At 35.6% G+C, this 140,193-nt stretch overlaps 3 protein-coding genes across 3 annotated transcripts in view; 1 reads left to right on the top strand and 2 right to left on the bottom strand.

Moving 5' to 3' along the window:
- Positions 1–18,579: 18,579 nt before the first annotated feature.
- LOC145685119 (uncharacterized) lies at positions 18,580–23,676 on the bottom strand. The gene has a single exon (XM_081757466.1). It carries the CDS (start codon positions 23,674–23,676, stop codon positions 18,580–18,582), a length of 5,097 nt encoding a protein of 1,698 aa, XP_081613592.1.
- Positions 23,677–24,276: 600 nt separating this feature from the next.
- Positions 24,277–94,344, top strand: LOC145685941 (transmembrane protein 87A-like). The gene is made up of 18 exons (XM_081758716.1): positions 24,277–24,686; positions 28,878–28,938; positions 30,175–30,266; positions 31,959–32,066; positions 36,804–36,857; positions 39,952–40,044; positions 45,068–45,133; positions 47,870–48,028; positions 52,521–52,655; positions 54,312–54,460; positions 56,884–57,102; positions 62,693–62,813; positions 70,203–70,306; positions 74,418–74,488; positions 81,365–81,429; positions 85,890–85,942; positions 86,637–86,664; positions 88,594–94,344. The coding sequence occupies exons 1-18, from the start codon at positions 24,576–24,578 to the stop codon at positions 88,633–88,635; spliced, it is 1,731 nt and encodes a 576-aa protein (XP_081614842.1). The 5' UTR covers positions 24,277–24,575; the 3' UTR covers positions 88,636–94,344.
- A 24,568-nt stretch (positions 94,345–118,912) lies between these two features.
- LOC145685940 (uncharacterized) overlaps positions 118,913–140,193 on the bottom strand; it is a 758,676-nt gene continuing 737,395 nt past the window's right edge. Inside the window, exons 5-6 of the mRNA XM_081758714.1 lie at positions 130,978–131,281; positions 118,913–124,636 (exon numbers count right to left, since the gene is read on the bottom strand). Coding sequence (XP_081614840.1) covers positions 124,551–124,636; positions 130,978–131,281 — 390 coding nt within the window. The 3' untranslated portion in view covers positions 118,913–124,550. The remainder of the gene's footprint in view (positions 124,637–130,977; positions 131,282–140,193) is intronic.

Here is a 140,193-nt window from a genome sequence, read left to right as displayed (position 1 = left end):
GAATTTTAACATAAGGTGCGAAATTTGAAACAATACATTGAACTTTAGTCACAGCTCATAGTCTAAGATCATTGGTGGTGATTGATTTGAAATCTGATAGCTAACCTTATTGAATCTTATGACTCATAGACGAAAGGCAATACATGCTACAACACTGGCAAAGTTATTGTTAATGCAATTTGATTGGTTGATCACTATCTGTCGTGCAATCTGATTGGTTGATCACTATCTTTCGTGCAATCTGATTGGTTGATGATTTTCAAATCTTTGCTGTATTCAGTTTTAAGTTTTGTTTAACATTTAAAAATCTTGGTTTCGTTCAACATTTTACACTCACTGATAAATATGATCAAAACCGTTTATTTGTTAATCGAATAGTTAAAAACCGGATAAAGTTTGACGGTTAACCGTGAAACGTAAAATTTTTTTAGTTTGAAATTTTTTTGCTTGAAATTTTTTGTTTGAAAATTTTTTCGTTTCCAAAATTTTTTTTGTTTCAAAATTTTGTTTGAGATTTTTTCGTTTGAAATTTTTGTTTGAAATTTTTTTCGTTTGAAATTTTTTGTTTGAAAATTTTTGTTCGAAAATTTTGTTTAAAATTTTTTGTTTAAAATTTTTCGTTTCCAAATTTTTTGTTTCAAAATTTTGTTTGAATTTTTTTTCGCTTCAAAATTTTGTTTGAATTTTTTTGGTTTGAAATTTTTTGTTTGAATTTTTTTCGTTTCAAAATTTTGTTTCAAAGATTTTTTGTTCTAAATTTTTGTTTCAAAGTTTGGTTTGACATTTTTAAAAGTTTGTGCACTCATTAGTAAAGAACCGGAACTGTTTAGAACAAAAACCTTTGACAACATTGTGGTGCAGTAGTACACGTCAGAACCTGGGGTTGTACTTGAAATGAAAAACACAATTCATTGAAATGGATCATTTTATTACACTCCACATACATCCATACCAGATAGTGGTTCTGGATATTGTCGATACAATGTATTTTGAACTTCTTGCACTAGTTTGTCTTTAGCGTATAATTTTAATTCCAGTTGAAGTCTTTTAAGGTCTAATGCAATATCAATTGGTGGAAACTCAATGTCCATTTGATCACAAATAAACTGTTTATCAATACAGGTATGCACCCACGAACGATGTTGACAACCATCACAATATCTAGATACATGTTGTACAATATGCATAACACATTTTTCAAAATAGTACTTTTTCAGGAATATACTAGTTTTGTTACACACTTCCACTGCATGTTTCACACACTGAAATACGCTGATGAATTTGTTCCATTCAGTTTGCGTTAGATACACCATGTTGCGAGGGACATGGAATGTACTCTTTTTACGTAACAGCACCATCTTCTCTTCGAGGACTGTACGCAGCACCACTTCATGATTTGAGCCTAATGATTTGACTATGGTCACATTTAGCTCATCGTTCATTTGGTCGATTCGTGCCATTCTTCACAGGTCAGTTGTACACCAAATTGTTCTGCTTTGCCCAATCGAATCACAGGTTCAAATGTTCTAGCACTGATACCAATCATCACATGTTTTGTTTGAAATATATTTATTGGATAATAGCTTGCGAAGATGAACTCTTTATCGTTAGAAGTACACATCTTTCCTCCTGAAAAGCACTTGCTCAAATGATTTCGTGAAATGACACTGTATTTGCTGGTTTATAGTTATTGCTGACGTCATGTGCTGACGTTTGAATTCATGATTTCATCACAGTTCTTGACGTCATGCCGACCAACCAAATTCATACAACTATGTCTGATGTGCTGATTCATGATTTGCTGACGAATCTGGCTGTGTACTAAATTCAAGTTGATGACTTCGACCCAAGAATCCTTTGTAACATAAAAATACAGATCCAGTATTTAACAAACGCAGCAGTTCTTCTTGTTTTGATGCTTCCATGGGTAAATATCTTGCTGGTAAAATTATATTCTTATCATTTTCAAGCTTCACTACGATTCTTAATCCAAACTTTGTAGGGATCATTTGGCTAGCTAAGATTCTATAAGGTACATTCTGTTGTAAATCAGTAATCTTGGTAAATGATTTCATCACATCACGTGTGTTTAGAAACTGCAGACAAGTAGCCATGATGATGTTATCATGAATACTAACGCGAACGATACTTATATATGATGCAAAACTGATGACGTTGCATTATCATGTTCTGACGTGTACTATTGCACCACATGTTGCCAGAGGTTTTTGCTCTAAACAGTTCCGGTTCTTTACTAATGAGTGCACAAACTTTTAAAAATGTCAAACCAAACTTTGAAACAAAAATTTAGAACAAAAAATCTTTGAAACAAAATTTTGAAACGAAAAAAATTCAAACAAAAAATTTCAAACCAAAAAAAATTCAAACAAAATTTTGAAGCGAAAAAAAATTTCAAAAATTTTGAAACAAAAAATTTGGAAACGAAAAATTTTAAACAAAAAATTTTAAACAAAATTTTCGAACAAAAATTTTCAAACAAAAAATTTCAAACGAAAAAAATTTCAAACAAAAATTTCAAACGAAAAAATCTCAAACAAAATTTTGAAACAAAAAAAAATTTGGAAACGAAAAAATTTTCAAACAAAAAATTTCAAGCAAAAAAAATTTCAAACTAAAAAAATTTTACGTTTCACGGTTAACCGTCAAACTTTATCCGGTTTTTAACTATTCGATTAACAAATAAACGGTTTTGATCATATTTATCAGTGAGAGTAAAATGTTGAACGAAACCAAGATTTTTAAATGTTTAACAAAACTTAAAACTGAATACAGCAAAGATTTGAAAATCATCAACCAATCAGATTGCACGAAAGATAGTGATCAACCAATCAGATTGCACGACAGATAGTGATCAACCAATCAAATTGCATTAACAATAACTTTGCCAGTGTTGTAGCATGTATTGCCTTTCGTCTATGAGTCATAAGATTCAATAAGGTTAGCTATCAGATTTCAAATCAATCACCACCAATGATCTTAGACTATGAGCTGTGACTAAAGTTCAATGTATTGTTTCAAATTTCGCACCTTATGTTAAAATTCTGTTTATCACCATTCCCAAATTTAAAGAATACTTCTCTTGATATACCTAAGTCTTAGAGTTAATCATATCATTATATGTTCAATAATGTCAATAATGTCCGTCAATTGTTTACCTGAGTCGAACCAACTGTTTAATGTACTCAAACTTAAGAAGTACCACAACAAAGGAAATGAATCCCTGTACACTACCTCATCAAGGACAATCACGTGGTACAACGTCTTGCTTACGTTTATATTTGGCGGGAATAATCAAAACCAATGACGCATTATCAAATTATCCTACAAAGTTTCAATGTACCAATGTCCTGAACTCCTAATCCCATCATAGGTCAATAACCGATCACGTGATCATAATGATTTAACCAATGAATGAGATACTATCCAATTACCAATTATTGATACGACAATAAGAAATGTACCCCTCCCAAAATTTAAGATTGGTACACAAATACACCTGTGTCTTATGAAAAAAGTAATAAATCCTGTACTTATTCAATAATAAAGCCGGTCAATAACATTTAAATTTTGAATATTTGGCCATAAGAGGAACACCAATGGGCCCTAAAAAACGTTTACCGAATTTTGTTATTTGATAATTCCCAAATTTAAAAGGGAACATAAACATATAAAGGTAATAAACCATATAACATGCTAAATTGGGGTCAATAACCTCCGAAATTTGATTTTTGGTAGTTCTTTACCTATGAAAAGGGAACGATGTGGACCATCCAAATTTATAGTGGTGCATATTGGAGACCTGTACTATGATACCAAATGCTTATATTAAACAATTTCTAAAACCGAGTGGATGAGCCAAGATACCCCTCCCAAATTTTTAAAGGATGCATCAATGTACTCATGTCTTATGATATGAAATGAACCTATATACATGACCATATAAGGTAATAAAACCTCATCAAAGGGAAGAAATTGGGCCAAAAACCAAACACATGGTACAACATATTGCTTATGTTTATATTTTAGCAATTTTGTACCCCTAAAAGAGAACGATGTGGACCACCCAAATTTATCATGATACATGTTGAGTCATGTACTATGATACCGAATCCCCTCCCGGGGTGCATCAATGTACCTATGTCTTATGATAGGGAATGAACACCTATACATTACCATATAAGGTAATAGGACCTCATCCAAAGGAATAAATTAGGTCAAAAACCAAACACGTGGTACAACGTAATGCTTACGTTTATATTTTTGGCAATTTTGTACCCTAAAAGGGAACGAGGTGAACCACCCAAATTTATCATAATACATATTAGGGTCTTGTACTATAATACCAAATGTTTAAATTGGTCCATTTCCAAAATTTAAGGGGTGGGCCAAAGTACCCTTCCCAAATTTTTCAAGGAGTGCACAAATATACCCAGGTCTTATGAAAGGTAATGGACCCCTATACATGACCATATAACTAAATAGGATAATAACACCTCATCAAAGGGGATAAATTGGACCAAAATACCAAACACGTGGTTGTACTAAAATTTGGCAATTTCGTACCCCTAAAAGGGAACGAGGTGGACCACTCAAATTTATCATAATAATACATATTAGGGTCCAGTACTATAATACCAAATATATAAAATGATCAATTTCCAAAATTTAAGGGGTGGGCCAAGGTACCCCTCCCGGGGTGCACAAATGTACCTGTCTTATGATAGGTAATAGACCCCTATACATAACCATATAAGGTAATAGGACTTCATCCAAGGAAATAAATTGGGCCAAAATACCAAACACGTGGTACAACGTATTGCTTACGTTTATATTTTGGCAAATTTGTACCCCTAAAAGGGAACAAGGTGGACCACCCAAATTTATCATAATACATGTTAGGGTGCAGTACTATAATACCAAATGTTTAAATTGGTCAATTTCCAAAATTTAAGGGGTGGGCCAAGGTTCCCCTCCCGGGGTGCACAAATATACCCATATCTTATGAAAGGGAATGGACCCCTATACATGACCATATAACCATATAAGGTAATAACATCTCATCAAAGGGGATAAATTGAGCCAAAAACCAAACACGTGGTATAACGTATTGCTTACGTTTATATTTTTGGCAATTTTGTACCCCTAGAAGGAAATGAGGTGGACCACCCAAATTTATTATAATACATATTAGGGGCCTGTACTATAATACCCAATGTTGAAATTGGTCAATTTCCAAAATTTAAGGGGTGGGCCAAGGTACCCTTCCCAAATTTTTCAAGGGGTGCATTAATATACCCATGTCTTATGAAAGGTAATGGACCCCTGTATACGCCCATATAACTATATAGGGTAATAACACCTCATCAAAGGGGATAAATTAGGTCAAAAACCCCCGAAATTTGACTTTTTGGCAATTTTTTACCCATGAAAGGGAACGACATAGACACCCAATACTGATAGAGGTACATACTATGGTCCTAGGCTACCATACCAAATTTTTAGATTTGGCAATTTCCAAAATTTAAGGGTGGTGGTCCTATGTACCCCTGCCAAAATTTAGGGGGTGGGCCAAGGTGCCCCTGCCAAAATTTAGAGGGGGTGGTCCTAGGTACCCCTAGGTCATTGACCCCGGGCCAAGGTCATTGACCTTTGACCTATGACGTCACAAAGGTCGGGGTCAAAGTCCAAAGTGAGACCAAGTCATGCAATTACTACTCCAATTTAACAATTGATAACTTGACAGTATTTCTGTAAAATACTATTATATATATATATATATATATATATATATATATATATATATATATATATATATATATATATATATATATATATATTCACTTACAATAAAAATGCGCTTAAGCCGGCATTTGTATGTCTACTTACTTCTTCCGACCGAAAACGTATTATCTTGGCACAACGATTAATATTTTGAAATTCAATCTGTGCAACGTTATTTTTATGTATTTCTCTTTAGTTACATTTATTGCCCACAGTTCGAATATCTGAATATGTCACCACGTTTAAGTACACTTAATTAATATGAAAATTCGCAATAATTAACAATTACATAACAAGAAAATTAGACACATCACATATACACCTCCAACTACGTTTTATTCTTCATAAACTCCATTAATTATATTATATGTTGTCATAGCAACTCTAAACAAACAACTCTCTATGGTTACGGTCACCAGAATTACAGATTAACTATATAAAAATCAATATATATTCCATACCACTGAGATTAATCTTATTTCTTTATATTTAGAATCAACAACATTTCTTCTTCTTCTTCTTCTACACAACAGATTGTGTACTTATAAGCACCGTTGCCCAAAACCAAGATGTATAAAAATATAAGAAATTACAAAATAGATATACAATATCGTTGTATATATGGCTTCCGGACAATGACTTCTTCAATTGGTTACAATTTAAGAAAGAATCCTCGACTGTTACATATTTTTACATATATGGTTACATTACTTTTCGAATAGCACCCTATATTTTATAATGCATATATATTTATTTCATTTTATCTCATTCTTTCATTTATTAAATCTAATTGTTGAACCATATGTTTTATAATATCCTTTTTGTCAAATTTCTAATGTTAAATAAATATGAATGTTAGAAATTTGAATGAGGCCGTGGGTTATAACAATATTTGATTGTTAAATTTTAAATGTAAAATAATTAGGCAAAAAATAATTAGGTTCTTGGTACTTAGGCCGATCTTCATCCTCAAAGTCCCCTAAAACTATTTAAGGTAAAAAACTTCTTCCATAATAGGATCAGAGGGGAATGATTTAAAAATACAAGTTGCGTTTCCCCGCTGAATTGCTAAACTAAGTCTCTGTATTAAAATTGTTTGCTCCGCGGATCTCCTGTTTTCGCAACCAGCTGTGAACCAATTTGTTTCACTAGATTCTTTGCCTCTTTGCTGAAAACACCCATTGTTTCAACAGCAAATCGAATGAGAATATGGTGCTCTTTTAAGCATGTATATTTTAAATATTTTCGTCTGCACGCTATCTCTGTCGCACTTCCAGCTTCCTTAGATATTGATACGATATGAGAAGCTGCAAAAGTGTCATCACAAGTGACATTCTTATATTCATTTAACAATTAAGTCCATTTTAATTCTATAAACTTACCAACAAAGAGGACTTATTCACAACGCGATTAACTTATTTCATTATTCAGGTCCTAAGACATTCTTTAGTTCAATATCTTTGGAGCTCATTGACGAATCAACTCAGTATATGTTGACATACTATATAACTTATTTCTTCCATTTGGGCATACTTAAGATGATTATAAAAGATTATGAAAGCACAATACTGATAAGTGAAGCGAATTACAAAGAAATCATAGCAATCCTCAAAGTGAAACAAAATAAGAATTGATCAATATCATATTCAGGAGTGATACAAATAAAGGCATTACTATATTAAGAATCAGCAAAGTTTATATGGGTTAGAATATAATATAACATGTTTTATTTATTCAAGCATATTTATCATAACTTTTAGTAAGCAATATTCGTGTTCATACCGCAACCTGAAATCTAGTATCCATCATTTTTATTATATGTATAGAATTCAAACAAAGTACGAATTATAAATGAAATCATAATTGTATTCAAAGTGAAAATAAACAAGAATTAATTAAATATGCATTGATGGACGCCACAACTTTAGCTTAAGTTACATTGCCAAAGGGTTCGGTTAAGTTGCATTGCATACTACAATCTTGTGTACAGTTCTGCCTATTATATACTTCAACGGTATTCGGATTTCTATTTTGAGAATTTCTGCCACATATGAATCTATTATGAAATCCATTTCGTGGAAAGTTAAACATATTGTTCGCTTGATTCCTAAATGTATTACGATTATTGTTCCTTTTTCTCCTAAAATTGGATTCGATTCTATTACCGGTAAAATTGAATCTATCATTACTTCTCACAGTAAGATCACTTTCTTCCCTGACATTGATGTTTCGAACAGGTACATAACTAGCTTGATTTCGATTATGGTTGGCTTGATTTCTATTATTATTAGCTTGCAACATAATCATAATAAGGTGATTGAAATTAACGCATTGAGCAGAAATCAGCATTTGTCGTAACTTAAAAGGTAACAATATTCGTATTGATGCTATAACTCTCGATTCTTGTTGGTATGGATTGATTAATTTCAATTCATTATATACGGATACCACAAAATCAGTGAGACTCTTATCCAATTTTGGGTTATAATGTCTATTTTGAACTAAGGCGTCTCTATTGGCTAACATGAAATCATTTTCAAAAATAGAAAGTAAGGCATTTTTAAAATCTAAATAATTGCGTAAACTACCTCTGATCGCTTTGAACCATACGGAACAAGGTGGTAGTGAAACGTGTGGAAGAATTTTCAAAAATTTAGATTTGTCAACGTTAATCAAATCACATTGTTCCTCGAACTTTTCTAAGAAGCTGCTGGCCGGTATATCTTCCGACCTTCCGCTAAATTTTGTTAATGATCTAATCTCACTAAATATTAAATTGTTATTATTACTAGCATACTTTAAGTGTTTAGAATTTACGTGTTGGTTTTTCTACAATGTGAAAATTGAGGTCTTCTTTCTTCTTTTCTGATACTAGAATCACTATCATCCTTCTCTGAATATCCTTCAGGTGACTATCTTCTGCAGCTACTCCGGGTTGATATGTCACATGTTCTGTGTTGACAATATGAACTGGATCACCATTAGTAATACTAAACTTTTCTTTGATGGTATCTATTTCTTCTTGTCATTCCTTAATTTAACTAGTATGTGCATTCACTAAAGTTTCAACAACTTCTACTGAACTTTGTACATTCGTGAACCGGTGCAAAATCTGTTCCATCTTACCATCGGTTCGTTCTAGTTTATAGTGTATTTGTTGAGTTATTTGCTCTAATTTATTATCCATTTTAATATCCATTTGTTGAGTTATTTGCTCAAACTTGGCATCAATTTGCTGAAATTTAGCATCCATCTGCTGTGATAATTCAGTCATTTGTTGTGACATCTGGTTCAGTTGCTCAGCCACGTTCGTTGATGTGTCAGTACCTGATACTGCAACATCACCAACATCCTCATTTATATTTTCACATCTGGAAACATCCATTTTAATGTTTCAATAAATTTTCTGTTTACTCCTTAGTACAGTAAACTCTATGTTGAAAGTTATGAGATTGCTTACTCAACTTCAAATCAATCTCAAGGATCCCGGGCGGAAACACCATCTATAAATGCAACGTTATTTTTATGTATTTCTCTTTAGTTACATTTATTGCCGAATATCTGAATATGTCACCACGTTTAAGTACACTTAATTAATATGAAAATTCGCAATAATTAACAATTACATAACAAGAAAATTAGACACATCACATATACACCTCCAACTACGTTTTATTCTTCATAAACTCCATTAATTATATTATACAGGGTGCGGCACGTAAAACCGGCCCGTAAAACTTCTCATGCACAAGGGACAATGATGCAGCTGATGTGTGGCATGTTGCACCGTCCTGCTGAAAGTAACATAACTGACGCTCTTCTTCGGTCAAGTGTGTATAAAACTCCTCCAGGATTCCCATATACACGTCACTGTTCACTGTCGTCTCAAAGAATATGGGTCCAATAACGCGTGTGGCGAAAATGGCACACCAAACACCAATCTTCTCATCATGCAAGGGTACCTGGTGGATTGCGTGTCGATTTTCTGTCCACCAATACCGGTTGTTTTGGGAATTTACGTACCCAGACAGGTGGAACCACGCCTCGTCACTCATAATGAGCATTAGTGGATCCAAGAAACCACTGGCAACATTCACCCGGCTTAACACAACGAGGCCTTTTTCTCAACTGGTTTCAACAAGTTTCACTGGCTGCGGCTGCACGTGACTGCTGCAGGTCACGTAAGTCGACCCGACCTCGACACGCCATCTCTTGGTAGGAAGGTAGATTATTTAAGTGTTGCCAAAAACACAATATACCAGAATATTACGACGGGCCGGTTTTACGTGCCGCATCCTGTATGTTGTCATAGCAACTCTAAACAAACAACTCTCTATGGTTATGACCCCCAGAATTACAGATTAACTATATAAAAATCAACATATATTCCATACCACTGAGATTAATCTTATTTCTTTATATTTAGAATCAACAACATTTCTTCTTCTTCTTCTTCTTCTTCTACACAACAGATTGCGTACTTATAAGCACCGTTGCCCAAAACCAAGATGTATAAAAATATAAGAAATTACAAAATAGATATACAATATCGTTATAACTTGGAAACTCCGCTAGCCACCACGGCAACACAATGTGTTCACCGGCAAGTAAAATTTTCTTTGAATTACTTGCATAAAAAACCGCTACCCCGCGGCAGTACTACGTATTCGCCGTTAAATAAAACTTTCCATCCTTTCTTACAAGGGAAGTACATGAAACCGGTACTCAGGGATCTGCATATGTTTTATATCGTTGGAAAGGTCACACAGAATACACCTCATATGTAAAATATCCCCCTTGAATGAGGCCTGTAGGGGGCGTGTATATCAGAATCATTTAAATATCAGATATACCATTTGAATATCAGATCAAGGCACTCTCCGAAACACCAGAAAACGTAGACGAAATGGGAAGCTATGATGCACTTGTTTTGAGACGGTATATATAGGTTTAAAAGGTAGCTGAATACGAATCAGACATCAAATGTTTACAAATTAAAATTGTTTTAACAACATGGCGAACACATCTACAAAAAAGGAAACTATGGATCTGAAATTAGGTACATTGAAATATTCGACATCGCTATGTATGAATCGGATACCAAAAGTGTAAAATTCAAAATGACGAATCCAAGATGGTGGACAAAATGCGAAACATTGCTATGGAACTGAAAGAGGGTAGGTAGAAGTTTTCGTGCTCGCTGAATACGAATCTAATGTTAAAAGTGCAAAATGCAATATGATGGATTCAATATGGTGGACAAAGTGTAAAAGTACAGAACAGACATGTGTACCGAGACGAGCCTGTTTTCCGTTTAGATCTCGTCTCGATTTGGAAACGCACATCTTGATCTCGAAGACGAGACCGAGACGAAATCGAGACTAGTTTCGGTGTTGGTACCATCCCTACTAGTGAATAGAGTCCGGATTTTTATGTAATATCAACCCCCTAAATATGTACATGAATATGTAACAAAAATCGCTTAAAAATGTAAGAAATGTGTAATATTATATAAGAACTAACCTTTGACACTTCTTGGAACGAACTCTTGCAGTAAATTCCTGGAAGCACACTAGCATATAGTTTTAACTTGAACTGCAGGATTTGATTTAATCTTTTTTCCCGTCCGACCTCCGATAACAATCAAATAGACTTCATTTTAGGAATTTCCTGGCCAGTCGCCTGTCAGGCACGTGATCTGTCTTCCTCCAGAGTTGAGAAGAAAGGGCGCTGCTAATGTACCCCGGAGGGAGGATTTTTACTTGTTCCTTCTTATATTTCTCTTGTTATCGGCGAAAATTCTGCGAAACATGGTTTGACAAATAAAGAAAAAAAGAGAGATATTTCTCTTTCGGTAAAGAAACGAAAAGATAGACATGACAAAATTGAATCTAGATGCAAGCCTTGCACAGTTGGAGAGTTTATTTTTTTAATTTTAAATTAAAATTTCAGTAAACACAAAATTTTAAGACAGTTTTATGTAAAAAAAAATGTAGAAACCATAGAAATATGTAATATTGGTAAAATACGTAAAAAATATGTAATATGAAACTTGAGTTGAAGCATCCTACAGGTGTGAATCACAAACATTTAAGGATTTGACGAACCTACATATGAAGGAAAAAATATGTAATTACATACAAATCCGGACATTACTCATGAGAGTGGACATTTGTCAAACATATGGCTTACAAGTGTACACGGCATAATGTGAAGCCGGAAAGTTAATGAAGCATAACGATGTTTTAAATTCAAACGCACACTTTTTCACTTTTCATTGTTCGGTTCTTCAGATGGTATCTGCAAATAATCGCAATGTACCCTACAGGAGCCATTCAAGCGAGATATTACAGATGCAGGTATATGTTTCTATTTTATGGTTGTTTATTATAGTGTTTTCAATCCGAATAATTCAGTGTACTAGACTAGTTTTCAAGAAGAGAAAGCTATGTACAGTAATTTTTCTAGTATTGTATATTATGATTACTCTGTATACATTTAAAAAAAAGTAGCTGGCGAGCCATTGCTTATTAAAATTTTACAATCAGATAATACTAGAAATCCTATTCTAAAAATACACCAATCATAGTTATTTTCTGTAAGTTGGCCACTTTTCAATGGAACCGATGGTGGCCAACATAGACAGGTTTCACTGTACCTTGAACATGGTTGTGGTTGCCTAAGCATCCAGAAGAAACTAATTTTAACCCTTAACTAGTCGCGTGAAAAAAGTTACGTAATTAGTCGCGTGCGGACTTTTGTTCCGCATAATAACTACATAGTAAAACTCGTGTAATATTTGCTTTTTTTTAAAAAAAATATTTAATTTTAGGTTAAAATATTTGTTTTAATAGGCGTCTTAATTTATTTTATGCTATGAAGACCTAAACTAATATAAAAATATGTTAGACATAAATACCTAAACAATGAAGGAACTATTATGTTTTTTTTCCCTCAAATAACAAGAATAATAACATGTATAGTTAGTCCTGATAAGAAATATAGTTTTTATGTATTTTGAAACGTTCATATAAATGATGCTTTTGCCTCTCGGTTTACATATCCATACTACTTACATATCCTCGTCTTCAGGTTCCTTCACTGTATCTTGATGATTACATTCTTTGCAATATGTGACAGTTTCTTTATGCACACCGCACACAAATTTTTGATACTTGACACAACAATATTTGGTCTTCCTGTTGATCTTCGCTTAATTGTTGTCGGCTAAAAACAATAAACTGAAAGAAAGCGTAAAATTTGTAGGAGAAAAAAAGGGTAACTTATTTAGTCGCGCGCGGAACTTTGCTCCGCAAAATGCATCACTCCAAAATAAATAACAAAATATTCACTAGTGGCTTGGGCAACAATTCAAATATGTATTGTTGTTTAATCATGAAACTTTAAAAGACAGCTAGACAAAAGTTCAAAATCATACGATCGAAAGTAAGGAAAACAAAAACAAAAATGTAAAAGTGCGGAACAAAATTCCGCATGCGACTAATTAAGGGTTAAAAGCATAATAAAGCATAATTTTAGAAAATAAAGCATAAAGCATAATTTAAAAGATATAGCACAATTCTTTAAAAAATCTCTTTAACTAAGTTTAACATACTGTATTAATATTTTTTTAAAACCAATATTTACAATGCAAAATCATTGAGAACATAACATTGCACAATGAAACGCTTATTTTCATTTCTGTAAACTTTTCGGTCTAACCTTTTGACGTGGAGAAAAGAAAAAAAGGAGAAGAAGAAGAAAACTTCCGCCAACAATGAATAGTACACAAGAACTCCACACTATATTGTTATGTGTACCTCTTGAACTTGAGCACTTTCTGTACTTTTTGGTGGCATCTTTTACTTTCCCTTTCTGTATATATGCACCTCTAAGGCGCACACAAGTGATTAAAAAAAAAAAAAAAAAACTGACTCGTGTAAAGCATCTCTTTACAGTGCATTGGGCAGAAAGTTCATTAAATATGAAATAAACTGGTTGCATAAAATATTAATAAATAGATCAAGATATTTAAAATATGTAATGTATAGTAAATATTATACATTATAGACGATTAATGTAAAACAATGATTGAAATTAATAGTAAAGCATAATTTGGAAAACAATAAATCATAATTAAACAAAAAATAAAGCATAATGTGGATTGCTCTACTGATGATATTCTAGATTCTCCTTCCTCTAAGCCTATGGGCACAGTGGATCCGACTGTCACCGATTTTTTAGTCTGACATATTCTGAGGACATCGGTGAAATAAACAAATGCACGTGAAGTATACGTGGTCAGACTGGCGCAGACATGGTCTGGCGACTACGGCCGACTTCTACCGACCAGAGATGGAGTGGGGCAGTGGGTCAAGTTTTCTGGGTGGGTCAGTGGGTCGTGGGTCAACAGCATGTGACCCACTGTGACCCACCACCCACCATGACCCACTGCGACCCACCACCCACCGTGACCCACTGCGACCCACCACCAACCATAACCCACTGCGACCCACCACCCACCATGACCCACTGCCACCCAACGACTCAGTATGATCTACCGGCCCTCTCTGCTCACTGCATTGTAGACAGTATCTTCTGAGGACTGGTAAATTTGTCTTCGTTTTACTTTCAAGAGCATCATTTCCCTTTCTTTCCCACTTGTTTCTGTCTACTTACCTGAGGTGAGTATATCTAACCAAGTGAAAAAAGAACTTCACGCACTTTTGGATATTGATATGTTTAATAGTAATAATAGCAATAGGATTTACACTACTACTTGGCTTTCGAGACCTGTGAGTTTTTAGAGCTAACTACTGGAAAAAATACATTTTTGAATCACGGTAATATATAAATTATTATATAAAAAAATGAATGTAACTATGTGTGCCTGATCATCATGGTCAAATTGCAAAGTCAAATGAAATTACTTTTGGTATATAGTTAGGCCTTAATCCAAACTGGGATGTTATATTGCTTTTATTATAATGCATAATATCCTAAGGAGGTAGTGAAGATCCGAATTTTTGCGAAAAAAAAAATGAGTATCTCGCAAGCCGTTAAACTTACGGAGATGAAATTCAGTGTATTAACTCTTTATTGAAAATGAACAGAGTGTGTCCTAGCATTTTTTTAAATTCTCCTTTATGGGGGGGGGGGGCACTTTCTATATATAGAAAATTGGTAGTAAGTTGGTTTGTAAAAATGATCGAAAACGATCGATGTTATTTAAGAAAAAAAATCAGAAACAAAAAATACAGTGCTTGGCTTCATATGTCCATTGCTTTCTGCTATAATAATTGCTGAAGCTAATGTTTATTATATGGAGCGCTTAGACAGCACAGGGCAATCAACCCATAAAGTTGTGAGAAAAATAGGCATAAAATTTGTACTGTAAGCTTAATTACACAGAAATTTGAAGTTTGGATTGTACGCATAATTGTATGGAAAATTTTACACTTTTTCTCCCTTTACGTTGGTCTACTTACCTTGATTTGGAACTTTGAAATTTCATCCTTTTTTCCACTGAAAAGTATTGATACTTCAACAAGGAAATAATTATACTATGATAATTTAATTGAAATTCATCGTAATTTGGCACATGGCAAACAGCAGTGTGGTAATTGAAGTTGAAGAAGGAGGGAAATTCCCATTCCCATTCCCATTCAACACTTTCCAGAAACCTCGTTCCCTTTCGCTTTCTAGATGGGGCAGGGAACTTGGTAATGGTATCAAACCTTCATGTGTAATTACAAACAAATAAGAAACCATCAGTTTATCAGGCTTTAATTGATAATTTATTCACAAGATTCCCTATCAAAGGCGTGGTAGATGAAGTTTCTGTTCTACATGGGTCGACATTGCCAACTGACATGGTCGATATGGAAAAGATGTTGTATGGTGATAGAGAGATGATGCTTCTTGCTGAGTATTTCAAACCTCACCAAGAAAAATCGTTATCAGACTTAAGTCTAACAAGTAGATTGTCGATGAGAAGTTGCAGAAATCGGGTAGAAATATTATCAATTTCCACGACAGAGTGCGAACGAGGATTTCACCTTATGAATTTACAGATGACTAATATTAGAAATACACTAAGTGCTCAAACATTGTCTAACTTGTTGCTCATCAATGTTAATGGCCCACCGCTAGACAAGCTCAAAGTAGACGAGCTAGTTATTTCTTGGCTGAAGGATGGACATCATTCCACTGCGGATGATTTACCGCCAAAAAGTTACCAATAGGAAATAAATCCGATTTCAGATTTGTTTTAGGGTGGAAAATTACGAGTTACGGAAAATGTATACTTGTATTACTAATGGCTTATTTGTGTTATTCAACTTTGTACCTAATTTTTAGTAAGTCTCTTCTTTGCTTTAGGTAAACTACTTTGAATAAATATTCATAATAATTGCAATTATGCATATCTGTAACTTAAATTTAACGTGGTGTTTTAGTGATTACACAAATTACAATTATGAGCATACTTTATGGAGATGCTCTCACAGATGGTACCCGAGCATCTTTATAACCTATGAACAACTGATTTTTCAAGTCTTTTGTTAGAAAAATACTGTGAACTGAGAAACCATAACCTTTTCCATATTGTACAGGGGTATTTTCCTGCGAATAGAAGTTTCTTGTGGAACGCGTTCAGAAATTAACACTTGAAAGAATACTCTCTTAGTAAAAGTATATTTTAGGCACACACTAATTTCCCCCCACCTCGAACTGTTTCAACTTCCTCACTGACAAACATTTTACCATTTTATATCGTAAAGGTCAGATCCACTGTTATTGTAACAGAGTGGTGCTTGAGCGATTGACTAGAAATTCAAACTCCGATTAGTGACAATTTCACAGTCTTGTTTTATTACATGTGTAACTCTTTAGTCAGTTCAGAAGAGGCCGTGGATCGTGTTCAGAGTTGATAACGATGGATTTTGGTGAGTCAGAGTAGATCAAAGTGGATGAGAGTGGTTCATGGTGGGTGGTGGGTCAGAGTGGGTCACCGTGGGTGGTGGGTCGTGGTTCAGAGTGGGTCACGGTGGGTGGTGGGTCAGTGGGTCGTGGGTCAAGTTTTCATTGACCCACGCCAACTCTGCTACCGACCACCGATCGGAAACAAATTATTATTATTATTATTATTATTATTATTATTATTATTATTATTATTATTATTATTATTATTATTTGTCGTCAGACTACGCCAGATTAACGGGTGGTTTACAACTCATCGCAAGTACTGAGACTCCCTTTTTTACTTGTTTATGCAAGATGGTTGATTCTGAAAGATTGATTTCTTTAGTGAATGAACGGAAACCTCTGTGGGATATTCAGAACAAGAGCTACCACAACAGGGACGTAGCAAGAAGGCTGTGGTTAGAAGTACCCGAAGAATTAAACAGTACCAGCAGTGGCGTATTTACGATTTTGCTTCTGGGGGTTTGCTAACTTTATTCCTCAAAATGTGAAAATTCTGCAAGATATCCAATTTACTTTAAAATAGTTTATTGAATTTTGGGAGGGGCGTAAGCCCGGAAGCCCCCTTAAATACGCCACTGAGTACTAGTAAGTATAAAACTTCTGTACCTGCTCCACCAACTTTGCAAATAGATTGTGAAACTCGCCATATTTCTCTCTTTCTTAAAGAATAGTATTTACATATTAGCTCCTATCTTCCGCTAAAAGTAATATTTTTAACACAGGATTTTCTATTAGTAGCATTTTTTTTTTTTTTTGTTCATTCTGTAGGCCTATCCCACAAGAAGCCAGACTAACGACGGATCGGTTGCAGTATGACCAAACAGTCGACAGACGCGGTCGGCCGTAATCGCCAGAGTGAAAAATCAGATGCACTGTGACCAGGCTAAGAGCGAAGGTTTCTATTTTTTTCCTGATCCACTCAGCCGAACGGTAACATATGGGCCATTCCGAAAGTCCAAATACGAGCGCACAGGATGCTTCTGGAGTGAATGACCGCTATCGGAGTTCGCGTTACCTCTGAAATCTGCGGTATCAACAACAGTATGTTCCTATTTAGTGTTGGCGTGTTGCGTTCATTCACATTGTAAATGCAGCATAGGAAGTCCGAACTTTTTTTAAATAAAAAAAGAAAAAGAAAAGGAAAATATGTAAAGATTTTTCCATGTTGATGATGAAATTTAGACATATGCAAACAGCGGAAAACAGTAATTTTTTTTACCGTTACCGCCGGTAACAGCGGTAATATGCACTACACGCCCTTTGTTTGAGCTTCTTACCAAACGACGGTTTGTCATTTTAAAGCTTTTAATAACTTCAATATATGAAAAACTATACAACTACAGAAAATTCCGATAAATATGTAAAATGATTTACTCAGTTGTCTACTATCCTCAATTTTGAATTGTTCTCAAGTTTCTTAATGTTTTTAGATGGATAATTTTCACTCGAAGGATGTAAGAACTCTCACACACACACAAAAACTCTTGTCGCGTCTCTCTCACACTATAGCTGGAGGACGCTAAAAACAACCCCCAAGAAAGGGAGTGGGCGAGTGGTAGGCATAGGCCATCTATTGCCAAAAAAGAAAACTTTCTCACACTACATATACACAAAAACGAAAAGAAAAAATGAACAAATTGCCCATGCACAAGCTCGAACATACCGCCCGCCTTGAAATGCTACATTTCAAAAAACACAAACAAAGAATTTTATATTTTCACTATTTATACAACGTAAACAAACATTCGTCGCTATTGCGAACAAGTTTTTTTTTTTTTTCACTCAGCTTCTCTATTCACTTCCAAGGGAAGCACACAACTTTACAATCGGACGTTTAAGTTCGCCGGAGGCTGTTTTTACTGTTACTGCTCGCACTAGTCCATCGGTCCCAGCATGGACTTCCGTGATTCTTCCCATTTTCCACTGCTGAGGGGGAAGGGAGGATTCCTTTAACAATACCATGTCACCCTTCTGGACGTTTTTCCGCGGAGCCAACCACTTAGGTCTTTGTTGAAGGCGTGACAAGTATTCTTGCACCCACCGTTTCCAGAAATGGCGAGTCAGCTGTTGAACTAATTGCCATCTTCGAGGATTGGATATTTTGCCTTCAAAAGGATTCCTGTCAGGAATGGCAACCAAACAATCTCCAATGAGAAAATGAGCTGGTGTTAACACGGAAAGATCATTGGGATCGCTAGATACTGGTGTAAGGGGGCGAGAGTTTAGTACTGCTTCGATTTGAGATAGAACAGTATACATCTCTTCGTAACTCAACGTAACATTGCCCACAACTCGTTTCAAATGATGTTTGATACTCTTCACACCTGCTTCCCAGAAGCCACCGAAGTGCGGGGAAAGGGGGGGACTGAAATGCCAAGATATTCCCTGTTCACTTAAATACGCTGAAGTTGTTTCGTTTCCCTCTCTGTGCGCACTGGAACCTAAAAGCTGTTTTAACTCTTTGCTAGCACCGACGAAATTTGTCCCGCAATCACTATAGACATCAGTGGGGATCCCTCGACGGGAGACAAAGCGCCTAAAAGCAGCTAGGAAACAATTAGAAGTTGCATCCGACACAAGCTCCAAGTGAATGGCCTTTGTAGAGAGGCATACAAATATAACTATATACGCCTTATACGGCACTCTCCTTCTTCCAAAAGCGTTCTTAAGAAGAATGGGGCCCGCGTAATCGACACCTACTTGAAGAAAACATCGACTAAAATTCACTCTGGCTGCTGGTAGGGAGCCCATCATTTGTTTTTCTCCTTTGGAAGCAAAACGATGACACTTTACACATCTTCGCGTAATCGCTCTCACTAGATTCCTAGCTCCAAGTATCCAATACTTTTGCCTCAGGCTAGCTGTTACCAATTGAGGGCCGCCATGCAATGTAGCCTCATGTTCGTGTTGAATCAACAGTTCACTTAACTTATGATTCTTTGGCATTAAAATGGGATGTTTGTGATCTGTGGCGATCTCTGCGTGTTGTAATCGACCTCCCACTCTCATTATCCCGTCATTGTCAATAAATGGACTTAAGCACAAAATAGGGCTCTTGGGGGGTAAGGGCTTACCGCTCTTTAAATGTTCTAGTTCTCTAGCAAATGCTTCACTTTGCGTTTGTTTCACTAAGCATAACAATGAAGCTTTTAGCTCATTAGCCGTTAATGGCCCACTTTGTCTTGGGGAATTAGCCTTGAGATTGTTGATGAATCTTAGACACCATGCTAAAACACGCCTTGACCTCGTGAATGAAGAATAACGGTTTGTGATGTCATCCGTTATAGTAGTACACATAGCTGTCACACAGTTTTGCCTTTCTTCCATCGTAGCGTGGGGGTCGAAGTCCGGACCCGGATCGTCGGATAGCACTGGCTGTGATAGCCACGAAGGACCATTCCACCATAAGTCATGACACAACAATTCACTCGGATTGATTCCCCTCGAAGCACTGTCCGCGGGGTTTTCTGCACTATTTACGTGACGCCAGCGAGCCGAGGGAATTAAGCTCTGTATCTCGGAGACTCGATTTGCCACAAAAGTTTTCCACTTGTTAGGCTCAGCTGCTAACCACGAAAGCACTATGGTGGAGTCACTGAAGGCAATTGTATCTTCTATCTTGAGTAGGATAGCCTTTAACACAGCGCTAAGTAGCCTTGCCAAAAGCACAGCCGCACACAGCTCGAGTCTCGGTAGGGTCATTGTTTTTATTGGGGCAACCTTCGTTTTTGCTGAAATTAATCTGCTTTCCACGTGACCATCTGCGCATTCTGCCCGCAAATAGGCGACACTAGCGTAGGCCTTTTCAGAAGCATCACAGAAACCAATTAATTGACACTTGACTGTATTCACTGGTACGATACAGCGCTCCACGGTAAGTTCGCGTAATAGCGGTAACTCGCAACAGTATTTGCACCATACTTCACAAAGCTCTACCGGAAGTGCGTCATCCCAGTCCAACTTGTTTTTCCACAAGGTCTGCAACAATATTTTGGCTTTAATGGTTACAGGAGACAACAAACCAAGTGGATCAAATAATTTTGCTACTTCGGACAGTATAATTCGCTTCGTCAGCACTGAGTGGGGTTTTGAAGGGCACACTCTAAAACCGAATTCGTCCGCGGAGGGAGACCACTCGACACCAAGCGTTTTAAGTGTGTCGTCAGTGTCAAAACGAAAGGGCACATTCGTTTCACGCATATGAGCTGGGATAGCCTCTAACACTTCAATCTCATTTGAGGACCACTTCCGCAATTCAAAACCTCCTCTTCTCAGTAGCTCGATCAGTTGTCGTTGAAGCTCGATGGCTTCTGGCACCGAAGCCGCCCCTGAAAGGAGGTCATCCATAAAAAAGTCCCGCTTGACCACTGGAGCCGCCAGGGGAAAGTGCTCACCCTCGTCTTCTGCCAGCTGTTGTAGACAGCGTGTCGCCAGGAAAGACGCACTAGCAGTACCATATGTTACCGTCCGTAAACGAAAGTCCTGAATGGGCAAATCCGGCGACTCACGCCACACAATTCTCGTGTAATCTCTGTCCACCTTGTTTACTAGCACAGCACGATACATTTTCGCTATATCAGCACACAGGGGAATCTTGTGGCCTCGAAATCGCAGTAATAGTGGCAATATGTCATCTTGGAGTTTGGGCCCGATCATAAGCTTATCATTTAATGACACACCAGATGACGTTTTGGCACTAGCGTCAAACACAACTCTTAATTTTGTAGTTGAACTACTTGGCTTCATCACTGCATGGTGGGGCAAGTAGCAACTCTTCTCTGGGGAAACGTTTCTCTCTCCTATTGGCACGATCTCCATGTGACCTAGATCAAGATATTCCCGCATAAAATCCCGATATTGCTCTTGTAAGGCAGGTGACTTTGCAAGCTTGCGTTCACTGTGCAAAAGTCTTCTAACAGCAATGTCTCTAGATGCACCGAGAGTCTTTACACTATCCTTGAAGGGTAGGCTTACCGTGAATCTTCCGTGTTCGTCCCGGTAGTATGTGTCTTTGAAATGTTGCTCGCACTTTTTTTCCTCTAGTGTGAGGTGTTTCTGGGGCGGAAGCTCTTCTATTTCCCAAAACCTCTGCAAACTGATTTCAACCTCACAAGCGACATGGTGAGATGTAACTGTAACACTACGTCTAGTAGGAGCGATGCTCCCTGCGACGATCCAACCGAGAGCAGTTTCTATCGCTACGGGCGATCCAATGGGTCCCACTCGTTTTCCACTACACAATAATAAAGGAAACACGTCTCCACCTAGCAATATATCCACAGGGCCCACCACATTGAACGTTGGGTCCGCGAGCTTGATACCGCTTAAGTGATTCCACAAGCTTGGGTCCGGAACTGGTGCCTTTGGGAGATTAGATGTAACCTTGGGCACAACTACTGCTCTGGTGCTGAAAGTTTCGCTGTCATCACCTACCGCTTGAAATTCTAAATCCGTCACTGCACGAGAAGTGCCCACACCTGCACCCGTTATTCCAGAAATCACTATTTTCGTCTTATGTTTTGTTAGTCCCAGCTTTTGAACACAATTTTCTGTGACAAATGACGTCTCAGAGGCGGAATCGAGCATTGCACGGAATGGGCGCCAAACATCGTTTCTGTCTTTCACCTTTATAATTGCTGTTGATAACAACACATGCGGAGTGTTTCTCTCGGCTGCAACATGTGAAGAAACAGCTTGTTCTCCGTCAGGTGACACCGACGTACTTCGGGGCTCACTACGCTCATAATGAAGTAATGTGTGGTGTCGCTTATGGCACACACGACAACTAGATGAGAAACACTGAGTACTTTTGTGAGAACCGCGTAAACAATTGAAGCATAGCTCTTTTCTCTTCACAAACGACACACGATCTGCTACAGAGCGTTTTTGAAAATCAGGGCACTTATGGAGAGAGTGTTTAGCATTACATAACTCACAGGGGTTTAGTTCACTCTGGGTCACTGTATGATGTGTCACTGCTTGCCTCTTTTCTCGTTGCCTCATTGTATCACTCGACGTCGTAGTCTTCCCTCTGCTGCCGCTAGAGACTGCGAGCGCGCGCGCGCGATGATCCAAGAAGTCCGTTAATTCCTTAAATGAGGGTTGCTCATTTGATTTTTGCGCTAGTTCCCACTGCCGACGCGATTCGCTATCGAGTTTTTCGGTAGTGTGGTACACGAGAATAGCGTCCCAATGCTCTACGGGTTGCTCCATCACTTTTAACGAACGCGTACACTCGACCGTTGTATCGATTAATTTACGCAATGCAGTAGCCGATTCCTGCTGAATGACCGGTTGCGTGATTAACCGCTTTAAAATCGAATTCACGATTTCACGCTTGTTTTGATAGCGAGAGTTCAGAATGTTCCACGCTTCCTGATAATTAGTATCAGTAATTTGCATAGCCTGGATTAGTTGCGCGGGTTCACCTTTTAGACTTGTTTTCAAGTACTGCAGCTTCTGAGCTCCCGAGAGCTTCTCGTTGTTATGCACCGATGCAGTAAACAAGTCCTTAAATGATAACCACTCGAATAAGTTCCCACTAAATGTTGGCAACTGTAATTTCGGCAGTTTCATTTCACTACACGCATGAGTTTCACTATTGGGAGGGGATTGTGTTGTAGCTTGCAGATCCATTAGGGACACACTTAGTTTTACAAGTCTACTTTCCATTTCTGCGAGCTCTTCTTCTTCTTTAATAAATTCTTCATCGTTGGAAACTGCAGCTATTTCGTCCAAAAGTTGAGAACAGTCTTGTTGTAACTCGTTGACCTTCCCGCTATGAACCAATATGGCGTTCGCGTCGTTCTGAGACAGCAGGCTCACTGCCTTTTCCTGTCGAGTAATTTTGGCTTTCAAAGTACGTTTTTTAATATTTAAGTTCTCCATTGTTTTTGAATGTCACACACACTACAGAAAACACACTCACAAAAGTTCACCAAAGCTGCACTTTTTGCTTCATCCGGCACTAAAGGAGGACCATGTTTGAGCTTCTTACCAAACGACGGTTTGTCATTTTAAAGCTTTTAATAACTTCAATATATGAAAAACTATACAACTACAGAAAATTCCGATAAATATGTAAAATGATTTACTCAGTTGTCTACTATCCTCAATTTTGAATTGTTCTCAAGTTTCTTAATGTTTTTAGATGGATAATTTTCACTCGAAGGATGTAAGAACTCTCACACACACACAAAAACTCTTGTCGCGTCTCTCTCACACTATAGCTGGAGGACGCTAAAAACAACCCCCAAGAAAGGGAGTGGGCGAGTGGTAGGCATAGGCCATCTATTGCCAAAAAAGAAAACTTTCTCACACTACATATACACAAAAACGAAAAGAAAAAATGAACAAATTGCCCATGCACAAGCTCGAACACCCTTGTTAGATAGTTTTAACCAGAGTCTATGCTTTATTTAGCTCCTTTCCAAATGCACCTGTTGGCGACACTGATTACTGTATATGATATAGTGGGGTGGGGTGAACTCGTGGAGCTCTATCAATGTTAGAAGTGTTTATATAACTTGAATGACATTAATTGCGAAATTTTCTGTTCTAAGAAATCTGATATTATTCAGTTCATAGAAAGTCATTCATAAAAGTGTTTTTACTATGATCAGTGTATTTGTTTTGAGTGACATGTGAGATACCAGCCAGTTAAATCAGAAACTTGTTTCCTTGTTCACTCAAATGTCGGCAGATGCCTCTGCTCGTATAGATAGATTTTATCCATTAGCTGTACGACAGTACATTACCTGTTTACGTATTTCCGGAAATGTCTGCTGATGTTGAATATGTCTGTGTTTATTCTAATATCGATAATTATTTGTGATTTATTCATATCTGTTACGTACGCTTTTCCAGACCAAGGAAAATGGGATCTTGTATTAGATGAGGTTAGTATGTCAATCATGATGTTAGAATTGTAGATATGTGAAAAAAACAAGCTGTCGGGATTTCTGTTTTCATGCAATGAATTAATATTTTCGCTTGACACTAGGCAGTTATTCAGATGTGTTGTACATAAGTATACTTCATTCTCTTGGCTATAGTATCATACAGTTGTCAACAATGGACTTCTATGAAAATCCTATTAAGTATTGTACAAGGGTTGCTTTTGAACTGTAATTATTTGTTGCGATCATATTGTCTAAATAATAGCAGGTTGTCGGTACCACTCCCATTATTACTCATTCTTAACATGATTAGTCCCAACTAGACGAGGGGTTTCAGATTATGTCTATGATGTACACTGCAGGGAATTACAAACTACATGTTTCGGCATAATTTTACTTCAAACATTTCATTCAATTAATCTGTTTATGTTGAAACAAAAAACATAATAAAATCTTAATAAAGTTGAGTGATTTAGTCGAATGAATAATAGGCTGGATACTAATTGGTAGTAAAGATTAGAAAAAGAATCTTTTCATACCTTGTCTAAGAATAAAACACATCTGTAACTACCAATGCATAGTTACAAACAACAAAATATGAATCAGATATTGCAGTACGTAAGTGTTCCAGATATATATAGGCCTAGGCTACCAATCAGTTTACATGATAGGTTTTTCATAAGAAGGTTCGTTAGTTACCATCTCGCTAAAGTAAATAAAATTTCAAACGTTTATCCAAGAACCTATTTCCAAGTAGTTCATTGCAAAAAGTCACTATCCTTCCTATTTTTATTTTTATCAATCTTCCAAAAATACAATTAAAATACTAGTATTTTAATGGGATATAGCATACATGAAGCTGCATCAGTTCCCGAAGGAGCAGGACGCTCATACTTTTAGGGATTATTCATTGAGTATGTACGAACTTACAAAGGGGGTAACAAAGCGACTTTTATTTACTTATCGACTGATACGAAAATAAAAAAGAACGTACCTGTACTTTATATTTGCATGTGTAGTGCCCTTGTACTTTATCTATAACTGTGTGTGTGGGGGGGAGGGGGAATTTAACGCATATCGCATGTCTTGTGCACATGAATACTTCTTACTATTGCACTACGTAGAAAATTTATGGTATTTCATATAGAAGTGATAATAGAACACAGAAGAAACGTAGATCAGGGGGTTCTTATGTATACTATTACCTTTTAATATTCAAATAGTGCAGATTGATTATACAGATTCATACAGAAATTCATGAAATATGTATTTCTTTCCTGTGCATTCACTTTCTGTACCTTCAGAAGTCATTTTTGAGGTGTGCACTTGCATTCGCTGGTGCAGATTTATTTTAAGAGGTCTTCTGCAGAAACACCAACCAGCCTATGGTAGGTGGCCACTAAACGGCACTAATATTATCTAAGCTAGTCAGGGCAGGGGTGTAGCACGTGGCCCGCGCCCATTGCGTGCTTAGGGGACAGGCGCGTCAGCGATGGTGGGTATATGGGGGGGGGGGAGTATACGTGTGAACGAGGGTTGTGGAAAACTGCTTTCACGATACTAAGGAAGGGGTGTCCACAGAGGGGGGCTATGACGCAAACTGCGTCATTGAAATATTTGGGGGGGGGGTAAAAATGTATATAAATATGTTTGAGGGAGTGTAAAAATTAACTGAAAAGACTTTTTTCATGGAAGAACACCTACGGATAGACAATTGGGGGGGGGGCACCACTGACTAAGGTATATTATTGTTAAAATCATTTGTTCGTTACATACGTCGCAGGTCACATTGTCCTTTATTAATCTACCACTATTTGCCTTCTGGGCTAATACGTGCATACCGGTTCGACTTTCATTAATATGATACGTAGATACGCATCTCAAAGCTAAGATACCACACCACACCATATTTTGGTTAGTTACACTTACACACTACTCTATTAAGATGTTGTTACAAATTTCTTTAGTAAGTTGTACGAATATGTGGATCCGTATAATGAACTTGCACTATTCAAATAACTTATTGCAACTCATGTAGATTGCGAATGAAACAACACATATGTTAAGAAATGAATCACAATGTTATAACATCCACCTCAGATAAACACTAAAAGAAAAGTTATGTGCTAACCATATCTCGTTACCGGCTATCTCTCACAACCAGTCACAATACTTAAAATATGAGTCATCACAGAAGTGCTAAGACCTCACTCAACCAAGAAGAACGCACCATCTCGAAGTACTTATTAACTTGGAATCAAAACATTCTCTGCGGAGTTTCGGAAATAACACAAGTCAGTGAATAAACACAAAACTAACCTTTAATATATTGAATTTCTTTTAACACGAACAAGGGAATTACGGCAATCTCTTAGCTTCCGTTGTATTGCTCTGACTCTTATTCGCCATATCCTAAGCTTGTTTGAGCTTTTAAAATTGTGTTTTAAATGTTTTATATCTCTATTTATAAGAAAGTTAAGAATAAATACACCAGGCAGTACAAACGACTGTTATATTTTTTGTATTCTACAGAAACAAATAAAACAGAATAACAATGAGAAAAAAAAAACTTTAAAAGTCTTATACTTCAGTTTACCTAAATCATTTACAGCCCCTGCATTGTTGGATTATGTAAATAGCTTATTTTGTCAGGTACACTAAGAGACTTGCTAAAGGCACGACATAACTAGCGAATTCTCCGTCAAAATTTGAGTTTGAATCTATTGGGAAAAGTCGTTTTACTGCTATTAAATATATGGATGCAGTCGTTCTATTGCTGCGAATTTAAAAATTAATTTTGAAGAAGCAGGTATCAATAAAAATTAACTGAACTTTTGGACCCTAATAACTCTTCAGTTTTAATTATATTGTTATTTTAAATATTTTGGCCCTCACTGAGGTCATGATCACGAACTTTTTTTTTGTGGGTGGAGCACGTGGCTCAATGATAGAGCACTTACTTCAGGTACGTGGCGTCCTGCTTCAATCCCCGGCCAGGCAAGTTTGTGGTGGACAGTATCGTGTCCGTTGGTGTCCTCGGGGTACTCCCGTTTCCTCCCACTTTCTCATTCCACCAGTTCTTCCATAATCATTCTGCATTAATCATCTGTCGCACTCTACTTTAAGGGCATAATCGTGGGACGTTAAACTGAAAGATTTCATTTGTACGAACTTTTTTCTTTTTCATTCTTTCTTGTTATCTTTTTCTTTTTTCTTTTTTTTATTTTAATCTTACTCGTTGAAAGTTCACTGTATTCCCATCATGTGTTGCTTTGTGCAGTCCTGTAAAACGAAATGAGCCTCAGGTACTCCAAAACAAACCTGTTTTCCAAGGAACTTAATTCACTTTTAACGTTTAAGTGTATACAAAATAACGAATTGTACGTAAAAGCTGTAAATATATTGAATTTAAACAGTTATATATGAATATTGGGCATACATGAGCAAATCATTATGAAAAATGACTGGTATGTTAATTACATCATCAAGATTATGAAGTAACTTTGTGAGCAAATACTCTTTACAAGAACTGACTTCTTTCTTTCAAATGGTCAGTACACGGATACAAATCGTATACTTAAGCACGAAGAATGAGATAAATGTTTTTTGGAAACAAGTTTGTCTTGAAATACGGTACTTGGGTCTCATCATGATCCCATGAGGGTCGAAGTATTGGAAACATTTAACGAGAACTAAGGGAAGATAAGTCCATTGTTACATATTAAGATGTACCCTAAACGTCTATTAGTAATTAAGCAGAAATCAACTTTAAACAAATATGTGTGACAGGTAATGACAATTTAAATACTATATATATAACCACAATATTGCGAGCGATGATGATAATTAATGAGAAAAGCAAAAAAGCTAATACTCACAGTCTGCTATGTATGTTTTACGGTGAGTATTAGCCTTTTTGCTTTCCTCAATATATATCTATTTTACATTTATTACTATTATTAACATTTCGTCGCTTGTAGTAATGTAATCACATCTGTTTTGTAGGACTAGAGAACATTATGGACACTTTCCGTATTTGTTTTAATGGTAAATGTGCTAGAAAACTTGACCATTCGAAATGAGAAATTTATGCAGGCTGTGCTGCAAAAATTAATATTTGCTTAATGTTAATATAATCACATGTTCCTATTGTATAAAAAGCTAATAATTTGATTGTTCTCTTTCTCGTAGGTTAACTCAGTAGTGGCTATCCCGAAAAGTCTTTTCAAGGATTCAAATGTCTGCATACAAAGTAAGTTTCGAGTGATACTTATTGCAGTGCATGTAAGGCTGGATCAGCCAATTTACCAAGGATTTTCCTTTAATCACACCAAACAACAATTGAGATAGTTTTTATCAAAGTAAACACAGCACACTGAGCAAAGCTATGTGATAATACATTTAAAAAAAAATCACGTAACGGTTTTAACACAACAACTGTGTCTCATCAGATTTCCACTCCCTCTCTGGATCACTTCTAGAGAAAAATACTGGTATTCCACGGGAGATACGGCCCTTGGGGAAATTTCGTATCATCGATAGGGACCTAGGCCACTGTATGAATTCACACTTCTCTATGAAGATGTATAATGTACTCGAAGTAAATCACTTGCTTTTTGTTGAAATATCAGAATTAAGTAAGGGGGCACAGTGGCTCAGTAGTAGAGTGTTCACCTCCGGTGCTTGGGGTCCCTGGTTCGATCCCAGCTCGCGCCGTGTGGACTTTGTGGTGGACAAACATTGTGCTCGTGCGTTTTCTCGGGGTTCTCCCGTTTCCTTCCACAGATGTAAAACTCAAAGATTTCATTTCATTTTTTTCAGAATTAATTAAATAACCCCAACACTTACCAACAATGAGTAACAGATATTAGGTTATTCCTAGTAGTTGAGTATCGATACTTGAAGAAGTGGTATTTTTTAAATATCCCACGAATAATATTAACCTATGTTTGAGAGAAAAACCGAGACAGTTTTGAATAATTTTTAAGGTACAAATTATATAAATTCTGAACTGTTCTAACTAAACCGAGATGTCTAGGAACCTGTGTATATTGAATATGTATAGAAAAAAAATCGTACCTTGTATCCCGGAGATAACAGTATTATGAAATACTTTCAAGGCTTCAATGGTACCTTTTTCAATATATCTTCTCTTATATTACCAAGTAATCACTTCACTGTGCATTATAAGCAACCATTGCGAATATAGTATTATGGTGTCTTTCTTCCTTTTTTGGTATAATATTTTATGTAATAATGCAGTGATAATAAAATATCAAAGTCTTAAGTCAATAAAAGTTACATTTAGAAAAAGTGCATAGAACATTCGATTCCAATTAGACCAGTGATACGTCTGAAAAGCTGTGGATCTAGTTACAATACTAATATTATCTGGCTACTATTTGCTTTGTGGCTATTATTAATTTATTTTATTTAAAATAGTTTGATGTTACTTATTCAGTCTGAGTATAACTGTTTTCTCTTTCAGTAAACTGTAACAGTCAGTCGGAGATAAATGTTACGATCGAATGGAAATTACAAGAATCCAGATGTTGGGAAGAATTTTTAGGAGTGGATATAGTAAGTAGTACTTAAAAACTGTATCTAGTTAGAATGGACAGATACCTTATTAACGAACTGTAATGCACAGCAACAAGTTCCAGCTCTTAAGCTAACACAGGAACCCAAACACAACATACGAAACATGTGGATTTATTATTAGTTAGAATATGCAGCAACTAGAGTTCAGTCCAAAATTAATAGGTTTCAATGTACACCATAAATATAAAACATTTCCAAATTATATTATACATAGACATATGTGTAACTCTTATAGAATGAATCTGTGTACCCATTTGTGGAAAGATATAAGAGTAAAAACATTAAGATAGCGAGAATTTATACAGAGCTACTATAAGTAATTCGTTCGTTTTCAGAAAGCTGTATTTTCAAAACTATTACACGTACAAATGATAGATAAATACATGAAAATAACCGCAAACTCACCAAGTTTGTATTTTGTACTATCCCCACTACTAGTCCTTAGTCGAGTTTAGAGAACGTGTCGATGCTATAGTGCAGACCATCGACAGAACGACGCTACAAAATGTGTGGAACGAGGTCGACTACCATCTGAACATGTGCTGTGTGACCAAAGGGGCACATATAGAACATTTGTAGAGGGCATAGCAAATTTTATGTTTTACGGTTATATTCATTTATATCTCTTGTTTGTATGTGTGTGATTTTTGAAAACGAATAAAGCATTTATAGTAGTCCTGTATATATAAAAGGAACAAATGGCTTTTCTCTTCGTCCATATATCTCTATTGATAGTTTTCAATATTGAATCCTCTAATTTGAAAGTCTATTGTAGGTTCACAATGTCACAAATTCTTGATCTTAGTCTTGATGCGTAATAGTTTGATAAAACAATAATGGAATTTTTCTGGCAAAAGCGTTTGCTGTTGGGTACAAACAATCGGAGATAGTTTTACATATCCGTTTGGAAAATCATTTTGGAAACGCATAATCCAAACTAACTTCACATCATTCATTCACATTCAGACCCTCAAGATGCACACTGAGGTATTTGATGCGAGTCGCTTATTAACAGCTGATTAGTAGTAGTAGCAACTGAATGTATAAATAGTACAGTACAATTAGGTTTGGACCCTGACATTCAAAAAGCAAGCCGAAACCTTTCCAAAATGATCATGATACTCTATACAGTAACTCAGAGAAAGTTAAAAAAAAATCCCGCGTCGGGTTTGGTCACTATAGTCACCATATTGGATAGCCTATTTCCAACGCTAAAAGTTTTCGTGGAAACCATAGCATTCACTTTAACTGACTATAATACAGATTGTAAACACAGCAGAGATATAAACTATACCTCATTGAAAAGATATTTAACTAGTTGTTCTTATTGTATGAAAATTGAGGAAATTTTCACTTTCCCTAAAGGGATAAAAGGGAAAATTTACAAACTTTCTGAGAACAGAAATAAAAAATTTTGTTCTTTGATCCTTATTACAATATTGTAGGGAGAAGGAACATGAAATATATGCAAATGGTTGGCTAAACTTTTCTCAGTAAAACGTTAAAAATACACAAACTGGGATTTTAAACTTAGAGCCACGTAATGCGTTAAATTCCCTCTTGTCCAAACATAGTTAAATTTTCACTGATATGTTTTATATTAGACTTTTATATCAATATCTATGTACATGATTTCTGATTTTTCTCTTTTTCTTTCTTCCTTCTTTTTAGAGCCAAGGAAGTAGTTTTCTTTCGCGGCTGTTCGAAGAAGATCCTGCAAATGAAAGCGTGTACAGACATGGCCCAGAAACACATCGTTGCAATGGACTTATATTTCTGGTATATTATGCTTTTAAATAACATATGATAATACATAAGTAGAAAATTAAGAGTGAAAAATGTACACTCATGTCCAAAATGATTGTCGCATATCTATAACTGTCTTCTTGTAAGAATATAATTTGATAATGATGTTGCAGGGCACTTTTAGTACTGATACTATGTGTATAATCGGGAAATGTATATTTGTAGTAAATTTCATAGGGAAAGAATTATAAATACGAAAATTAAAATGAGTAAAACAAAATCTTGCTAAATGGAGAAGAAAGTTTTATTTTCGTTTCATTGTTCTTATTTACGGCTCTTTTGACATGAAATGTGCCACATACATGTCTTTGCCGATTATACACATACTACCATTATAAGAAATACCGGGCGAATTCATTATGAAATTATATTCCTAGAGCAACATATTTATAGATATGCGACAATAATTTTGGACATGAGTGTACATAACAGCACCGAGAATCAAACCTGAATCTCTATCTAACCGTACTGGTGCACAAACCACTGGCTGTTTAGTTCGCTTCACTAGCCATATATTCTCATTCCTATCAGATCACGTGAACTATTCCACAATTTCTGTTGTCATATTACAACCGCTGTATTAATTAGCACCTTAACTGTTGAATTAGATATTATATGATGAATAGGGAAACAGATTTTTCTCACACCGTATTCTCTAAAGGTGTATATTCAGTAAAATGCTAAGATTGAAAAATGGAAGGGTGACCCAAAAGTTGGTATACATCCCTGTATTGATGAAGTATAACACTCTAGTTTATGGGTTTATTTGCTCCGGCTGTTCCGAGCTTAAAGTATATGTAAGAACAAATAATAAAGAAACTAAGTCTACCTGATGGATAACAATAAGAAATGATATAAAAAGCAGTGAGTCGATCAGTACGGGACTGTATATCTACTTTTGGGCCACTCTGTATGAAGCGCACAGTGCGTATTCTTTGAATTTCGAGAATATGTTTTAGGAAAATAGTCCTCCATCTATTATAAGTTAGAAGAAAATTAGTCGTTCATTAATTGTAAACTAACTTTATAGTACGTCTTGACGTTAAATTACCATTCAAATTAATTTAAACTTATATCTTTGTAAATAGGAGCTCATTTCTTCAGCTGCGCTTCCCATTTTTGTTCTTTTCTTTCTTTAATCTTCCTTTATATTATTTCTGTACCTCTTCTTCAGATATTTGCATTACAGTATTCACGCTGAAAGTTTTCATTGAATTGAATAAGATTGTTCTGCACGGATGAGGATTCGTGAAATAATTACGTAAATGTCGAAATTTGACTTTTCCTTCTTTCTTTATCCTGATGGTACAGCGTGTCCCGTTTAGGACTATAATAAAAGAAAAATCGTCGTCGGCAATTCAAAACCTGTTATGTGCATTTTTATAAATTTTTCAGGAGAAACGAAAAACAGTATCCTGGTAAGATTATTCGCTTTATAAAAGTGATGTTATAAGTAATATTTGATGCTGCAAGTAACTCGATACCTTCTCAAGTAATAATAAATTAGAGTCTAAAAGCTGCACCAGATAATACTATTATCTCGAAACGGCCGAAAATGTCACATAGCAGGTTTTGAATTGCCGACGACGAAATGTTAACAATCAAACAAATTATAAATGACGATATTTTTACCACTGTGGAGAATAACTCAGAAAGTTTCGTTAACAATACATCAAGTGCCGCCATCTTGAGTAATAGCCAAAAAGCCACATTCTTATTGCTTGTCTGGCAGCCATCATAGGGACGCTTTAACAGAAGGTATTTTGAGTGTTATCGCTGGCGAAATTGAACTCTGTGAAACTTGCTCAGAGGCGTTGTACTTTATGGTGTAGCTGCAAGTGAAGAAGTACCAACTTACATATCTATCAATAAGTGGACCAACAGTTACGAAAAACGGGATCGTTCTTACCGGTGACTGGTAAACCTGCCAAAAGAAAGTTTCAGAAGAAAACGTAGAGGGAATTCATGTTGCATTTAACAGAAGCCCCGCAGGTCCATACTACAAGCTAGCAGGCAACTACAATCCCAAAATCAGCTGTAAATAGGGTATTCCACAAAAGATAACGCCTGCATGCTTACAAGATTCATCTTCACTGCATAAAACCGGCTGACAAGCTGCTGAGAGTACAATTCATAGAAGAAATGATATTGAAAAAATTGATAAACGATGCATTCCGCCATTCCAGTGCAGTGATGTATTCCGGTGTTTGTTTTTTAGACGACGCAACCTTCCTTGTGTGTGGACATGTTAACAGATATAACAAAAGAATTTGGAGGTTAGAGAACCCTCACGAAGAGCGCGAAAGAGAACGCATTTCTCCGAAATACGATGTATGTTGTGGTGTCATGAAGAACAAAATTATCAGACCCTTTTTCGCTGAGGCAACAGTGAATTCGAACAATTATCTAGACATATGCCTCGCCTCAAATTCCACCCGGAGCCATTTTCCAACAAGACGAAGCTCTGTGCCATTTTTCTTACGACGTCAGACTTCCTAAACGATAATTTCAATGGAAGATAGATTGTAAGATGTTCAAAGTTCATAACATGTCCCCTATGGATTACCAGACCTTACTGTGTGTGACTTTTTCTTATGGAGATTTGATAAGGACGAAATTTATTACTCAGATTCAAGATCTGGATGACTTACGTGAAAAAATCGCAGTTGCAATAAGCATAACTCTGCAGATGCTTAAGAACATTCGGATTGAGGCGGAATACCGTTTTGACATTTGCCGTGCAACTAACATGCACACTTAGAAATTCAGTAGTTTTCTTCATTCGTTAAAAACTTTCTGAGTTGTGTGTGTGTTACAAGTTTGGACGATAAATCTTGGTAAATAAAAAGGTGATGCTGCTTCCATGTGTTAGTCCTAAACTGGGAACCCTGTATTTCTTTAAATATGCAACTTGTTTGGATTTTAGTTTAGCGTTCCTTTCAGCAGCAAGGCTATATGAAACAAGAACCAATAGCGTAACATGGGATCCTAACCACATGAACTCCCATCAGGAATCGAACCTGGGTCTTCCACACCAAGGGCGTGTATGCTAATCACAGTTATGAGGCATAGGGCTATCACATAGTTATGATATTTACAGTGAAGTAAGCAAAAAGTTGGGCTAGTCAGCACCCCAAATCAGGTTTAAATTCGAAACTTCCTTGAATATCGAACTGTTTTTTCAACTCCTCATATGGGGAATGAAGGTGTAAAAGAATAAATAAATACCGTATAAGCGTGACAAAGAACTACATAACCTCATAGAAGTTATCCCAATGTATTTACAAAAGCTTTTTGTTCATCATCTTGAAGCAAAAAAGAACTGTCCGAATTTTCAGTTCCGGAATCAGTTAACACATTTTGTTTTTTCGTCAGCAACTCATAGTTGGTTCCGTTGTTTTATCAAAATATATTCGCTGTTCAAATTGAACTGGGGTTTCAAAGTTATATACCCTTCAACCTATCATTCTAAGTTATAGATTGTAGTAAAGAACATCTTAGAGACTGTGAAAATGAACATCGAGTTTCTGGAATATTTTAAAAATTCCTCATTTAATATTGAGGGTGCTAAAGTCGTACGAGAAAGAATGACAGATTAAAGAACCTTTTGAAACTGTAATTAATATATAAGAATTTTGAGACTTCAGCTGAAGTTGGGATATTAGACAGTGTGAAGAAATTGTGAACTTGTAGGGGAGAAAAAAGTACGGACTACTGACTCTGAAACTGAAAGTCCGGCTCAATTCATAACATATACTCTTTTGTTTCATGATTGTGAACATAAAGGCAGTTGAAAATTACTTGGGACAACTTTGGAATGATTCAATGTAATACTACTACAAGCATTTGCAATAAACGCAAAAAAATAACACCTGTTTTTTTTGTTTTGGTAAAACATTTTGTTGATGGTCTGGCAAGGAAAGCATAAAAAAGAAGCAAAATAAATGCTTGTATGCAGCAGTTTTACCTAGTAATAAAGATATCGAACTTTTGAAATAGAGATAGATGTTCAAATTTCTTCTGACGCGACCAAATTGTCTGCTGACGTTAGCAATGTAAAATTTTTCAAAGTTGCCTTAATGGCAGCAAAATTTCCTCTATATGACAGTCTCTCAAGCCTCAGGGAAATGTCAAAATTCAAAACGGTAATTTACAGTTCCAGTATGTATAAAATAATGAATTAAAAGAACAAATGATCCTCATTCAGATTATCCACAAAATAATTGATACCAGTTAAACAGATACTTGTGCTCAAGGATGCAAGAAACTCAAGGGAATCGTGTTAGTGGCAGCTCGAATGTTAGTTATCTATCTGTAAACAAGGAGCGACATTCACTTTTCTTGGAATGTAGCAGTCTATCTTTTTATGATGCCACTTGTACAGTGAATACACGGAAAAATTCCAATATTTCATTTACAAAATAATAATGATTAAAATTTTATTGTTTTGTTGAGAGCGTTAGCTCAACGTACATTATCCACAGTATACTTTGATTATTGTACTTTATACACTATAGGCATTTACGAAATTATCTTGTGTACTCTTTTAGTATTATATGAATTTATCTTCTTCGAAGTCGAAGAGTATTTTATTTGTAGGTTCAAATTATTGACATTTTCAATAAAAAGATTATGTAGTTTTACTACTTTCTTCCATCATAATTTGATATGTTTTTATCATTTAGGTAATGTATTCTATTTTTTTCAAAGGAACAAGTTGGTGACCTTCGAGTTTCCCAATTTCAGAAGACAAGTCCTGCCGACGTAAGTTTTCTCATTCGTTTTAACTTGTAATTTGAGGTGTAATTTCATTAAGAAAGACGAAGAAGAAATTTATCATACGTACAGAAACTGTAGTAGTGAAGTAGTGTTTTAAATATTCCGTGGTGTGAAAAGTTCCGGTGTAAATTCACAGTGCAATGTGTCCCAATGTAAATTAACAACGGGCACACTAATAATTAGGTATTCAATTTGTCGAAGGTGTTCTTAGCATGCAATAAATAAATAAATAAATAAATAAATAATAATAAGTAAACATCCTTGTTACTTATCTAAGGAGTTATACACCGTAAATGATCATTTTTGGCAATATGTAACCTCTGGGGTGTCTCTCTCCAATGTCCAGCAGTAGTCAGTCAGCATCCTGGGACTCCTTGCCTTGATACCGCTTTTCCATTGTAGAAATTTACTGATGGAATCACACACCATGTTCATCGCTTACTGAGCCAAGATTTTTTTTTAAATGACGTATTGTATCTCATAGCTTGGTGCGAACTCACAATATCATTCACTATTTCATGATAGTTGTTTACTTTATGTTTTCAAGGAAACCACGATAGGGACCTACAAAGGTTGGCCACAGGATTTAATAGGGGATTGAGTAGTTCTGCAAAATTGTCATCTTCCAATAATGATTTGGTTTGTGGCCCAGTAAATATTTCTTCCATTAGTTTTGCATCGCTAACTTAGGGAAGTGTAGATTTCAAATACATAAATACAGAACTTTCATCAAGAGCTTTTACAAACTTCTTCATAAGGCCCAATTTGATATGTAATGCTGGTAAGTACACTCGTTTGGAATTCACCAATTGTGTGTGAGACACATTTTTGCTCTCAGGAGTAAGAGTTTCGCGTTTAGGTCATTGCTTTTTAACGTAGTGAGCCTTCCTATCTCTGCTGTACCATTCACATAAGAAACAGCGGAATTTGGTGTATCCAAGTGGCAAGTCCAGCAGTAAAGCCATGACCTTTAAATAACCACAAATATTCCAGCTATATTTTGTGTACTGGAGTTTATCTAACGACAATTTCATATTCTCATATGTTTCTTTCATGTCAGCTGCATGGACGACAAGTATTGACGGTAATTCATTGTCATTATGCAGAAGTACCGCCTTCAAACTAATTTTCGAGGAGTCTATTAACAATCTCCATTCATGTGGCTGGTGTTTATATCCAAGATCCAGAACAACACTAACATGATTACAAAACACTATATCATTCTTAGTCGAAAAATAGTCTTTGAAATCATTGTTAGGACTACTTTTATATGCACATCCTTGTATCTTTGTGTAATAGATTCCAATCTTTGGGCCTCGAACCAAAGATTGGCTTGTTGCTTAGACAATTGTAAATCCCGAACGAGATCATTGAGATATTCTTGAGTTAGTAGGTGGGGTTCTTATGAAGAAGCGTCGAATGTGGATCACTTCTATCTTGTCTTTTTTCCACAGCATGCACTATGTCGGAGTCATTCATCAATTAAGGTAACGAAATCTAGACACATTGACACAGGATACTCGTCACTATGTAATACAGTTCTCATTGTAGATGGCAAATTTGGATGTGTAATAGTATGTTTCATTTTATGTTTGTTAAACAAAAATAGCAATCATTAAAATGGTCTTTTTGTTACCTCCAGATCATGACGATTACAAAAGGCATATGATGTGTGACCATTTTCCATCCTGTAGAAGCTGCACACACGACATACAACATATATTCGGAACCCATGCTTGATCAAAATCACGAGCTTTACAGCCAAAATAAAGCTCGTAACATTTTTTTACAAATGGCGTAAAATTTCGCCTCCGAGATTTAAAAGTTAATTCACCTGAAGTGTAACAAAGATTATCCGGATGATTCAAACACTTTCTCGGCATTATGCAAGATTTTTCACAAGACGAGAAACGAAGAAAAAAAAAAAAAAAAAAAACTTCACACAGAAACAAAGCCTGATGGGCTCACTACACAAACACCACCGGCTTTTTGCTAACCACGTCTAATCTTGATTTACATTTATAGTATATTCAAGAAAAAAATAATCGCTAACTTTTTTTTTTTTTTTTTTTTTGTACAACAAGGACACCTTCGGTAAATCGAATACTTAGATATGACATGTGTGTTCCATAAGCTGTCTAACTTTATAGTTTTGTTGCCTATTGTTAAAATGTGGCAGGGGAAAAGAGGAATAATGCAATTTCTGCAATATTTTAACAAAATGCAATGACCTCCACCTTCCTATGGGATCGCTGACGACAAACACCGTACTAGGTGAAAGCCTTATCTTTCCACAATAATCACACCAGCTAAATCATCCTTCTACGTTAATACAGGGTTAATAGCTGAACTGTGCTACTCCAAACACATGTATGTTTCAAGAAAATGCGGTGCATTTCACGTATAAAGCATAAAAAAAAAGAAAAAAAAAAGCCTGAAGGAAATGTTGTGATTACATTTTTGAATTCAGGAGGATGAAATGGATCAAGCTCAGCATTCACTTCTTTTGTAAAAAAAAAAAAAATCATGTTAACCTGTGTTATTAAAAGATTATCTGATGCAAAGAAGCAATAAATTTACGCTGTCAATACTTCACATATGTGATTTCTGCGTCCTTTGGCACCTATGACCGGTGGCGTCAGTGAGCAGTGTCTTGTCTGATGAACCGTGAGCTTTCTGCGTAATGTGGCTTGTATGATAGATTTCTGGTATAGAAGAGGCTGCAGTGACCATTGGCGTCTATGACCAATGACGTGCTTTAACTGTCCAGTGATTTCAATGACCAATTTTGTAATGTAGAATGTATGCAATGTAGTGTCTGTGACTATGACACACCCGAAAATGTACATAGATTAACTCAATTTTATGAAAATCATTAGTACCTTTACAAGATAAAAATTACAACTAACTTAGAATTGCTCATTTTTGAGTCAAGGATAATAGAATATTAATTCAAATCCTCTCTTTGTATCTTTAGTGTAGGTGTTGATGTGTAAAAATTTATGCAGGTATACTTCGTTGTATGCAATTTACTTGGTTTTGTTGTTACATCATCAGTATCAAATACTTTTTATTTCAGAATAAGTTACCGAATGATATCCAGATCTTGGGAGAAAAGAGTCAAAATGTGAAAAATAATTCATCTGTTCAGAAAAGAGCTGCTGTGGAAACCGTAAGTATCTGCATAATTTTTTAAGTATGTGTTTTTTTTCTATGTGTATCTACTGTAAAAATGTTATTAATGATGTTATTTCATGTTTAAATATTACCTACAGAAATTATACTCATGAATTTACTTTTTAATTATCGTGCGATTTGAAATGGTCATGTAGATATGCCAAATGTTACTATTGGTTCAAAATTAAAATAAAGGAAAAAATTGTGGTAGAGGATGTTAATAATAATGATATATATAAGTCTAACGTACCACGATTATACACCGAAGCTAAGGGAGACCGTGATGAGAGATGGATGATAGTGGTGGAAGGACAAAAATGGGAGAATCTTGAAAAATCCAAGCATCTGGTGTGTGTCCACCACAAAGTCCACGTGGCGGGAGCTGAGATCGAGAATATATTTGTTTGTTAAAGTTACGCGTCCCTTTTCAGCACCAAAGCTATATGAAACGTGGGTCTACAGTTTTAAGGTGGATTCCGAACCACCGTAATGCTTACTGTTGTTCAAATAACTCTGACCCAAACCAAACACATGCCTACATTGTTTGCATCATAGTCCTATATTCTCTCTTCCTAATTGGGAAACCATTTGTGTTAAGTTGAAGATTACGCAAACAACTCTTCAACATACTTTAATAGTTCTCAGAATCCAGAAATACCTTAGTTTTTCTTATGCAGAAGTAGATGCTCTTGTATCCATGTCGACAGTCTGCTTTTTCAAAAAGTAAAAACAAAGGACACTCAGGATCATAGGTTGATCATAGACTATTCATACGCTCGTCGTACAGTCATACTAACACATCGATATGGTCAATCATTCATCGAATTGAATTTAAGTCTCACGACAACCAGTTTTTATCTTTTCAGAGTACAGCATAGTATTAACTATCATTATAATGACTTATTCCTAATTCTCTACTTTACGCTCACCACAAAGATCTTACAAATTTATTTACATGAATAAGTCTTTTTTTTTTATATATATATATATATAATGACTTTTAACTTCATTCTTATAACTAATTATCCATTAACTGTATACGATATTCTACCATAAATTAGCGTAAGTCTCTACCACTATTAAATTATGAACAACACACTTTTAATAGAAATAGTACCTTTTTAGTTTTAATATGGTGGGTTAGTACAGTAGTTCCCAACCAGTGTGTCGCGCAGTTCCATGGGAGGTATTGCACAGTTTTAGGATGTGAAAGTCATGAAACATTTAATAATTAGTGCATATCAATTTTGAAACATACTGTACAGTCAACGCCAGCAGCAACAATGCTCAGTACTACATAGTCACTGCTTTATAGAAACCCACATATTACACTATTACAAAGGATGTTTCCGTATGTGATCAAATTGTACTTACCAAATAGCAGGGTTGGCTGGTTTAAACCAAAAAACGAAAAATGTTCGTAAAAGTGTAAGTGTTTGTAAAATCTTGATGAACACACATTTGTGGGTTATCACGTTTCACTCCCGTATATTATTCGTATTATATTCAGACCTAAATTCCCCATTCATTACTCAAAAAGATTATACTACAAAAGAAACTTTTTTATATATAAGTTTATAAATGTTTGTTTTGTGATTTTTTTGTAGTTATTATTGTTGTGTAATTGCAATCAAAGAAAAATTCTAAATATTGTTTCGTTTCAATGTTTACTATTGATAAAATACATCGAAATGCCGTACTTTTGTGTGTTTGTGTGTGTGTGTGTGGGGGGGGGGTCATACAGACCCCACGAGGGGCATTTAGTGAAATGAGAAGTATCTTTGGTATCTATTTATATATAAATGAGTCTGAGCCAAAGTGGACTCAAATAATTCGTATCTTTATACACTTTTCTTACTGATATGCAAATTAAGTCGTTGTATTTCTTTAATTTGGACCAATAAAAGTCGTAGTTAACTAACTTGAACTAAATTAGTTCTTCTGTATTCTGTAGTACTTTGAAATTGTCCATATGTAATTCTGTATAATGGTTTCACTTGTGCAACTGTGTATCTTTTTGTCCTTCTGAAATGACTCTTGACAGTTATATTAAGAAGCATGTAAAGATCAGCACAATGTATTTTTATCAGGATTCCTTCGTGAGTGAGTCAGCAGACGTACCGCATTTGTGGCCAATTAGTCCTGGTTCCGAGTTCAAATGGAGGACAATTTCTCTCGGATGTAACTCGAGAAGCAGTTTTTATTCCGCTTTAAGCTTATGTGACCCCTTCCAGCATAACCCGGTTGTTGCATAATAATATCAAGGCGAAACAAACTTATTTCTGTCCATATATGATATGAATATATAGAGCAAATTATTTAAACCAAATAAACCTGGTTTAAACCAAAAAAAACCTGGTTTAAACAAAAAAAACCGGTTTTTTGTTTTTTTAATAAAAACCATGGTTTTTGCCAACCCTGCCAAATAGGCACGAAAATCTATGGCGCAAGGTACTGCAGTACTCGATTGTTTCCTCTGGTTCCGAACGATGGCCCGGCAACGTAGATCCCATTGCATAAGGCTTTGTTGGAGAACTATCAAGGAATCTAGTTTAGTTCCTCTTTGATGACTCAAGTCACAGTTGTCACACATCTCTTCCCTAAAGTCCGTTTAAGCATTCCGAATTCTCAAAACTGCATTGGACTTACGTGTAGAAACTTTGCAGGTATGATTTGTTCCAGTAGTCGTCTTCATATCCCGGTAGAATGCGAGGAACGACCTTGAAGTGTGTGATGTAGCTTTGTGTTGATGGGTATGGACCGTGTTGATATTGTACATTTCTGGTAGTAGCTGCTCGTAGATTGGCATCAGGCATTCCTCGTGATAGAACTACAAGTTGATTTTGCAGTTTTTTGTCCTGCGGATCTTCATTTGGCCTCGCTAACACTGGACAGCGACGACCTGAACCCTTTCGGAAATGGATGTACAGACGCACTTTGTGACGCACTTTGCGCGTTTATTTCTGTACATAATGGGTTTCGGTTCGCCTCAGTCGTAAAGGTAGAGCCGTTCCACATTCAATGTAGGGATGCACCGGCACTTCTGGTTTGTTAGATGCCTCTCGTACAGCTTCCGAGCGGCTCACGTACGTTCTCGTCGGTAGGGATCGGTAGTTTATATTATTAATAAATCGAACAAGCGTGTCGCGATGTGTGGACTTTCAGTAAAGTGTGTTGGCATTCAAAAAATCTTGGGAAGTACTGGATTATTAAATAACGCTGTATGAAAGTAAAGGGATCACGGAGAAGAGAACTTCCTTACTTTAAGTATCAGAGCAGATAAATTTTAGAAATTTTAACTTCCATCTAAAAGGTATAGTTTTGTAAAATGCCAACTGCATTTTGAATTTCCACTGAAAAAACTGCAGCACAGAGGTATCTTGTTAATATTTTATGAAAGAACTCTGTTGCACTCTTTTAAGTATTATCATTTTCACATTGAGTGAAACAAATTATAATATTATATGTTTTGTGATCTTTTTAAGTGTTCATAGAAACACCTATAAAATTATTTTACTTGATTACGTAATCTGAAAGTGTTGCCATTTTATATTTGGAGATCTTAATCGTATATAAAGCTGAATGTGTGTGTGTGTGTATGTGTGTGTAAGTTTGTTCCTTTTACAGATCCACACCGTTGCCTTGACATATTTTAGGTAACCGTAAGAAAGAGAACGTAGGCTCTGTAGAATTTGTAAATGTGTCTCCTAAGTGGAATCCAAACATGATGCCAGAAATAGAGTAACCCAGGAGCCCCTCAAGTTACACAGATGGAACTCTGTATTTAAAATCATCTATCTAAATATATAAAAATGAAAATGACTATGTTTGTGACTTTATACCTCTTCAACCACCCGACCGATCTCGATCAAATTTTCAACATAGATCAGGTTCCGGCCTGGCATAATTTTTATCATTTCACTTTGACGGTACAACGCAGAGGAGGGGTATTTAAAAATGGTCAAAAAAGTCGTCGAATCCATAGTTTTCAGGGTCGTTGAGATGAACAGTAACACTTCCGATGCCATTTAATTCTAATTCTAATTTACCCTCGCAACTTGGAAGAAGGGGAGGTATATGAAAATGATGGAAAATGACTGATACTAGTGTCGACTCCATAGTTTTCGGGGTCGCTGAGATGAACAGTGACACTTTCGATGGCGTTTAAATCCAAATTCAGCCCCGGAAGTTGGGGGAGGGGAAGGGGGAGATATATAATAATGATCGAAAATGACTGATATTAATGCCGAATCCGTAGTTTTCGGAGTCGCTGAGACGAACAGTGACACTTTCTATGCCGTTTTATTTCAATTCAGCGAAGCGGGTAATCAACGCTAATTAAAAATAATTGAACACCTGTTCCAGCGTTTTCGAAAATATCGCTTCTAATGAAGGGAAGGGGCATTTCTTTCTTTAAATTTTACATATTATTTTCTTAAAATTGCAAAAGTAAGGAAACCTTTGAGCCGTTACAAGTGAATTTTCAACACTTGAATTGACATAGGTTTTTATCACTATACACTTTGAGTGAAATGCTTAAGAGGGTAAATGCATTAAAAGTTTTCGCAAGGAATAACGACTTCACCGTTTGAAAACCGTATGAACATATTTAGCAGTTGGGTGGACCTGGGTTTTTATAATTTCATTTCGATTTAAGTACAGATCTAATGGGATTCAAATAAAACTTCCAAATATTTTCTTTAAGCTTATTCTTGCCGTGCTATGACTGACATTCAGGTAGTGTGAAAGTAAGAGAGAAATAAAGAGGGCAAAAACTCCATCAAAGAAAGATCATCAGAACAGAAAGTCGGCTTAATATAGAAGAATTCATCGATATTTCCAATGGTTATGAAATTTTTTTGAAGAGTAGGAGAAATCAGAATTTTCTTTTTCTTTTCTTTCTTTTCTTTTCTTTTCTTTTCTTTTCTTTTTTTTTAATGAGAAACCGTTGAAATGAACTTTAATATTTAGAACTATATGATATGACATATATGCCATGAAGTGTTGTTGTTTTTCAGGAGCATGCGGCGAAGGATGAAAAAACGAATAAAACATCAGCAGCTGTAACTACCCAAGGCGACCTGGTATGTTGCTAACAATATAGTACAAAAATTTGTTCTGAATTATACAAAAAATATGATGTAAATAACATAAACAGTTATTAACTATAATTTTAGGCTTAACGATACATTAGTGTAGACTTTTTGATCAATAATACTAATAAAGATTATACGTTTTAAATATTGTGTGAAGAAAAGTTATAAACACAAGGAAATGGTTTTACTGACGGTATCAATACTTCGTGTTCTACAGGATTTTCTTAAAGATAGGATCTAAATAGTTAACAATGGATGAGAAATACCCTAAAAATGTATCTGGAGAATGTTATACTTCTGTGTTTAGAAGAGTTTTGATTTATCAGAAACAACAGCAGTCGCCGTTACAGTTATTAGGTAAATTCAATGAGTAGACACATTACGTCATAGTAGTTAATTTAGATCGTAGGATAAATCCCAGCAGCAAGAACCAAAGATATTGAAGTTAAAATGTATCAGAGAGAAATCCCTCTACAACCTTATATGTTCTAGGTGTAGGCCAAATCAAAGATATAGCAATTTGACGGATGACAAAGTTCTACTTCTGTTCGGACTAATTTCAAATGTGAGTATAAACAATTTAAGAGAATTTCTAGTAAAACGTCAGCATTTATACAAGTAAGTGCGCATCATAAAGATGTGAAACATCATAGAAAAGTAACCTGAGGATTTTGCACACATACGCATAGTTATCATGGGAAAATTGTGCGTAAGAATCAAACTCAGATAAATTACAATTATCGTAAACTATTTAATAAAACAGGTTTAAAGACTGTGCATACTTATAACATGATTTGGGCACACAAATGATGTATCATTCAAATAAAAATAATATAGTGGCCCCGCGTAGCGTAGTCGCTAACGCTCTCGCCTTCGGTGCGAGCGGTCCCGGGTTCGATTCCCGATGGGGTCACTCGGTCGAAAAAGTGTAACACCCACCCTGAATGAGGTTTTCCTGGGTTTTCCTCATTCACACCAGGCAAATGCCGGGGTGGTACCTAACTTATAGGTCCCAGGCCACCTCCTTCCCTCCCCAATCCTTTCTTCCTTCCGTTTCCCCGGATTGTGTGCTCGCCGAGGGACGTCATCCCTCAAATCGTGACGGGCTAAATGACCTTAGATGCCGAAAGCCCAGAAATCTAAATCCTAAATGCTAAATCCTAAAAATAATATACTACATATAAAGAAAGCGCGGTCTGCGAATTGATGTGAAAGGCTAATGCATGTTGTTCCTGATCTAATACCGAGCTGCACAGTAAGTTGAAAAATGTTTTTTTTTCAGTTTAACGTCACACGATTATACCCTTTAGGCTAAGGGAGACTATGATCAAGGCAAATAAATATTGAGGGAAAAATTGGTGGAATGAGAAAGTGGAAGGAAACAGGAATATTCCGAGAAAACCCACAAACACGATGTTGTCCACCACAACACAATGTGTTGGAGATCGCCTAACGCGTTTCACGTGTCGTCTGCAGGTGCGTTCTTATTGATTACTAATGTCTGTCCAGTTGAAATGTATGCCGCCTGGAACTTGCTGGACGCGGATGTCTCCATGGATCTAGAGATAACTGAGAACAATGCACTGTTGTCCATATGAATAAAGAAAATTGAGAGAAGACACTTCGCCGAATAAAAATTATTCTAATACACAGAAAATTTTCTCAATGAGCCAATTTTTGTACTAAAATAAAAATGATGTTCAATGTGATGTTAAATATAATTATTATAGGGTGGCTAAAATTGTTTTTTTTGTATTTACAATAGCATCAGTTGTATACTTCTACATATTTGAATTATAAACATTCTCTATAATTTTATTTACTTTATAAAATTAAGATACAATACGTAGCGTAAATAATACTTGTACTTTAATAAAAATAATTTTTGGCGCGAGCGATCAGTTCGATTTCTGATGGGGACACGGTCGGAAAGGTATAAAAGCCTTTTCAGGCCAACCATCCTGAGTGAGTTTTTTCCCAGGTTTTCCCTATGCAAGCCAGGTAAATACCGGGACGGTACCTAACATAAAGGCCCCAGACCACTTCCTTCCCTACTTCCCGGTTAGTATGATCGCCGAGGGACGTCATCCCTTATACGTGACGGGATAAAATGGCCATAGAAGCCTAACGCCAGAAATATATTTCCTAGTTCCTAGGACTGGAAATCACAAATATATACTGACTGTATTATTGCATCAGTATTTTGTCTGCTGACACTAAATGCATGTGAAAAAGTGTTTTCTTTAAGATAAGCGCTATATAATCATGAAATTTGCAAAGAAAGAAAGAAATCTTTGAGTTCAATGTCCCACGATTATGCCTTTTAGGCTAAGGAATACGGATGATAAAAGCAAGTGAATGATGATGGAAGAATTGGTGGAATGAAAGTATGGGTGGAAACGGGAGTACCCTGAGAAAACCCACGGACACAATGTTGTCCACCACAAACTTATTTGGTCGGGGATCGAACCAGGAACCCGACATACTAGAGATAAGACTCTACCACTGAGCCACCGTGCCCCCACAAAGAAAGAAAGAAAGAAAGGGAGAAGAAAAAACTTCCAGAATAACTTGAATAACTTTACAGCGTTCTTTTATTATCCTTATAGCATCTGTTACGTACGCGCAGATTTAAATAAATTTGACTTGAAACTCTTGTATATGTATGACACAGTTCATTGAGGTGAATCTCCTAAGTACATTTCACGATTCTAATTTTTGCAGCCTGGTAAAGCATGTATTGTTCGTATACCTGCCGATGGCATGTATTTGTTGAAGTTGTCAATGCGAGGAGAAGCTCTGCGATCTTTCAATGCATCAGTTCACATTGAAATGCAAGGAGTGTATGGGTATTTGTCAGCTGCTGATTGGCCTCTTTTGCCTGTAAGTATTTATTTTGACATTCTTCTTGTATATCATACGAGGGTATTTCACAACTGTCTCTGAATTATCTGTCGGTGGCTTCATTAGTTCCAAATCAATTACGGTATCGAAACTTTCTAGTTTTTGTATAAATATTTGTGTATTTTCCTTTGTATCGGTCGCAGAAAAACACCTTTAGCTGCAGTATCTGCGTATGTATTTAAAATCACCAAGTTGAAAATTGAGCTGTATTTAAATATTTTGTGAAGGATATGGAAGCAGCAGAAATTCATAGCGATTAAAAAGAAAGAAATAAAAAAGAAAAGAAAAAGAAAGATGTACTATTTTTAAGTACACTTTTAACTTTAAACGTAGTGGTGAAAGCGTGAAAAATTTTCCGTATATTTTACGACCAAAATCACAACAGAAATTATGTTTAAAAAATGTATTAGTGAAGCGTTTCAGTATACGTATAATTTCGTGTTAATTATTTAATATTTCCCTTATTTTACCGGTGTTGCTTGTTCACCAGCTTGTTGATTATATGTTAGATTTGCATGCGCCTTACTGAAAGCACAAATATTGCTGAAGATTGAATACTTAAGATATTAAATCATTTTGAACAGTTTTAATTTTTCGCCTGTCAAATGATAATGTACTGCAAGTTTCATGTTCTAAGAAAGACATCTACTAAAATTCATTGTGGTAATTTTAAACCGATTATTTTATGAAGTCAAAACTTCTGGAAGCCTTCTGAGAAAAGGAATAAGTAATTTATTCGTTAAACTATGTACGGAGATACTTTTGGATATTGGCAAACCCCAAATAAATAGTAAGATCTGCAGAAAGAGTAATGTTCATTCTGTCCATTTATCTTTAATATTTGGAAGATTTGTTGTGAAAAATGGAAAGCATATATATTGATAATGGATCCGTAATTATTTACTATATGGGAAGACCCGAGCTTCCCATATGAAGTGTCACAAAATATGAACGTCGTAACCATCTCTCACTTCTTATCAGAATTCTCTGCAAATATTTGGTAATTTTTCGTATCTTTTTCTGACGCTCCTGAACTTCCTCGTTGCTGTGTAGATAACGTACGCGCGTTTGGCGTGAGAGATCCGAGTTAGATTCCCGACAGGAGCTAATGTAATTCGGGTAAGTCCACGTTTCATGTAGCCACGCTGCCGAACGGGACGATAAACTCAAATCAGTGCAGTTGTTTCTGTAGCTCCGTATTGATCATTGAAACGATAAAAGGTCAAGTTATGTGGCATACACCAAATCATCCATTTAACCAGTAATTAGACTTGACATGAATAACAACTCTACAGGTATTTTGTATGTATGCTCAAAAGCAAAGTAGGACTTCGAATATAGCTACAGTAATGCTTTCGTTCACCGTTGTTGTTACGCCTCCTCCACGTCAAAAAGGAAGGCATATATGATAAGATGATTGTCACCGATTCCAGGTGTGGATTCGATGTATTTTATTACACAGAATCCAAATTTCGAAACCCCAGGATGTCCTCCCTATCCAAAGTCGCTTAAATATAACTTGACACGGTCAATCGTCTTGGGGTTTCGAAAGTTGGATTCTATGTAACAAAATACATCGAATTCATACCCTGGAGGCCGCTGCACAAAACTTTTTTTTTTGGTCTGGTTGTGTTACATGTATTCTCCCTTTCCAAAAACGCCCCACTTTTTCGCCCATAAAAACGAATTGGCACGGTCCTGAGATTTTAAAATTTGGATTTTGTGTAACAAAATACATCGAATCCGTACCTTGGGGTCCGGTTCACAGAATTTCATTATTTTTGTGTGACTGTGTTACTAGTCTGTGTAATGTATTATTGCTTTATTTAATTTATTTCTGAGTCAGTGGATGAAATTGTCAGCATCAACCGGCGTGGAAATCTGAATATAGACAGGCGTTGAGCTATTGTATAATCGTAATACTTGTATATGCACTACTTATACCAGATATCTCATGTCTCTGTATTCCCTTTGCAGCCATGTTCTTTTTTTATCAAACTACTTCACCTGCCATTATTTTATATTTTAGCTAAAGCAACGTTGAAATTAGCGTTCACTATTTAAATTAATATAAAGTACAAATCTGTTGAAGCTATTGAACTTATTATTACTTTTGATGTTGATTTGATGTATCATCTGAAGAAATATGAAGTAGCATTTAAATCAACCTACTCAGGCTAACCTAACCTTGTTGAAATCTATTCGGAAACATCTTACTACTATTAACGCTACAATTCCAAGTTCTTTTCTAACTACATGTAGTACTACTACTTTTAGTATTACATGCAACCTAATCTACAGCCTATTAATTACATTAAACTACTTTCTACGCTACTATACTTCCAAAACTTTACTTATCGTTGAAAATGCTCAACCTGAGCTACGATGTTCATCTGGAATAGAAATTCTTCTAGCTAATGAATGTCTCCATCTTCTTACCTTCCTCTCAAAGAAAGAATATGGGTATTTAAACTGTATGTTAATCAGGCTAATAATATATCATTGGAAAAGTAATTTCAAAATAAACTAATTTAATAATATTTGAGTTGACATTCTCCTGAAGGAATAATGTTGGTTACAAGATAGTTTGAAATTAACAACTTAAATTACTTGTTTATGTATTACTAACCTACTTTTGATGTGACTGATTCAAAATTTGTGCCGAAACTACTCACGATTAATTGTCCACCATATGTTGTGGCCAAATGACGTTATTACTTGTAAGTCGACATCAAAAAACCATTTAACTAATCTTTCTCGCGAATGCAATATCAAATGGCGTCGCTGGGCCTTGGTTCAGCTTTCGGTAGGCCGTCTCGCGCCGAGGAATAGAGCTGTTATAATAATCGTATTATCGCGTTGTGAAAAGAACATCTGGCTCTCTCAGAAGATCGTCTGGGAAAAGTAACGGAGCCAGTTGTCATTCTTGATAATAATCTACCTCAGTTTGAAATGTGTAATTTGATGTCAAACCATCGTGGGAGCGCATCAAATGCATACTTGATATATGTCAGAATCATCTGTTCAAGATGTCTGAAATATATAGGCTTTTGTCTTTATAAGTGATCGTAGTGGTGTAACTTCTGATATGTATGGTTGGATTGAAGTTTAGCGTCCTTCCAGCAGCAAGGCTATGTGAGACATGGACCTACAGCTTACCGTGGAATCCGAATCACATGAGCTCCTGTCGGGAATCGAACCCGAGTCTCCTACACGCTAACCGCTTAGCCATGAGGGAACTCGGCTAGAAATTGAATCCTGATCTCCTACGGCGTACATGCTAACCATATAGCCTTGAGGAAGCTTAACTTCTGATTTGGCGAAATGTGAATCAGAATGGAAATTTCTCAGCAAAGTTGTAAAAACATCAAATCGATATTATGCGACGATTTGTATGATAAACATAGGTATACTGCTCTATATCAGAAAAAAGAATAATTGTCAAAACACACGATTTTCTACCTTGGAAGAAGGTCAAGAGCGTAAGGGCGGTTGTAGAGATTTTAGCGTCAGTTTTAAAATAATAAACAACGCTAGTTTTTCTTTTCTTTCTTTCTTTCTTTTTTTTTTTTTTTTAATTTAATGCTAAAGGTGTCTGCAGATTGACTATCCTCCAACCGGTACAGCCATTACCGAGAAAGGTATGCTAACTTGGACCAACCAAAGTAACGAATATGTAATAGGAGGAAAAGTTTATTGAAGGAATAAGTCATTATTCCTCAAGAAACTATGTGTCGTTGCGGTGGCTAAAATCAGTTAATTTGGATATCATTTGCAACCTCTTTAGCTTTATTCACCTGATTTAGCTCCATGAGACTCCCACGCAGGCCCGTATCCACGGGGGGGCTAGGGGGGGCCGGGCCCCCCCTAAACTTTGGCTGGCCCCAATAAAAGTTTCACGGTAGGCCTGCAAATGAACTATAATATAGTGATGAAGTATAATATGATTGGGTCGGGCCCCCCCTAACTTCGACCGGGCCCCCCCTAAATTTTTGGACTGGCTACGGGCCTGCTCCCACGTCTTCTTGAAGTCATCTGGACACTGATTTTCTTCATCATATTGACAGCTAAGAGTATCAGTTAAGGAATATGAATCTTGTTTCCGTGATAGCGTTGAGGCTTTAGAACATGGTTGGACCAAATTCACTAATGTAATAAAAGATGTCTTGAAAAATAACTCTTTTTAAGAAAATATAATTGTTTTGAGATTAATATTTCAAATGAACTAAGTGTATTAAAACCTGCCAAGTTTGTTATAACTTTGTGGTCATAAGAAGTTTTATATTTGTATATTAGTCTATAAATTACCCACTTATTTTTTTACTTTTTTTTAAACATTTCACTTTTTACTTTTACTTTCTTAAATAAAAAAATGAGATTAACAGCTGGTGCTGTAAATGTCAAAGTTTAATGTGATTTAGGCGTTGAGAAATATTTGTTGTTAAGAATTTCTCATATGTTTTGTTCACAGTTTTATGGTGCCATGTGCCTTGTGTATGTCATATATGGTATGGCGTGGCTGATAGTTTCCTTCAGTCAATGGAGAGATCTTCTAAGAATTCAATTTTGGATAGGTGGAGTAATTCTTCTTGGCATGCTAGAAAAGGTGAGTGAAAAATATTTGATTATGAAGATGCTTTTATGGTGATTTTGAACAATACGTCTAAAATACTCATAAGAATTGGGCGGTGTTATGCAACAACCATTCAACCCACAACGAGTCAGTTTTGGACAAATCGCAGTTAAAGGTTTCTCGACCCCATAAGGTATGTGGGTTGACTTTTCTCTTCATAGATGGCAGACCGATCGCAAACGCGTTACCAGAATTTTTTAGTATGTTCCTTACATATGTTCGAACCCTCCAGCAGGGTTAACTCATTTTTTAAAATTTTGTAGGTTGACCGGTTTTTGCATAACACCGCCCAATTGTTCTTACGAGTTGTTTAATTCGATTAATCTTCTGTTTCATACCTTCATGTCAACTAGATATAAATATTGTGAAGCAACCGTTATGTACGCTTCTGTTATAAAGTGTTAAGTTTAATTACAATCGTTTAATCAGTTTATTATTTTAATTTCTTCAAGTAAAACATATCATAATTATTGAAATCATCAATTCAGTTAAAACAAAACTTTTATTTGTGTTTTACATTTTCAGACAGCTTGAGTAAACTTGTATATCCTTATTGTCATTGCAAAAGCAATAAATGGTTGCCTTTCTTCTGGTACATTCCCTTTCGCCTAGCCAAGAACTTCCTCGTTCATTGTACGCAAGAGTAATTTTTCCGAATAAACAAAACGACAGAGGAGACGTTTTCAAAGGGTAATCATCATGAAGATTCGTTAGGTGCAACATCGAAAAAATGAAATGAAATCTTACGTCCCACGGTTATGCCGGTTAGGCTAAAGGAGACGGTGATTATGAGAATCGTCCCGGGGTCATACACGACACAAGCCAGCATGCCTGGTCCAGTTCTGCAAGCAGGGTTCCCCTCGATCTGGAAAATCAGGAAAACTTGGAAGTCAAGGAATTCAACTTACTTGTATAAAGTGTTGGGAAAATTTAGGGAATTTCATGAAAATCTGAAAAATCGGAATTTTAAATATGAATTTTTAATTCTTAGAACCTATTTCTCTTTTTCTTGTATCCAACTATTTGGTAGGGAATAATTTACAAAATATTCAAAACTTCTGCTTTGCAAAACTTCTTTCCTACACACACACACACACACACACTATATATATATATATATATATATATATATATATACATGCATACGCATAGTAGATGAGAAATCCCCCTGGTCGGGAAAGATGCAGTTGCCTTTTACATTACATATAGACCTAAAAATTCGTAATTCATAACCTGGAAAATCTGGAAAAGTCGGAGAATTTCTGCTTGTCAAATGAGTGGGAACCCTGGCAAGGCAAATAAATTTAAATATACTAGGTTTCCATCTTGTCGTAAGAGTTCCTGTACATTGCTTCCCTATATAGTAATTTGGTGAATTCCCCTTTTCTGAGTGCGCGGTTCCAGGTTCGATTTCCGAGTGGGTACTAAACCTCTGATGAACCCGAGTGCCGGTTCGAATGTTGCTTTTGGGTAGACCGTTTCGTATTGCTTCGAGTGTTAAATTTTAATCAAAACTTGTAATTTGGCGAGGGAGGGCTTTGTAGAATTTAAGAAATGCAGATTAAATTAAAGTGCAATCGAAGTAGATAAGATTTCTTTTTCAATGCTAATAATATGATTTGCTTCCAGGCAACATTCTATGCAGAATATCAAAGTATCAACTCTACCGGCTATTCTGTGAAAGGTGCTGTTCTCTTTGCTGAATTGGTCTCATGTGGGAAGAGAACATTAGCCAGAATGCTTGTCATCATTGTTAGTTTAGGATTTGGTATTGTCAAGTAAGTCTTGTAGAGGCATTTTAGATTTATGATTTGCAAAATCTAGTCTAGTAAAGTAGAATTGAGTTTTGTTTGGTATTTAAAATCTGAAGAGCTTTTGAAATAAATAAGAAGGTCGCACCTAGAAATAATAATAATAAATTAGATTCATTGTGATGAAAGCCACTTGAACAGCAATCCTGTTAATAAACGGAAAAGGTATTCATCTGGCTCTCCTTTATCCTGTGGTTCAAACAAACATGTGATATATAAAGAGTGAAAAAATGCATGACCGGAACTCGAACCCAGGTACCTGGCTTACCGTACTGATGCGTTAACAACTACGCTACTCAGTCCGCTCGCTGTAGGTAAATTTCTTCTATTTATGATATTCAAACACATGTTCAAAGTCGAATTTTCTGAAACAATTGAAACAACGGTCAATTACCGTACATCCTATTCCCATTAATACCTTTTCTTGTGTATGTTTTGATTGTACTTAGCTACAGGATATAGAAGAACGAAGTGAATACCGTTTGAATTTATTGTTGAATTTTAGGTTCTTAAGAGTTACATATTAGATAATTATAAATAATGAACGCATTCAAAGCGAGAATTAGATTTTATGTGAAGCTAAGAAAGGCAATATTAAGAACACTATGTGTTATAAATTTAGCAGAATAAATTATGTCTTAAGTAATATAAAAACGTCTGGCACATGGCACATTTTTCTTAACTAAATGATGTGTCTAACCTTACAGTGATAACGTATCTGTTCTACCGAAAATCTTTTTTGAAGCTTCTGTTGCTTTAAATCTGTTCAAGTGGCCCTGCGTAGCGTGCTCGCTAACGCTCTTGTCTTCGGTGCGAGCGGTCCCGGCTTTGGTTCCCGGTGGGGACACTCGGTCGAAAAAGTGTAAAACGTTTTTTCAGGCCAGCCACCCTGAATGAGGTTTTCCTGGTCACACCAGGCAAATGCCCGGATGGTACCTAACTTATAGGTCCCAGGCCACTACCTTCTTCCCCAATTCCTTTCTTCCTTCCCTTTCCCGGATAGTGTGCTCGCCGAGGGACATCATCCCTCAAACGTGACGGGCTAAATAGCCATAGATGTTGAAAGCCCAGAAATCTAAACCCTAAACCCCTCTATCTGTCCAAGTACGAAACGCGATGGATACACTAAACTCACTTCTCCTATTTGGTTTTTGCAATTTTTTTCTCCAGTACACTTCAGTTGTAGGGTTTATGCTACTTAACATAACATAAGGTACGTTTTATTTATTATTAATTATAACCAATAAATATTTGAGTTCAATATATCCACCTCTTTTTCGTACTTGAAGTGACTGAGCATAAAGCAGCAGGGGCTTTCGAAAATATTTTCACTGGAATAAGCACATTGACACTGTATCATTTTGTGCCTTATGTAGCTTGTGATATTTCAGTAGAGACAACTACGGCAAACAGGGTTATTAGTTCATGCGCCAGTTCAACAGAAAAAAGGAAACGATATAATATAGTTGCAGAATTAATTCGAATTACATTCCAATTTTTAATGAATTTAGAAAAAAACTGCATATTTTCATTAATAAGGGAATTAGTATAGTTATATCATTAGTAAGTGATGTTTGCCGATTATTCAAATTTTTATTAATAACCTAGATGAAATGAATTGCCTACCAGCAAATAGAGAAAATTGAATCACACTCACTCATTTAGAAAAGGTATACTAAAAGTGATTTTGCTAACGCCTCATCACGGAGCACGATGGCTCAGTGGTAATGCGCTTACCTTCGATGTGTGAGGTCCCTGCTTCGATCTCCAGCCAGGTAAGTTTTATGGGGGCACTTCCGTTTCCTACTACAGTCTCATTCCACCAATTCTTCCATCGTTCATTTGCCTTTATGTGTGTTTTGTTTTCTCTGTTTTCTGGTAAGTACTTCAGTTTTCATTCCTTTTTCTTATTTCCTTTGATCCAACGTGCTTGGGTAAATCTAAAGTAAATTAAACGTTCTATATATTTCTTAGAAAAATTCTTTGATCAAAACTGAGAATTACAGTGATACTGTGTTGTAACGTCATGTTTTCTGTAGTAAAATAATGTATGACTTTTTAGTTTATTGCATATTCAAAAATGACAATATGGTATATGGTTAACAATTACTGTCACCTATGGATAAACCTCAGATCATAAAAAAAGAAAAGAAAGAGCATAAAAAATTGATCTGTATTGGATACTGGATATAAATTTATAGAGGAACAGCTAATTTTCGCAGAGTAAGAGACATTAAAATAACCGTGTAAAAGAAACAGGGAAAGTTTAATCTCAATATCTAATCAGCTTCTAAGGTCTCGCTATTTAACGCCGGATGTCGTTTCTAGTTGATATGTGTAGTCTGAAAGTGTGTATCCATTTGCTTTATCATTTTGCCTTTCTATTTCAGACCTCGCTTGGGTCCTATGTTGCATCGTGTCGTAGGTATAGGAGCGCTCTACTTTGTGTTAGCTGCAGTAGAGAGCTATTTACGAGTAATGCACCACAAAAATGATCCATCGAACGAAGGCTTAGTTGCAGGCATTCCATTGGCTGTACTTGACTCTGCCATTTGTTGGTGGATTTTTACAAGTCTGGTTCAGACAACCAGAACTCTCAGGTTACGTAGGTAAGTTTCGTTACGAGTTTTAGACCATTCTTATTCTTATACAATTTTCTTAAAGTGAAAGAGTTTACGCTTAAATCACATTAAATTCAAACATTAGTGGTGATGTAACACAGATTCATGTAAGGAACTTCGATAATTCTCTTTAAAAGGTACAAAGATGGAACTACTATTGTTTCATCCAAAGGGCGACACCAGAATTTTTCGGGCGCTACTAATACGTATTTCTGGCTTAGGAGATGAAGGGAGTAAGAAGGATGCTGTGATACAGTATGAGAACGCTAAACTCCGGTGTAAAAAGTTTTTGTAACCTTGAACGCAGGTCAGGTTAACTCTACTAAACATCCTGACTCAGCAGTTTGTTTGGTATTCTTATTTCCTGCCACGTACTCATTCTGCCGAGTGTTTAATCATGATTCATTTGCATTATCATTCACTTCTTTTACAGTACTAAACCTTACAATATTAAACCACATTCCATTTTATCCTTACAATATTAAACCACATTCCGTTTTGTTTTGTTCCTTAAATTTTTGATATCAATATTTGATACTTTTTATACATTTTTCTATAATATGGATCAAACATAAAATTACACTTTAAATTAAAATTGAAGAGTACTATTTTCCAATCATTTTATTTGATACTTGATTAAAACTGCTTGACAGAAATACTGAAAAGTGGATTTTGTGGTGGTTACACATAGTGTGCGTGGGTTTTCTCGGGGTTCTCTCGTTTCCTCCCACGTTCTTCATTTCACAATTTTAACCGTTTCTCATCATCACCATCTCCTTTAGCGTACACGGCATAACCATGGAAATATTTAGTTTTCAGAAATACTAAATCTGATGCTTCATTGATAACTTGAATGCTGAAATTACGCAGCTGGCTTACGTGAAAGAATTCTCTTTAGCTACACTGGTTTCGCCATGTCATTATGAACTTCTTTTGTACTGTATAGGGCCATTTATATGTACTATTTGCAGGAGCGAACTTCTTTATCGTGGTAAGGTTGAAATGTTCGACAGTAATGAGAATGGCAGGAAAACATGTTTCTGTGCCATTCTCGTTACCATTTATTTATTCCATTCTAACCTTTTTTAGTGCTCACATCAATATATCCCAATTCACTTGAACAAAATTTTTTTCTAAATTAATAAACACAATATGTGCTTGTCTTTTTTCAGTATTTTTCTTAACGATTATCCTAATTAAACAAATAACATCTCATTTGCACTTCCTAAATCCAAATTGTTTCTCCACAGCTGAGATCGTGTTACAGTCTCAATCTGTATTCAATATTCACAGTGAAATATTCGCAATGTGCGGTACGAAAGTAATTGCTATGTACTTTTCACATCTTTGCGTTTTCTTCTTCTTCTTCGTCTTTTTTTTCTTCCAATCAGGTTCTGAAAAGAACCATATCGTTATTCTCTCGTTTCATATATTTCATAACATTTCTTTCTACTCCTATATTTTTAATCATTCGATAGATATAGTATATTTATTCCAGTTATTTTTTCTTCAAACTAACAGTTTGTTCGAATTCATCTTTCAAATTGTACCATTTGTCGTCTACACTTACTTGTTTTTCATGTCCAGAATCTAGATTACGCAGTTAGTTCCTATTTTCATATTATACCTCATTATATTTCTGACTATGCTTAAATTTTTTCTCTCTATTTTTGTTTCTTACTATCTACTGTAATCCTTGTTCTTTATTACTATTATTATTTTATTTATCCATTAATTTCATTCCTGTATTTTCGTTTATATTTTCCAATTCTTTCGTCTCTTCATATCTATAATATGCTGTCCTGACTTTGTGATTTCCCTTCGTAATTCATGCTTTAAATTATTATCAATTTTTTCCGCTTCCTCGTTATTAACCAGTTACAATACTGTCCTTTCGTGCAGTGTTTTGGTTACTTCTTCTCTAATTCAAGTTACAATACTCGATACTGCCTGTTTCTTCTGTAGATTGATGTATGCAAAGCCCTTGAGCTGCTTCTTGTACTCACATTGATTTCTGTGCTGTTTATTCTGATTTGAAATGCTTCTCTTCTGTTTTCCAAACGAATCTATTTTTCATTTCTCCACATTTTAATTTGTCAGTATTTATCGAACATCTTGTATCGTGTTCTTCACCATTCTACACTTTTCAGCTGATTGATACAGATAAGCAAGCATTATTGTCAATACCAGATTCCTGGAGGACAATGTAGGTGGTCTTAAAAGCCTTCATCAATTCCGTCCTCAGTTTTTCAAAACGTTATAAACATGAAAGAATAGTAATAAATGTTCTTTGAGTAATTTTCTAGTAATTACAAAATATTTTAGAAACAATTTAAGCCATTGTTTTTAAAATAGTCTTCATTATTGTTCAGTTAATGAGTCATCTAAACTTACAATTTATTTAAGTTTGTATTTTTTAACAATTGAAAACAGATCGACAACACAAACTGTTTTTCTGAGCAGTATTTTCTAATAATATATAATTACGCAGAGAAATCCTATTATACGCGATATTTTGTAAGATGTGAAAAAGTTGAGGGCGATACCGATAAGCATTCTTGAACAAGGTAAAATCTTACCTTAGTAATTTTCCATCTACAGACGGTAGTGCGTTAGTCAATATATTACTGGCAAAAGTAGATATCCATCATCAGAACAAGAAAACGAAATAAAACAAAATAAAATAAACTACATAAAGATAGATATTAATGAAAGGGAAAACAACCGATTATATTAACACACCATATCCTCTATATGTGTAAATCAATTACGCACAAAGAGTGAAAAAGTGACCGACTGGACCGATGCATAAAAGATATTTATAGAGTCATAAGGAAAATTTTATCTTACTGTAAATCCCATCTTACATATTGTCGTCTGATTTAATTTATTTTATTTTGACTGGTAAACTTGTGGATTACAATCACAAGCTACTCTTGCGCTTTACTGTATAAGTCAAATGTTTTTAGTTTTGGATTCTTAATTTTCTTGTATAACAGTATGTGTTCCTGATGAATTTTTAAGTTTAACTTTTAGGAATGAGAGTAAAATAAATCACATAGCTTTTAAGATTTTGAAATTGTACCTTTGGTAGGTTTAACATATTTATATATTTAAATAAATTAAAAAAAGAAAAAAAAAAAACACTTTATTGTGTTATAAGTAGTAACAAAATTGGCTCTGTTTTTTAGGAAGTAAAAATCTACAGGATATTATGTAAACTAAAGTTTAATGAGTGATAATATGGGGTGTTTATCGTAAAACTATATGTTAATTAGTTTTGTGTCTTAAAAAAAAAAAAAAAAAAAAGAGTTGCTTCAGCTTTATGGTAACGAATTCAATCACTGAGCAGCAGATACGTGAACACGCCCGGGAAGTTATTGGGAGTAGTTTGAAAATGCTGTGTATTCTCTTGCAAAGAGGACAGCTGTTGTGTGTGTGAGTGAGTGGTCATATAGCTTCGAGAATTACGGCCGTTTGGGAGGGCTACAGCGATTCCCGGTGAGAGAACACAAAAGAAAATTAATTTCACAATCATACACTTGAATTAATCACTCGTCTTCTTTAGCCTAAAGGGCATAACCGTTAGACGTTAAAGTTAAAATCAGTTTTCAAAAATATTTTGTATGTCAAAGAAAGAAATTAACCCTATATTGAATCGCAACAAAACGGGCACTCTTGCTGTTGCTGGGACTTACAGTATTTTGCATCGTAAATGCTAGGAACTAGATATGTTAAACAGAAAGTGCTAATAATTATAACGTTATCGTTTTGTTAGGGATAGTTTCTGTTATGTATTTATTATATTCTTTATTCGTGATGATATCTGTAATGTTGACATATAATTATCATTTGCAGAATAAATTATTGTGTAGACATTAGTAATTCCCTGGATGGACTTAAGACCAAGAGTTCTTAATGATAATTGAGAAAATACAATAAAAAAATATATAAGAGGATTATTTGGAAGTTATTTGAACAGTTTATAAAGTTGACACAGCATTATACCGGAGTTTGTCCTTTTAGGTTCTTGAAAGATTGTTTTAGGTTTGCACTATCGTTGGATAAACATGGCGCGCCACTGTTTTGTGGAGGCGACTTTTATGTTTTGATTGCGCTGTAGTCGATAATCAGTTGTGTCCTGTTTGCACTGCTAATAGGGATTTCTGCTCATTCTTTCTCATTTTATCACTCATTTGCTGAATTTTCTTTTCTTGAAAGGAGTATAGAGTAGTTATTTTCAGTTAAATCTATACACAGCACATATAACTTTAAAAAATTCAGCAGTTTTGAAAATATTGCGCAGGTCCGGATGTTGCCGGATTTTTGCATATCAATTTGTATTAGCGTATCTCGTTATCCTGGTTAAGATTTGTGGTTCCATATTATAGGTGTTCTTTGATTATATATATATATATATATCGACAAGTTCTTTACGGATTTTTTTTTTTTTTGAAGCTCCCATCAGTAAGTGCTAGACACCCGGACGTACCCCCGATGTAGTGCAGAAAGTACATTCTTTGGCGTCACGTAGGAATCTGCTGTCTCAAAGAAAAATAGCAGGGGCAGTACAACATTCGGTAGCAACCTAAATCGAATAATCGTGGAAGATTTACATCTGGTAAAGAAGTATAAGGTCCAAGTTCATATGGTCCGTCTCTCACATATCATGGATAGGAACGTCTCTTGTAGGGAATAGGTGGAAGTATTATAGTGACTTTGGATGTGCCATTTATATGTCGGAATGTGATAAAAAGAGAGCCATCTTATATCATCTCCGTAATTTCAAAGATCATTTGACTGGGTACGTGAGTGTGCAGAAAGTTTTCCACATGGCTTTAAGGTTGGTGGTTCCTGCTATACTGGTAGAATTACGCTACGCATATTGAACAACAAAGGCCAAAACGATTGGAGCTTATTACCAGATTAACGTTTTGAAGCCACTATATTGCCATAATGTTCCATTGCTATACGGCAGCGACACATCTCGCGTTCATTCACTAGGACAAGCCGTCCAGTCACACGATAAAGTGAACGGTGACGTACATGGAGAGGATGGAATATGAAACGAGAACTCATGCAATTCGTTTTATAGACATTCCTGTGAAATCTTCTGATGCGTGTTTTTTACTTACCGTTGTTGAAACGAGCGTTAATGTTAGACCATCGACAGCCGCGCTCACTCTTTGGAAAGTTAGAGGAATGGAACAGACTAAATCAAACTATGCTTCAATGCTGTCAACACTAGTTGTGCCCTCACAGCTGATCTAATGACGAGCTCATGAGACTTCAATGATAGGAGAGCTTTGAAATTTGAACTCAATACGGTGTTTCTGATTCCTCTTTAAACTGTAAGTCCTCGATGTTGAAAGGGACGCTACAATCCAATCAAATCAACCAACGACAACTGGTTGCATCGCTGTATTTCTAAGCCAATAAGGGTGCCTAATTCGTTACCATAATCCTGAAACGACCGTTTGTAGACATATATTCATTACAGAATTAGATATGAAGTAAATTCTGTGTTAATAGATAAAACCGTGATAACTCTTACTCACATTTTTCTTTTCTTTTTCAGAAATCTAGTCAAGCTATCATTGTATAGACATTTCACAAATACCCTTATATTTGCTGTGTTGTCTTCCGTAGTTTTCATGTTGTATTCCATAAAAACACATAAACTAACGGAATGCGTAACGGTAAGTAACATTTATTTTTTTATATTAAAAAAAATCTCTTAGAGGATAGAGTAAGATAGTTGATAGACATTAAATAAGAAATGATGGAGAGGAAATTTATCGACACGTAAGGGGGCAGATTACTAAATATTTTTCAAAAGTTAATAATTTTTCTTTTGCCCATTTTTCGTAACTGGAAAGAGATAATGAAATGGAACTTACCACAATAATAGATAATGGTATTCTACACCAGAGCCCTGCAAACCCAGGCCCGAAGACGGCCCGGCCCGACCCGAATGGATCTGAATTCTGTGCCCGGCTCGACCCGGCCCGGCCCGAATCTCGAGCCGGGCTCTAACCGGGCCGAAACGGGCCGGGCACAAATCGGGCCGAAACGGGCCGAGCACAAATCGGGCTGAGCCGGGCCGGCCCGACTCGGCCCGAACACTGTGAAAGACGGATCGGAAACTAATGTTGGCAGCCTGTGTTAATCGTAATGTGTTTGGCAACGGCGGCGATTAGGGGGGCAAAGGGGCGCAGTTGCCCCCGCACTTTTTTGAAGTAACCAATTAATTTATATAGTTTCATTTGGAAATGTAACGATTTTGTATGTGTTACTGATTAATAGGAAAAAAATGCTGCCATATAATATTTGCTGTTGCGTGAATACGTATTGGTTGTCTTCCCGTGGAGTAAAGAAAGCTACAGTAATTGCGTTTTAATCGCCACAGAAAATAACCCCAAAAAATAACCTATTGGAACACAATTTCAGCATACTTTCATTTCTTCTTACAAGGGCTCGATGTGTTAGTGAGCCGCTTTGAAGCTAATCGAAAGAACATTATGCAAAAAAGTAGGGCCTATTTCACAAGTTATTCTTTAATTGCACAAAAATTGACAGTTCCTAAAATGTCTTTTCTTCTTTCTAAAGTAAGGAATATCGATTAAAAAGAGCGTGATAAGAAACAACTTCTACCTTTTCCATTGTTTTGTAGTGTAATATACGAGTGAAGTGTTGTGTTTAAGGATGTATGAGTGTATATACAATAAAATTTAGTAAATTGAACATAATTCTAGGTTTTAAGTTTATTTTGTATAACTGAAGTGTGGATTGATTCTAAGTATTGTTGTGTTTTGATGTGTTCCAAGGAAGTGAAAACTGCACCTAATGGCAACGAACATATTTCAAGAAGTTGCAAAAGCAAATATTTCTGTAAATGTCGTAGCATATGCTTGTAGTATTTCTGTCTTTTATTTTCTAAGAGTAATAACATACATTTAATAGCATGTGTGGAATTAAATATTAAGTTTTTCATTAATCCTCAGTTTCAATATAACTTTTGCAAAACAAGCATCATTATTCATTACTATGATTAATATTATCCTTTCTATTTATTTGTTTTGCAAATTTATTAAATATTCTGATCACACAATTTTCCAGACAGAATTTTAAGATGTTCATGAGCAAGGAATCAAATCTCTTCTTACACTTTCGTTGTTTAAGAATACAGAGGGCTAGTATCTACATTCGTTGTTCTCCTCAATTTACTTAATAAACTATTATATACGATATACTGTATTTTAACTGAAAATATAGTATCCTATTAGTTATACAACCTTTCGTCAAACAAAATGTTAGAAACAACCAGGAAAACTAACATTTATATACAAATATTCAGATCATGTCTTGCCCCCTCACTTTTAACGTCCAACCGCCGCCACTGGTGTTTGGGAAATTAACTCTTTATTCAAGACTGTAAAGTACTGTACTTCTACTACTCTTATTACTACTACTACTGCTACTGCTATTATTATTATTATTATTATTATTATTATTATTATTATTATTATTATTATTATTATTATTATTATTATTATTATTATTATTACTTCTACTACTACAACTGCTACGAGCGTCAGAGTTGACATGTCTGGTGGTACATACTTTACAATCTAAGTACAGAAAAAATCGAAGAAATACTAGTTATTATGGCCAGTCTGCGTAGTCTGGCCAGTAGAATGCATTCACATCTGGTGCTAGAGGTCGTCGGATCGATCCCTCCTCGTGTTATGTGAGCTTTGTGGTGGACAAACATCGTGAGCGTGGGAGTTTTTGGATTAGCCCGTTTTCGTCCACTGTCTTCATTCCACCAATTCATCCATCATCATCCATACGTCTTGAGCCGTAATTGCCTAAAGAAAGTCAAGTCCTTGACCTACTAATTAGAATTTGTTCCGCTACCATTAGACCACGGAGACCGAAACCATGAACTGGCATGTTCATAAGATTAGCGCAATTTGTAGTAATGTTCAATTAGCACGGCAGATTCCAAATCATATTACATGTTCCTGTATTCTTTATAATTCGATGCTACAATAATAATAACAAAAAACAATGATCAAATAAATCACCCAGACCCCAGGATCGATGAAGTGTTCCTGGAACGGTGCGTAACAAGTAAATAACAGAGCTATATGACGGAATGCGAGGCAGTAAATCAAAACAAAATCCACACATATCATTGTTGATCAAAAAATACCTCAAAAGTCCCCTGAATGAAAAATGTATAGATATCAGTTATCAAAAATGCCTCTTAACATCACATATAATAGAAGGGATAGTTGATATTAAGGAAATGAAAATATAAGGTTTCCTAAGAAACCAATAGTGCAAAATGAACATCGCTTTAATGTATGTCCTTGTACGCATCGAATAGCACGGAAACAGATTCAACAGTTTCAGGCTTTAGAGCATTTCTCCATTCCTGAGTACTAAAATCTCTTTCAGTAGACTCACTAGAAGCAGGGATGACGAGATACTGACGCGTTAATTTACACAATTTTGGTAATGTTTGTTCTTGTTGCTTCCACCACTGCAGTATATCTAGTTCTCTTACACATGATGACATGTTGAGGTAGATGTATACTTCATCATCAAATTCACCAGAGACTGAATGTCTATCTTCCCAATCCATTAGTTTATTCTTCTTGGTAGGTGGTTCCAAGTTATGCCAACTAGCCTAAAGGAGACGATGATGAGAAATAAGTGAAATAGTGGAGTAAATAAAGTGGAAGGAAACAGGAGAACGCCGCGAACCCCCCACACGGTGTTTGTCCACCACAAAGATCACTTGGCGAGAGCTCGGATCAAACCAGGGACCCCATACACCAGAGGTGAACGCTCAACCACTGAGCCACCGTTCCAGGAACACCTAATCGACCCTGGCGATTTGGTGATTTATTTGATCATTATATTTTGTTATATTTGTAGCATCATACTATAAACAATACATGAACATGTAACACCATTCGATATTTGCCTTGCTAATTGAACATTACTACAAATTGCACTGATCTTATGAGCACGTCAGTTTATGGTTTTGCCCTCCGTGGTCCAATGGTAGCGTACCAAATTCTACTTACTAGGTCAAGTACTTGACTTTATCATACGTTCTTTAGGTAACTACGGCTCAGGCTGAATGGATGATGATGGGATGAATTGGTGGAAAGAAAACAGTGGGAGGAAGCGGGACCACCCCAGAAACTCCCATGCACACGATGTTTGTCCACAACAAAGCTCACATAGCATGAGCAGGGATTGATCCGACGACCTCTAGCACCAGATGTGAGTGTTTTTTCTATTGAGCCACTATTCTCCCTCGTAGATCAAGCATCGGTTCACATTCTACGCAGACCGGCCATAATAACTAGCATTTCTCAATTTTATTCTGTACTTAGAAAGTAAATTCGGTACCACCAGACATGTCAACTCTGACGCGAAGTCGTAGCACTTGTAGTAGTATTAGCAGAGGTCGTAGTAGTAATAGTAGAAGTAGTAATAGTAGTAGTAGAAGTAGTAATAGTAATAGTATTACCAGTACATCACAGTCTTGAATAAAGAGTCAGTTTCCCAAACACATTACGATTAACATAGGCTGACAGTAAGACCGTACAAACACGGCAAAAAATAGAGGTAGTGGAGGACATTAAAAAAACAAATAGGCTGACAACATTAGTTTCCGAACCGTCATTCAGAGTATCGGGCCGAGCCGGGCCGGCCCGGCTCTGCCCGGTTCGGCCCGATATGTGCTCGGCCCGGTTCGGCCCGAAATGTGCCCGGCCCGGTTAGGGCCCGGTCCAGTTTGATATTACTTGAAACGGGCCGGGCCGAACCGGGCGCGCCCAGCCCGTGCAGGGCTCTGTTCTACACCCGAAAATATGAATCGGAAGAATAATCAGCGTAGCCATCCATAGAAATTACAGTGTAGAGAAAATATGAATTATCTAAATATCTAGGTTAAGGCAGCGACTAGAGAAATGAACTCAACAGTAATTGATGACTTACCATGTTGTCTTGGTTCCTTGTTAACTACTTTTTAAATAATATTTGTATTTATTTTGTAATAACTTATTTAGTTTGTAATAACTTATGTACGCTATTACAAAATAAATACAAGCATTATTTAAAAAGTAGTTAACAAGGAACGAAGACAACATGATAAGTCATCAATTACCGTTGAGTTTATTTTTCTAGTCGCTGCCTTAACCTAGATATTTAGGTAGTTCATACTTTCTCTACACTGTAATTTCTATGGATGGCAACGCTGATTATTCTCCCGATTCATATTTTCGGGTGAAAAATACCATATCTATTATTGTGGTAAGTTCCATTTCATTATATCTTTCCAGTTACGAAAGATGGGCAAAAGAAAAATTGTTAGCTTTTGAAAAAATATTTAGTAGTCTGCCCCCTTAAGATTTCGTAAATGTACAGGAAGACGCACAAACATTTAATTCAATAGGGTTCCAAAGTGCATATCATTAGCCATGATGATAGTACAGAGCTTAACGTTGAACTTGTCAGTGAATCGCAAATTAGTATTGAAGTTGATATTTCAGTTAGCCTTTCCGAAGTATTTCATTTGCACCCTAAAAGATGCTGGGCCTTATGCAGAGTCGCTCTGACGATTGATTAGTGTCATACTAGTGTTCTACTAACATGTTTCCTGTACTAGTTATGCCTTTAGTATGACGCTAATCATACGTCAAAACGACTCTGCGTAAGGCGGGCTGTGTTTTAACAGGTTATAGGGGTAAAGGTTGGGTCTGTAATGTGACCACTCGACATCACTTCCAGTTAATCCTTGAAATACTTGAGTATCAAGAGCAATATTGTGTTTTCCAATGTAACCTGAAGCCATAGAAATATACCAACAATGCAGTGAGGAGTTGCTGCATTCCGCATAAAACAGTAGGATGAAACTATTCGGCACAGGCTTACTTCGGTTCAGGCTAACTTCGGCTTACCCTCTACCCAACTCATCCTCTAACTTTAAATTGCCCCTCGCTCTCATATCAAGTCAAGGGTGAGGGTCAACCTCCGAAGTCCGATCATTTATGGTAGCTACTGCAAATTGCAGTGCTTTTCAATGGAATTCATTGTACAATTACAGCATAGTTAGTAGTAGTTCATGCAATTTGTGGGGGGTCCACATTATATAATTTTCGTAACGTTTTGCTGGCGTATGTTATTGTGTAGATTTTCATAATCTTATTAATGGAGCAGTATCATCATGACATTTCTCTACTTCTCGAAGCACTATCGTTTCACAGATATTTAATACAAATTTGCAGTAGAGTTTTTACCGTTTCTTAAGCAGCAGCTTTCAGTGAACTGTATACAATGTAACAACGTGATTCTTGATGCTTTCTCTCATTTCAGCGTTCTGCTAGCATTACAACCTCTTCTTGCAGCATGGAAAGAGAGAGGCATATGATATCTTAGTTTATTAATCATCTTTATTTTCTCTTCCTTCCAATTCATCGCTTGAATATAGCTTAATGTAAAACTAATGAATCTTCTGCAAAATAATTTTACTGACTATTAGTACTACTTTTTTACTGATTTTATTAATTTTGTCATCCTCTTTTTTTCAAGTTATTATCTTTCAGACTACTTAGACTCTACTTCAACTTCTTAAGATCTATGTTCTGTGCAACTGTTCTCATGAGATCGTACTCGATTTCTTTATATCTTATTTTATGTATGTGGTAGTGTTATTGTAATATTACGTGTAAAAAAAATAAATAAAAAAAAAAAAGAAAAAAAAGAAATAAAAAGTGGCTCAATAGTTGTTAGGGGGCCAGGGTCTACCAGCTGGTTTGTTGCTCTCATGCCTTTGGTGTGATATGTGTTCAGCACATTGGCTTCCCTCGCCGTTAATGCTGGCTTTCTAGACCGGAGTTGGCTACTTCTTCCTTTCAGTTTGCTGCTCACTTGCCCTCACAACGCTGGGGTGAACACCATCTGGTGAGTACAAACGGTCATCTATTTTTCTTCTGACCAGACCCACCACTGGTTGACTTTGCTGATCTCTCGAGAAGCAGTATTCCAGTGTAGCTAGGGCGTTAGCTATAATAATTACATTAGTGGTAAATTAAATCTAATAAATTAAAACTTGGGGAAAAGCAGTCGTTCACACTACGAGACATGATATTAAATCGTGATACATAATGTTCTGTGTTTTAACTATATTAGACCTCAGTCTGAAGAATTTTTTTTAAACTTGACGCATCTTACTAAACATTAAAAGTATAAGTATTAGACATTTCTTTGTATTGCGTATCACGAAGATGATAGGAGTGCCAGATATTATCATGAAAATGAAGACACTGAAGTGACATATTGAAAAACTGAAAGCAGATGTTTATCGATGGACAAAAACGATCCTTTACTGGGTACTAAGAGGAGAAAAAAAAAAGATGTAGGGAATACTCTTTTTACAAGGTTATGCAGCAAATAAAAAAAAAACATTGCGGAGTAAAATGGAAAAGAATTACCCAAATGAAAAGTTAAATCATTATTTTAATGTCTCTCTGATATTGGCCTTTAGGGTAAAGGAGACTTATGATTGATAAAACTGAATAATTATGAAAGAATTGGTGAAATGAGAATGTAGAAGAAAACTGGAGAAAACCAAGTAAACTGACACAATATTGTCTACCACTAACTCACATAGCCTGGAATCGAACCAGGGACCCTTCAGTACCAGAGGTGAACTCTCTGTCCCGGTAGATATATATTTGTAAAGTTGGAGTAACCTCCACCAATAGTTCATTGATAATGCAAGTAGGGCTAGCAGTGGTAGTAGTAGTCGTTGTTGTTAATAATAATAATAATAATAATAATAATAATAATAATAATAATAATAATAATAATAATAATAATACAGTATGATCAAATAATTACACATTGAAAACCGTTTTAGTTTTAAGTCCAAAATTGATTTTGAGGCTCTAAACTTTGTTTCTGTATTGAAGCAATACTTTTATTTTATAACACTATTTTATGTTTTTTTAAAAATATATATTATTGCTAGTAATAACTAATATTTTTGTTTTTGAATGCAGGATTGGAAGGAACTGTGGGTAGATGAAGCGTATTGGCATCTCCTATTTTCCGTCCTTCTTCTCGTAATCATGATCCTTTGGAGACCTACAAATAATAACCAAAGGTACGATACTGTTTTTTTTTTTTTTTGTTTTTTTTAATCTGTAATAAGTCTAGATAGTAATTGAGGAATATGCAATACATAACGAATTTATTATTGCCGTAAAAAGCTTAGTGATGTAGCAAGTAAATTTTCAGTGAAATCTAATGAACATCAGGGAAGTATTAGTATTTTGTGAAAAGAGTACGATTAAATCATCCAGATAAAGCATGGGATTTCGTTAATTATCATGGTTTAGTGCAGTGATGGGAATACTACAGCCCACGGGCCAGATGAGGCGCACTCTTCTATCATATCGTCGTATGGGAACCAGAGAAACATAACTCCATTTTCGTATGTTTATAGGCGAGAGGACAAAAATATTATTTCCTTAGACAGATGTGTTTTTTTAATAAGATGGTAATTGAGCTACATTACAACAGATCGACAAGAAGAACAGATGGCGTTACGTTCCATTTACACCAAGTGGGGCTTTCAAAATTGGACGGACTCAGAGTAAAAAGTAACAAGTCACTTTTTTTCAATTTTCAGTTTTTAACACAGAGTTGTAGTATTTTAAATGGCGCTCTTTTGTATGAAAAGCACTATGAAAAAAACGTGACCAAAAACAAGTACAAGGGACGTGCAAAAGGGAATAATTAAGCTACAATGGAATCCACACTGGGTAAAAGGGAATAAGATGACTCTCCTGAAAAATAAATAAAAATGACTTGTTACCTTTTACCCTGAGTCCGTCCAATTATGTCCAAACATGAAGAAAACGAAAACCGCATTTTTGGAGTTAGGTCCTCTGGTTCTCATGCGACGATATGTAGAGATTAGGAACTGTTCTGTCGGGCCCCCGACATGGTTCCTAACATGACAAATAAAGGGAAGAATTAGGTTATTTCGAAAACTCAGACTAATAAATTAGCATTTAACTTCACTTCTGAGAATTTGTTCAAACCAACTTACGAGGAACTTATATCATTAATAGGGCTTGACATTACAAGAATTTTGTAAAATGTGTCATTGTTGTATTTAATAAGTTATATTGACCCGCCTAAAGTTTTCTGTTATATACCCATCACTGGTTTAATGTCTGTTTATGTTCCGTGTAAAATAGTCAACTATACAAATAAATAAATAGTTTAAATTAAACAACTAATTTTGAAATTATTGAAACATTTATTTAATATAAGAAGTGGTATAATCGTTATTCGTGTGACTAATTGGCGTAGTCCTGTAATCCAGCTCTTGGACGAGAATGCGTATACTGTGTGAGTTTGTGTTACATTACAGCCTCGGTAACCGCCAGCTGTACCGGATTTAAGTCTTGGGTGTGGTTCGGAGCCCTCGTTAATAGTAGGTTCCGTCCTTCATGACCTCTGTATTGCATAAAGATTGTTAGAAAACACATTCGAAATGGTCTGAGGTTCCATCATACAACAATGTGCATGTTCGCCATGTCATTTTCCCATGTCCTTTTGTACCGTTCGAATAGCCAACTGAACTGAAAATTTTTGTGTTTTCATTTAACATAGCGCACCTTACCAGTGTGGAGCCTAAACGGCTGGTGCGATTGGAAAAATTCCACCATTTTAGATTGGAAGCTACTAATTTCCCCAAATTTCCTTCCTTTCCATTTTGTCGTATCTTGACTCTAACGAAGTTGGTCTATGGCCCTGGATTTTTGATACACCTGGTATACATCAGAAGTGGCCAACACGTCAACCATGGTTGTCTACTAGTTGACCGGCAAGTCGTGAGAGGTACCCTCTTATCTTACTTTATGTGATCTTGTATTATACTGTCTATATCGTGGTTTCCAACCGGGGAGGGGGTGAAGAGCGAGGAAGGGGACCGCAAGCTACTGATAGAAATAAATTGTGAAATGATGGATGAAGCTACGTGTAATGACCATTTACAGTTTACCTTTAGCAAACTTCACAGACCTACATGTTCGATATTTTGTCTTTCCTATTCCTATTCATATTATTGTTGTTATTGAATATTTGAGAATTCAATGCTGCATCTGAAATCGCAAAAGTTAGAAAAAGAAAGAGTGAGAATAAGGGGGCGTGAAGTAGGTAGGTTTTTATGATGAGGGCACCAGGTAAACACGATTAGGAACCTCCGGTCTGTATCATTCACTGTTATTGTTTTAAATTCTGCCTTGTGAAGTAGTCAACAAATAAGTAGACTGCCAGTGATTCCTGAAATGAAAAGTAGTCCTCATACCTAGAAAGATTGGCCACTCTTGATATGCATAGTATAGCAACTGTTTTTCGTAATGAGATGAGCCTCAACCTGCTTTAGAGGCAAGTATTTTATCTCTTTAAACTGTTCCGTATTTGAATCTGGTTAATTGTTCTTTGAAATTACAGTAGACTTCCTTTTAACCGATCACCACTGGACCGAGCACTGGTTGGAAAACGAAAAATTTGGTTATTGTGAAAATCATCATTTCATAGTCCCTAAATCGTGTAGCATCTCTGTAATGGTTAAAAAAGGCTTAGAATACTATAATTCAACTTTCAAAATCAGATGTTTTGACCCCAAGCTGCTCTTGTGACACTCAGTTGATTGAATACTACATTGTTAATGAGAGTCTACTGTACTAAGACTCGGCTGTTAACCCTTCAGAAGAAAGGTAGTGAGATACGTTCATTAGCACATTGAGCTGAAGGTACCTAGTAGTTATACTTACTGGTACTTCTCAAGTGAGTGTGAGTTTACCAGCACTCCAGTGTTAGCTCCGAAGCGTTATGGCAAAGTCATCCTCCTTTTGGTGCCAAGCAAGCGTCCCTGCACAGGCACCACAGGTATCAGTGAGTCGTACAAGCCGCATATGCTGTAGTGGGATTGACCTTTCTTCCTCCGCTAGGATGTTGTCTTTTCAAATTTTGGGTTACCTTACTTTGTAAGAAAACTCAGCAGAGGAGAACTTAAGTGTAACTCCGAGATTGGAACTCTCATTCAAACTAGCGATTGAAACACTAGGGAGCCAGTTTGGGGGAAGATATATATACAATATAGGGAAGCGTCTATCACCGCCGTCATCTCTGTACTTCTATAACTTCTATCATCTCGAACTTTTAATTTTGTTTGTCTTACTGTTTCTCCTTCCTTGCAGTAATTATTTGGAGTAGGTCTTCCATCATAACAGTCTAGACCAACATTCAATGTGGCCGGCAGTAATACACCTCCTTACAATTTTTGTAGTATTTTTCTTCCCAACTCTCTTTTTTATGTTGATAAGACTTTCCGTTTTGAAAGCTAAATCCTTCGTTTTATTTTCATTAATGCGTATTTTTGTTTCTAACTACCATACAAGCAGTTTTTATTTTTATTTTGATACTTTTTTTTTCTCTCTCCATCTATTATTTTTTCCGTTACACTCTTACGTCAGATCTTGCCCCATATTGGCATCTTCTTTTTCTATCAACTTCAACTCGGCAATACTGGAAGCCGGTGTAAGACCTGACGTTCGTCAGTTACAACTTATATTTCTTCAATACGGCTTCCTTCCCGCTTTGCCTCTCTGATGAAGCATTAGTGGGAACGCTTATACTTCTGTTTATGTCCTGTTATAATGATTTGTAGTATTAATTTGCTTCTCGTGTTTTTATTATTTCTACATATTCTTATATCCATAACTGGAACAGAGGCATCCCGAAGTAAGCATACCGCCATTGACTTTGGTATAAATTATTTACCAAAGACAAAATGCTTATTACACCAACACACAAATTAAAAATAGGAGTGGAAATAAGTTTTTGTAGTATACTTCATAGATATAAAAAGAACAGAAATACAACAGAAAAATCAGCAATTGAAAAGTACACGGAACAACGCTTTTCTGGCATTGTTACAAGCTTGAAAATGGAGAGTTGAGTGTAGGAAAATAAAAATCACGAAACGGGTTAGTCGGCATGGTACAGGTGAGAAAAGAAATAATAAACGATGAGAGGAAAATAGATCTATATATGGCAAAAGAAGAGTAAAACAAGATATAAATTATATAATAGTAATAAGCAATACAATACAGAATAAAACATGATAAATTTATAAAACATTGTACATAATATAGTGCGGATTCCTAGTTGTATATTTCTTTATTTTAACGTTTCAGGTATGCATTTACGCCGTTGTTGGATAATCCAGAAGATGAAGAGGATGAAGCGTTTTTAAATGATGCTTATGGTAAGTTTATTAATTAATTAATTTTTTGGTGGGACATTAAATGATACCTTGTTTCAAAGTTATGTACATAAAATTATTTACATAAATTGTATATACAAAGGTTGGACTTTTAGTAATGACAACACTGCTATACATATATTCGGGAACAAAGCAATCCATTATAATTCATACCAGCGGTAGGTTAGATGCCGATCCTCCCTCAGAGCACATAAACTCGCCTGCCCTCCCCTCCATGTGCGCGCAGTGCTAGCAGTTAGAAGGCTGTTCTGAGTGAGTCGCGGAATACAGTCATGTTTACGAAGCAAGATCAGGGGAGCTGGTTGAAAATTGAATGCGCTAGAGGTAGGAATGCAAAACAGTGCTACGAAGTATTGCAAGATGTTTACGGTGCAAGTGCATTATCATACCGTACAGTAGCAAGGTGGGTCAAAGCCTTTAATGGCGGTCACAGATATGCCTCGCTCCGGCCATCCTCCTGTAAGTGAAGAAGATGTGCAGAACGTGAACGCGTTAGTGCTAGCGGATCGGAACGCCACGATTCGTCAATTGGCCAACGATACAGAACTAGCACATTCGACTATGCTGAAAATTCTGAAGAAGAACCTGGGACTGCGTAAAATCGCCTCAAGGTGGGTTCCACATGATTTGACTGAACAACACAAGTGGCTGCGATATGATGCCGCTCGAACACACTTGGAGCGGTATCAACGTGAAGGTAGGTCCTTCTTACGGCGGATCATTGCTATTGATGAGACCTGGGCCAGAGCGTATGAACCACAGTTGAAACGTCAATCAAACTAGTGGTGTCATCCTGGGTCACTGAGAAAAACAATAGTTCGAAATACCCCAACCAATGTGAAAGCTATGCTCCTCATTGCATACGACTGGAATGGTGTAATCAGAAACCATACCGTTCCCTAAGGACACACCATTAGTGCAGAGTACTACTGCAAGTTTTTGCAAAAACAATCTGCGAGCAGCTGCAAGACGAAAACGACGCCACTTTCTGACGAACCCATCTATCATTCTGTATGACATTGCAAGGGCACATGAGTAGGTGCGGTTACTGATTTGTTGCATCGTTGGGGCTGGGAAGTGCTGTATCACGCCCCGTATTTTGCAGATTTAAGTCCCTGCGACTGCGACCTCTTCCCGGAGATGAAGGAGCCACTTCATGGGACGCGCTTCCGTACAGTTGATGATCTCCTCCTAGCAACCGATCGCTCCATCTGCACTATCCAGAGATTAGGCACTGCTAACGGCATCCAGCGATTTCCAGATCACTGGGAATGCGTGATTCATAGTGCTGGTGATTACGTCGAGGGCCTGTAAAACTTCGAACCTTGTAAGTACGCTACTTCTCAAGATATACCGTTGTTGCCATTACTAAAAATCCAACCCTTGTATAAATCTTGTAAGAAAGAGAAAATATAGATAATTTCCTTAAAATCTTTTTGTCCATTTCTGTATTAATTCGAGATTATGTAATGAATAAAAAGGTGTCGAAGTTAGTGGAAAATTTCTTAGCACTAGATCAGCTGCAAGCACTAAGAGGGCTACTTCAGCAAACAGTTCATCAAAATTCAGCTTTGGTATGTACACAGAAAGTTATTTTTTCTGAAAATAATACTTAATCTTAAGAAAGGCATATATATAACAGCATCGTTCAGAGGGATGCAGCTCAAAACTCACACCATAAAATTGACGCTTACAAACTGGCGACACTGAGAAACTGACCGTCGAAAATATATTTATACACGCCGAAATTCTCATAAACTCCCAAGGTCATCTTTCCGGCGGTGGAGGGACAGTACTAGCCAAAATTACTTCTAGTTGGCTCTGGTCTTGTGCAATAATTGCTGCCTTTGTTTACTGGTTATTCGAAGGATCTAAATTGGGGGACTACCATCAGAACCCGAAGAGACTGTAAGAGTAACTTGTATTTTGTGCATGTATACTAGTCGCTTCATTAAGAGGTGAAGAGATCTGAACGTACAAGCAATCGCAATGGGGCATTTGACAAATTTTGTATTTTGAAATTATTAATATTTGACCAATGAAAGAGGCAGGAACATTTACTGCATGGAAAAGGTTGGTTTTACTTGGTTTTCATCCGATTATACTCATCAGATGCTTATATTAGAAATGAGCGCTCTTGTGCGACTTTACGTTTCAGTTCACTAGATGTTTACATATGCATCAGATCAATTTAGCATTGCATTGTACAAGAAGTTACGTACCTTTGTAACAGCTCGTAATTGACTTACGTATCAACTCTAGAAACTACCTTGGTCTGTAGAATTGTAATTTAGTTACGTGTTTGTTATTGTTGAGATATAGATTTTCGCAAGGTATAAACAAATGATTGATTTGTAATACAATATTGAAACATTGTATAACCTCTATGGAAATTGATAGATTTAGAATACGTGAGTATTGTACGTTTAACAATCTAAATACGTATTGTAACCATTTTGAGAGCTAAATAATATGGTCATCCTCATAGGTATTCTGCCCTTATTGGCAGGTCACTTTCCGCAGCTGAGAAGCTGCCATGTTCTACGGCCCTCCGCTAACCTCTTCGCCTTCACTTATGACCTTTCCGCTTTTATATCGTCAATTAATTGTAGCCTCCTTCGCTCCCTCCTTTCTTCGTGCCACCATACCTTCTATAATACGTGCTTCATGATACAATTTCTTCTTAGGCAAAATCTCAACCAGTTTCTCTTCTTCTTTTCAATAATATCTAAATGTCTTCTTTTCTCCCTCACCACTTCTGTTGGTATCTGCTCGATCCAACAAATTATTCTTTCCATTCTTCTCTACACCCACATTTCGAAAACTTCCCAGTCGTTTTTCATCACTTTTGCGTAATATCCATGTTTCCGCCCATACAGTACAATACAATATCCACACGAAGCATTTTATGAGTCTTTTTCTCAACTCTTTATTCAAGTTTCCACAAAAATAATATGGATTTTTATATAGGAAAGTTAATGAACAGAATATGTCTGTAAGTTATATGCTGTTTTTTTCTTGTCTGGATAATTATGTTTATTGATGTGACTTCTAAGATGCAACTAAATTCTGATGTGATGGCATATGTATAATATCTAAAATCAAATATGTTTAACGCTATTTCAAATGCTTGGGAAATGCAGAAAATTAACTAAGAGACTGAAGAATTGTGATACGATCCTACAGATAAACTTGAACTCATCCTATTTACAAGGGCCGTTCAATAATTTTTGCATAGATGGTTATAATATTTTTATTAGTTGCAACATGATAATGAAATTTTAGGTGAACATATTTTGATCCTTTGACTAGAAGACCATGTCACTCAATGTAGCCTCCATCGGCTGTGACACATCCCATCCAACATTCTTTCCATGCACTTTGGTAAAATTCAGGTGGCTGATTTTTACACCATTGTTTTACACAAGAAATGAGAGCCTTGTCACTGTCGAATAATTTTCCTCGCAAGTGGACCTTCAGATGAACTAAGTGCGGACTATAGGAAGGCTGTTGAACGACTTCCCGTCCCATTTTCGTGATTTTCTATTGTGTCGTCATGGCTGTGTGAGGCTTGTCATTGTCATGGTGGAGTTTGATGACTTTTTGATGCAGCTCCGGTCTCTTGATCTGGAGAGCACGTCGTATCTTATCCAGTGACAAACAGTAACTCCTTGTTAATTGTGGAGCCATGCTCCAAGAAGTCTATTGAAACAACACCGCACTAATCCCAAGAAGAAGAAGCCATAACTTTTTTTTCCTGATCTGGAAGTCGAGGTTTTTTAAACCGCTGCTTCCACGTTGGATACTGGCGCGGTCCAATGTGCAATCCCCATAAACTCCCTAAAAATTGATGTGGCTGATTCATCACCGGTTTTGAACAGGAATAACATTACCGACCATTTTCGGATCCTGATGTCTACTTCATTGTCCATTTTGGTTTATTTGTGAACAATAGGAAAACAACAATTATTGCTATTTTAAAGCCATATATTGCCTCTGTGCAAAACTTACTGAATGCCCTTTGTATGTTTTATGTAATGTATAATATATTAATGTAACGAATTTATTATTAGTGACATATTTTATTGAATGAACGTCGAAGGCGTGTAATAATAATGATTATTTAATGTGTCGATGAAACTAAGTAAATGAACAGGGCGAATGATAAAGTAGTGTCGCAACATGAGGTGTGAATAATTGTTTGTACGATTCTCCTGTTACGAATATAAATTTCAGCGCTCAGCATTATGCATTTGTCATTTGTACAACACGTGAGATGGCTCTTTCGATTGGATGAGAGTTCTCATTTGCTACACCGAAACTGCTATTATTCGGACAAATCTGCATTTTTTTTTTTTTTTTTTTTTAATTTTGTATATCTGTCTACGAACGCAACAGGGCAACCGTGATGGAAAAGGATTTTTACAACTGTGTAATAATAATAATAAAAAAAAGTTTTAACCCGATTTGTATTAGAAAGTTTAATTTGCATGAAGTTTTCCATTTGATCTGGTATTATGTAAATTTGTATAACAGTTACGTGCATTTAGATGCAGTAACCTGTGTAATAATGAACCCTGGTACTTCGGTAATTTGTAAAGATGCAGCCTGTAATAATTTATAATTTATCAATGATCTTAGTAAAATGAGCAGAATGGGTAAGTTACGCTTTGACTCCTATATTATGTCATTTTGTCATAATGTTCGTTTTCTGTAACTTATTCTTGATTCACAAAACTCTTAGTAAATTTCTAAGTAGGAAAATTCCAAAATGTCAAATCTGCTGACTTGGGGGACAAAATAGCTAGTTCCGTTCTAATATCGAGCGTGGATGTTTAGTTCGATACACTTTTACTTGATGGTAGAAATTAGTTGGAAGACCTTCCAAATGCATGTCGTGGATTGGAAAGCATCAAGAATTTTGAAAATATTTCATGTCAATATAATTGTATCTTGACATAGATAAACGGAAGATATAAAAGGAATTAGACTTGCACGAACAGTGAGCTAGGCATAATTTTTCTTGCCCCACTAAATTATGGGGCAATGGTTCCCAACCAGTGTGTCACGGAGTTTTATAAGGTGTCTCGCGAAATTTTGGTATTAAAAATCATGGAGCATTTAATTATTAGTTAAAACCGGTTTTGAGACAGACTGTACAAGTATACGCCTCCAGTGACAGCAACAATGTTTAGTCCTACATAAGGTCATTACATTATAGAAACTTAAAGGCTTACACTATTATAATTTATTTTATTATTAATAGCAAAGCAAACAAATGTGTCGCAATGTCGTAGGCGTTCAGTAAGTGTGTTGTCAGTTAAAAAAGGTTGAGAACTATTTTGTCCAGAGGATAAGGTAATATCCCTGATAAGTTAATATTCTCTCCCCAGAGTATTACTCTGAATAAAGCTATCGTTCCCTAGAATCTTCTTATCGCGACACTGATAAGTTGCTCTATCCAATCTAGTGATTCCTTTCTAACGAAAAAAAAAAAAAAAAAATCCATTTGCTAATCCCGTCCCAGATAATTTAATGTTCGCAAGATTCGTCATGCAAATCCAATCCTGAACAGTGTTTGTATTGGTTGTGTAAATTGGGTGTGTCATTTATTATTATTATTATTATTATTATTATTATTATTATTATTATTATTATTATTATTATTACAATATGAATATTTCTGTTCTAAACATTTCATATTTTATGTCAGGGGGCGCGGTGGCTCAGTGGTAGAGCGTTCACCTCCGGTGCTTGGGGTCCCTGGTTCGATCCCAGCTCGCGCCGTGTGGACTTTGTGGTGGACAAACACTGTGCTCGTGGGTTTTCTCGGGGTTCTCCCGTTTCCTCCCACTTTATTCATTCCACCATTTCACTCATCTCTCATCATCACCGTCTCCTTTAGCCTAACCGGCATAACCGTGGGACGTAAAACTTAAAGATTTCATTTCATTTCATTTTCATATTTTATGTCGGGTGATCATACAGGGTGACAAGTAATGAACTATGTGAAATAAAACGGAAATTAGTGACAAACTAAGTAGTACACAAATTATATTGCACATGTAAACAACACTACTGACATTCGAATTGAGGTTATGACATGTTCGATATGTCTACCATCTCTAGCAATGATGTGGCGCAGACGAACAGCAAAATTCTGCATGACCCGTTGAAGTGTCGGAACATATCGATGCTGTCGATACCTCCTGAAAGGCAGTTTTCAGCTCGGCAATGGTTTTGGGGTTATTGCTGTACATCTTGTACTTAACATAGCCCCACGGTTCAGATCCGGGGAATATAGCGGCCAAGTGAGTCCCCTTCCAGTGGCCTCTGTGTACCCCAGAGCCAGAATGCGGTCCCCAAAATACTTCTCTAGGACGTCAAACACTTTCATGGTTCGATGAGGTCGAACTCCGTCTTGCATGAACCTCACATCTTGTCGAAATCAGGGTCACTTTGGATAATGGGCATGAAATTATTTTCCGAAACCGTCACCGTGCCGTCAAGGAATATCGCACCGATTATTCCATGGCTGGATATTGCACACCACACCGTCACCCGTTCAGGGTGGAGAGACTTCTCCATTGCGAAATGCGGATTCTCAGTCCCCCAAATGCACCAGTTTTGCTTATAAATCTTAATTTTCACTTGCAAATGGCCGACATCAATACCACCAATACCAGCATGCCAATTTCCACAGTTTGGACGTCATCACGCAAACCGTTCAGAAATTATGACAGTTTTATTTCATATAGTTCATTAATTGTCACCCTGTATTTTGTCCTTAATGTGAAACATTTGAAATTAATTATTTTCCTCAATTTGCAATTGATAATCTTTTATCTTATTTTACAGAAGGCGTAAAAATGAGAGGATACAGAAGTAATTCTCCAAAGCCGAAAGCGAGTAATAACACGGGGGTAAGTAAATTAGTTAATATTATTATTTACCAAAGAGCTTTGTGTTTACTGTTTCCAGGTTTCAGTATTAGAAACAGACGTTTCATGTTCAAACAGACCTTTCTCCTGGTTTACAAAAGGACTTCAGTAGATAGGTAAATAAACATATAGGATAAAATACCATAACTTGGTCCCGTGCCCGAAGTAAATTAGAACATTTTTCATGTAGTGCACCTTCACATGAACCCCGTTAAACCAGTCTTTACTGTCTTGCTTCAGTGCTTTTATGTCCAAATTTAGAGTTGCCAGTAGGAGGCCTCTGAGAAAGTTATTTCGAAAACACATCTGTAATTGTTAACCACTTTTTTTTTTTTTTTTTTTTTTTGGTACAATGTCCACTATTCAAATTCAAATGCGGACTTTTTTTTTGTTTATTTAAAGACTCCTTCGTTTCAGTATTATTGTTTGACTTATATTATGTTATGTACTGTCCGAAGTCAAAGCGAGTTTTTAGACGCTTACTGTTGATTGAATGTTCTGAGTTTCCGAACATAGATAGATCATTGAAATAGGTAGTTCTTTAATGTTATTTACTAAATCTGACCCTTGGTATTTTATCCATATTATCGCCTACTGTACACTAGTTTGTGCGGATTTCATTAATTTTGTAGTGAGAAAGTCTCTTTGAAACATATTATGGTTAATGTTTATTGTTAAAATAGTATTGTATTTTTAAAAAATTGGAAATTGCCTGGACCAATGACGCTTCTGTAATCCACTCTCTTGGAGGCGAGATAGTGTGGTGGTGAATGGCCTATACATTGAGGGTTACTGTGGCTCAGTGATAGACCGCACATCTCTGGTGTGAGAGGTTCCTGGTTCGATCCAGTCTAATGTCAGTTTGCGGTGAACAACATAGTGACCGTGGGTTTTCTCGAGCCTCTTCTGTTTCTCCCATCTCATTCTACCAACTTTTCATAATTGTTCACTTCGACTAATTATCTGTTTCCTTTAGCCCACATCCAGGTTCGGTTCCTGGTGGGACACTCGGTCGAAAAAGTGTAAAGGCTTTTTTAGGCCAGTCATCCTGAGTGAAGTTTATCCGGAGTGAAACCGTTGTTCCAGCAGATGTTTGCATAACGAATAGAAGAAAATGTCAGTTCAACACTATAGTGATCGGGGGAATATGAAAGATAAATTGTTTCCCAACCAAATCGGGTAATGGTATCAGGAGACCTTTGCGATACAGACACTGGGTTCACGGTTTTAGTTTTTCACGTATACGTGGTAAATGCTTTGGGTTTACAGTTGCGTTGGACAGTCCTCGACACATCATAGCTTGAGCAGTTCACCAAAGACGGAGTTGATGCAGGGATGGTTTTGTTTGTTAAGAAATGGGTTCATGTGGTGCAAACCAGTGACAGTGATGCTGTCAAGTATCGTAAAGAGCCCACTTCCCATCGCATTGTCTAGAAACGAATCCTTCTCTGATGGGGCAAGAAACAAACATACAGTGCCGGAAATTGGTATAAAGGCAGAAGGACATTTGATAATAGGAGAAGGCAAGAATGCCGAAGATGGATAAAGATGATATATTTACAAAGTAACATTGTAGACTATACAAAACCAAAAGCATATCGTTTGCTAATACGTCACTGGCACGCATAATTTACACAAAAAGCGAAATGAGACGATTGTCGGGTGGAAATTGGTATAAAGGCACCCATGGTCACTTGTTGTTTGGCGCTCTCTACACGTTCAGCATTACTCCTGTTGCCACTTTGAGAATCCGCTGACACAGTGCGATAAGGGAAGTGCGGGTGCGAACGTCTGTGAGCTTGTGTGGGCCATGCCTCGTGGAAAATTGTTGTCGAGTGGGGAACAAGCACGTGTCTGTGCGTACAAGGATATGGGCCTGTCAAATCGGCAAATTGCAAAACAGCTAAATCATTCAAGTTGTGTAATTAATAATAACGTTCGATTGGGTGCACAATACGGAAAGAACGGGAAGTATGGTAGAACAAGAAAACTTTCGGAGGCTGCAAAACGATTAATTGTGCGCAAGGCAAGGGCTGGAAGTATGTCATCTTCCCAAATTGTTGCTGCTTGCAACTTACCTGTCACATCCAGAAGAGTGCGTCAAATTTTGAATCAAGATCCACATCTTATATTCAAGAAACTGAAGTGTAAACCACCCCTTAGTGCGACGCACAAGCAGGCGCGACTCCAGTTTGCGGAAACACATATGTCGTGGACATCCGAATGGAATCACGTTGTGTTTAGTGATGAGAAGAAGTTCAATTTAGATAGTCCGGATGGTTTTCAATACTATTGGCATGACCTTAGGAAAGAGGAGCAAGTACAAATGAGCAGAAATTTTGGTGGAGGAAGTGTTATGATTTGGGCAGCGTTTTGTGTTAAAGGTACATCCACCATTGCATGCTTAACATCAAAATGAATTCATCTACGTACATAGACATGTTAGAAATAGAATTGCTGCGGATGTATGAGGAGTTGGACGATCAGAACCTGATTTTCCAGCAGGACAACGATGCTAGCCACAGGGCAGCAGCAACCCGACTGTGGTTTGAAGGTAAGGGCATCAAAGTTATGGGAGTGGCCAGCGAGAAGCCCGGATCTTAACCCGATAGAAAACCTCTGGGGAATCCTTGCGCGCAATGTTTATCGCAATGTCCATGGTCGGCAATTTGGGACGGTTGCTGAGTTGAAAAACGCGATACGAGAAAAGTGGTCAGTGATTCCACTGCAACAACTATCATATCTCATAAAAACAATGCCGGAGCGTATATTCCAACTCATTTAGAAGAAATTAGGGTCAATCAAGTACTGAACATCTATTTTCCATTCTATACCGTACACTGTATTTTTATTTTTTGCCAAAGGCAATGGGTGCCTTTATAATAATTTCCACCAGAAAATGGTTTAATTTCTATTTTTGTGTTAACTACGCGTGTCGGTGACATATTAGCAAACGATATGCCTTTGATTTTGTACAGTCTACAATGTTACTTTGTAAATATATCATCTTTAGCCATCCTCGACATTCTTGCCTTCTTCTATTTTCAAATGTCCCTCTGCCTTTATACCAATTTCCAGCACTGTAGGTATCTGCTCATGTTGCTTTCTGAGCAGCAGTCAACTCATGTGCACCTCATCATCCCATGTTATACTGTTTTCCAAGCTGGTGCAGATGTAGGCGAATGATTTCTGGATTTCAATTGTGTGTTTATCCCAATTTCTCACATAGTTGGTCATTATCGGCCCCAAATAGAGGCCCTGAGTGTCTCGTGGTGGTGTAGCGTGTGCGTCGTTGTAATAAATTCATTACCGTTCATGAATTTATTAAACAATCGTTGTACTGTCTACTCATTTACCATCTCGCTTGGGAAATTAATGCATGTTACTCACTATTGTGACCAAATAGTGCGTAGGTTTGAACATTACTGCAATAAATGCATTATGTTTCGGATAAAAGAATCCGGAAAACTCACATGGAAAATTTGCCTACAGTTCAAGAATACCCGAAAGTATTGTAATCCAAATAATGTTCATGTAAATTTGTTCTGAACGGTTTTGTAGATGTACATGTCTAGATAGAAAATACATAAAAGAAGAACAGATGTAATTTGTAGTAATCATTGTTTTGAATGAAGATTTTGTAAGCTTCTAAAAGTTGAATTTAAATAAGCTGTAAAATTTTATACATTGAAATTAAGGCAGTATATTTATAACGAAGATGTACGGAATAAACTGGTAATGTTTTATATCGTAATTATTAATGTTATTGGATTTGGACATTGTTTAGAAAGTTTAAGAATAGCGGAAAGACTATTCACAATTATCGGTCCCAAAATTTAGAACTACCATATTATTAACTGTTAAATAGTAATGCGAATGCATAGAAGTACTATTCTCAAACCTGTCGCACTTAAAAGGTGACTTCTTAAATGGATTAACAAAAACAAAGTTTATTTGTTCTGTTTTAATAATTCGATTCTTAACATTTCTACGCATTCGTAATTGAAAAACGACGAAAGCTTATTTCAGTAACAACTTTGTTCAGTTGTCTTTGATTTCTAGAAAGAAAACTATTTTTTTTCTTTTTCCTGTGAAGATAGGGAGGGATTTGCTCCCCAGTATAACACGACTACTCCTGTATGGGGTCGAAGTTAGGCTCTGGACCACTTATAGTACAGAACGTGTCATCAATTATTCCATAACCTATACCATGTTTTAGAGCCAATAAATTTGAGAAATTATATTCTAAAATTGATTTGATATAATTAAAAAAAGAATACTTAATGACTTGGCTCTAATTTTCAGTTCTTAGATATTTACACAATAAACTGCGAACTCCAATGTTCGTGTACAAAATATTCATAATGCCACTTATTATATCCACAATATTATACGGCTAGTTATTTTTTTTCTGTACTAATTGATGTTATTTTGTTTGTTAGGAAGAAGACTTGAAATGGGTTGAAGAGAATATCCTTCCTTCTCTGGCTGATACGTAAGTGTGTGAACATGTTTATTAGTAAATTGTAAGCGTCGTAAGTATGAAATTTTTCGAAAACACAATCGTGAATTTTCAATAATTATCTCTGAAATTTTCTAGCGCTTAAAATATACTGTTTTCAAGCTCTGAATGCTAAATCTCTGGATTTTAGGGAGGAAAAATAAGCTGCTGTCACCAATGAAATCAGAACTGTGAATTCACATAAAAATATATTTTGCTACATTAAAACTTTTTATAATGGCTGTTTAGAGTTGTTATATTGGAGTTGTTATATAGATGAAGTCGTTCTTTCTGTCTTTCCTCCCAGCTCGCGCCGTGTGGACTTTGTGGTTGACAAACACCGTGCTCATGTTTTTTTCGGGGTTTTTCCGTTTCCTCCCACTTTCTTCATTCCACTATTTCATTCATTTCTTATCATCACCGTCTTCTTTAGCCTAACCGGCATAACCATGGGACGTAAAACAAAGATTTAATTTAATTTTTTCTGTCTCTTTTCTTTTTCTTCTTCTTCTTCTTCTTTTTTTTTTAAAAAAGTATGAAATGAAGTTTTTAGTAAATGAAAATAAGATCATTTTCTTCTTTCTTTAATCTTGACACTTTACCTAGTGTTATAGGTGACAGGGAATATGAATACAATTCAATAATAAATATTTTTGTATTCATTTGTTTATTTCATTTGTATTTTCAGGGCTTTACCTATATTGGATTCTGACGAGGTAAGTTATTACAATTTATGCTAACTTTGTGTATTGAAGTATTAAACTTCTATTGTAGTAAATTGTGTATGTTTGTGTACGTTTGGCGTCTCTTTTAGCAACGAGGTTACGTAAAACTTTGGCCACCAGTGTAAGGTGTAATCCGAACCACCCTAGTGTGTTCTCCAATTGTAATGCTGTCCCACTGTAAATCGAACCCGAAACCACGTCCAACTTTAAATTTATACTTAAAATATGTATTTGCTAATGAGTTGAACGGGCTGATGAATTTTATATATATATTGTCCGATAAAGTGCAGATTTTTTGGGTGTGATAGAGTAAGTCCTGTTGTGTATGCAAAATAGGTTGTATGAGTATATAGTCTTTTTTGTATATATATATATATATATATGTGTGTGTGAAAGAGAAAGAGAGAGAGAGAGGAAGCTACCCTTCTAGCTCCCGAAACCTGCTGAGTTGGAATTATCGAAGAAAATGTTACCTCATTCGAAAGGTTATACAGTGTGATTTTAAAAATCGGTACACCTCTGGAAACCTACTATGCTGTAATTTCTTAATTGCAACTCAGCAAGTGTGTCGGCTGCTAAAAAGCGCCCCCTTCTCCTAGATAGATAGATAAATAGATAGATATACGTAAATCAATTACTTACCAGAAAGTTGTAAAACTTTATCACATAGTACTAAGAGCATACCGTAAACTCTCCCGTTTGATGTTTCATCAGATACGGAGAATTAGGAAAAAAAGAAACCAAAAATTAAAGAATATCAAATTAACTATGAAGCGTCCAGGTGAGCGAGCACCCTATTGGAATGCAAAGTCACATGATAGTGTTACCAACGTGAAAGTAGAAAGGGTTTATTAGAGAAATGGCGACGGAATAGCCGAAATAGTGGGGAGAGAAAGAGAGAGAGAGAGAGAGAGAGAGAGAGAGAGAGAGAGGTGAAGAGAGAAATTTATATATGAATAATTATAGAAAAGGAATAAAAAGAATTGAAATATACGCAGTTAAGTTAATAAAGAAATGATAATGAGAGATAATATAGAACGAAAAGCATTTATGAAAAATAGTGGTAAAAAAATAATTGACAAGGATAAAAATAGGTGTATTGGAAATGGAATGACTTGTGCTGTAAACTATAATTACTTTATATATATATGGGGGAGGGGTTATTAGTGAAGTTTCGACTATTTAGCTATTACCTTTTATGATTTATATACTACTAGCTGTAAACACCTGTCATTTTCGGATCTTAATTTGGAACCTGAAAAATTTCCACTTATACACCTAGGTAAATCGAATCTACAGGCTTCCTAATACCTTCGTAACTTACTAAATATACCAAATTATTACCTGTCCTCTTCGTATTATAGAGTTCATGAAAGTCAATAACTAAATAGGAAAACGAAAAATAAACTTGAAGAAACCGGTCATAATAATAAGTGAAGAATATTTATTTAAAGACCGTAATTACGCAGCGTAAATCTAATTGCTACGCAGATAAGTAAAACACTTACTCCGATGATTGCGTCTGTAACAGTTTCCTGTAACAGATGGTTTCAATCGTTTACTCTGTAGCCGAATCGTTAAATTTCAAGTTTTTCCATAAATAAATCGCCGTAAAAAGTTTTATACATAAACAACCAGCTTATCAAGAGATCTTATTTCAATTTAGAACGCTTGCACTAAAAGTGCAATATGTGCTAATAAAGTGATTCAATTTTTTCATGTGAATGACTTAGTCTGGTGAACAAGGCCACGGAATAATTGGTTGAAACAGTACAGGAAAACCCTTACAGACGTAGTCAACGAAGTATAGTGTTTTACACTATCTCCTTAACAATTAGATATCGAAGTTATTTATATTTGTTGCTAATGATATTTACCGATTATAACACAGTAAAAGTCTAAGCATTTAATTTTTCACAGGAGATAATGACAACGAAGTTCGAGATGTCGAAGATGCAGTGAACAGTTAAGGAGCGCCACTTGGTTTAGTACAAGTGAAAAGGATGCCACTTACAACTCTGAAAAATTTCGTATTACTTTCTTCGGCAACTTCCTAGTCGATCGAAGTATTCAGTGACACTATGCACAGTGCAGGGGAAAGATTTTTATCTTCCACAAAAACGATCGACTAGTTTTTCATTATTCATTGGAACCTGATATTTAAAGTGATGAAAATCAGGAGACAGATGTAGTCGTGGAATTGTGCGATTGGAATGAAAGTATGAGTGTCAGATATGTGCAACAGTTTGAGAATTCTTGTGCACTCGTGCGATTTATGTAATGCTTCTGTGTTTTATTTTTGCCTCAGCTAAGAAATAGATGTTCCGTTCCTTTAAAATTGCTTTCTGTTTCGTTGTTGCCTCTTAAGTCAGTTCAGAAAATAATTAATTTCCTGTGAATTTGTAGTTTTTGTATTCCTGTAATATTTCTTGGTAACAATCGTAATCAGCATTAAGTTGTGAGCATATTTAACTGGTTAAACAGTATGACTGTAGAGATAGCTTAGTTTGTTTCATTTGCCATCAAATAATGTTGTACTGAAGAAATTCAAGTCTATGCGTCAAACACGGGGCATTGTTTACAAGAATTTTTTATTTATTTATTTATTTATTTTTATTTTTCTGTATTTCATTTTTCTAGCTATAGTGAAAATGGATTACTACCATTAGAGTAAAGGTAATTGGTCATAATACTTTGTTAGTTGGTCATGGTTATTGGTTTAAGATGATGTTACCAGTAGTGAAATACATTTGCTCCTGTTACGTACTTAAATGTACGGTAGGAATCCGTAAAGTATAAAAGCACATTCCAACAACATATTTAAATTTGTGTGATGCTTTAATAATTGTGATGTATAATTAATAGTTAAATAATTGACTGTGATATCCAAGTCTTAAATTGATTATTTGTGCAACAAGTATTAAGTGAAATTTGGTGATGGTTGATTGCATTTGATAAGTTCGTGAATTAGCACATAAAACTATTGGAAAGATTATTTGTGGTATCCATCAATATTTAAACCCAGCTTGCATTAATTGTACTGTGTATAATCATATTTTAAATACATAGGTCATTTTATTTTAAGTTTCCTATCTAATGGACATAATAGGGTTTATGTGTAGAGTAAGATTCACCAAAATCATAAGCCATCAGTAATACGTTGAATTGCTTATTTTACCAGAACGGATGTTGTGCAGTTTCAATACATACTTTTGCAGAGAGGTTAGAAATTTTCTCTTGCACAGTTATGCTATAAAAAAATGAGCAGCGCATCTCTTCTAAAAGCTTCATAATTTTATCCATAGGTATGATAGCAGGAAACGAAACATAACTGTTCCAAATAAATAAATATTTTTTGTGTTTTAATAGTTACTTTCACAGTCTTAAATAATTGACTTCATCCTAATGTTTATCGATTAGAGGCTTGAGTAATGCTTATATAATGTTGATGGCTTAAAACACGGCGTTATAACCGCAAAATATATTGTCTTACGTGAAATGGCTGTCAGCGTCATGGAAATTTAAAACAATATTAAAGTCACATAGCCTTTGTATTTTTGAAGTTGTTTTTGCTAAAGCCTGGTTACCAAAATTGCCACTTTCGAGACTGAGTAGAGGGCTTCAAAGTAAAAGTGAGTGTTTCAACCTGACTGTATGTGGTAACACACTATATTTACGGTGAGGGATATATAGTTTCTCTGTATAGAACATAGATAGCTATTCGCTAGAAGAAGGCATGCAGTCCTGCACTGTATCTACATTCTATTCTTAGTTTTCAGTAAATTATCACGTCGGTCATAATGTTGATCATTTTTAATATGAAATCTAAATTAGAGACAACTTTACTATACTAAACGAGTAGTAAAGAGAAAGAGAAAGATTTCATTCATGTAGTACATTAACAGCAGGCAGTATTTCGGGGAAAATTGTAGAAAGGGTACATTTTAACATAGAATTGAAGTCTTTGTAATTGACTGGATATTTTCTATAAAATGTTACATTATATACAAGCATATTCAACATGTCCTAATCTATAGGTGTATATTGTTTATTTCGAATTACGGAAATCTTTGTGTAAATTCGGATCAGATTTTTAACAAGATTTGCGAAATTTAAGAAAACAATTAAGAATAATGATATAATAAGGATAAATGTGTTAAATATGTGTATCTATAATGTAAGGTTTAGTACGAAATGTTCATTTTTTATTATAAATAAAAATAGCTATATTCCATGTTAAATGCTGTCTCTTTTCCATTTCATTTTCTTGTAAGATATTGCCTGCCCTTAAGATGGCATTATAATGATAAAGTAATGAGTAAGAGACAGTTGCATGGCTCGTAAAATGGGTATCGAAGTTCTTATTACATTATGTTCTTAATTTGACAAATTTGTACAGGGAAAAGATTGATTTAGGTAAACGAGATGATCGTTGAGAGGATCGTTAGAAAATCTCGAACATTTTTCATAGTCTCGTTGTCAAACTGTATTAAGAGACTGACTCGAAATAATAATGAAACTAACAACACTAGCGGGAATACTTCCTTAACCAATTTAGTGTGCCTTGCGGCTGGATTGTCGCTGAAATCGGTGTGCAAATTACATATGACCAAACTATAGACTTTTCCTTTTATTCGAACAACTGGGACCAGTATATGCAGAAATATGCTTTCTTTCTTTATTAGAATTATAGTTTATCACTTGTAGCGTTCAAAGTACTGGCACGTTCCTCTTCCTGAAATGATTTTCATAGCGGTCGGAATGTCTCGTATATGTTATATTCAGACGTCACTTCTTATAGCTTTAGTTGAAGAGAGAAATTGAACATGGCCAATTATCTGATTTTTATTTAAGTTTTCACCATAAATGGCAACCGTTTCAAAGAAAGTAGTTACAGTTTCTATTGCTATATCACTCCTATGGAAATATCTGAAGGGGTCGTTGTCAACTTAAGTATTATTTTATATAACTGTGTAACTAATGAATACAGCTTAAAAAAATACCAGATATAGAAAATATATTAAAAGGCTACTGAGAAATTAATATTCCTTTATTCTTTCATGTAGTGTATTTGATGTGCAATACTGCATGTTCCTTTATTTTCGAAAGTTGTATTCAAAGTAAAATTATCGTCACCTGTTGTACTTAATTGATAGAAATAGCATGTAATTGCTTACTGTAGCTGGAAAACATTGACCGTGCCAAACTATGTAAATATTTAGGTTTTGAAAAAAAAAAAAGTATCACCATCAAAGCAGTATTAAAGTACTGAGTTTGTAGTCCTCCAAAATCCGAGAAGATTGTCGAGTTCTGCAATCCTAAATGATAAACTTACTTGCTGTTAAAGTTAGTTTGTGGTATTTCCTGTGTTTTCCAGTTAAATGTTGATTTGTATAAATTGACTGAGAAATAAGTATTCATAGTTTTGAATATGATATTGTATCTAGACATGTAAGACTGAAAATTGAAACCCCTGCTCTCGTGATTAAATTTTTTCAATGTAATTTGTAGCTGCATATGTAGTTTTGAATTATTTTCTTTTTAGAGTGATAAACCTCTTATAAATTTGTAAGTGTCAGAAAACAAATTGATTAGTATTTAAAATTAAACAATATCCAATAAAACAAAAATAATAAATAAATAAATAAATAAATAAAATAAAAATCAGAATAAATTAACTTCATCTATTTTTATGTGAAGTTGCTCCTTTTACAAGTTACCAATTAGAAATAACACAGGTTTTGTCTATGAATGTAGCAACATGTAAACGTGTTTTTCTTTTTACCCTATGATAGAAAAAAATCCTTTGAATTGGTACATTCGATAGTCTGCTATTGTGTATACATACTCAGTCTTAGATGGTGAAGTTTCATTGGATAGCAAAGATACATATAGCAACAATTGATATTTCCAGATAGAATCATTAAGAATAGAAGATTGTTCGTTAATAGTTGTTGATAAATGGTGAAGAAGTGTAGTAGTAGAAAGTAACATAGTCTTTTTTTATGATTATACAGCAATTTTACATACATTGTATCTATATAAAGATTTTTTCTTCAAATGAGTTTAGCTACTTGTGATGTAGAAGTTATTTTTTCTTTTAAAACATTTATTTAACTTGAAAACTTGAGTATTTTTAAACTAGAAAACATTTTTCTGACTCCTAATTCCAATGTAATGTATTTAAAATAAAAATAATAATGTAGATAAGATCATATTTGAGAAATTTCTGCAATTGGTAAGTCGTTTGAAAACGTTCGTTCTTTTTGACTGAACAACACAGAATTTCATTGGACCATTAGTTTCGTAGAATTAAGAAGTCTTGCATCGTATTGTAACCAAAAACAAATTTAAATGTGTATGTTATTTTAAACGTGAAAGTAATATTTTAGGATCTTTTGCGACCGTCATGAAATTATTTCCTATAAATTTGTGGTTTATCATGTATGTTGTCACCTAAGGTCTTTATATTAAAGTATAATATACTTACCATAAAGGAATTCGTAGTGCCGAGTAAATTGTAAAAAAATTAATGAAATTAAAATGTTACGTTCCAAAAATACTGATACAATTGTGTCTACAAGAATACTTTTTGTGCACCAACTGTACTTTAAAAATTCTCTCACTTGACAAAAGGAGTTTTCAATTAAGGCAAGAATGCAAGCTGGGAAGATAAAGAATATAAATAAATTATTGAATTAACTTCTAATTATCAAGAAATAATTTTGAGAAATGCTTTCAGTGCATTCAGCATGTTTATTTAAAATTAAAAATCAAATGTTCTTAAAGATATGACTAAACCAACATTCCAAAAATGTTTCTGAACTTCCACATTATATTTAACTAAATTTTGTTTTCCGATTCAGAGTCATAAGATTTGTAATAGTAATCTCTCATATTATGTTACACTGACAAAAATCATCCATATCTTCAGATTTAAATACCATGTTTTGAAAAAAAAAAGTTTTAAATTTAGTTCAAATTATCTCAGCCATGTTTAGAGCTTTACAAGTGGGTTTCTTTTTTTTACAACTGTTGATGTAATATTTCAGGTTTTGAAAACTGCGTGGTATGATACTTTACACATTATTTATATTACTTGTAATTTTGTCTCGTGTTCGCATATTTATGAAACGGTGCAACAGTGATGCTTGGGCGTAATGTACACTAACAGTTCATAATTCAGTTTTATTAGCGAGGTTTCATAATGTTGTTTACCAGTGTTGTTCTGACTCTTCAGTAATAAGAGCTTTGGAAAGAACGTTTGTTGCTTAAAATCGTATATAGTGAGTACACAATATTTTAATAGTGCGTTTCTGTAGAATGAGCACATGAAATACATCTTACCTGAAATTTTGTCACCAGTTTTTCTATACGTGTACACTATTTAAGATGTGTATATGTGAGGAAGCTTTTGTGAGTGTGCGCACGCATTGTTATGTTTGTTATGTAAAGTGAATATATATAATAAGTAAATATATTGTAATATCAATCAGAAATTGTAAGTTGTCTTTGTAAATGAGTGTGTCTGACTTGTGTATGTAATATGTCTTTGATACGGTTGATCTTGTTATGGGTAACATTATCATTTCGCCTGTTCCTAAATGCCAGTAATATATTGTAAATATAAGACTTTATGAAAAATAAATATTTGGGTTTTATTGTTTGTTACATATACCATGTTTGTGAGATTGAAATGTCCAATTTACAAGTGTTACTTTCAAACGCTAAGAAAATGGAAACTGCAATACCTGGTTCATCAAAGTATTGTTTGGGTGCAGCCTTACACTTTTGTCATCGCTCAGCCAACGATTGTAATGGCCAATTGACATGTGTTACTTTCAAAGGCTAAGGAAATGGAAACTGCAATACCTGGTTCATCAAATATGTTATGGCTGCAGCTACACACTTTTTTCATCGCTCGGCCAACGATTGGAGTCCATGACGAAAGAAAACTACAGTCTTCGATCCTCAGCTGCACTTTGCACTGCCCGGTCATCAGGAAAGTTCTTCCTGCTAAGAAGTGATTGAGATGGCCAGAGATGTGACAGGGTGTCTATCGGTCACGAAAGTCACGAAATCAGAAAACGGTCATGAAAGTCAAGAAATTTAGCTTTTGATTCACTTTTTTTATAATCTGTTCAAATATGTGTAGAGACTGGAAAATTTTGTTTTATAAAATGTCAAATTTCACCGCCAAAAATGTGTATGATCGGCTTTAGATACTACCAAATCGCAAGCAGAGCACCTATCACATGCATGAGAAATTCAATGAGGAACACGAAAGACAAGACAAAAAATCAAAATAGAAGCAAAATACGTTAAAGAGTTGAAGGAAAAAAAAAAAAAAAAAAAAAGGAGATTGTTACAACAGACCGAAGAGGAAGTTGAGGCACTTCAGAAGAGATCGAGAAAACTTAAAGGGGTAAATTATATTAGTCAACTTAAAAGAGAGATAGTATCCATCAGTACAAAGTTTACAATCAGCGTAACAGTTTTAAAGGATTGCTAAGGATTTGTCAATTTGTGTGTACTTAGATATGTAATTTTAAGATTAGTGGATTTGTGAGTATTCGCTGTTGGTAAGTTACCAAACATAACAACCTATATACAGTGAATATATTGAAAGTGATGTGAGAAGACACCAAGTTTTTATTGCTCCAGGGAACAGCCTTTGAAAGTAGAGAAAAGATAAACATAAGTGCTAAAGAATATAGGTACTATTATTAGTTTTCGAATGTTAGGAAATTTTAGGGTTTGTTAAAGAAAAGTTCACGAAAAAGTCACGAAATTTCATTTTCGAATTTTGGTAGACACCCTGTGTGATAATCGGTGAGAGAGAGAGGAAAAATTTCATACACAATGCTTGGAAATTATGCACCGTCCTGTTGACCGTTGATTGGTCCTTGTGCATTTCATGAAGTTTAACACTGTAAAGTTCCGCAATGGTGGTGTTACCTCGATAGAGAAAGACATGATAGGTCACCACCGTAGACTACCATACCAGTAACATCATCTAGACGTTAATCACGATCCAATCACTGTCATGACCGTTTACGATTGTCGCTACAGATCCATTTTTCATTTGATATGACAGTCTGATTCAGTAAAGTTTCTCGTTTGTTTCGTACATTCAGAGAACTGCACACCTCCAGTCCACATCGTTGTTCACGGATGTCAACTAATGTGACTTCTTTCTCTTACCGATTGCGCGGTACTGACGAGCGACAGTGATATGGTAGACTCGTCTTCAGTTGCACGAAAGCTTCCCTGAAAGTCCATTTCCACAATGTTCCTGAGCAAGCTCATCGGAACATGTAGTTGTTCGGTGGCGACTGGATTGTGTAGAATGTGCCTCCGACATGAAATTTCACAAACTAAGGGCGAATAGTGCGTTCATTCACCTCTTTGCTCAAATGCACTGTTTGTTTTCCTCTGCTAGATATGCAGAACGTTCTAGTTTAAACTCGTGTAACGACTTAATTTCTGGTAAAATAGTGGAAAAGCTGAATATTCAGTATCCTGGCTGAACTAAGCCAATTTTGAAACGGTCTTTTTCAGGAATGAGAAAAATCTCGACAATCATATCAAGCAAAATCTTAAATTGGATTTAAAAAAAATGTATCTATAAATATTCAATAGCTCGACTAACTTAACTTAATATTTAAAAAATCAGAATGAAAATCAATAATGATTTCTAATTTACACGCGCAACGGGTTTAGACATTTATCACAGGTTCTTGCTATAGCGGTGGACCCTCAATGAGATTTTAGTCGATGTGCAATCTAGCACATGTTCGACACAAACTTAAAAAAATGTACCTTATTACTATCAAATAATCTAGATAGTTAATATGAATTTCCGGAATGGAATCATAAATTCAAAGTTGAAGTTATCATTTATTGATTCAAAGAAAAGAAAAAAAAATCGAATTACAATTTAGAAAGGTTACTGGTTTCGAAATATATTAGCTTTCAAGTATCTTGACTTTGTACTGTTTCGGTTTTCACATTTTATCACTACATAAATTTTAAATATACATGTCATTATTATTACAAGATTTTTATATTCATAGCTTTCCAGTACAAGGAAGAAAAGATAAACATATACATGACACATTATTAATAGCTTCTTTTGGGCAGGTCAAACAGATCAAAATAAGTTAATATCTTTTAGTGAGACAATACTCATGCGATGTTTGGCTACCACTGTTCCATATTACTATGCATTGATCCATTTATTCTTCATTTAAAACTCAGGAAAGTACACAGAAAGGATTAGAAGTAAAATGATAACAGAAATTGTTCCTTGCACGTGCCCATACTTATACTACATTGCTATTCCACTTCGGGAATCATTTCATAATTCATGTTTGTATTATATTTTATAACATTGGCTCATATGCCATGGGTCACATTTTACATACAATACAAGAAGAAAAAAAACACTACATTGATTATCCCTATGAATGAGTATGTACTATATACAAATGAAGATGAAATAAATAAGAAAAAAAATGTTTAGTACTTTCCTGATCATACTATTAGTATACCCTTTAATTATACGGATCAATCAATACATCGCACTACTCAGAAGAAAAACGACAAGTTAGTTGACCATACCGGAGCTAACCTAGAATTTCAAATCACATCATTTAATTAGGTCGGTAAAATTTTCGCACTGGAAGCTAATTCTATAGTCGTACTGATGCATACTGGAGATTTCGATAATAAGATTAGCGGATTAGTGATAATATTACGATGAGACTATTAGATGCGTAACGCAACAAGAGGCACTATTCGCACATGATTGACATGTTACTATTGAGTAGTAATGAAAAAGAAAAAAAAATTAAGCAGTTAATGTTTTCAGAGTTTCAAAGTTTGAAGCACAAATGGTACCGTATATTAGGTTGTCATCCTTCTGAACAATTCAGGACACAGAGAAAATAAAGAAAGGTTTTACCTTCTTACTGACACGTTGGTTGTAGCACCTACAATCTTCTGCTTCTCGCCTTCATACTCACACCAGAGACGGAAAATCAAGTTCCTGAAGACTATAGTTGTTACCCACAACTAATACCACCCGTCACGCATTCCTCGTGGCGTTCGTAGTTGGTTACTCACTGTGACGCCGCCAAACAGGTTAACATTTTTAAATTTTACTTCAGAGTCTCCATTGATTTAATCTCAAATATTAAAGGTTCTTCCTAGGAAGCGAAATTTTTATAAAGGTTAGCCGAATGAAGCTTTCTGCTTAACAAATTTTGATTTCTTTACGGAGACCTCTGAACGCGTCACCTACAGCAGGCCAACATCTATGATGAAGCGTCATGCAAAGCTTGGCCATTACAAACCCCACTATTTTGCAATATTCCATATCGCAGAACATAAACATTATTATAATTACTACCTTAAATTTTGAAAATCTAATGAATTATCAACAAATACAATCTATTACATTACCAGTTCCTTAAATTAAGATTCAAAGTATTTATACCCATTACTTACTTACTCCTGTCCGTACGAGTCGCATAGGCCAATCACAACCCCCCACCTCTCTGAAGTAGAAATGTCGGAAGTCGCCATCTTTAATTTCACTACCCATGATGCAATAGCACTCGACAGAGAAGATCGAATCACCGATGTTTGATTGCGGAATGTTTACGATCAATGTTATAAGTAAGTTTTAGTTAATTTTGAATTTAACACATTCATTCTATGTTTTTACGTAAAAAAAAAAAAAAAAAAAAATTAGAAATATTCCGATATATTGTTAGAAATTACTTATGATTAATATTGGTTATATAAGGATATAGTGTAGAGTTATTGAATAAGTGTGCAGTTATTGTTATTGAATAACCTTGTCCCCCGAAAGTTTTTATTCATAGTGAAGAAACATTTCAACAACTAACAGTAAGAACTAACCCATAAAAACAAATAAAAACGTGTATTTGCACTAATGGCACAGCTATACCAAATGGGGGCCACTTAACAAAACAACAGCAAAACAATAACAATGTAAAGTACCGGAAAAAGGGTACGTTACACTCGTAAAGGAAAATTACTTCCAATTACGTGTTCTCTATGGTGTATTTCAGGTGGGGTGCTGACTGCCACAGCCAATTATTGGTGCTGATTGCCACGACTGGCGCTGATTGCCAATATCAAGGTGCTGACTGCCACGATGGCGTGCTGACTGCCACAAGCCTGAGAGCAAGTTGCTAGACGTAACATTACCGAACGCCAAGAAGCATGAAAGAAACGTGATGAACCTTAGGATGGTGGTGTTCAGACCTACTCCTAACAAAGGTAAACAGGTCTCTGTATGTACACTCATGTCCAAAATGATTGTCGCAAAACTATAAATATGTTGTTCTAGTAATATAATTTGATAACGAATTCGACCAGTATTTCTTATAATGTTTAGTAGGTGTATAATCGTCAAAGACAAGTATGTGGTAAATTTCATGTCAAAAGAGCAGTAAATAAGAACAATGAAAGGAAAATAAAATTATCTTGTCCATTTAGTTACATTTTATTTTACTCATTATGATTTTGGTATTTATATTTTTTCCTATGAAATTTACCACAAATATACATTTCCTGATTATACACATAGTATCAGTATTAAAAGTACTCTGCAAAATCATTATCAAATTATATTCTTACAAGAAGACAGTTATAGATATGCGACAATAATTTTGGACATGAGTGTACTTTCAGTTTTGTCAGGGAGCGGTGCGTACAAAATTGGTACGATTTATGTATTCTGATTTGAACTCCCTATGTCAGCATGAACTGTGTACAGCTGTGCAAATTGTTTCGAGGAGCTCTTGAAAGTTCCATCAAAAAAGCACTGCTGGTTGTCCCTCACAAGGGAAGTTCAGGAGAAAGCACTCGCTTGCAGAGAAATTAAGCATGCCATTTGAAGCTCCAATTCATGCTGATTACAAGCTAATAAAATTCCTGTACGGTTGAGAACGGTTCGAGGTATTCAACTTGAAAGTTTATATGAGAAAATGACGATATGCGCATTTATACGGTTTAAGTACAATATAATTAGTAACGAATATTGACATACGAATTGAAAGCTATAGGAAGTAACAGAAAAAAAGTGTTTCGCAATGACTAACGGGTTTGTTCGATACAATTAGTAATCACATTGTTCACAATAATCATAGGTTAGAGTTGAAAATTGATCACTGTTGTTCTTCTGTCTTATGAAGAAATGATGCAGGTAAAAGACTCCCTTGCACCATGAACATTTTATATGTGTAATTGCGTTGCATCCGTCAAGGGAACAGTTCGCAGTATCAAAGCAAAAAGCAAATTCGACAAGTGATTCAAAAGTTATAGGCCTATAATTTGTTTGTAACCTGCCTTGTAAAACACAAACTGAAACAATCCAATGTATCACGGTGATCCGAAGTGATTCGTAGGGACACGACCTTTATTTGATTGTTTCGTTGGTACATTATAAAGTCCGGATGAAGAAGTTTCATACTATGTACAAACTTCCTTCCATAATCTTTGATTGATCGGAATCAAAACACATCAAATGGTTGCACAAATCGTATCTTCTCAACCATTACGTCTTTGCCATCCGTCATGCAACTTGTAATGGACAATTTGTCTGTGAATGGACCCCAGTGACAAGGGCGCCGATCCTGGGGGGCCCAGGGTCCCTGGGCCTCCCAAAGCTCATGTGGGCCCCGTATTGTACTTATGTATATACAATATTTTGCATAATTTGAATGCAATTTGTCTTTAAAATCCTCATATATATACCTTCTGTATCTGAACCCCCCCAAATTTACAGAGAAATCGCCGCCCTTGCCCAGTGATCAAGCAATAGCAAGTTCAAACCATCAAGCTTCGCCATGGGAGAGAATACTTAACGCGTTGAAACGTGCATCCACTCATTTTCTCATATATACTTCCAAGCGGAATATCTCGAACAGTTCTCAACTTACAGGAGTTTTATTACCTATTGTAATCAGCATGAATTGGTCCTTCAAATGATATGCTTATTTCTCTGCAGGCGAGTAGTTTCTCCCGAACTTCCCTTGTCAGCTGGCTTCAGACTATCATATCCATTAAATAATACAATAAAACAATTAATATAAACAATGAAATGTGCAAATTGTACATATAACAGAAAAGACAATCCTTTTATAAACATCCAAGTGTATGTCGTTCCACTTAGTGAGCAACTTTGTAACTTATAGGATGCTACATAGATTTGCTGTGATGATTACTAAATTAATCCCTACTAAATTAATAATCATAAATTTAGTATGAGAGATTAATTCCTCTCTTTCCAAATACAGTTTCTCTCAGGCTCGTGGCAGTCAGCACCTTCATATTTGCAATCAGCGACAGTCGTGGCAATTAGCACCCGTGGCAATCAGCACCTATCCGTATTTTCAGACGACCCTGTTTAACACACACACTGCCTTTTGACTGACTGATGGCACCCCAGCGTAGGAATATGTAGGAAGTTGGTAATGTCGTAATGTTATGACCGTGGCCCATTCATTTGTTGCGTTACAGAGGCTGGATTCTTTCCAGACATAAAATGGAACATTTCAATCGCATAAAGCTTATTAAGGAGAAAAAAAAAGAGGAAAAAAAAAAAAAACTACCAGACCTGAGAAATATGGATTATAATGAAACAGAGATATGTGTAGGAATTAGCAATAGGACCCGGAGAGTGTGTTGGACTATTATTTTACATATACAATGAAACCGTGTATACAGGGGAAACTGTCTTTAGCATAACTTTGCGTTCAGTGAGTTATCATAAATGTAGTTTAACTATCAGTAACGAAAAACCTATACATACGGAAATAAACGTAATACCATGTGATTGGTTTCAGTTCTTTGTTATCTTCTAACAGCCGACTATCATGAGTGGAGTGTTTGTTGAAATTTTCTTCAGTTTCATAAAGCAAATGCTGGGGAATTAGAGTATTGTGCTGTGTACTTGGTTGTATCATAAATTCTGTTACATGTTGGAAGTAAATTATCAGGATGAAAGTCAAAATACAAATTAGTCTTAAAACACACACGCATGGCATTCAAATTTCTTGCCGTTTGTCGTGTCAGTTGCTTGCTGTCTGTGTGATCACTTATTATTATTACACATATGACTCCGATTTTTAAATTCACTGGCCGTGCTTTTTTCTTTCTTTTTTTCAAAACTTTCAAATTATTGTATTTAGTAGTAACTTCTGTCTCAAAAATGTCCTGCAGCTTGTAGTCCAACGAGTTCAGTCGAGGCTAGATCATTGCCAGCCGATGTGGGCGATTTTGTGTTGTTTTGAAGTTTATGAACGATCTTCAGAAAGCACAAGTGTTACTTGTGGTAATCTGTGACCTAGCCATATAGAATCTGGTTGAATTCTTTAAGGAACAAAAATGGGAGTCTAGTATTAATGTTTCTATGGCTATTAATGACTGCCAGGAGTTTGGCTGTATTTAAATTTTAAGTTGCAGTGTAGGAGACACTACTCTCACTGTATTTCATCTTCCAAGCCATTTCATATTCAAGTAGGAACTTTGCATACTTTTTTACCCCGAAGAGTCTGTAAAATAAGAAAGAATGCTATATGTTCTATATTCCGGTTTAACATTTCAATAGATATGAATGTCTATTGTGATTGATATACTAGGGTGAACGTGTTTAAACTTAGCATAAGAAAGCAGGAGTGATGTTATATCATAATTTATACAGCGTAGCTTGTTTGAGTCTAATATACTCAATTATATTTGGGACAAAGATTCAAGCCGTAGATACTTAAGAAACAGAAAACTGTATCATGGCTGTGGTTGGGTTTATCGCTTTCGGTGTTGGATTTTTTTTTTTTAATCATTATTTTTAACGTTCCATGCTTATGCCCTTCAGTCTAAAGGAGACGGATGATTAAGACAAGTGAATGATTGTGAAATGAAAATTTTTGTTCTTTTCCACCTTCTGATTGGAGACTCGGGTGAGGTTCTCAGCGGGTGTTCATGGTTTGAACTTATATTAAGCTGTAAGCCTACATCTGTATAAGTCCTAGTATATTTCATTTTTCATTTTTTCTTTCCTTTGCGAAGTATACTTTTCAGTATTTTTGGTACTTCCGCTGTTATTTTAAGCATCGAAAGTTTGTTTTTCGTTTGTCTGGTAACGTAACACTGAATGAACTTCATATTTAATTTTTCATGTGTCCTTTGCAAGTATTAAGCAATGAAAGTATTTTAAACACAATCTTTACTTACCTATGCAGTTACTTTCAATAGTTTCTGTGAGTGTTACTTTTGACAACACAAAAAACTGCTATTTTTGAAAAACCAAGCATATAATTTTTTTTGCCAAAAGCGTATTCTGAAATATTTAAAAGAGGACATATACAGTACTTTTTGCGTACATCTATTGCAAAATGGCTTCTATTCGATTCCAGTTGGTCCGACCTGTAGAACTGCTTGCTAGAATTGAAAATAGATCAGGATATTCTACTTTTTGGATCAGTAATTTCTCGATTTTTGATATAGTTTTCCATTCTCCCCTATCCAGAGCCAGATTTCTCGTCGTTTCTTTGTAGTTTTTCTTATATATATATATATATATATATATATATATATATATATATATATATATATATATATATATATATATATATATATATATATATATATATATATATATATATATATATATATATATATCTTGTATTATTTAGTCCGTATATTTCAATCACAGCTTTCCTCTGAGTATTTTTGCCTGCTCTCATTCCTTCCATAGCAAATAGCGAGAATCCTTCCATACGTTCTATGGGAACTTTATCCACCAATCTGATTTTGAATATTCTTTTATATTCACATTTCGAGGACGCATTCTTTCTCTCGCTCTATTCGCATTATTATTTTTATTATTATTAGTAATTTGGAGTTTAGATTGATTTTTTTAAAGGAATACAATTCCATGTTTCTGTAACGCTTTTTAATTACTTTCCGATATAGCAAGATGACGGCTCTTTGTCGGACGAACTTATAATATGTTCTGCTTTTGGTTGCATTATGTTATCCTTGTATACTTTGTTTCGATTGTGATCCTTGTAGTGAAATTGCGTCTGAAATGGAATTGGTAGTGAATACCTTGTAAAAACTAATTAGAGGTGTGGTGACAGTTTTTATTTGCCTGTTGCGAAGGCATTTGAAACGTAATATTACTGTAACAATGTGTTTATGTGCTGAAAAAATAATATGACAGTTCAGACTGCGAAAACACACTGCCCTAACCCAAAAGATAAATCATTTATATCGAACGAGTCCTAAGTGTATTGAGTACCGGTAAGTCTGTGATTTCAGAGACTTAATTACACTAGTTAACAAATTTAAACTTTCTGTTTGTTACATGAGAAAAATCACCTGATCTTAAAGGAACTTTTTGCGCTGAATTCGAATATGCACTCGGTTTCTCTCCATCACGTACAGTTTTCCCGTAACAAAGGGATTTTCGGGAAATTCCCTCAAAAATTTCCCTTTTTCAGATATTTTATTCCCCTAGCTCCTGTCCCCTTACATATAGTAACATAGAAATTATACCTAAGTATATCTTGATTTATATTTAATAAACTCGAAAAGTTTCGTAAAAATCGCTTTATTCTTTCTAGAGAAATAAATATATTTGTATGTATACTGTGTGCACTGTTTATTGCACCTGATAGTAATGCTTTCAGATCTCCTGAGTTGGGGTAAAAACGATTTCTTTATTACTAGAAACACAGACATAAAAATGAATATTTACAATAGTCAACAACACACTTGTATTGCTCTCTGTAAATTAGAAACGTGTATAAAAATAGAATGTACTTCCAACGTATATTTTTTTTAAACGTACAGTATATGTATATCTTAATACATATATATACAATTCTCCAAGTTTTTTCGTTTTGTTCATGAAATGGTTATCAATATTTGTTATCAAATGTAACAGAATGCAAAAGAAAGAAAGAATGGAATACAGACTCATTGTTGACAACAATGAACTAATGCAGTCTGAATTTTCCACTACGGTATCGTTTTCCCCCTCCCCCCTCGCATTTCTTTCTTTCTTGTGTTCTTGACACCTGGTGAGGGAGTTTTGTACATTTTTATATTGACGTGTGGTTTAACACTACTTCACTTTCAAAGTTGTCTTTGCTGCTAAGAGTGCTTTCATGTTTGATCTTAACGGCATTATACCCAACTACCCACCCAACCAGGTACATTCTAGGAACGTGCCATTTAAGTTCCATATGTACCGTTTACGTACCTGGTACTTGAAAAATGTACATTTCATATGCATAGCACGTGTCGCTAGGTACGTGCCTTTCGAGGAATTTCTGACACTTGAAAGGTACTTTTACATGCTTCACTGGAATGTGAGGAATGTGAATGGCACATACCCCATGTACCATGGCATGGTTGTGCGTAAGTTGCTTCGTATTGCGACTAGGGTTGCCAATTTAGCCACTTTGTGACGAGATCTGGCCATTTTGAGAACGTCGTTAGTCACATAATTTCCAAAGAGCCAATAGTGGCTTTTTAGCCATATGCTTTTCACTTCTATAGCCACTTTCTGAGTTTAGCCACATTGTAATATATTGTGTGTGTCATTTTGCAATTTTCTGACGTTTGATGCGTTCTCTAGGTTGTAACATTCTAAACCCCACTGTCAGAATTGTCCTCATAAAATTAGCATTGATGGTTATATTGTGACGTTACACAGCAGAGAATTAGTTCAAAACCTGTACGTTAAAACTAGACGTTAAATAAAATTTTCGGGAAGACGTAAGTTTAAGTATAAACTAACTCCTTAAAGAAATTCAGCCTGATAATATAGACATCCTTCAGGAAATGTCGCTTTTCAGTGGCAATAAGCTTGAAACCGGTGAAACATCTTTTACTGATTTAGCTTCTTCTTTCACCTTCTGTGGAATTTGAAGATAATATCGACAAAATTGAAAATCAGTGGCGATTATAAATCTTCGATTGAAGAATTTTTGCAAGAAACTAGCTGAACCTGCGCTCTCTACACAGCGCATTATTCGCATATGAGCATATATCGCCTTATCATTCCTTACAACATCTGTACATGTCTCTTTACAGACACAAGTTAAAGACGTATTGATTTAAAAATAGCCAAGGGGTATCATAAAGGGGGATTTTTCGATTGTTTTTCTGAATATCTCGCACCGTTTGCAAGATTTGAGCCTACTTCCGGTTGGAGTTTCTAATTCATGTACGACCAGTGTTTTCTTTCTTCTTGCATGCAGTATGTAATAAGCAAATACATTACATACAAAATTAATATATTGTCAGTTCTACATATGGTGCTTATTGGGAAAAACACTCCCCAAAAAAGTTCATCTTAGACTGGAGAAATGGTTGTCCTTCCTTTTCCATTATTATTTGGCTATGAAACAAATGCCGGAGACATATACAACCGCTATATACAACAGTGTGGTGTTGGAATGTGTAATGATTAGGATGTGATGTTTTATTTTATTTTTTTTGAAATTTCAACACTTCCAATGTACCCGTAAAAATGTACTAAAGAAATAGTGCCCATGTTTTTTAAATATTCAATTAGAACTGGACAATCTACATGAAATTTGCAATCGATCAGTGAAAACGTCATCTTTCTAGAGCCTGTAGTTTCTGAGATCTCATTGTCGAGAAACATATATGTGTATTTTAAAAGAGCTCCAAAGATGGCAGCACAATTCATTTGCATGTATTTCGGAGAAGGCTTACTAAAGGCAAAGGCCTTTGAACAATAATTTAAAAGAATAAACTTTGTGAAAAATATTTATTTCAGTAATTTATTTAAACTACACTCTTTTAAAAATATTTGTCTTTGTTATAAACGTGAAATCACAAATAACCGTAAATCAAAGGTTTGAATGCTAAGATTATAGGTTAGAGCTCGGTCGCTCGTAAACAATACTTTCCAGAGGTTTGCCTTTGAAGCGTCACCTACTTAGAACGGTGACGGTTTTTGCAAACCTTCCTGTTCCTGGGCTTTTCTCCGCGTTTTTTCAGGACACTGTTCATCAGACTTATCTCAGCCAAGGGTGTACAGTGTCACTGCATTAATAGGGGAACTGCCTTACCTGGACTACTATCCAAACGGGTAGTCCAATCTTGCTAGCATCTCATCTCATCACATCACATCGTATACACAGCATTTGGGCATCTGCCCACCGGATAGACTTGACTATGGCGGATCATGGCACGAAACCGGGCAAACGAAATATCGGTCGACATCAAAATCTACCTTCTGTGGTTGATGGACCTTCCGTATGTCCCACCAAGGTGGGGCTACGGAAGGGGCCTTCAAAATCACAACCAAGCTCTTCAAGCTCCCGCCAAAGAAGAGATTCTCAGACTTCTGGCGCATCTATTGAATCTACTACCTCAGTTCGCTCCAGGTCGCCTCAATCCAAGCCAAGTTACGCTGCTCGTGTACAAGACTCACCGCCAAAGAAAAAGCAACATACTGAGCATTCTGATACCGATACTATGGATACAGGCGCTCCAACAGTTTCTGCTTCTTCACCTGTTCCGACATCATTTTCTATCCTCCTCCGCAACTACGACACCAAGTTTTCCAATGAGAAATTCGTTACTCTTCAACTGAGAAAATATCTTCCACGTGCTTCCATCAAGGAAATTGTGCACACCAGAAATGGGTACATTATAAAAACAACAGATCCTGATCTCTACAAGACTATCCGCAACAAAGTCCCTATAGATATTTTTGGGGCACAAGCAGAGATCACCCAACTCACACCTTCAACCCGCAAGCAACCCCCTCCACCTCGGAGGCCAGCTCTTCTCTCTGTTGTCATCCGTGGAGTAGACCCGTCTTACACAGACGAGGAAGTTCTTGACGAACTAAAATTTGAAGGATACACCATCTCTAAGGCACTTAGAATCCGAAACGACCGTGGGCCCACCTACATGATTCGCATTCTTACACCCCATCAAGACACAATAGACGATTTGCTTGCTCACGGAGCTCTCATCTACAATCGAAAACATCGCGTCGAACCATCACGTTCAATGGCACCGCTTCCAGTTCGCTGCGAACGCTGTCAGGCCTACAATACTCATAGTACAGCTGAGTGCAAAAATGAGTTCAAATGCGGTTACTGTGCAGGACCACACTCAACCAGATTATGCACAAATTTACATCAGCCCGCACAATGTTCTACATGTCCTGACAGCCACCCTACCTACAGTTATAAATGTAAAGCAAAACCGGAACCGACGCCGCAGCACCCTGAATTGGTCGTACCGCTACGTATAACATCCAATGTTCCCACCACTCCGCCCACAGTCGAAACTCCAGTCACAGTAAATCAAATGCTCACCTTTCTTACGCTCGCACTGCAAAACATCCACCCTTTTATCCGGCCACACATCTTACAGCAAATCACCCTTGCAGCCAAAGCAACCTTTCATATTCACTTCACGGCAACATATTCTGGGAACACCGTCCATTTTCATGCATCCCCAACAAATCAAACCGGTTAATTCCTACTTCATCATGGCTCTAAATTTTCTCTTTTTAAACATCCGATCCTTTTCGAAAAACAAACTTCTGTTTGAAGCCCTGCTCCACGAGGAACGTATTACAGTTTTTCTACTCAATGAAACATTCCTCACAAAATCAACTACATGTCGCCTACCAGGCTATACCATCTTACGCGCAGACAATGTCCTGCCAGCACAGCGTGCTAATGGGGGCGTAGCAGTTGGTTTCTCTCCGCATTTACCTTATCGCCAACACGATTGTTCGATTGCCGCTTTACCGGAACACATCATTGTCACTGTGTATTTTAAATCTCTTATTATCACCATCGCTACTATCTATATACGGCCTGGCCATCCCCTCCCACTACACCTTGTACAGCATATTTCTAACACTTATCGGCACTATATTATCATGGCAGATTTCAATATGCACAGTCGTACGCAACACGCTCGTACTAATTTTGAAGCTTTTATCACCACAAACACCACTGGCACCATTCATCATCTGCCCAAACCTACGCGACCAGAATCTAACACAACACCAGACATCGTTATCACATCTAGCACACTTCTAACTCACAGCTCCATTGCAGTACTTGATCCTCTCGGTAGTGATCATGCTCCTGTTAAACTCACCATAAATCTCAACTCTACGGCATCCCCTCGCTTACAAATACCTTCCCGGACCTCCTATCGTTTTGACAAAGCTAACTGGGTCTCTTATCGGTCCTACCTTACTCATCACACCGAGCACCTTTCATCCCCCACTACGGAAGACGAGCTCTACACCACGGTCAATACACTCACAAATACTATACAGGAAGCTAGTACTCTTTATATACCTACCAGTAAAAATATCCCCTATCAACCTCGCTTGCCCCCACATTATCTGACCATGATCTCACGTTCTCGCCAACTTTATCGAGACTACATTCGTACTAGAAATCCTGAAGCTTTACGCCATCATCAGCAGCTCCAGAGAACTGTGCATAACTACATTCAAGCCTATAAACTTAGATGTTGGGTTAAAACCTGTAATAATCTGTCTAACACCAGACACCCGACCAAATACTGGAAAAAGTTTAATGCTTTATGCGGAAAGTTTACAAAAACTCCATACCCCATTCTGATCGGCAACTCCGCTGCTCACACTGATACGGAGAAAGCAAATGCTTTCGCAGATCATTTGCAGAGCATCTTCACGCCACCACCACCTGCGAATACACCCCATATTGCTGATAGAGCCGACACTTCTCCACTTTTGCAACCTAATCATCTCCATGAACTCGCCAACAATCAACCTGTCACAGCACCTATCACTGTACAAGAGATCACCGATACCATCAAATATAAACGAAACACAGCGCCTGGCCTTGATAACGTCACTTATCGACAGATCAGGGAGTGTCCACCTACACTATTCATCCTTATCGCCAATATCTTCACGTTCATACTACGTACAGGTTACTTCCCTCTGTCATGGAAAACATCAAAGACGCTTATGTTCCCAAAACCACGTAAGCCTCCTCAAGAGATCTCTTCGTACAGACCGATCCAGCTCACAAGCACATTCAGTAAAATCCTCGAACGCATCCTCGTTAAACGCCTTCATATTTATCTAAATAGCAGAAACGTCATACCTCTCACTCAGGCAGGTTTTCGCCCTTCTTTCTCGATAAACGATCAACTTTTACGACTCACAAGCCTTATCACTACACACTATAACAGAGTGAAACCATCATGTCTGGTGTTATTCGATCTCGAGAAAGCTTTCGATAAGGTGTGGCATCTCGGACTTATTCACAAACTGTTCAGGCTCCAACTTCCTATAGCATACATAAGGCTTATCTTTAACTTTCTCTCTGGGCGTCTCACTTATGTTGCCATAAACGACCATCTGTCTCACCCGATCTTCTTACTCTCAGGAGTTCCACAAGGATCCGCACTTTCACCTCTATTATACATTCTGTTCGTTGCTGACATGCCACGTCTTCCAGATAAAGTCTATTCTTTTCAGTATGCTGATGACACGGCTTTTCTGGCACTAGGAACATCTATCCAGCATATCAACAACGTCTTACAAACAGCCATCACTGACTTCTGCCTTTGGTGTCGTCATTGGAAACTTACCATAAATGCTACTAAAACTCAGGCCATCCTCTTTATTCCGCCAAAGAAAACTACCAAAGTCCGCCGAAATCCACGTTGCCTATCTCTCTATGTGGACAACGTTCCATTGCTAGCTACAAACACAGTCACTTACTTAGGCATCACGTATGACAAACATCTTACCTGGACGCCCCACCTTAAAACAATCTTAACAAAAGCTTACAATCGCCTGAATTTGCTTAAACGTCTCGCAGGAACGACATGGGGTCTAAAAGCACACACAGTCTTAAACACTTATAAAGTCTTTCTCCGCCCTACTCTAACATATGGTTTCACAGCTTGGATTGCCGCATCAGAAAAATTATATCACAAACTTCTTATCCTTGAACGCCACGCCTTCCGCATAGCTTATCGTATCAAATTACCTAGCCCAACACAGGAACTCTATCAGCGCATTACTTTTCCTGCCTTGCAGTACTACCTCGAAACTCTTCGACTGTCATACATACGTCGCCGTTTTCAAACCCAACATCCTTTACTTTTCGAGACTATGCACTACATAGCACTACATCCCACACCCACCCGGTATTTTCACAGTCCATTATCTCTTCTTTTTACATTATACCATTACACGCTTCCTCCCGATGACCCCTCCCTGTTCTTGCTAACTGACTACATCACTCATGCTCATTTGCCACTCATTTTTCCATCATTTCACGCACAGTAAATTCTTCATACTAACCTGGGTCCATTACGTCTCTCATCATAGCCTAGAGTCCCCCTAGGCAAGAAGATAACAGCATCTGTCTGCTAATATTTTTCATATGTGTTGTCCTGTGCTTGCACCTCATCTCATCACTCACCACCATTAATCATTCTGCTATAATACCACGAATAATCACATTATGTTTCTCACATTTATATATCCCATATTGTTTATATAATGTTTCTCATTTATTGTTATTATTATTCTTTTCATATTTCTACTTTGATTTTCATAACAGCTATATATGCTATTTCTTTGTGTCTATATTTATATTTATGTATACCTTTAAACCTAATGTTAAGGAGCGAAAAGTTCCTTAAATCCTTTAATACTATGAATAAAGTCTCTTAAAGCACTTAGACCAACCACAAACCTTATACTCCTCTGTCTCCTAACGTCACTTCCCTAAAAGAGGGCGTAACCCTCTCAGAGATAGCTAGCCTTTCGCTAGCAATAAAAAAAAAATCGCTCGTAAATGTTACTGTAGTATTTTAATAGATAGTTAAATTGCTACACAGATGCCGGAGGAGGGCATATATTTTCAGAGTTAGTTGCTTGGCTTTTTTTAAAAGTACAAGCTTCTAAATTCGAACGTAAAAATGAAGCGTTAAGGTTTTAGTATTTAAGTACTTGCACCCCCAGTTGCATAGCACTGCCCTAAGGAACATTACTGACATGCCTAGTACATTCCTGGCACATGCCAATGCCAAGTAAATGTGTCAAGTACATACACGGTACGTGATATACACATAATAGATACATTCCTCGGTATGTGTCATGCACGTACTTTTGGGCGGAAGTAACCTTATTCCTTACATGTGTATTTCACATGATTGCTCTATTCACGTACCTATCATGTACATTCCAATGTACCTCGAGGAACATTCTTTACACATGATCAGTATGTACTTGTGTTGGGTGGGTAAGACCAGAAGTTTAGTTTGTGATCAGTACAATGGCGTCAAGAGGACGGCGTTCGTGTGTTAACTCACCAAATAGTTTTTGTTATGTGTGTGGCCAGTTTGTAGTTAAAGGGCATTGTAGATCCATTACGCCATCGGTGAAACTAGCATATTATATATATTTCGGATGTCGTGTGGGAGATCAGGACAAAACTTGGGCACCCAACATAATTTGTGCGTCGTGCTACGTCACTTTACTTGCATGGGCCAAAGGGAAACGGAGGTTCATGAAATTTGCTGTACAATTGTGTGGAGAGAACCCACCAACCATCTGGATAATTGTTATTTTTGTCTCACAGTAGTTAAGGGACATTCTAAAAAAAGCAAATACACAATAAGTTATCCCAACGTTAAATCCGCAATTAGACCTATTCCGCACGGGGATGAACTTCCACTTCCCGAGCCCCCTACCAACTGGGAAGAGATGTGGCCAAAAGACTCTGATGATGATCATGACCTTGATGAACCATCGACATCAACATGTACATCCAAGGATCCAACGTTCATCCCTGACTGTGTTCGCGAGCCACATTTCATCCGGCAATGTGAACTTAATGACCTAGTCCGTGATTTGCACCTGACAAAACAAGAGGCGGAACTTCTGGGATCAAGGCTCCAGCAGTGGAACTTATTGGATGCAGAAACGAACATATCAGTGTACAGGAAAAGGCATGTTCAATTTTCAAGCTATTTCTCAATGCAAGATAATGTGTACGGATATAAATGGGTTGATGGCGGAGCTAGGAATTCCTTACGTTCCAGAAGAATGGAGGTTATTTATCGACGCGTCAAAGGTCAGCCTTAAAGCTGTCCTTTTACATAATGGAAATAAAAAACCTTCTATACTACTTGCGCACTCAGTGAAGATTAAGGAATCCTATGACACCATGTCAACTTTGCTAAATCTTATAAATTACAAGGACCATTGTTGGCAAATATGTTGTGATCTCAAGGTAGTTGGTATTTTATTAGGACTGCAGTGCGGTTACACGAAGTACCAATGTTTTTTATGTTTATGGGATAGCCGAGCTGATGACAAACATTATGAAGTGAAGGAATGGGAACCTAGAGTGAATTACGTACCTGGAGAATGCAACGTCAAATACGCTCCTTTGGTAGATCCTAATAAGATATTACTACCGCCACTTCATATCAAGTTAGGACTTATGAAAAACTTTGTCAAAGCCATGGACACATCTGGTGAAGGTTTCAAGTATTTGCGAGATAAGTTCCCTAACCTGAGTGATGCTAAGATTTCAGCGGGAGTGTTTATTGGTCCCCAAATTAGGAAATTAATGCTTGATAGCTTTGACAGCAAGTTAAACAGTGCTGAGCTAGCTGCCTGGACAGCATTTAAGTGTGTTGTGCGCAACTTTCTGGGTAATAACAAAGCTGAGAGTTACACAGAAATCGTACAGGACATGATACAGAAATACAAAGAGTTGGGTTGTAGGATGTCTTTAAAAATCCACTTTTTGCACTCCCACCTCAGCTTCTTTCCTGCTAACCTAGGTGCTCTCAGCGACGAACAGGGGGAAAGATTCCACCAAGATATAATGGCAATGGAGAAAAGGTACCAGGGACGATGGGATCCTTCAATGATGGGGGACTATTGTTGGGGTCTAGAGAATGCAACATTTCTTACAAAAGAAGGAAGTAGTGTACGTTTTTGTAACCCAATGGAAGTTTCATATATTGTGATAGTTTTGATTGTCTTTTCATGACCTTTTGGTACATTTGTATTATTGTTTATTGTAAATTGTCACACTTGTAAATTATATTGTATTATATTTTATATATGTGTTTGTGGTAATAAAGCAAAACGTTTTACCTCAACTTAAGAGATCTGAAAGCATTACTATAAGGTGCAATAAACAGTACACACAGTATACATACAAACATATTTATTTCTCTAGAAAGAATAAAGCGATTATTACGAAACTTGGAGGGTTTGTTAAATATGAATCAAAGTATACTTAGGTATAATTTCTATGTTAGTATATGCAAGGGGACAAGATCTTGGGGTGTAAAATAAACGAAAAGGGAAATTTTTGAGGGATTTTCCCGAAAATCCCTCTGTTACGGGAAAATCGTACGTGATGGAGAAAAACCGAGTGCATATTCGAATTCAGCGCAAAAAGTTCCTTTAAGAACAGGTATTTCCTTTTATGTAACAAAACCTTTGTTAACTAGTGTTATTGATAAGCTTGTTTGAAGTCAAGCAAAACTGATACATTTTGAATCTTGTGTAATCTATCCTGGTAAGCGGATAATTAATTCGCATCATGACCAAGTTGACTGTTTTTTTGAATGTCAGAATGAGGCATAAACGCAATTAATCCTTTTTAAAAACTTTTTCGAGGAAGCAGCCCAGTCGGACAATTCACTCTTTTTAATATGATAACTAGTAGGTCAAGTCTCACGTTTAATTACAGATTCACTTTTCACATAGCCTTAGTACTGGAAAGAAATTTTTAACAAGTCGTGAACTAACAGAACAAAAAGAAAACGTGCGCTCCTAGTTGAGAGGATCATACATGAATTATGTACTTCTTTCATCAGGAAATCGGCTTCTAATATCTTACAAATTGTTTCTTATTGTATGAGTTGCATTCCTGGCTACAGATTCACTTTAAGAAGGGTTAATTGTTAGGGGTATAAATGAATTGTTTGGAAATATGTCATAAAAATAACAATGCTAAGAACAATCAAACTGTGCTAGGTGGCCACTAAAAGTAATAATTGTATCTAATCCGTGTAAGGGTAGGGCGGAGCTGGTGGGCGTGGCAGTGGTGCGTCCTTAGGAAGCAGGCGCGTCAGCGATGGTGAGTATGCGCCTAAATGAAGATAGTGGAAACACTGCGTTCGTATGCCTTAACTATCGAACAGCTTTTTGCAGACTTATATAGTTATACGTCATGATCTAACGCACTGCATTTACCTGGGAATTCAGTTCATCATGGCTTTCTTTTAGACTATTACGTGATGAAATGCATACAATTTGGACTATTTGGTCTAGGAATTAATTCGTGCGGGTGGACAAGAGATGGCGCAACGATCGGAGCGTCCCACAGTTCCGTGTATCCACACATGTGTTGCAAATCCCTGTCATCGCGTATCGTTCGTAGTATAGGGCAGTGGATTAAAGCGTCAACAACACCAGTTTGTAGTTAAGTGAACATGGCGCAATTTGTGCCTGATAAAGTGTTTTTGCGGGGTGTCCTGCTGCATTACTTTAACATGCAGAAAAGTGCGACTGAAAGTCATCGTATTTTGGTGGAAGTGTATGGTGACCATGCTCTACCTGAGCGAACGTGTCAGAAGTGGTTTGCACGGTTTAGAAGTGGTGATTTCGGCTTGGCAGACCAAGAGCGAGCTGGACAGCCAAAAAAATTTCAAGACGACGAATTGACAGCATTGCTCGAGCAGGATTCGTGTCAAACCCAGGAACAACTTGCAGCAGCATTAGGCGTTGATCAAACAACAGTCTCCAAACGCTTGAAAGCCATGGGAATGATTCAAAAGATGTCACATTGGGTTCCACATGAATTGAAAGACAGAGACGTTGAAAGACGAAAAACCATTGGCGAATTGCTGCTTCAACGACAGAGCAGAAAGGAGTTTCTGCATCGAATTATTACGGGTGATGAGAAGTGGATCCATTACGAGAACCCTAAACGAAAAAAGGCCTGGGTGAAACCAGGTGAACCAGGTCCATCACAACCAAAACGAGATATTCACTGTGCAAAGGTTATGCTGTGCATATGGTGGGATATGAAAGGTGTGGTGTACTATGAGCTGCTGCAACCGGGTGAAACTATGAATGGAGAACGTTATCGACGACAATTAATGCGTTTGAAGCAAGCTCTGGCCAGAACACGACCAGAATGGGAGAACAGACATGATAAACTTATTGTTCAACATGATAACGCTCGCCCACATGTCGCAAAACCGGTCAAAACCTATTTAGAAAATGTCGGATGGGAAGTTTTACCCCACCCGCCGTATTCACCAGACGTTGCTCCTTCGGACTACTACTTGTTCGATTGCATGAACAACGATTTGATTGGACAGCGGTTTACTTCTTCAGAAGATATCGAAACATGGGTCTCTGACTGGATCGCTTCCAAGGATGAGGACTTCTTTCGCCACGGAATCCGTACATTGCCTGACAGATGGGCGAAAGTGGTGGCTAGCGATGGACAATATTTTTCTTAAGGTGTTTATGTATTTTGTGTTTGTACTACAGCTTCAATGTGTGCGTACCAACCGCACGAATTAATTCCTAGACCAAATACATTTTTCAACTTTATTATATATGTTACAGATAAGATCTCCATATATTTTGATGACTTATACAGAGCGTTCAAAAAGTCTCTATACACCTGAATTGTCACATATTCAGAGCAACGAGAAAATTATTTTACTCAAAATTTATTATATTTTATGGCATAAAAGCACTATGTATAGGGCGTAGCATAAACACACACATTTTAACACACATTTTCACAGCAAATGTTGGAAATGTCCCCCATGAGCCTCCAAATGTCTCCCACCCCCACGATTCAGGTGTATAGAGACTTTTTGAACGCTCTGTACATTCCTTTTTTGTAATAGTATTAGATATTTTTTCTGTAAATTTTACAAATCTATGGTCCCCTAAACTGGGGTGGCATCAAAGAAAAATTTTATCTTTGGAGAACAAGATACTATCTAGGTCCACAGTTTCAGATTACGGATTGTCGATACAGTTTACAGTTTTTTGAAAAGTTAAGTTCTGTTTTTACTGTAGCACTATCTTTAGAAGTGTTAGACGGCATACATTTATAGTGCCTCAATGCCCACGAAAACAGTTGAGATGAATTGTTGCAAGAGCTGAGGTTTCTTAAATTGTTTCTAAAATGCCATCACAAAAGTGAAAGTAAATGTCTTCTTTCATCTGATATCAAGTTGCTGATTATGTTTGAAATAATGGAAATAATGTTTGGAAAGTTGATCACAATTTCAGTTGGATATAATCATTATTGCACTCTTCTTTCTCTCCTCATTCAAAATATTTGAATACGTTTCTACTTTCAATGTTGTAGATTCTTGACTGGTAATCAAATTCTCTGGCTCATCTTATGTTTTAGCTTGTAACATAGGTAACATGGTATGTAGAACTTTATTCCGTATCAACCAATTGGTAGTTTTCGTTGTACATGTCCCCATTGTGAAATACAACGATTTGGAACTTGGTGTATTGTTCTTAACTATCCTTTATACTAATATGATACTTATTTGGGTACATTTGAAAATAGATTCATTAAACTGTTAGAAAACTTGGATAATTGTGTGTTTGTTGTTCCATTGTTTATACTAAGAATAACGCTATTGATTGAGCTTTATGTGGTTTCGATATTTCTTCTGTGGTGAACATCTCTATATGTTTGGGCATACTTTCGATATTCCGTTTAGTTTGATGTTTCAATCTGTAATTTGATTGGTACTTGTATTTTAATAATTTTGGTTTAACAATCTGAGAGTAAATAAGTACAGTGTCTTTTGCAAAACAAATATATTGATTTAATCTATTACTTACATTTAGTACATACATACATATATATATACACATATCGTCTTGAAACTTCGAGTTCCTCCAAGTTATAATTACAAAAGGAATGTTATAGAAATAATCCATAATATTAATGCCATTTTAAGAAAGTATTGGAAATTTTACAGTTGACATGTTCGGAAGAATATAATTTTAGCACGATACACATAATACAATGTATTTGGGTTTAAAAGAGGATTGGCACTGGTTGACAGAGCATACATTTCAAAAAATAATCATTTAACAACAAAATACCTTAACATAATAATTATAATAACAATGGAAAAACAAAATTTAAAATAGGACGGCTTTGTAGTTAATATCACGTTATTAGAATCTTATTATTTATTTTTAGCCAAGTATAGAGTTTATTCATGTTATAATCTTTTAACAATACTTTGTTAGTACTCTGTTATACAGATTGAATTAAATCAAATGACATATTTATATTAATTTGATTTTGTTAATGCAAAGAGCTAGACCTTGATTTCGTCTTTCTAGATAATAAGAAATACAAATTTTTGTTAATATTACATTATTATTTTCAGATTTCTAAAAGTTATAATTCTGATCAGTAAAATTTATATACAGGGTGGTAGGTAACTCCACCGACAAACTTTGGGAGGTGATTTCTTATATGAAATGAAAGAAAAAAGTTCTTATAAACATAGGTCGAAAAACATCTCATTTCAGAGTTATGAACCGCCGAAAATTCGAAAAATCGTGTGTCGAAACGCCCTGCCTTAGAAACTATAGGACCTATAACAAGCAGTTTAAGGAATTACACAGGAACTAGTATGCGATATCTAAATATCCATGTTTTACCATCCTCCGTTATCGGCGAAACGAACGCGTTATTAGTACTTAAAGGAGTATCCCTATACCTCAATTTCCTTTTTACAGTTCGTTTCGCCGATAACGGAGGATGGTAAAACATGGATATTTAGATAGTTCGCATACTAGTTCTTTTGTAATTCCTGAAACCGCTTGGGATCGGTCCTGTAGTTTCTAAGGCAGAGCGTTTCGAAATGTGAATTTTCGAATTTTCGGCGGTTCATAACTCTGAAAGGAGAGTTTTTTGTCCAATGTTTATAAGAACTTTTTTCTTTCATTTCATATAAGGAATCACCTCCCAAAGTTTGTCGGTGGAGTTACCTACCACCCTGTATATATATATATATATATATATATATATATATATATATATATATATATATATATATATATATATATATATATATATATAAATTACAATGATAATATGCGACAATATCCATTTGACTTTGCTATTTACGAACAGTTTCAATGCATGGAACATGTTCAATTCTGCTTCAATCACAATCTTAGTAGCAAAACTGGAAGGGGAATGTTGGCAAAGTGTAAGTTTCTGGAAGGGTGTGACACTTCGAAAAACGTTGCTGAAACGAACAACTTTTGCAACGATAATATGCAAAATGCAACCCTTCGTTGGGGTAATAAATATAATTTCAATGTAATGTTCCTATACAAAGCATATATTCCTTATTTGTTGGGCCAAAATACTGTTTCCCAAATTGAAACTTGTGCTTTTCATTACTGTTATTAAAATTGTCTCTCAACTGATAATGTTGATACGTAGGTAAAGTTTGGCTCTCTGACCCAACGATTAGCCAATCATACGATGATTATCGTGGGTTGGCCCAACATTTTTTGGTTCTGGAGATACTATTTTTCATATCTGAATACATCTGAAAATATTTATTACTCTAAAGGTAAAATGTAATATAGATTACTTTTTTCAGTTTCTGAATATTATTTCAACTAAAATACAAGCAGCCAAACAAGCGTTAATAGTGTTGGATTAATTAGATATTCGAGGAGAGAGAGAGAGAGAATTACATTTTTAAAGAATTATAATGTATGATGTTGATATTCGATAATGTTCCAGAAACCAGAGTTGCACAAAAGATCTCCAGAAGAGACGAAATTCCAACTCTCTCTGTACTTCATGTCTATATCAATTGACTCTTCCAAGAACGAAGTTCTCTCAATGTTTTTGAGGCTTCATTCTAAACTTTTACTTTGCTGTATTTGGAAAATTTCTGAGCTAGTTGGGCACAATTTTTAATCTATGCGTTCTTTTTACTTGATAATATTAAGAAATTAAATTACAAAGCTACTCATTCTTAAATTTTTTGTATTCGTAATTGAATGTGTCATTGAAAAGTAAAACTGAAAGAATATCAATATAGCTATATGACACACGCTTGAAATGTAGTAAGCTTTTGTCTTTTATCGTTTTAGATACATCTCTAATTTCAAATTTAAATAATTAATCATGTTTTAAGACACACAATAATAATATTAAAATAATGTACAAATTTTAATCTCTAATGATCATGCTTAACAAAATACTGTTTTGAAAGATCAAAAGACCAATCCAGAAATACAAGTAAACATTTTGAAGCATTAGGTGTTGAATCGTCATTTCCTGAAACTAGAACGAACATAAATTATATTATTAAATACTTTATATTAAAATATTACAAGTGAACTTAATTTAAATCCCCAGAAAGTACATATTTTAAGATATGTTAAAATTTTTCTATGGATATATCATGAACTGTTCAAAGATTTTTTTCGAAAATATTCAAAATATTAATGTTTCTTCTTAGAATATTTTAAAAATATTTGCTAAGATATTTTGAGTTTATTTTTAGTTGCCGTAGAGATAAATTTATGCGTTCCTTCAGTAGATCAATAAATAGAATCTGTTTTAAATAATAATATCTTAGCATAATTTCTAGTGTCAGATCATGAAGAATGTGATACTTTTCCAAAAATTTTAGACATTAATGATATTGCACGGATGTAATAGCTGTAAAGCGTTATGGCGTTTAATTCTCAATATTAAGTCATTCATAAAAAGTGTTGCTTGAGCTTGATTATTATTGCTTGAGGTTCAGTACGACGGTTGTTATTTGTATTTCCTAGGCATACTTTTATTTAAAACAACCGATAGCCAACATCTCATTGAATTTATATGTAGTATATGACGTCTATATAGACAATATTTTATAGAATTACCAAACACAAGAGCCAAAAGAAACAAGTTGCCACTCAAGACATGTTCATATTAAAGACATGTGTACAGATTATCCCAGAAAGAATATTATATCATCAGGAAAGTTTATATGATGTTCTTGTTCTAAGCAAGTTAAGATTTTTGCAGTAGTATTTTAACTCATCAATATTTTCTAACGAAAAATTAATTTGTGTGAATTTGGTTCGCTCAACAATAGATGTAAAATTGAAAATTGTATTAAGAAATTTTTTGGCCATCTGTGTTTCCTCAAATGATGCAGACAAGTTCCGACATATTAATGTGGTTAGTAGCGCTATATATAGTTTTGTGTTTCAGTCTCGTCTAGAAACTTTTTAATCGCGTCTCGTCTGGAAACTTTTAAATTCGGGGATATTTCACAATACATTACATATCTACCTACATTTGAATACAATCTGTCTTCGTTCGTATTACTTTGTTTCGAAATAAGAATCTGATATTTTCTGCTATCATTCTTGTCATGTCTTGTGCATAGGGGATGGATATTCAATGTCTTGTTTTTCGTTCTTTCTCTATGACATATGCGGATAGTTATGAATAATTCATCCATTTGCAATATCAGAAATGTTAATGTATTTCTAACAATATGGAAATTACCACTAAAAGGAAAACAGCAAAAGTCATCAAAGGTAAAGTTCGTACCATTTTATAGTTTTTTTTTAAAAAAAATAATATAAAACATTAAAAACGTAGCCTGATGTCTTTTTCGACTATGAACTTCACGAAAATCTTATGAAATAAGGTTACCATATTCAAGACCACATTATAAGGTAGAATAATATCCATGTGTATTTCTCAGCTGTAAAGATAGACCAATGAAACAAAGTAGTAAAAAAGCTTGATATACATAGATGAAAAATACACCATAACTGTACAATAAGTCAGAATAACATCCAGGTGTATTTGTCAGTTGTAAACGTAAGCGTATAAAACAGGCGGAAAAAGTTTTGAACATAATATACATAGATGAGAAATACGTCATGAATGCATTAGAAGTCAGAATAAGAGCCAGATATATTTTCCAGCTATACTCCAGAAAAATCTTATCACTGTATTTTATATTGTTTTCCTGAAACTTTGGAAACTGATAATCAAATTTTGATTTTGCATTTCATTTTGTAGTGTTTCCTTTTCTCAAAACGTAAAAAAATCTTAAACAAATCTGGATCTTTTATAGTTAGATTAGTCTTTTTCTTAATGACAATTGCCAATTTTACATTTTAAATTCCATATTTAATTTTAGGAATTAAATGATCTGTAATATTTTTTAAATATCTAACATATTTTTTAATAGACAAATACTAATTTGCCCTGTTTCATGTTAATTTATAGTAAGGTTTAAATTTACACGATAGTTTAATACATATATATGCATTTGTAACAAAATGAAATATTGATGTTAGATATTTTGTTCAAATTTAAGAATGATTTCGTTGATTTCTTAATGGTAAATCAATCTTAAAAGAGCAAAGTGGGGGACATCAGTAACACCTTATTGATACCTTATCTCAATTATAGAACTTCTGATTTTTTGACTTTAAAGTATCAGTTTTTTTTATTTTATTTTTTTAATAGCAGAACATCATTAACTTATGTTAGTGCTCTTTAGTTTTGAGCCAATTTTGGTGTGTTATTTTGTATCAAAAGTTGTGGTCATATATGATTTCACACCATTAGTAGTTTGCGTATGCTTCATGGCCAATTAGTTAATTCGTGCGGTATCTGTGTGCGTTTTCCCGGGTTCGATTCCTGCTTGCATCATATATTTCCCAAGTAGTGGTTCAGACCTCATTTTAGGCAGTAGATCTCCCTCTTATAAAGTTTCAGTGTTGAAATGGGACTATAAACTCCAATCAATGAGATTATTTGTACTGTAATATTTTATTACAAACTTGATCTAGCCGACCTCTTCAATATACTATAAAGCCTGAACATAATAGGGAAACGTCTCGGTATGTGCATCACACTAATTCCTAATATCAGTCACGCTGCCTGGCGCCAATAGATGTAGCTGGTGTGCAGGTAATTTGCCAATTTAAAACTTCTGACGATATAATTGCGAACTGACAAATGCATTGTTTCAATTGGTTTATTTCAAAGTAGGAAAAAGGCAGTTTAACACATGTATATTTTAGTATTAATATTTGTGTTAATGAAAATTAACTGGTGGATAAACTAAACAAACAAACAAACAAACAAACAAGTTAAATGTAAACAATTAGAGCGTTATTAAGTGCGTTTTAACCTATAATTTAGATCGGGTTGAAGGCTCTGGTTCAACAACTAGTAATATTGTATTATAAACTTGATCAAGCTAAATTCTTCTGTTTACAATAAAGAAATAAGTATTGTCCATTGATAAAATTTCGAACTAAAGGGGAACACAGTGGTTCTGTGGTAGAGCACTTACTTCTGGTGCGTGGGGTCTCTAGTTCGATCTCCAGCCAAGGAAGTCTGTGGTGGACAGAATCGTGCTCGTGAGTTTTCTCGAGCTGCTACTGTTTCCTACCATTCCACCAATTTGTTCCATCATCATCATTTACATGCTTTAATCATATTTTTTTTTTTTTTTTGTCTAACAGGCATAACGTGGAACGTTAAACTCAAAGATTTCATTTAATTTCATTGCAAACTTCGAATTGAGTTTATTTTAAAGAAAGACTTGCAAATAACATTTAAAGACGATCTGCATTTCATATTTTACAAGAAACCATATTACAGGGCTAGCTTATTCATTATTATATTTAAATAAATATACAGTCAATAATATTTTATAAATTTGTACATGTACAAATTAGTCCTGTGTACTTTTTTTTACAAATATTTTTCAAAATTATTACTAACAATTTTAAGAAATAATCGATGTTATACTCAACTTTACACACAACATACTGAAATATATTTTTTAAAGTAATAAAATCTACTAATTAAAAACAATATTTAAAAATAATCACAGCAGACATGTTAGATGTGGTATTAATTTTTTTTTAAAAAAATTATAAATTTGAATACACTAAAATGCTGCTATAGGGTAAGTTTTTTTTTTTCAATATAGAGAAGTAATGACAATTTTTGACCAATTTAAACTTTGTAAAAATATGTTTTGTTCATAGTTATTATAAATAAAAAGTTAAGTATCATGTTAGAAATAAACAATTATTTCACCTCTACAATTATTTTCAAGATACACACTAAGGTTTGCAACAACATACTGTATGGGAATGTTTATCAGTGAATATAAGAAAAATATATATATATAAACAATCATTATCTCTGATGTTGGACTAAAACACAAACATAGTTTAGATAGTTTTCCAAAGAGTAGCACGATTTAAATAGATGAAAAATACAAGATTCGACTTTATATAAGATTTTTCGAATGCATATGAAAGCGACATCATAAAGGCAAATTTCTTGATACTGTACATAACAATTGAGACACACACACTTTCCATTAGAAATTGAAACCATTATGAAAAGTTTCTCTTTCCGTTCAAAATTTTTCTCGGTAACAATTTATTTGTACAGACTATACAATTTCTTTTAGTTTTTTTTTTTAATTAATGGTTCACAAAAATATCACAAATTTCTGAACATTAACAATATTATTGGGTATCCATAGCATTTAAGTCGCTGGTCCCAAGAATATACAAGTTTTTGTTTTGGACTTTCAAACACACTTTGCTTTTTCACGAAGCATAACAACAATTGCTATTCTTCCTGATCACAGATTCCTCAAAGTCAACCCTCAGTTCTTGGTAGAAATTATCCTCAGCTTACGTTGTACAGAACAACAATGATAAGTATGGATAGACATTTTGTTGCAATTGCAGAAGGCAATGCCGTATTTGTGTTATCTGAAAAGAAAAACGTCATTAGAATATTTGATGGAATGGTATGTTGTTGATCTTATTGAAAATTAGGTGAAATACTCTATGTGCTATCTTTGTTATATACTCCATTGATTTATATGGAGAATTATTATTTTTCTTTTTTTCTTTGTACAAACTCGAATTTTAGTGGTTTGAGTTTACTGATTTCTTGTTGAAATGTATTTAAATCTATATAATTATATAATCTATATAATTTTACTGATTTCTTGATTACTTCATTTGCTCATTTTACTGATTTCTTATTAAAATCTCTCTCTCTCTCTCTCTCTCTCTCTCTCTCTATATATATATATATATATATATATATATATATATATATATATATATATATATATATATATATATACTACATATACACCGTATTTTTACTGATTTATTGATTTTACTGATTCTTCTTGAAATTTTACTGATTTTACTGGTTTCTTCTTCAAATCTGCTTAATTCTATATAATTATGTAATTTATATAATGCAAATTCGTTTTTTAAAGACAAAGGCCATTTGACTAGAGTTAGTAGAAGAATCATGTCATTAAAATTTCCAGCCATTTCAAACAAAATAATAATATTTTTTCCATATAAATCAATGGGGTAAAATAAAAATGGCGTAGATTAAGCACTAATTACTATAACTGCGTAATATTTGTTTCCTAAGGAAGAAAAGATCATAAATGTAAAAAAATCCCTTTTCTCAAAAGGAAAATCATGAGTTTTTTTTTAATAGAAGAAATATTGCTGCACTTTCTCACATAAATTTCTGTATCAGTGAGTTATTATGAATGTTTCTGTATTAAAAAGAAATGAAATCTTTGAGTTTTACGTCCCACGGTTATGCCGGTTAGGCTAAAGGAGACGGTGATGATGGGAAATGAATGAAATGGTGGAATGAAGAAAGTGGAAGCAAACGGGGGAACCCCGAGGAAAGTCCCACACACGGTATTTGTCCACCACAAAGTCCACTTGGCGCGAACTGGGATTGAGCCAGAGACCCCATGCACCCGAAGTGAACGTTCTACCACTGAGCCACCGCGGCCTCATGTATTCAAAAAAGTTCAAAGAACAATTCGCATCTAAAAGCGAACGATGTTGACCAAAAGATTTCTGCATATTTAGACTAAAGATTGCAACAAGCAGTTGTTGTGAGGTTATTGAGATTTTTTTAAATCAAAAAAGTCTTTCTTAAAAAAGTAAAACAAATTGTACAAAAAGTACAAAATAATTCTGTTTTCAAGAAAATTACTTTTAAAAAACACATTAAGCATGACTAAAAATAAAAGTATGGGGAGCATTCTCATATACAATCAACTTATAAATATATGAGAACGCTCCCCACACTTTTCTCATGCTTAAACATATTTTTTTAAAAGTAACTTCCTTGAAAACAGATTTTTTTTTTACTTTTTGGCACGATTTATTTCGTTCTTTTTTACTTTTTAGTACAATTTGTTTAATTATTAAAGAAAACATGTTTTCAAAAATATTTATTATTTTATTTTCTATTTTTTAGTCATAATTAAATACATTTTATATTTTCATTTTGCTCTATTTTATACACTTCTTATCTACATTTTATTTCTCATACGATCTGTGTCCGTACGGTCCAACTAAAATTAATCTTAATTAAAGTATTGTAATGTGCCACGTGCTAGTGTTTATAAACATTACACGTGCTCCTGTTTGTAAAAAAAAACAACCACGTGTATTTTACGATGGAGTACTACACGTCACGTTGGATTACTACAGAAGCAGACGACACATCACCAACACCACCCACAGTCATGACGTCATGACGACAAGGGAGCAGCAGCGCCACTGCCGCCTATATAACGAAGAGGATTCAACGGACAGTCAGCAGTCTGTTCTCTTCTCATCTAGCTTGACTGGAGCTCTAGGAGAAACCCGACCTCAAAGCCTTTAGTTTGCTGCGGAACTCTAGGCTTCCCTTCCTCTCGCCTTAGCTTGCCTGAGCTCTGTAGAGATCCTGTCTTAAGGCTGAAAGGTCTTGGGCTATCTTTTCTCTATCTCCCATTAGAGAAAGTTATATTGTAGTATTTTTATAAATACTATTGTATTTTATTAGAAGATTTTTTTTTGCAATAAACCGATAGTGGGAGTCGATTCCGGACTCTTATTAACTATAACTAGCTCTACCTACCTCTTCAAAGAAAAGAGATTCACAATATATATATAAATATATTAAAGTAACAATGGAATACTGTATTGCAACCTCACCTGGGGGCGCGGTGGCTCAGTGGTAGAGCGTTCACCTCCGGTGCTTGGGGTCCCTGGTTCGATCCCAGCTCGCGCCGTGTGGACTTTGTGGTGGACAAACACCGTGCTCGTGGGTTTTCTCGGGGTTCTCCCGTTTCCTCCCACTTTTTTCATTCCACCATTTCACTCATCTCTCATTATCACCGTCTCCTTTAGCCTAACCGGCATAACCGTGGGACGTAAAACTTAAATATTTCATTTCATTTTTTTGCAACTTCACCTGCATCGCTGTGCAAACTTTTATCATTATATAGTGTTGGAAAATGAGTTAAATTAAGGTTCCAAGGTTTGGGGTCAGGGTTGATCCATCGTAAGTTAGAGAAAAGCATAAGAAAATAGACGTGAACCTCGATTGTCTAGGTTGATCTCATCCTTAATACTTAAACTTCGTAGAAACCTCAATAGATGTCTCAAGAAGTTTGATAAGGACAGCAAGACTGCATCTAAATCATAAAGCAGGCTAAGGTATAAACTACAAAGTTTTATACGATTCCATCCAGAAGCTGATTCGTAGTCAGAAGAAGTATATTAATAGAGTGATTATTTGGAGAAATATCTCTCAGTATACACACAGTGGATATCATAGATAACCAGAAGTTTTCCCTTGATATTTATTCTCTATACTTTCAGAAGTTTTCTTACAGATTGAGGATATGGATCTTTGGTAGAGCAAGCACGTGTATCAAAATAACTCTGGAAGACATATGCAAGCATGCGAGAGTAATATTCTGAAAGCCGAAAATAAATTCCTTTCAACCACAAGGAATTTCATCCATTTCCATAACATTAAGCGACATGTATGGAATTTCATTAAGAGCAAACTCTGTGTATACAGAACTTCATACAACTTGGTGCATTTATGTCCTCGCTATGAATGAAACTTATGCTACGGTGAGCGAAGTATTTCATGAACTTTCTTCTTCGATTATGGAGGGACGAAATGTAATGTATTGCTGTACTCTATAGATAATTAGATTGATAACTTGTACGTATTTAAGGCTGGATAGAAAGAAACTAAACAAGTTTTACATAAGGAACTCTAAAATATATTTCAAAAGATTAACCCTTTGATACCCTTTTTAAAAAGGTACCAATTCGTTGACTTTTCTTTCTTGTCATATTACAACCAATCCCTAATTATCGTGTCATAATAGGGTATAACAACGTGTGTCTTACAGACCACATTTTTCTATTTTGTATGCTCCCTTTGCACAAAGAAACAGCTGAACTATTTGAAATAAATTTTTGAACGCATTGTCACTTGGATCGAGTAAGAGTTCTTTATCATGTCATATTGTTTAGGAGAGAGAATTCAAATTGCGTTCCTAAAATAGGACATCTCAAGAACTATCAAATTAGGGAAATGAAACTGAGCACATAAATATCTCATTAAAAATTCAAAAAAATATTATTAGCCTTAACCCTCTTCTTGACAATGTACCCTTTTCGATACATAATGTTTTTGAATATTTTTTGGCTACTTTGTGACTACCTATTCTTGGCAATATATCCTATGGGATACATTTCGCCACAACTTTGTCTAAATAAAACATGTAACTAAAATTTGCAATTATGTCTTATTTTACAACTATTTGACATGGAAATCGCATGCAGTATTTTTTTCTGAGCAACGCGAGTCTTCTTGCCCAAAAAAAAGAGTTAAACGAGAAAAAAAAATATACCAAACAATGAGACAGATTGATAAATTGATAAATATTATAATGCTAAATTAAATACTGTATTATGCGTGAGTGTAAAATCTCATGCGTAGTTTTCGAAAAAAATGGAGAAAAAATGGAGAATAATCGAATTTCTTTGTGACGCTAAAAGTAGATTGTGTATGAAGACCATACCACTTATTGAGGTTAAACTGATTTTGAAATATACCCTTATTAAATTGTTCGTTATAATAGAAGCAAGACAACAATACATAGTGTGGTAAATTAGACATAGCTTAACATTATCATTAACTCTTAAATTTTAATTTCTGATTAACTTAAATATTGTCCAAATATAACATATACAGGGTGAACCTGAAAGATGTGCATAAACTCCGGGAGGTGATTCGTGACATCAAAAGAAGACAAAAAAATCTCTTGCATGTTGTGGGATTCCGCGTCGTGTACGAGTGACAGGTGCCAACGAATCACCCCCCCCCCGAAGTATGTGCACATCTTTCTGTTCCGTTGCAATTATCACAACTCTAGTTTCGATTCTAAGCTGGCATCCCTGTCACTGATACAAGACGCGGAATTCGACAACATGCAACAGGACTTTTTGTCTTCTTTAGATGTTACGAATCACCTTCCGAAGTATGTACATATTTTCTGTTTCGTTCCAATTGTCACGATTGGAGTTTAGATTCCAAGTTGGCACTCCTGTCACTCTTACAGATGCGGAATTCGACAATCTGCAACATGACTTTTTGTCTTCTTATGATGTCACGAATCACCTCTCGGAGTTTGTGCACATTTTTCTATACAGAATGAGTAGGAAATCTCATTACTGCCTAGGTATGTTTCGGATATGAATGTTGGCGAATCTAAAGTGAATAGAGTATAACAGAAGAAGCATGTTACATAAGGAGGCTATACACAACACTTTATTCCAGAGTGTCTGTGTATGCACAATCATTTTCATAACAGAGAGTTACTTTCCTTCAGATACGATGTGAAATAGTCTACGGCATTGCTGGAGTGTTTGGAGCAAATGTATTCCGAACAGCTCTAAATTCATGTGCTAACGAGTGATAGCAACTTTTTGTTTGGTATACCCTTCCAATGAATTGTCGCAGAACGATAGAATGGTACTAATTGGAGGCTAGCCCAACGGTGCTGATAACTGTGGAGATCCCCGAGAAACACTTCATTTATATATTTTCTCATGCAAGCGAATAATGTGTAGGTGCTCCATCTTGCTGAAACCATACTCAATCGAAAAGATCTCAAGCTTGCAGTTGAGAGACAAACCAGTCTTGTAATAAGCTGAGATAGGTTACATAGTTAAAAACGCCCCAAAGATATGAGTCGAACAGGAATGTTACATACATGGGCAACCCAAATCATCACATGAGTAGGGTTCCGTCCCACCTTTTCAAAGAAATGGAAATTTTCTTTACTCCTTAGGTAAACGTTTCTCGCTTTTGGAAGGAGGTAGATCGCAACCTCATCCGAAAAAAAAAAAAAAACTTTTACACCCAACTAAACAGATTTCACTGGTGGAAGTAATGCTCCCGGAAGTAGGAACTAAACACACGGTTCTGATTAGTTGGCGTGGCACGTAGCAGAAACCACACGTAGCTTACATATAGCAGAAACCAAACGCTTGTTGCTGTCGGTTGCTGACCGAGCGTGCTAGCGCAACATGCTAGTATTTGAAATCGGTTTTAGCGTGGGTTCAAACCTGGCCCAAGGAGAGTTTTTTAATATTCATAACACTTTTTCCATTAAAATAAGATGAAAATAATACTCAAAAAAGGATTTTCTTACTTTTGTGCAGATAAGAAGAAGAAGAAGAAGAAGAAGTAGTAGTAACGGGTTTGAAGTCCCGCAGGGCTCGTTTTGTTCCACCTTGATCCTCCATGATATAAATTTTGTGACCAGCTTAAAACAGCTGGCTAGGATAGCGCGCGAAAAAAGTTACTTCCGGGAGTTTATTATTCTACCGAGCGGGTCGTAACTAAACTGACTGGAGAACGTTAAGTAATCGCTCAAGCATCATTTTTATTTTCATCCTGTTATCATCACTTAACTCACTGAAAATCGATGTTTGAATGAGTTAAAATCTGAAATTTATGTCAGGTGGGTTCGTTCCCACTATTAAACTAATTGTAATTTCCTAGTTCGTTTCGTTCGTACACGTTATCAGACCAATATGTATAAGGATTTGAGACAATGCATATTTCTACCTTATTATTAATCACTCAATTCTTTCATAATTATCTCAATTCATCAATATATTTGATTTTATCAACATGATTTCCAAACCGACATCTTTACCCACTTTCAGGAGGTTATACTACCTACCGTACTACTTACCATAGTCCGAAGAACCATCAGGCTGTCCTCTGTCCCACATGGGTAGTTCTGTTCTTGGTTCTATTGGTGGAACAGTGGGTCCTCGAGAAGGTTGAAAGTTGGGGTATTTAGGTTTCTCCTCGTCTATACTTTTCTCTGTACTCTGAATATAGATAGGATCTATCCTAGCGGTGCAACGGATTTTCAGGTGTCCATCTGCAAAATGCTCTGGCTGGACCTTAAATTTTATTCCCATGTGTGATTTGAATCTTTCTCCATGCCTTACTGCTCCATAAGGCTGTATGAAGTTGAAGTTAGGTTTTACCTGAAATAACAATGAGCGAAGAAAGAATTTAGTTATACATTAAGATTCACACACACTGTATATGATTTTGTAATAAATAATTGCGCGTTTGATTGTCATTCTGAAAAGTCTAAAATACTACATGTTTACGTACCCGTAAACTGGGTTACTTGGAAATTTTTTTCTTTTTCATACTACCCGTTGTTATTTATTGCAATTAATTTTTCTTCTTCTTGTGATGTTTCTAGAGCTTAGTCCGTGTTACTTTTTCCTGCAGTCATAACAAAATTTTAATGAGACTGAATGAAACTTTCCAGCAGCCAGAATGTGCTGCTTCCAAGCAGCCCTGCTTTGGGGGCTACTTGCAAAATATATGTCTTTTCACAGTAGTAATAGCTGTTTGAAAGATTGAGCTATATTTGGAAAGAATCACTTGTAAGATCACACTTTCCTGAGAAGATTGATATGCAACATGCCTATGTTTCTTTCATAGTAATGTGTTCCTAGGATGTTTTAAATAAAAAACAGACTTTTTTGCACAACCTTTTAGTTAAATACAATAAATTGTTGAACCAATCTAAACTAACTACAGTGGTAAGCTTGTTTTCCTGAAGACCTACAGAACCAGTAAAAATGGTTTTTTTGAAATAAGCTTTTACAAACGGTAGTTTTTCAAACAATACAAGGGAAATTTTGGCAAATGCCAATCCACGCATAAGCTCTTGAGACTTCTTTAAGACACTAAAACACGTCCTACACAATTTTATGAAATGTATGTATGTATCGCATCAGTAATTCCCTTACATTGATTTACAAAATTACCTGGTATCATTTTTACAAGTGTACTCTCTTAAAAATATCACATGATACTGTTAAAATAATAATCTAACACAGTACGAAAGGACAAAAATTGACATATTAAAATTCTTTACTGCAAAATCTTATGGGAAACAACTTGTTCTTTGTGGTTGTAGGTAGGTTCAAGCAAAACTTCAATAATGTCATCGTTGTCTATCCTCTGATCAATGTCATCATTTTTAATAGAAAAAAGGAAGGAAATAGAAAAAATGCCACAGATTGTCCCAGAAAGGTCATAGAAATGTAAAAATAATTCGTCTCATTAGGAAACTTCTGAAATCAGTGATATTCAGTACAACCAGATAAAAATCACTTTTCGTTATGGAAACTCAGAATCAATTTACAGAAAATTGAAAAACACAAAAAAGTATCAATTGTAGTGAGAATTTTTTTTAGACCAATCTATATACAGAACTTATGACGATCCATATTGTTTCTTTTAGATGACTACTTTTCATTTGTCTGGAAGAAAACGACATAGCTTTCATAGCTCTCTCATCATTTTACCATGTAAAAAAATGTTTTCCAAATAGCCCCTGATTTTCCAAGTAATCCCAGTTTACGGTATTCCTGATCATCTCCCATTAAGACGCATTTAGAAAAATTAAAATTCCAAGACGTTTCTAACAACATATTAAATATAGTAGGTATATACATATGTTTGTCCTACTTTATACATAAAATATCCTTATCATAACTTAACGTTCGATTCCCGATGGGAGCTCATGCGATTCGAGTTTCACAATAAGCTGTACTTCCACGTCTCATATATTCATATGGTGAAAGAAACGCTAAATTCCTACCCAATCAAGCAAAACTTAGCTTCAATCTCTGGCAGGGAACATGAGTTCAAGGGCTCATGGGAATTCTATGTTAATCCACTGGTTCATGTCCCATACAGACTGGATACTGAAAAGGGACGTTAAACACTAGGAAAGTACATAAAACAGAACCAATCAAACAGTAATAGCAAAACTTATGCTATAAGCCTAGTGTTACATAATTTATTGATTTGTAATAGTAAAAATAAATAAATCTTTTTTTGCATCCGATTTCCTTTACCTCAGTACTTAGAAAATTCGAGGAAAATTTGTCAAAGATTAGGAATAAAAACACCAAGTTAAGGGGACAAAAACAACGTTGGTTGTAGTTAAACATGCTGTATTTCACTAAAGAAGTAGGAGGGAAGAAAATAGGACAAATGACAGTTTTATGTAAGTGAGTAGCATATTATTTGAGAACATAATGAAGTGCTAACGAGAAATCAAGGATTAGTATGACTCTTGGAATAAAGTACTAACGAAAGACTCTTCAGATAGGGAGTAATGTGGTTTACGGGAAAGAAAGAAGCAAAAGAATGAAAAATGGCTAAAAGTTTTCGAACACATGGATGTGGAAAAAAAAATTGATAAGATTAGCTAGTCGAGCGGAATAGCTACGAAGAAAGTACAGAAGAAAAATACTAGTGTACGAAGTAATTGAGAAGAGCAGAAGAATTAGTTAGGAAATTGTTCGAGAGAAAAATGTATCATGATAGAGCTACTAGAAGGTAAAGTAAGAGAGAGAAGAAGAACAAGAGAACTACAATTGACGAGGAGTATTATAATGGTTAACTAAACAATATAAGAGCGTCAGGACGAAGATGATAGTGTTGAGAGTCATAGTACGTGGAAGCCTTCTAAATTTTCACAAGGAACGAACATGAAGCTGTCATCTGGACGTCCGAATCAAACCTAGTATACCAATACACGTTTTACCCTCATACCTATTTTGTCTATCAATACAAAACTTGATACACACATTTTCTATCCTCTATAGGAGTTTTCGAGATACATTTGGATTGTGTGCTTTTACCTGGGGCCATTCCAGAGAGGTCCAAAGTTGATGAGAGGGATTTCTGGAGGGAGTTTTCCCGACATTTTCCCGTTCAAGTACGTTATGGGCCGGAATACATAGTATCTCTGGAAAGCTTGTTTCATGCTGAAGAGAATGAACTATAAACCATGACTTTCCAATAAACAGTGTTGATGCAATAGCTATTTCACAGCGAGTCTACGATTTTCTTTATACTAACAGGGTTAATGGGTCCCCGGGACTTACTTCGGTCCATGGCACCTAATTTTTTGTGCATGAACATGTCTTTGTTATGTTTATCGAAAGGACTAGGTTTGATTCGGATGTCTTGATGTCCGTTCCTTTCAGTAAGGAATCTATCAATGAAAGCAGAATAATCATGATGATGATTAGTGGCCGAGAGATTATTTCTGGTACAGTAATAGGAGTCAATCTGGTAGCCTGACGAACAAACCATAGATGAGTGCTGTAAATTCCCATTTGAGTTTTGCAGTAAAAAATCGTATTATCTAAATCTACAATGTTATTGGCGTTTGAGGAAAAATAAAAAGGAAATGTTCAGAGACATATACCAATGCTAGGTGAACAAAATGATAAAGGTGAGTGTAAATCTTCATGTGCAGTTTTTGAGGAAAACAAAACAACAAAAAATGGCGTTAAGAAGCATGCTGTTTGTTGCCAATCTGAAAGAGAAGAAAATTTTTATTCTCCTGGAATGGATTATTTATGTACTACATATGAATAACATGCATTGTTAAGTAGTAGATTCTATCTATCGTTGGTTGATTTCTCCTAAAACTGACACAGACAGAATTCTAATAGTGACACGTAGTTGGACCCGATTTACTGTGTTTCGCAGGTGTTTGAGAACTTACATGTAGTAAGCCGCGTTGACAATTTTCTCTTGAGGCATTGAGGCAGATATTTGTGTACCATCCCGTTCTTGTCAAAGAAGGCAATGAGCATTGTCTTGATCCTGGGCTTGGACACGCTTGTTTTTTTTTTTTTTTTTTTTTTTTTTTTTGATACGGGGACTCTATAATGTGCCACTCCGAATTTTGGCGCTTGCTTTCAGGACCGAATTGGAATACGCATGTTTTTACTCCTGTTTTACATTGTCTAAAAAGTCCAATTTACTCTCCACTTGCTCCAACATTTGACTGTAAATGTCAAGTCGCATTTCCTTTTGTTCGTCATCCAGCACTTTTGGGACCAATTTTGCACAAATCTTGCGCATGTTCAAATTTTCAATAACAATTTCATGGAGCACCGTTTTGGATAGATTGACTTCTTGTATCATTCTCATACTCAAACGATAGTCTTGGTCCAAGAGTCTTTCACTTTGACAAAATTTTTCGTCGAAGGGCGTCCAGAGCGTTCATAGTCCTCCATGTTTTCTCGTTCGTTCTTGAAATCTCCATGCGAACAGAAAACCTATGTTCTTGACAGGCTTCGTCCTGGTAGCCTCCTTAATCACGAATGCCTCGGAAGCGGTTTTTTCAAACTTGAAGCAACATTTATTGGCATATCGTTGCTGAAGAGAACGCTGCATTCTGAGCGTCAGCATTTTAAAACACAGATCACACGGTAAGCGACTCTTACTCCATCAGAGCTTGGAAGCGACTGATCCAGGTAGCGTTATTTAGCTAAGACCCACCACCATTAATCCCGCTCGTGGCTGTTGACTACTGGAGCGCCAGGTAGTGGCCAGTCTGATTAATTTCCGGACGAACCCTGTACTCCTAACAGTGACACATATAGTCCTAATAGTGACACGCACAGTCCTAACAGCATATATAGCTTAACAGTAACATACATAGTTTGACAGTGACACACATGAACTTAATAGTGACACGCACAGTTCTAACAGTGACATTCATAGTCTTACAGTGATACACATACTATCAGTGACACACACACGTATATCATAACAGTGACGCACATACTTATAACAGTGAAACATATAATCCTGATATTGACACATATAGTCGTAACAGTGACACACACAGTCTTAACAGTGACATAGATACTTTAAATAGTGACACATATACACCCCATAGTGATGCATCTATTACTTGTAATCCAAAGAATGCAACAACCAAGATTATTGCGATACATGTATTAACACCAGAGTAATCTGTAGTGCTATAACTGATGAAATATCTGGGAGAAGAAAAGTCGTCACTGCAATAGCTAAATAATTATTACTGTACCTACTATTACGGTTAACATTTCGTATATGATCACCGTGAAATTCTACATTGGGATGCATCTTTGTGTGGATGTGATTTCTAAGAATATTCTTGTATCTCTCCACTTTGTTTTTTCAGCGATTATCTTTATTTTCGGATATTCAGTTTTTTAAAATATCTTTTAATCTACCTGACAAAAGAGCGAGTAGTTACATAATATACTTTTACCAGGTTCGGGGAAGTCTTTTACAATGAGCTTTCAGGTGGGTTTGTAACAGTTTCCTGGTTTCAAGTGGAATTGAAATCAATATACACATTGAATTTTATTCTATTTCTTTTATTAATCCACAGAAAATAGCTTTTCTTGCTGTAAACAGATTCTCTATATTTCCCTATTTGAGTGTCAAAGGAAAAGTGTCTATGCGGTCCTGACTTTGCAGCAAAGGAAAGACAGTAAAGGATTTCTGTTTCATCGAAGTAAGACTAGTATATAAGTGAATATTAATGAATAAAGAGAAACAAAGAAGATATTTGGGCAACGTTTTTGCAGTAATTGAAGAAGCCAGAATAGAATGCGGGCAAAAGATTTTGCGCATAACGTTCTAAAAGAATGAAAATAGACGCACAGAGAGATGTAATCATTTCGGAGTATCAGGGTAGTAGTTATTTTATGTGCGACAAATGGAGAATAAAGGAGTAAAAGAAAAAGAGGAGAAAGAGAATCCTAGATATATACGTATTCAAGAGTTGCGGGCTATATACGTTTTGTGTTATCACAGCTACGACGAGGTGAAACGGATTTTTATTTCCCTTTTGTTGCGCGTGCGCTGTTTTGACTTTTTAAAAAAGAAAATACATTTTCTGTAACCATTTTCTTTTTCCTTTGCCTTGAAGGCCTTTTCAAGAAGCCTGATTAATTGTTTCTTCTCTTCTTCTTCTTTCTCTTCTCTTTCTTCTTAAAAATTCACAAAACTTTACCGGAAAATCTTTCCTTAATTCTGAGCCGGAAAAGAAATACAGTCAAGAAATATTAAAAAATAGAAGTTTTTCGTTTTTGTTCTTTATTAAAGTTTTATAGCATTTATTTAATTTTCTTTTATTATTTTACGCACACAAAGAGAAAAAGGAAGTCTTTGTAAATTGTACTGCTTTTCTATCTATACTACTATAAATTTTTAACTTATCGAACTACTTGGACAAAGTACATTTATTTTATTTTGTTACGTCTTGCAATAGAATTTCCTTATAACAATACTAATGGGAATTATTTCTTTGTGCGTCTTGTAACAGAACATCATATTAAAACTTGATTTTTTTTATATATCTGACTGCTTTAACAGTTATCCTTCTATCTCATACTGCATCTAATTTAATGGTATATCCCTTTATTTTATCCCATCTGACTTTTTCATTATTAATAACTAATATAAATTGTTTGCTGGTAGGAGATATGTGGGATAAGTTAATTTTTTTTGGAAACTTACTCAACACTTTGGTTATGAGGTTAATAAAACTTGTTGACTAGATTTCGAATTCAGCTGTAGTTCTGGAACTCTAACTGAAAGTCAACTTAAGATAAATTTTTCGTAAGCCAATTTCTAGTTTAAATAATTCCGCCAATGATCCCCAACATCAGTGTTAAATTATTTGGCGGAAGCTGGCTGAAAATGATTCGTACTCTTCGGTTGTATGCAATCCGCCTTACGTTGTTGAATTTATGGTTGAAGCGTATTTTAGAAAAAAAAAGAAATGAAATATTTGAGTTTTACGTCCCACGGTTATGCCGGTTACGCTAAAGGAGACGGTGATGATGAGAAATGAATGAAATGGTGGAATGAAGAAAGTGGGAGGAAACGGGAGAACCCCGAGAAAACCCACGAACACGGTGTTTGTCCACCACAAAGTCCACACGGCCCGAGCTGGGATCGAACCAGGGACCCCAAGCACCGGAGGTGAAAAGCGTATTTTAGAAAAAGTATTTCTCAGGCGTTGCAGGAATTATTTTATTATTTTTAAATAATATTTTATGTTTTATACCTTCCTTGGGAATTGCTTATTCTAAATACAGTAGCATCGAAATACAATCAACAGTTCTTGTTATAATCGAGTACAGCCTTATATACATTCACACATAAGGTTATACTGAGAACTTTCTTTGTTTGAAGATGTTCATAAAATATTATAGATATTATACCATTCCCCCTGTCTTTAGAAGATGAATTTTCGAAACCACTTGCATCAGCTTACATTTAATGAGTATATATACCAAGTTTCATCTGCCTAACTTGAAGGGCTTGTGAGATTGACAAATTTAGAAGCTCTTCCTCCCTTCCTTTTAGGATAAGTCATTTTCAAGGTTTTAAACAACTTTGGATCTCATTCCTAAAGTTACCTAAATTATATAATGCAAACGGGGTTGATTTATACAATGTAGAAAAGAACATTCAGTTTCACATATATTCTTTAATTTTTGAATATTATTCTTTTGTAACTTTGATTTTCATTAAATAATATTAAAACATGGAAGATAAACTAAGTTAAAGCGTTTGAGGAAAGATTTGTGTCTTAAATGCATGGAGCTGTGCTTTGCTAATTCAATTCATATTGCTAATGCCTTGATTGGATAAACACATAGTAAGGGTTTCTAATCTTTATTAAAAACGCAAGACGCCTCATTCTGTCCTAATAGCTTACAATCAGGATAATGGTAGTCGCTAGTTGCACTGTCTCCTTCCCAATGAAAAAAGGTATCGCTAGCGTGCAAGCACGTTGCAGACGAGCCGAAAGACTTGGAAGAAGTAGTCACAATTAACACGGAAATCTATACCATTAATCCCTGTGTGCTATGCAACCCAACAAAGCCAAATGCATTGTGGGTTGCATAACATTGCGTTATCATTTCATTAATCCTTTTACTTAAAAGCTGCAGCTTAGACTAATTGAGATACAGACACGAGTCATACCTTCTTTGAATTGCAATGGAGTGGAATTTCTAACAGTATTATATACATTTTGGTGTTACGTACTTGGAGGAAGATAACGGAGGAACAACTGAAATTTTCTTTATTCCTAAATTTATACAAACATTCCCTAATAAACCCCAAATCATTCATTCATTCAATTATCCGGCTTATTAGTCCTGATTCTGATAGCTGTGAAGATACAAACAATACAGGAATAAATTGTTGGATTTCCAAAATATCATGTCAGTTTAAAATGGATCGGTCTAATATTAATTTGTGAGCAAAAATGTTTCTTAATGTCTTTTTTTTTTTTTTTTTTTGCAGATTCTGTGTTTTTATTTTCTTGTAAATTAGAAGACTATTTTTTTTATTTACTTACACATTGGTATGATAGTAATTTACTGCAATTACTATTACATTTTCTATTTACAACTTAGATTACATATCAACATCAAAATTCCATTAGTCTGCGTTCGCCCGTGGCGAGTGAAGCTACCATAGGATATAAGTACGGGCAGTGTCATTAGCCGAAAAGAAAAAGGATTAAGCAATGAATATATAAAAATGCAATCATTCAGTCAAACATATAACGCTTATGGCTTTTTATATAACTTCAAGACAAATAGAGAACATTAATTATGTTAAGCAAACTAATAATTATTTCCAGACCATTACAGAGCTTCTGACATTTTAATTGTCTGGCCCACAAATTTCTGCACTATACGCATCATTTAAGGTTTTATGATTGGGGAGGGGCAGTATTCTCCATGGACATAAGAGTTTCACAACTTTGGATCGAAAGATCCAATATATTTCAATCAAAAATTTTCTTGTACGCCTCATATCTGAAGAACTATATATAGTGTAGCCAAATCCAAACTATCACTTAACTCAGTATGATGTGCTTATTCCATAAAAATTACAAAAACTCGATTTAGGGGCCATTCAAAAATTTTGTGGCCCTAGATCCAAAAACTAATTATTGGTCAAGATCGTAACATTTTGATGGATTTTTTGTATCATTCCTAAAATTCTTGGCCAAGATTGCAATCTTTTGATCCATTTT

This window comes from Thermobia domestica, chromosome 5 (genome assembly GCF_964235325.1).
Source record: "Thermobia domestica chromosome 5, izTheDome1.hap1.1, whole genome shotgun sequence".
Lineage (NCBI taxonomy): Eukaryota > Metazoa > Arthropoda > Insecta > Zygentoma > Lepismatidae > Thermobia > Thermobia domestica.
Note: the sequence above shows the minus strand (reverse complement) of the source record. Positions and strands in the feature narration are given on the sequence as shown.

Excerpts from the sequence above, each read along its gene's own strand:
- LOC145685941 (XM_081758716.1), top strand. The coding sequence starts at position 24,576 with ATGTTGAATATGTCTGTGTTTATTCTAATATCGATAATTATTTGTGAT. Across the intron at positions 57,103-62,692 it reads AGAACTCTCAGGTTACGTAG|AAATCTAGTCAAGCTATCAT; the intron begins GTAAGTTTCGTT and ends TTTCTTTTTCAG. Across the intron at positions 74,489-81,364 it reads GTTTTTAAATGATGCTTATG|AAGGCGTAAAAATGAGAGGA; the intron begins GTAAGTTTATTA and ends CTTATTTTACAG.
- LOC145685119 (XM_081757466.1), bottom strand. The coding sequence starts at position 23,676 with ATGGAGAACTTAAATATTAAAAAACGTACTTTGAAAGCCAAAATTACT.